The sequence below is a fragment of the Syzygium oleosum genome, unplaced genomic scaffold (genome assembly GCF_021117445.2).
Source record: "Syzygium oleosum isolate NSW1041296 unplaced genomic scaffold, Sole_v2.1 Sole_v2.54, whole genome shotgun sequence".
Taxonomy (NCBI): Eukaryota; Viridiplantae; Streptophyta; class Magnoliopsida; order Myrtales; family Myrtaceae; genus Syzygium; species Syzygium oleosum.
Genome location: NW_026607538.1, coordinates 1088495 through 1205084, shown reverse-complemented (window position 1 = coordinate 1205084; position 116590 = coordinate 1088495). Strand labels below are relative to the sequence as shown.

General features: G+C 40.2%; 11 protein-coding genes across 14 annotated transcripts; 5 read left to right on the top strand and 6 right to left on the bottom strand.

The window, feature by feature from the left end:
• Positions 1–6461: 6461 nt before the first annotated feature.
• Positions 6462–12901, bottom strand: LOC115686384 (protein SUPPRESSOR OF FRI 4). 2 transcript variants are annotated; one of them, XM_056307492.1, is made up of 8 exons: positions 12636–12901; positions 11270–11370; positions 9966–10092; positions 9323–9546; positions 9167–9238; positions 7752–7906; positions 7603–7656; positions 6462–6947 (listed from the first exon to the last, which is right to left on the bottom strand). In XM_056307492.1, exons 1-8 carry the CDS (start codon positions 12827–12829, stop codon positions 6876–6878), a joined length of 999 nt encoding a protein of 332 aa, XP_056163467.1. In that variant the 5' UTR covers positions 12830–12901; the 3' UTR covers positions 6462–6875. The 2 variants fall into 2 exon arrangements, with proteins under 2 accessions (XP_056163467.1, XP_030467512.1); XM_030611652.2 differs by having other exon boundaries at positions 9167–9546; positions 12636–12900.
• A 5458-nt stretch (positions 12902–18359) lies between these two features.
• LOC130136905 (bZIP transcription factor 12-like) lies at positions 18360–18909 on the bottom strand. The gene is made up of 2 exons (XM_056307483.1): positions 18562–18909; positions 18360–18452 (listed from the first exon to the last, which is right to left on the bottom strand). Exons 1-2 carry the CDS (start codon positions 18907–18909, stop codon positions 18360–18362), a joined length of 441 nt encoding a protein of 146 aa, XP_056163458.1.
• A 4377-nt stretch (positions 18910–23286) lies between these two features.
• On the top strand, positions 23287–25902 carry LOC115686437 (polygalacturonase QRT3-like). The gene is made up of 3 exons (XM_030611736.2): positions 23287–24172; positions 24259–24495; positions 24683–25902. The coding sequence occupies exons 1-3, from the start codon at positions 23942–23944 to the stop codon at positions 25688–25690; spliced, it is 1476 nt and encodes a 491-aa protein (XP_030467596.1). The 5' UTR covers positions 23287–23941; the 3' UTR covers positions 25691–25902.
• A 14880-nt stretch (positions 25903–40782) lies between these two features.
• On the bottom strand, positions 40783–44046 carry LOC115686342 (protein RGF1 INDUCIBLE TRANSCRIPTION FACTOR 1). The gene is made up of 4 exons (XM_030611599.2): positions 43843–44046; positions 42072–42146; positions 41528–41668; positions 40783–41372 (listed from the first exon to the last, which is right to left on the bottom strand). The coding sequence occupies exons 1-4, from the start codon at positions 44029–44031 to the stop codon at positions 41055–41057; spliced, it is 723 nt and encodes a 240-aa protein (XP_030467459.1). The 5' UTR covers positions 44032–44046; the 3' UTR covers positions 40783–41054.
• A 9467-nt stretch (positions 44047–53513) lies between these two features.
• On the top strand, positions 53514–61064 carry LOC115686382 (UDP-N-acetylglucosamine diphosphorylase 1-like). Its single transcript, XM_030611650.2, has 15 exons — positions 53514–53734; positions 53942–53996; positions 54071–54222; positions 55442–55481; positions 55835–55927; positions 55998–56110; positions 56205–56279; positions 57105–57144; positions 57261–57343; positions 57447–57524; positions 58397–58540; positions 58961–59028; positions 59687–59801; positions 59886–60042; positions 60578–61064. The coding sequence occupies exons 1-15, from the start codon at positions 53597–53599 to the stop codon at positions 60673–60675; spliced, it is 1449 nt and encodes a 482-aa protein (XP_030467510.1). The 5' UTR covers positions 53514–53596; the 3' UTR covers positions 60676–61064.
• A 1463-nt stretch (positions 61065–62527) lies between these two features.
• LOC115686340 (uncharacterized) lies at positions 62528–67222 on the top strand. Of its 2 annotated transcripts, none has more exons than XM_056307493.1 (10): positions 62528–62665; positions 62982–63041; positions 63143–63244; positions 63340–63416; positions 63800–63923; positions 64756–64820; positions 64894–64963; positions 65774–65849; positions 66311–66404; positions 66664–66810. In XM_056307493.1, the coding sequence occupies exons 1-10, from the start codon at positions 62614–62616 to the stop codon at positions 66748–66750; spliced, it is 807 nt and encodes a 268-aa protein (XP_056163468.1). In that variant the 5' UTR covers positions 62528–62613; the 3' UTR covers positions 66751–66810. The 2 variants fall into 2 exon arrangements, with proteins under 2 accessions (XP_056163468.1, XP_030467457.1); XM_030611597.2 differs by having other exon boundaries at positions 62531–62665; positions 66751–67222.
• Positions 67223–68293: 1071 nt separating this feature from the next.
• On the top strand, positions 68294–70796 carry LOC115686434 (uncharacterized). The gene is made up of 2 exons (XM_056307494.1): positions 68294–69326; positions 70311–70796. Exon 1 carries the CDS (start codon positions 68657–68659, stop codon positions 69302–69304), a length of 648 nt encoding a protein of 215 aa, XP_056163469.1. The 5' UTR covers positions 68294–68656; the 3' UTR covers positions 69305–69326; positions 70311–70796.
• Positions 70797–77536: 6740 nt separating this feature from the next.
• Positions 77537–78259, top strand: LOC115686406 (uncharacterized). The gene has a single exon (XM_030611689.2). The coding sequence runs from the start codon at positions 77638–77640 to the stop codon at positions 78079–78081; it is 444 nt and encodes a 147-aa protein (XP_030467549.1). The 5' UTR covers positions 77537–77637; the 3' UTR covers positions 78082–78259.
• Positions 78260–78815: 556 nt separating this feature from the next.
• On the bottom strand, positions 78816–91197 carry LOC115686405 (protein CHROMATIN REMODELING 4). The gene is made up of 12 exons (XM_030611685.2): positions 90991–91197; positions 89482–89739; positions 89094–89195; positions 88164–88985; positions 87616–87723; positions 87494–87524; positions 84777–87415; positions 83933–84090; positions 82958–83072; positions 81927–82012; positions 81202–81772; positions 78816–81040 (listed from the first exon to the last, which is right to left on the bottom strand). Exons 2-12 carry the CDS (start codon positions 89698–89700, stop codon positions 79040–79042), a joined length of 6852 nt encoding a protein of 2283 aa, XP_030467545.1. The 5' UTR covers positions 89701–89739; positions 90991–91197; the 3' UTR covers positions 78816–79039.
• Positions 91198–93332: 2135 nt separating this feature from the next.
• On the bottom strand, positions 93333–99304 carry LOC115686383 (potassium transporter 10-like). 2 transcript variants are annotated; one of them, XM_056307490.1, is made up of 10 exons: positions 99165–99304; positions 98582–98677; positions 97764–97966; positions 97330–97555; positions 96785–97030; positions 95976–96026; positions 95602–95862; positions 95302–95469; positions 94703–94957; positions 93333–94473 (listed from the first exon to the last, which is right to left on the bottom strand). In XM_056307490.1, exons 3-10 carry the CDS (start codon positions 97887–97889, stop codon positions 93413–93415), a joined length of 2394 nt encoding a protein of 797 aa, XP_056163465.1. In that variant the 5' UTR covers positions 97890–97966; positions 98582–98677; positions 99165–99304; the 3' UTR covers positions 93333–93412. The 2 variants fall into 2 exon arrangements, with proteins under 2 accessions (XP_056163465.1, XP_056163466.1); XM_056307491.1 differs by lacking the exon at positions 95302–95469.
• Positions 99305–100421: 1117 nt separating this feature from the next.
• On the bottom strand, positions 100422–105998 carry LOC115686368 (potassium transporter 10-like). The gene is made up of 8 exons (XM_030611638.2): positions 105168–105998; positions 104585–104810; positions 104217–104462; positions 103482–103532; positions 103137–103397; positions 102850–103017; positions 101720–101974; positions 100422–101633 (listed from the first exon to the last, which is right to left on the bottom strand). Exons 1-8 carry the CDS (start codon positions 105291–105293, stop codon positions 100600–100602), a joined length of 2367 nt encoding a protein of 788 aa, XP_030467498.1. The 5' UTR covers positions 105294–105998; the 3' UTR covers positions 100422–100599.
• Positions 105999–116590: the final 10592 nt, after the last annotated feature.

Below are 116590 nucleotides of genomic sequence, written 5' to 3'. Positions count from 1 at the left end.
AAAAGGGTAACAAGTGTATGGTTGTCGAAGCACTTCTTCAATATTATCAAGGCGATGCCTGAGATTAAGAGTCCTCAGCTGAAGCAGTTGGTGAAGGAGCAGGTAAGGGATAATGTATCGAGGAATCAGTGCAAAAGAGCCAAGCAGAAAGTGATGAGTACACTGATGGGTCGCTACAAGGAAGAATATGGCCAGGTTTGGGATTATGCTTGCGAATGTATTCTTCAAAATCCATCCAGTAGAGTATATGTAGAGATTATTGAGAGGCCATTGCCTGACTGTGGGATTAAGTTTGATAGGTTTTATGTTTGCTTTGATGCATGCAAACGGGGATTTTTGGTTGGTTGTAGGATTGGATGGACGTTTCTTGAAGAGTTTATGCAAGGGAGAGTTGTTAGCTACCATTGGGAGAGATGCCAATAACTAAATATTTTTAATAGTTTGGGTTGTTGTCAAGGTAGAGAGCAAGGACACTTGGTCCAGATTTCTAAACAATATAATGGCTGACCTTTAGATAACCAATGGGGAAGTTTTGGCATTCATGAGCGACCAGCAAAAGGTAATGCCGTTTCAAACTATTGACTTTTTTATATTAATCGCATATTTTTTCTTACAAATATTTTTCTTTTGTTTAAATTATTGTAGGGACTTGTTCCTGCATTAACTAAGTTAATGCCATATGTTGAACATAGAATGTGTGCGAGGCACATATATGAAAACTGGGCAAAAATTTATAAAGGGGATAAGCTACAGAAGCAATTTTGGCATATAAGAAAGAGCACAAACATGGGTGATTTTAGAATAGCCAAACAGGGGTTGTTTCGATTGTCAAATGAAGGTTTTGAAGCACTGTTCTAAACGGAACCTAAGTATTGGTGTAAGGCTTTCTTCAGCGAAGAATTCAAGTGCGATATCATTGACAACAACCTCAATGAAGCTTTCAATGGCAAAGTACTAGAGGCTAAGTGCAAACCCCTCATTAGCATGCTTGAAGACATACGAGTTATGGTAATGACTAGGCTGCATAGACAAAGAGATGGGACTACAAAGTAGACTAGACAATATGGTCCCAGGATTGCAAAGAGATTGGATGAGAACACAGCTGCTAGTAGGTTCTGTCATCCAATTTAGAATGAAGATGATGGATATGAGATCATGAACAATGCTGATAAATAAGTCGTCCATCTAAAAAGGCGAAAGTGTTTATGTCGAGTTTGGCAACTAACTGGAATTCCTTGTGCACATGCCATTTGTGCCATCCAGTTGAAGCAACAAAGCCTAGAGGATTACCTATTGCTTCGTGCCAATTCATGATGCAGCCTATCAGAAGTAGCAAATTCTGGGAGCCAACAAATCATGAAGCCACTAAACCTTTGCCACTAAAGAAGCAAATTGAAAGGCCAAAAAAGAGAAGAAGAAGGCAGGAGGGAGAGATCTCAACTCAGAGGATGAGCAGGACTGGTGCAAAGATGAGGTGCTTCTATTAACAAAAGGAATGGCATAATAAAAAGGGTTACGTATTGAAGAAACAACATCAACAACAATAGCCATATGTAGGGGCTAATGCAAGGCCAGCCCAAGGGCTAATTGAAAGGCCTACTGTAGAGCTAAGTATAGGGGCTGATGCAAGGCTAACTCAAGGGCTAACTCAAGGGCTAGCTCAAGGGCAAACTGAAAGGTCAGTGCAAGGGCCAACCACTCAGTCGACTATTGAACAGACGAGGAGAAACTATCCCGTAAGCTACACAATTGGTGTTTGTGTTATTTTTTAGGCTAAAGTTTAACTTTGATATGTCTTTGTAAGGTGAGAACAAGACCAATTGCAAAAGTTGCTGAAAGTGAGGCGCCATTGCGAACAAGAGAGGCTCTCGGGAAAAGGCTAAAACAATATGGTTATGGCATTTTCACAGACGAGCGTACTGAAATGATTATTTTGAATATAAGTTTTATAGGACTCCTGCATTTAATTTATTTATGGTATTTCTTTTATTGACAATATGGTTATGATATTGTAGCTTGGGAGAAGTTCGGAAGTATTTATCTCTCAAGGTGGCCCAACTTAAGAGTCAAGGCTGCACCCAAAACAGGAACCCAAGTGGCAGGAAGAAAGACAAGGGGGACAGCGCCAAAGACCATTACTCCAAAGAAGAAGACATCGGGTGCAGCTCCAAAATAGCCACAAACAAGAAACCCAACACCAGTTGCATCTCAACCAAGTGATCCTGACACCAACAATGACCCTACTGAGAGCTCTCATCAAATGACACGGTCTACAAAGAAAATGGCAGCTGCAAAGAAGAAAGTATATGGGACAGGAAGGCTAGTTGAAGAACCTGGACGTCTAGTTAGAAAGAGTGCAAGGATCATGAATCAAGTCAAATGTCCATTTAAAGGAAAAGAAACTGGAGGAGTTGCGCATATTGACTGATGGAAGGGTGCTAAATATAATAATTTTTATTTTTTGTTAGGAGGTTGTACATATTGATCTATGGGATTGATATTGTATGGCGTTGAGTTAATTGAATGTTTTTGTTTGGTGGGAAGCCATTCCCTAGATATTGATGTTTTTGTTGGTTATTCATATTGACCAAATGTAAAAACTAAGTTTAATGTCAATGGACTGATATTTATTTTGTCTATGCTTTTGAAATTTTCATATTTTGTTATTGATTGTGCTAGTTGTGCTACTAGTGTGCTAGTTCTATTGGATGTTCTAGTTGAACTTGACTGTTGTAGGTGGTGGTGGTGCAGTGGTAGTGATGGTGCAATGGTGTTGGTGTTGCTTGCTTGGTATAGGTGGTGGTGTTGCTGCTGCTGTGGCTATGCTGGTGCGGTGGTGGTGGCGGTGGTGCAATGGTGATAGTGTGGCTTGGCTGATGTAGGTGGTGGTGGTGATGTGGTTGTGCTAGTACAGTGGTGGTGGTGGTGGTGGTACAGTGGTGGTGGTGGTGGTGGTATTGCTTGGCTGGTGTAAGTAGTGGTGGTAGTGTAGCTTGGCTAGGGTAGGTAGTGGTGATGCTATGGTTGTGCTGGTGCAGTGGTGGTGCTAGTGGTGCACTAGTGGTGGTGCAATGGTGTTGCTTGGCTGGTGTAGGTGGTACTGCAGTGGTGGTAGTGTGGCTTGGCTGTTGTAGGTGGTGGTGGTGTTGTGGTTGTGCTGGTGTAGTGATAGTGCTGGTGGTGCACTGGTGGTAGTGGTGCAGTGGTGGTGGTGGTCGTGTTGTGGTTGTGCTGGTGTGGTGTTGGTGCTGGTGGTGCACTGGTGGTAGTAATACAGTGGAGGTGGTGGTGTTGCTTGGCTAATGTAGGTAGTGGTGGTGCAGTAGTTGTGCTGGTGCAGTGGTGGTGGTAATGGTGCACTGGTGGTGATAATGGTTGGCTGGTACAAGGCTTGGTGAAGGTATTCGGGGTGCTTGGCTGATGCATGGTTTGGTGATGGTACTGGTGGTTGTGCTGATACAGGGCTTGGTGGAGGTGTTATTGGTGCTTGGCTTATGCAAGGCTTGGTGCTGGTGGTACTTGGTGGCTAGTGCAAGGCTTGCACCAACAGTGATAGATGCTGGTGCGAGGTGCAAGCTACTAGTGCGCTAGTCTACCAGCTATGTGTCGGTGCAACACATAGGCATCTTATGCTTGCACCAGCTAGGTATTGGTGCAAGAATAAGATGCACTCTGTACCAACACATAGCTGGTGCAAGCAAGTACACCAACTATGTGCTTGTTGCTGGTGCAGTACCAGTAAAACGAACATATCAACAACTATCACTTAAATAATCACTTTTTAACAATAACTGACACTTAAGTGATCACTTTTCACCATGATTAGCACTTAGTTGATCACTTTTCACCACAATTGGCACTTAAGTGATCAGTTTCAGCAAAACTTGGCACTCAAACGATCGCTATTTACAACATATAACAATGAAATAATGACTTGTGAAATTGGTACCACTCCTTCATTTGACAAGCGTTTGCAGCAAACCACATCCCATTACCAGCGAACACTCCAGCAAACAATTACCAACAATACCAGTAAACCATTACAGCAATCCAAACATCTCAAGCAAAACTAAGCAAATAAGAATTGAGAATACATAACTAAGCAAGAGAACAAGTAAATGCTCACAACCAATGAATTTTAACCTTCCATTTCCACCATAGATTACGGCAAACTTTTGTTCCATACAAAAATAGGCTAATACAACTATACTTACAAATTACTCAATACAAATACATATTCCATTCATCTTCAACTGTGGTAGACTGAGAAACTTCTTTTCATTACTCGCTTTACATTTGATCATAAAATAGGCTACACAACAGAATAACAACACAATTAATGCTTGATAACACTTTCTTTCAATTTTCATCATTGAAACTTCCTTCTTCAAATGGTTGACCAGAGATGCTAAAGCCTTCATTTCAGCTTGCATTGAGTCCACATCCTCTAATTCATCCATTAATGTAGGTAGAGGTTGATGGCGTCCTTCAAGTAGCTCCAAGATCACCTTTGTTGCTCAAGCGGAGAATTTCGCATCAACCCATTTGAAATATTTGCACTTCAAGCCTTCTCTATACATGGCGCAACCATTAAATCTTCTTCCGGGATTCAACCGAGTCCAAGATATTCTTATTGGACTCGGTAACCCGCAAAAACAGTAACATTCACCCTCTTGTTCGCTTCGTTGAAACAAATTTGAGTCTCTACCGAAACTGCTACTCTCCATTTGCAAGATTGAGCTCGTAACTTTTGGGGCGAATCTAAATAGGGTTTCAATTGGGAGTTCAATAGCCTGTTAGGGTTGCAAATTGTGGGATTTTCTTTCAATTTGGGGATTTAAGATTCTTATTTAGGGGAAAGAGTACTAACGGCGTCGTTTTAGGGATTAGATGCTGACTGGACTCTCCGGCGAGCCACGTCGGCTTAAGAAACTAATAAAAAAAGGCCACGTCAGATTTCCGACCAAACAGATCGAAGTTGGCACTGAAATGATCATTTTTCAAAAAATTTGGTACTGAAATGATTCAAAAGAAGCTTTTGGCACCAAAGTGAGCACCGTACATAACTTTTGACACTTTTACTATTCTTCTCCCCATAATCTTCAAGAATCCAGTGACGATTTGGACACATGAAAAGATTTGAGACTAGAGTGAAAGTTGGGAGCTCTTCTTTTAGATAAAAAATAATGTTCATAGCAGAATTGGGATTAAGCCTATAGTTTGGATTTTTTTGGGTAATATCCCCCTTTTCTTTTCACAATGAGTACCTCAAGCATTTAAAAAAAACAATTTTAAAGTCGTTTAAATTATTTCAGTCATTAAAAATTAAAAAAACAATCGTTTTTCTTATGTTGACGGCTGTCCTTTGCGCTGGACAAAAACTGCTAGGCGCCCTTCATCCTACATATTTGATGGAATGAAAATTTTCAGGTTGGATTCGGCAACAAGGCGCATCTCTTCGCATGTGTCTGGATCATACGCTTTGTCCTTTTTAAGTCATGAAAGTCTTCTCTACAAATCGAGTCATACAAGTATATGGTATAAAGCAACAGGACACTGATCGTGCACGATAGGAGTTTCCATAACGCTGTTAACCGAATCATTTAAGTCGACCAATCGGGAGAAAATCAATAGATTCATTTTCGAGAGAGATTCCTCCTTTCCAAACGCAACATAGAACTCTCCATAGTCCACTTAATTTCCCTAACTAGCTCAATCTGAACCCTTAAGTAAGCTGGTTGACAGCACTTGGATTTTCCTTGAGAACACAGATCCGATTCAATATCTTGTCTTAATCATATAAAAAAGAGCTTCTTATTGACTCAATCGGTAATCTTTTCTCTCTTTTCTCTCGAGGAATTCGTTTACAGTAGATGGAATGAACATTCAAGACTATCAAGGTCAATTACATCGTGCCTCTAAGGTACGGAAAGGCGGGAACTGATTTCCCTATCTTCCAGGGTTGATGGGCGAGCCAGGGTACTGAATTTTTTGCTTTACCAGGTAAGCTTAGATTAACGATGTTTTCTCAAAACAGCCTTTGTGACAGTATGTAAATCATAGGATAAGGCATCACATTGGGGATAAAAGTCAAGAGCGATGCATGGAAAAAAAACATAATATTAACTCTAGACAAAGTACAAATCAAGAAAGTGGCTCACTAATTTAACCCCGCCTGCTTGCTTAACTTTCAGGTAAAAACGTAAAATGAGTAGGAACGAATCATGCTTACACTATGAAATGTTTTCGGCTGCCGCGTGCAAGAAATCTCTCTGCAAACTAAAGAGACAACGCTAAACTGGCGACGCAGGTGGGAATTCTGATCAGCAAGCCTGTTAGAGGATCGACAACACAATTGCAACCACCCTGATTCAATCATCTCACACAAGCCAAGTTAACTGGCATATAGCATGTTTCCACAAGCTTACATTTATGGCAAAAGCACCGTCAATATGAATTCATATCCAAGAAATCAAAGTAGCTTTCATACTGTATAAATTTCATATCACAGGGAAGAATAGACAAAAAGGAATGATACGTGTATCCCAGCCTACAACACCAAATAGTTATGCAGAAACACTGTCGCCTAAAATAATCGAAAACAAATGGGTTAACTTGCACTCTTACATCCCTCAAGAATGAAGAAATGGAAGAGGAAATTTCCTAACTCAGTCAAGGGAAAACTCAACTAAGGAAGAACTATCCTTCCAACCAGGTTGCAAATGATACAATTCTGACTGTATTGCCCAGCAGTTAGAAAATGTTGAACCCCGACCGAAACTGGCGACACTGCCTGCTGTAAATGAATGAACTTACTGTAACATGCAAAGCACCTCGGGTTCCTCCGAGAATTTGTCACAGAATGCCAGGATGAACTAAAATGCCATACGACCAGCAAGCCTACTTTCGGATATCCGTCTGTCTATAGCAGCATCAATTGAATTCATCTGCAAAATAAAGCAACATAAATATCAGAAGACAGCAGTCATCACCATTCATGGACAACTCATACATCAAGCTTTTCATCCTCGAAGATACCAAATATTGCAGAAGAATCTGACCTGAGCCAAGCCTGAATGGACTGATCGATCAATAAAGTAAATTGTAATGATGCTAACAATAAATAATATCTGTTGGTACATCCTCAGCCCAGCCAAAACCCACATTTAGGAATCGGGAATAAGACAAATGAGCACAATCAGAAATGCGTTATTGTAAATAACCCTCCTCAAGAGAGTTGATGCTAGACTTGTGTATCATTGTTCCTATGGCAACAAGCTTGGGATTGATACAAGGAAAAATGAATACCTACTTGATTTTGATGCCCACAAGTTGGTGAATTGCTTGCAGACTGGAAGATGGCCATTAAAGAAAAATATTGCTCGACATCGACAATGCGATTCATGCAGTAAATTATTTGATTCTAGATTTTTTTTCTCAGGTACGTCAACTCTAAATAAGAAATATAGGAAACTTTCTAAGGCAGTGCCTTCTATATATACCTCATGTACAATCATATCCGAAATCAGGAAGCATTTAGCCTACTTACTTGGTTAGAGGTGCATAGCAACGTCGAATGTTGAAAAGGTAGTGAAGACTTACCTGGCTAGTTTCATCATGCACCTGATACTTTGGTAGGGACATTCTTCTTTCCTCCTGTAAGTGTTTTCAGTAACAACCATAAGAACCATCGCCAAAGGAAGGATAGAAGAAGGTAAAACAAGCAATCAGACATAATAGGAAGAAGTTACCATGGACATCGCCTCATCATCCCAAACTAGATAGACTTCATTAGTGGCAGGCTGGGTTGCTGGAGCTTTATTCGTAATTACTGGAGGAGGTCCGATTGAAGGACCACCAGTGTTTGGACCAGAGGCATACGAATGTGAATTCACCACGGACCCATCTATTATAGAAAAAATGCCATAAAAAAATCAAATAAAAATCCCGTAATACATAAAGGATCAGAATTAAGTGAAAATGACAGAAATCATAACTCACATTCAGAGAACAATCCAATGATATACAGTCATGGACATAATACACATCTTATAGATGAAAACCCTCTTAGAATAAATCATTTCATGTATAGCAGTTGTCGAGCAAAAGAAAAAAAAACAAAAAGGCACAGGACATTGTTTCGCTCAGAGGTTTATACTGAAAGACGCGGAGCTGTCACTTAAGGGTTGATGCATCTCTAAGAGCCAGCTTAGCTCAGTTCAAGTAGTTGCTCAGTGGCCTCGTATGTAAGTTTATGTACATTAATTAAGCATGAAGTAACAGGAAGCTAACATCTACAGCAACTTACAGAGGTCAGGAGACACCAATATCATTCACAGTAGGGTAACTATATTTGAAAGATCTCCAGATAGTGAAAATTGTTGAAGGCCAAACCACATTGCCAATAGAGCAAGACCACATAAAAAAGCAACAGAATATATGGTTCTCTTGATGATCACCATATTTTTCACTCAACCAAATTGACTCACTTTTTTATCTTTAAATCTTTCCAATTCCAGAGAAGCCACACTTTAAACAAATATGTTAATGTCAAACCAATAAAAATGCTTGCAAAATAATTACTATAAAAAACATTGCTACTGATTGCGAGACTCAGGTATGGAGATTTGATCTTTCTATGAGACACTGTTTACCCAACAATGCAAAACATCATTGAATCAGAATCAGATAGACAAGATGGTTTCTCAGACTTATAGTCAGACACAATGTTTCTCGTATTTCAATAATTGGACACCAATAAATCACTCATTCAAAAATATATGTCCGCATTTATTTTCTCGTTTAAGTGCTTCACCTCAGTTTTGAATAATGCTTTTACACGAATCTCCATCTTTTCTAATTTATTTCGACTACTTTCAAGAATCTTACAATTTAATTCAATTCAACTGACATTTCACATAATTGTGGCCTAATAATCAACATTTTGCCTATTTTATTTTGAATATACACTTGACAAAAACCGGGATTATCTAAAGTTGGCATACCAGCATCAAATTTTCTGACACTATGTCAGATGACGATCATGATGCAAGACCAAAATAAAGGAGACTTCCAAGTTTCAACAACAGCAAACTAATAGTGATCGTTGGGATCGAAGAGTTCCAAAGACAATTCAAACCTTTTGAGTAGTGAAGCAGAATACTACCTGCTATTGTTGGACCGACACTAGCATGGGCAACCAAGCTCTTGAGATCTGCTGGGGAATTTTGAGCGATGCCTGGTGGGACATATGGTGTACTTTGCATTGTCATACTGCTATTACCAACTGGAAACAAGGGCTGAGATACAGGAAGAGAAGTACTGGAGGAAGGCAGTCCAGGGGGAGTTATCTGCAACGAAGATGGAAATGTAGCAGATGATGTGGGTGGAACTGCAGCTTGCACGGGAAACAACGGTTGCTGCATTGGAGGCAAAGGGGCAGGCATAGGAGGAGTAACTGAAACTGCTGGATATGGAGGAAACCAAGGTTGTGCACGTGGGGGCATTGCCCAACCACCAGGAGGCACTGATAATGCAGGATTATAACTGCAAAAAGAATAAATCAATGAGCATAAAGTCAGCTCCGCCTGACTTGAAAACACAATATATAATGGAAAACTTTTAAAAGATCTGATGCACTACAACAATCTACAGAGGGCTAAAAATGCTCATCCAGCAAGATATTACATTCACCAGCATACACCTCATTCATTATCAGTTCATGATTCCACCTTTTATTGTGACCAAATTAAATTGTATAAGAACATAATTTCTATCATGTGATGGCCTGATACCCATACTGCACCAGCAAAGCCAAAGGACAGACTGCATTACCACAGGGCATCAAAATTAAGAAAAACAGAGATTCCTAATTTTTACAGCTAAAAACTACTGACAATAAATTACAACATGAGGAGAAATTATGCAGCTCAAAAAGGGATAAAAATAATCAGATAAAACTTTACACCGGCGGCACTGTGCCTAAGGTCGGCTGAGGAGGATATCTGACCCCCAATGCTCCAGGAACAATGTTAGCAGCAAGCTGGGCAGATCGAGGCTCGACTTTGGCAACTTTAGGAGGAGCTTCCTCATCTGCAAAAAGTTCTAAATATTAAGGCAGCGAACATTCATCATTTGCCATCCATTTCTTTTAATGAAAATTTCCCATGCATACTAGACATAGCAAAGTTAGTTCAACTTCTCAAAGAAACCATCAAAACTGACATAATCTAATCATAGAAAGTACCCAACCAGGTCCAAATATTTTACCCCAATGATTGAATCGGTTTTTAAGTCAAAACGAAGACCCAATTGACCTGTTAAAAACGTCAGATACTTATGTATGCAGACTTTGTTTTCCTTTAAGCAAAACTCGACTTAAATTCACAAATGTAACTCTTAAATATACACGTTATTAGGAGGCCAACAAAAAAATGCATTAGGGAATCCAACTATATCACCCCTAATCAAAGCCCTTCAGTACTCCATAAGTAAAATCTCATACCTCTTCTTTTTCTCCTATATAACCCGGCATCACATAAAGTCAAGCAAATTGCTGAAATGTAGACACACAATCCATACTTATTGTATCGTTTGCTTTTAAAATGCAAAGTTCCATCATATAATTCGACACCTCTCTTGCCAAAAAAAACAATAGCTCTACCACAATTTAAGAGTATAAAGATTTCTAGAGAAGTGTTAAGCAAGCGTCCAGACATAAGTGGAACAAATAACAAATCATAAGAGATTATTCAGGGTCCACTGGTCAGCATGAAAAACAAAAAATGATCCACCCATTTTAAATGGATCTACTGTATACTTTAACAGCTCAAAGGTGTAACTGGATCCTTAGCCAATCAATAGGCGCAACACGACTGTATGGCTCTAATAATGATCCCCAAGTGTACGAAACTCCCAGCTATGCAAGTGCCAAGAAAGGTCATTTGCATGACTCGAACCCATGACCTTCCACTCACAAGGGGTTACCCTAATTGTTACGCCAAAGCTAGACCTCTAAAATCCTCATGGCTCTATCGAGGATATCATTACCCCAGAAGATCGAGCATCTTCAAAAGAGTCTAAAAGATAAAAATTCACGGGCATATGATGACTACAAACCAAGTCTTACCTTCAGTTAGCTTAAAAAAATGAATAAGGAAAAAATAAAACACCTAGATAGAAGCACTCCAAGTGCCCAATTAGTTCAAATAGACTTTCTATCACCACATAAATACATAGCGCAGCCACATGCACATATGACGATCCTCACCTTCCTCTCCATAATGAGCAGCCAAGACATCAGGTGGGATTCCTTGCATTCCGTATATTTCGATTTCAGTAGATTCTCTACCAGGCTTAGCATTAGGAACTCTGCATAACAAAAGCACCACAGAATAAACTGTCAAAAATAGAAAGCTTTAGAGCAAGGAAACTAAAGTTGGAAAAGAAAATGAGGACACCGGCCGCTTGTGTGGCCACTTTATCTCGAGTCTTTTGTCAGATTTTTTTATCTGTCGGTGGTAGGTAAGGTTTTTCCTTGGAGAGCTATCTGGAGAGTGAGAGTACCAACTAGACTTTCAATTTTAGTTTGGGAAGCATCTTGGGAGCACATTACACATTAGACAATTTGTAGAAAAGAGGGATTGGGCTGGTCAATAGATGATTTTCTTTGAAAGGGAGAGGCAGAGACGGTGAGACATCTCCTCCTTCACTATCGACGGACAAGCTGAACTGGGCGGCCACTTATCCGTGCACTGGGCTTTCTTGGGTTATAGGAGGATCTGTTGAACAAGAATTATGGGCATGTCAAGGTCTTCTTTTGCCTCATGCTAAGAAAAGGAAGATTTCTTCAATCCCTCTTGCTGTCGTTTGGTTGATTCGGAAAGAGTGGAATAAGAGAGGGAGACACCTGTTTTCATAGCTAATAAAAAGTTGGCTGAAAATCTTACATTTGAGTATAGTGGAAAGTTATGTATGGATGTAAATGCTTTAGTCGACATTGTAGATGATTTGTCCCGTAAATGAGCTCTTTTTCGATACGGGTTTGCACCCCCTTTGGTTCCCCTTAGTAATATTTTCTTTCACCTATTAAAAGAAAAAAAAATCCGAGACACTGGCCAAATCTAATGCATAGTCTATGGAATATACAACTTTAATGAAAAGGCAAACTTCATCCAATCAGAAACCATACTAAAGAAAAAAAAAAGGGAGAAAAACCATCTAATTAAGGTCGCTGTTTCACTTTCCGTGCTCAAACTAGGTGGATTATCACCGTAAACAAAACTGCCTACTTCTCATAAATCCCTAAAAAAAAAAAAAAAACAAGTGAACTTTAAACAATCACCATTCGGTGAGTTCAAGATCATCCCAGCAAATAGAATTCTCATCCACCCCTACCAACCCAAAACAAGCCAAACCTAAAGAGCATCCCAATCCCAAAATTGTCGCCAGGATCAAAAAAATTGGGCAAACTACATAGGACCGGATCAAAAAGATCACTAAATTTCTTCGACAGAACATGATAAAAACGGGAACGACAGGCAACAAAAGAGAAGACGAATTCCGAACCGACGGCACCAATCAAAAAGCACCGGACGATCAAAGCAAACGGGGGAAGGGGAAGGGGAGAGATTTACTTGGTGACGGCCTCCTTGTGGACCTGGAGGACGTGGATGGCCATGCCGGAGGCGGTGGAGAGCTTCTTGTGGCAGGCGTGGCACTTGAAGTGCTTGGCCTTCTGGTGCTGCACCAGGATCTTCTCGTCGTCGAACTCCCGGTCGCAGTAGTAGCACCACACCTTCGAGGCCGCTCTCTTCTTCTTCTTCCCCATGGCAAACCCTCAAATCGGCGGCCTCCGATATCAGACCTCTCTCGATCGATCTCCGTCGAGGCTCGCCGGAGACGGACGGAGGAAGGAGGGAGGAGGAGCTAGGGTTTATGCGTCGCCCCTCTTTCGCGCGCTCTCGGTGAGAATGAGATTGGAGTTGTCCGTCTGGCCGTCGTTGGATCTCTCGAGACGACATATAGATTCTGAGGTTGACGTCAGATGCCCCCCCGCGTTGCTCCAGGGAGCCAATGGGAGGCCGCCGCGTGGCCTGCGGTGGGGTCCCCCCCTACTGCGACGACGTGGCGGGCGACCGGGGGGGGGAGTCCGACTCTGACTCGGACGGCGTCAAAACTTATCTCGCGTCCTCTCGCCCGCTAAACAAATTGTCCAAAATTGATTAATGACACAAGTTATTACAACAATTGATCATCACTCGATATGCCATTGCACGACGCATCATCGCACTGCACGACACATCATCGCACTGTAGGTCTTCATATGACACGTCATCACATGATCTATTGTCGCATAACGCGTCGTTATCTAAATGTTATTTTAAATTACGTATCACTGATGCCATGCCGTTATCATTCATACTACATGCGTTCAAATTTTTTTTCAAAATGCACAAAGTACGATGCGTCATCTAGATGCCATTTTAAATTACGTATCATTGATGCCACGCCGTCATCATTCATACTACATGGTTCAATTTTTTTTCAAAATGCACAAAGTACACGAGGCACACAAAGGTCATTCCCAATGGTATGATCCGATGCGAATCGTTTGCCTGATTCCGCCTTCATACAATTGAAAAACAAGTTCGTATTATGGGAAATCAAAGTACACAAGGCGCAAGAAGGTCACTCCCAAGGTGTGACCCGATGCGAATCTTTTGCCTGATTAGGCCTTCATACAACTGAAAATTCAAGTCATATTATGGAAAATCAAATGATAAAGAAGTTTCAAGGACTTAATTAAGAATATGACATCGAGAGAGTCTTCCGAGGGTGATAACCCTTCTTCACACTTAACCAAACCCCCGGACCATAAATCTCTAATCTCCCAATAGACCAGTCACCTTCAAATGTGCATATGGATAGCTTAGTTCCCTAAAAATTATTGAGGATCCTAAGGTGCAATCGGCCTTAATTAATAGAACCAAAAACCAATTAGTGGTAATTTCAATGTTTTCAAAGCCAAGAAACACTTTTTCGCCCCTTGTAGACCACCTCGAGCCTTGTGATTTACCAAAATAATCCATTTCGAATGACATGTAAACCTCATCTTAGAGTACCAATAAAAGAGTGCACAAATAGAGCCTATTATTTTGTCCTACTATAACTGTGTTGTGACCTTTATGTTTGGCAATCGTAATTACCCATTTTCCACAACAAATCGTTTTCAGAGGCGCTTAATGAAAAATCGACACGTGCTTTGATCATGTATAGTTTTTATTGCTTGAAGGGTGAAAGTTACCCAACTTAATCGGGGAGCTCGACCAAAGTATTCTAAATATCACGGTCGAAGTCAAGTGAGGGTACTAAAGCTAGGCCGAATCTTGCATGAATTTGGCAAAATGAAAGGGGAAATTCAATTTATGAGGGCGGGTGTGAAAGCTTGGAGGAATTCAAGTCAAAAACATGCAAGCACACGAGACAAGTCGTGAGAAGAGTCCTTGCAAGTAAACGTGAAAGTTATGGAATATGTCATGACAAGGGAGTTTCCAATCTAGAGAATGATTCACATGACCACATTAGGCACAACTCAAGGGAGAATCACCGAAAGTGTCCTCAACATATTGCATTTACGCAAATTCAATCATAAACCTTTTAATTATAGTAATTGAGTCCTAAACATTTTCATGTTTTGTCAATTGAATCCATCTAGCCAATTTTGGCTGGAAATTGCTAACGTAGACACTGGCCATCTTCGGTGGCACAGCCGGCGCTGATGTGAACATTATTAAATAACGTTCTGAATGTTTTTATAATTTTTTTCTTATTTTCTTTTCTTTACATTTTCTTTTTTTCCTTGGAGTTAGGGCCGACGAGGCCACTCGATCCTCCCCAATCACAGGCGAAAGTGTCGCGGCCCTTGCCAGCCCTAAGTCCAGGGAAAAAAAGTAAAATAATAATGAAAAAAAGTAAAAAAAAATTATTAAAAAATTATTTAAAAATATCAATGTTAGCCCCAGTCATGCCATGGGCCCGTTTGGTTCAGCATTTGGAAGGGGCTTTCGGCCTCGAAAGCCCCTTGGCCAAATGCAGAACCGTTTGGTTCAGCTTTTCGAATCCGAAAAGCTGAAAGCTAGCATTTGGAATGCTAGGAAATGCTGAAGCCTATTTTTCCCTTCCCAAATTGCCCTCACTCAAATTTCAAAATTCCGATTTTGCCCCTGTTACTGTTCATCTTCCTCACCGCGAGGGTGGCCGGCGAGGGCGGATCTGGCCGGCGAATGGCCAGCAAGGGGCCGGCGAAGGCAACGAAGGGCCGACGAGGGGCCAGCAGGGCGGATCTGGGCGGCGAAGGGCCGGCGAGGTCGCCCGACCCAGGCGACGGCCGCCTGGGTTCGCGCAACCCAGGCGGCCGTCGCCTGGGTCGGGCGACCTCGCCGGCCTTTCGCCGCCCAGATCCGCCCTCGTCGGCCACCCTCGCCGGTGAAGAAGATGAACAGTATAGGGGCAAATCGGAATATTAAAAATAAAAGTTGCCAAAGCCCTTTGCAAAAAAAAATTTACCAAACACTATTTAGGCCAAAGTAGCTTTACAAATTTTTTTTTACCAAACACCACTTGCATTTTCCCAAGTGACTTTCACCTAAAGGTATTTGCATTCCCCCGAATAGTATTTGAAAAGCCGAACCAAACGGGCCCCATGTAGGATGGCCACGGATTTTCGATCAAAATTAACCAAATTGACTCAATTGGCAATTGGTAAAAAGTGAAAAGGTTTAAGATTCAATTGGCTCAATTCAAAAGTTTAGAATTGAGTTGGCACAAATGCAATAAATTTAAGATTTGTTTGGGAGGAAAGAACACTAGAAATGCCAAAACTTGTGTACGGCACTCACTTTAATGCCAAAAGTTTCCGCCGAATCACTTTAGTGCAAACCTTTTTGAAAAATGATCACTTAAGTGTCAACTCCGGTTAATTTGGCCGGAAATCCAACGTGGCATTTTTTTATTAATTTCTGAAGCCGATGTGGCTCGACGGAAGTTTAGTCAGCATGTACAATCAGCATATACACTTTAAAACAATGTAGTTTAACATGTACACTTCGATTTTTTAAATATTTTTTTTGATTTTTTGTTTTTTTTTCTTGTCTTTCTTCTTCTTCTACCTTTGGCTGGTGACTGGACACCGGCCATGGCCAGCCGCCTGGCCTCGCTCGAACGAGGCCACCGTCGCCTGCTATAGGTAAGGCCCGGGCGACCCTCACCTGGCCGAGGGCGGGCGAGCCCCGGTGAGGCCAGCCCTCGCCGGATCTGGCGAGGGGAGCCCTCGCTGGGGCTCGCCCACCCTCGCCCAGATCTGGGTTAGGCGAGGTGAGGCGAGGCCAACCCTCGCCTGGGCGATGGCCAGCCTCACCGAGGCTCACCCGCCCTCGCCTAGGAGCCTCACCTGGGCGAGGGTGGTTGAGCCCCGGCGAGGGCTCCCCTCGCCAGATCCGGCGAGGACGGCCCTCGGCGAGGCCGCAGTGGCCTGGGTGAGGGTCGGCCTCGCCGGATCTGGCGAGGGGAGCCCTCGCCCAGATCTGGGCTGGGCGAGGCTGGCAGTTGCCTGTGGTAGGCGATGGTGGCCTCGTCCGGGCGAGGCTAGAAGATCGGCCATGGCTGGTGGCCAATGTCCAGTCACCGGCCAAAGGTAGAAAAAGAAAAAAATCAGAAAATTATTTAAAAAATCAAAATATACACATGAAAATGTCACATAGACTGATTTTTTTATAAAAAAAACGTAACTTAGATTAAAATTTTAATTATAAAAGCCACGTATTAATTTGACCGGAATTTCTCGCAGTTGGAACTTAAGTGATCGTTTTTTCTCCGATTTGAAACTTAAGTAATCCAGCGAAAACTTCTGGCACTAAAGTGAGCGTCGTACACAAGTTTTAGCACTTCTAGTATTCTTCTCCAGTTTGTTTGGTAATTTTCCCCACAGCCCAATATCTTGTTGGGCATGAAGCACATGACCACACTAGGCACAGCCCACTATCTTGCTGGGCTTATAGCCTCATCTTCTTTAACAAGAAGCAACCAAGTTAATCAGATTTGAGGATTATTCCAAACTTAACCAGTTGAGTTATTCGTTTGTGTTCTCCACTTAGTTTGTAATTTCCTATATAAAAAGTTAAGAATAGTTTCGTGGTTAGTAACTCGTTCACGTGACTAGCAAGTTCCTATATCAGAAACTAACTAGTACGAAAAAATTATCAATTTGATCATAAACCTACCATACAAATATCAATTCAGTCCTGAACTTTTTAATTTTGCCATTGTAATCTTAAACTTTTACGAGAAATTCTGATGTAGTCCTTCCGGTCAATTGATGTTGGAAATTACTGACATGGCGTTCAATTATCGCCGGCCGTCCTAAGTGGCACGCCGATGTGGACAAAACGCCACATCAGCGATTTTTGACATCAATTTTCCGGAGAGACTACATTGAAATTTTGCCGCAATTGTTCATGACTACATCGGCAAGATTGAAAAGTTTAGGATTGAATGGGCATCCGCACAATAGAACTAAGATCGAATTGGTGATTATCATTAACTATTAGTATATGGTGATAATTCAGAATACTCGTACGGACCAGTACCTTTCTACGACGCGGCTTACTTGTACTTATATTCAACAATTGGCAACTTTGACGTGAGGGCAATAATTTTCCTTTTCATAATAGCAAATCGAAGTGAAGTTGTGTAAGCAAAGATTGCGCCGTGGCAAATGGCAATAATGCAATGGACTTTGATGCCTCGGCCCCTTCTTTTATTGCAGGCTTTGTGCCCACTTTAGTGTGTAAGGATAATAAAAATAGATTTGGCATCGAGTGGTCACAAAGGTGATCAAAGGGCACGTACTTGTTAATGGTCAGGACAGCTAATAAACCACCTAATGCAACACCATTTAAACAAAATTGGACCATGCAGAAGCAAATCTAAAAGGCCTAATTCCCTGAAAAACCCCCAACTTTAGGTTTAGATCCAAATCTACCCCAAACTCTTTTTTGTCCCTTAAAAAACCACAAACTTCTAATGAGTTCCCAAACCTACCCCACCGTTAGGTTTCCGTCCAATGTACACGTTAAAGTCCACGTACCTGTCTAACTTTCTTATTCGTTTTTTTCCTTTTCATTTTCTCTCCCCCCACCCTCGCCCAAGTTCCACATCATTGACTGTTGGAACTCTCCATCTTCTCTCTCTCTCCATCGAACCCAAAGCAAAGGTTAGCAGAAAATTTTCATTTTCTTCTTCAGCATCCGGAGGACCATGAGTCCACAAATCGTATGGTGGTCCGCACCCTGTACAAGGCCTCATGGCAGGTTGATGCTAGCGAAGGACTCGAGGACACTCGACTTGTCGGAAGACCGGTTGCCGACGATGACGATGCCGGGGGTCTGGATTCCCTACTCCATGACCAAAAGGTGTGGAAGCTTGTCGAGCAAGGGCAGATCTGGGTGTTGTAGGGGAGAGAGAGAGAGCTCATGACACACAGAGAAGACCAAATGAAATTACCTGCTTGCGTTCTCGGGACCTCGTCGGCAATTCTTGGTTCTTGATCATCCTCCTCTGCTTCTGCTGCGTGGCCTTATTCACCGGCTCCTCCACGGCCCTCCTCTTCCCTCTCTCGACCATCAATCTCCCCACAATTCCGCCATTGTTGTTACTAACGCCGTCGCCCACGCCCACGCCCACCGTCCCCCCCACCTGAATCAAATGCCCGTTCAAATCCCCCGCCGCGTCCCCGCAGTAACCCCTTGCTCCCCCACCACCACCACCACCACCACCAGTCCTCACGTCCTCTTCCCTCACAGCCCCGTTCTTCATCAGGAAATCCTCTAGAGTCAGCTCCTCCTCTAACATGCCGCTTGCCCGGTCGCTCCCCGCCACGATCTCCTTCCACACCTCGTCCACCGTCGTCCCGACTCCGCGCCGCCCCGCCTCGGCAGCGGCACCCCGCCGTGGTTGAATAGCGAGGGGCCGGCAAGTGGCGGACCGTCGTCGGAGTAGATGTTCTTGAGGAGGTAGTCCATGGTGACAGCCGGAGCTATCGGCGGCGGCGGCGGCGGCGGCGGCGTGGCGCGTTGTGGTGGTCCCGGAGATTGGAGATCGGAGCGGAGAGGGAGGATGATATAGACGACCGGAGCCGCAGATCCCGATTCGCTCTCGACGACATCGTTGGGGTCATCACCTTCGACGTCGTTAATGTGGGACAGAGAGAAAGAGAGTGACAAAGAGCGAGAATTATGAAAAATGTGAACTTGGGAGATAGTGAGGAGAGAGAAAAAGTCAAATAAAAGAAGACAGATTGACACGTGGCACAACAGTGGACTTAACGATGTAGATCGGATGGAAATGCAACGGAGGGCAGATTTGGGAATCCATACAAAGTTGGAGGTTTTTTATGTAGCAAAAAAAAGTTTGGGGCAGATTTGGGTCTAGACTTAAAGTTTAGGATTTTTTAGGGAATTAGGCCTCTAAAAAAAGGCTATCGTGGACCTGCGCCATACACGTTTTTTTGCTCTGGTGCGATGGCTTTAGGGTTCTTCTTCACATGATGGCCGATGGGGGACCAACCCCATTAGCCTTATTTGTAGCATAAGAGAAGCTCCTCGCCCCGCAAATCCATGGTTGAAATTCCCTTTGAAAAATTCACATAGGACCATTCATTTGAGAAGGGAAAATGACGTAAATGATTCTCGAACTTTGGCCAGATGTGCAATGTCATTCCTGACTTTTAATTTGTTCAGTATGAATTTTGAACTTTTGATACTTGTATAATTTAGTCCCTAGACTATATAAAAATGTTACTATCGTCCCAAATGTGCAATGTGATCCCAAATGTGTAATATCGTCTATGAACTTTTAATTGATTTAATGTGGTTCTTGAACTAATGGAAGGAAAACGTTGGACATTTATATATAGTCCGGGGACTAGATTGAACATTTACCAAAGGTTCAGGGACTACACTGAATAAATTAAAAATTCGAGGATGACATCACCCGTTGGGCTAAACTTCACGGATCATATTGAACAAATCAAAAGTTCGAGGACGACATTGCACATTTGATCAAAATTCAAGGATCTTTTGTGTAATTATCCCATTTGAGAACTAGTAATTCCTTGTTTATATGCGATAGTTATAGAATTAGCATCTCTTTTCACGTGGGAAGACGGTTCACGTTGCGTTGCTAAATGGAGTGGAGAAATGGAGAAAATGATCGACAGTGAGGAAAACGGCATTGATAGAAAGCGAAAAGTTTGACACTTGACCTACTAGAATGTGAAAAGAAGCAATTATCTCCATTTACTCGTGCCTAAAAGCAAAATCAAATCTTATTTTTTAAGTAATTAGACTTGATGAAATTTCAAAAGGGGAGGTAGTGGCGTAAAACTAAAACCAAAGGGTGGGATCATCACATTCATATAGAAAGTTAATGATGGATTTCCTCTCCAAATCAAATTTCGTGGGAGATGAGGACTTATATTTATAGATGCAAAATGCACATATGTTGGCTAAGTGAAGATCAAGATCTTGTTATTACAAGAAAATTACCCAATCGATTTTAAATCTATTGTGCGAATGTCAATTCAATCATAAACTTTTTAATATTACCAATTTAATCATAAAATTTTGTGCAAAATTCCAATGTAACTCTTCCAATCAATTTTCGTGGGAAATCCCTGACGTGGCCGGGTATCCTACACGGCACAACGCTACATTAGCAATTTCTTGCAAAAATTGATCGAAATGACTATATTGGAATTTTGTGCAAAGATTTAGGACTAAATTGGCATCCGTGCAATAAGTTTAGGACTTAGTGGGTAATTTTCTCTTTTATTATAGATGTCTTTTGAAGTCTATTATTCCCTTCAAGCTCGCTATAAGTGATAACTCTATACAAATAGAGTTATTTTACCTACTTTAGGCAATAAATAATGCAATATTTATGAGAAAATATTTGGATTTCCTTCTATTTACTCAAATTTTCCTTGTTTATGCAGAATAATGAGACATGGAGAAAATAAGGAAAAAATGACAAAAAGAAGGAAAGGAATATGCTACCCAGAGAAAAGTTAGAATGTTGATACCAAATCGGAAATTCTACGATTTATTCCCTAGTTTAATGTGAAAAAGAAGCAAGTGCCTTGTGATAGGAGTCTTGGATATTATCCTACAAATAGGATAACTTTGAGAGCATAGGGGACAACTAGTTTTTTTTTTTATCATTTTTGTTTTCACTGTTCTTGGAGTTTTTCAAGTATTTTGAAGAGAAGACAAAAGGTAGTAACATAATTCTTGTTCTTTAATTCAAGATATTTGGTTTAATTTATATTCTCGTTTCTTCTTCTATTATGTTATAATTTTCTTTTGTTGGGGCTACGATGTAGCCTGACCATAATGATATGAATTTTATGCTTTTCATGCATTGCAAGTGATTTCATTCATGTGAGTTATATATTATTGTGCTTAATGCCTTAAAAGTGACTGGCCACCATTTGAATGATTCGATGTGCATGTTTGAGACTAAGAAGTGATAATATGCAATTGCTCCTTATAATATATAACCATGAATTAAATGTGGATAGAAGTATACCATGCTATTTGTGTAGCTTTCGGTGATAAGATGGTTCAGAAGATTCATTGTAAACCAGGAATATTCACATACTTTAATATACTTATGTTTATTTAAATTCACATAGAGATATAGTGGATTGATAGACTGAGTAGGTTTGCTATACCTAGAGATATGATAGCAAATAGACTAGGAAATTTCGCTATCACATGTTTGATATTATTCTTGTATGCATAATGATTTGAAATTCATATCTAGTGGTTATGGTGAAATCGAATGCTATAACATATTTTATTGGGTTAATACCACGAAAAATCCTAAACTGGTACACATGTGACAAATTTAGCCCAAACTAATTTTTTTTACAACGAAAAACCCCAAACTAGTACACCAAACTAATTTTTTTGACCATCAAAAACCCCAAACTGGTAATCCAATCACAAATCCACCCTTCATTAGCAGACTAGTTTGGGGTTTTTCATGGTATTTACCCTATGGACACGTCACCATGCCACGTCACCATGTGTCATCTACATTAGCAAATTTAACGGTAAAATTTGACGAAAATTAAGAGAAGGTAAATTTATCACAGGTGTACCATTTTAGGATTTTTCGTGGTAAAAAAATTAGTTTTGGGTAAAATTATCGCAGGTGTATGAGTTTGGGGTTTTTCGTGACTAAAAAATTAGTTTTGGGTAAATTTGTCACGGATGTACCAGTTTGGGATTTTTCGTGGTCAAAAAATTAGTTGGGGTAAATTAGTCGCGGGTATACTAGTTTGGAATTTTTGTGGTATTAACCCTATTTTATTTTATCGATTATCTGCCTTTAATTCCGAAATTTTGTTTCCAAGATTGTTAATTTTTATTTATTCTCAATTCTATTTTAATCTGCTAGATAAATTTTAGAATTAGTCCATTTTTAATATTTAATTTGTTTATTAATCATCAATCTCTGTAGGACGATACTCTTCTCATCATTGTATTACTTGTTCAACACGTTCGTTGACACGTTCAGAATTTTACGAACAACAAGATATGTTAGAACATGTAGACTATATTTGCTGTATTTTTGTAACGTGGAACACAACTTTAGATGCATAATTCAGAATCTTATCATTGATTTTCTTTTGGGGGCCATTTCTTTATGTTTGATTATTGAACCAAAGGTTCGTACCTCACATGCTTCAGGGGAAAAAAAGATTGCGGGAATCTCAAGATCTCCTAAAGCCGGGTTGACACTTATTCTCGGGTTTTAACTCTTTTGAAGCGTGATCATTCTCCTGGCCTTCAGACGCGACTTTTCCATAGTCGGAACAAAGAAAGAGGTTGGAATGGAATCGCGAAAACGTCTTTTACCTTTGCAGTGTGGCCGACCACCTCCCTCTCTCTTAGTGTCGTGTTTCTCCTTTTCCCTTCAGTATTCTCCTGCGAAAAGCCTCTCTTTTCCTTTGTTTAATATCGACGGTAACACTATAATACTTTTGTCAAAGCTGATGTAAAACTACAGCGACCATCGAGAAGCTGATCACTGTTGTGGTTGAACAACTCTTTAAACTTATCTGTCCTTGATGTAAAACTACAGCAACCATCAAGATAAGCCATTGACCTATGAGCTTTAAGGGAAAACAGTTGGGCACTCGACTTATCGAACGAATCATTCTGCAACGTCGATGGGTGTTTTGGGTTGGATACAAAGTGAAAGAGATGAAAGTGTTCATTGATCTGCACGGGGGGCCCTGCACGTGATGAGTGAAAGGATAACCTAACCCAACCATCTTTGCAACAACCCCTAGCTTTAATATTTCTTGGGTATCAACCAATCTTCATTGGCAAGTTATACCACATCACGAGAGACAAGACTAACCGACCCAGCCAATGGCTTGACAGGCGATGATTTAGAAATTCTGGAGTTGGATTTCCTCTGACGTAACCATTTTGAATGCTTGTTGCCCTAGAACATGCCTTTTTGCTTACGCATGGTGAAGACTTCTTAATTGGGTTTGGGGTAACTGCTTGCTTCTCTTCTCTTCTCTGTAAGGACCAAACTGTCTTTTATATGAGAAAACAGGCCAATCTTGAAAAGAAGAGAAATAACACCCATCCTATATGTGTGTGTGTGACCATTTCATAAATGAGAGAAGGGTCACACCTTTTCCTCATAGGATCTCAGTTAGGTCCCTTTTAAATGCTCTCCCCCCCACCCTCTCTCTCTCTCTCTCTCTCTCTCTCTCTCTCTAGCATACATAAACATGATCTATGGTGTGTGCCTCTTTCAACAGTTAAATCCTCGCTAACGTAGAAGAAGCGCGAGTATCATGATGGCGGAAAATATGGCAAGGAGAAGAAGTGCATTCGCTTTCGCTTTCATAAGGCTGGTGTCTTGTTTGATGGTATCGAGCGTATATGGAGAATATCCTCATTTGGGTCAGATTTTCAGAGGTCACTACGGCGAGCAAATGCAGAAAAGCCAAGAGTTCAAGGCATCGGTATTTCGGCGTGATTTGGTGTCTCTTGCAGCGTCCTCAGTCGCTCCCTCGACGCAGCCGGTATCAAATCTTTCTGTGAATTCATTCACTTTATTACATGTTTTTAGTGGAATGTAATTCTAAGAATGACGACAACAATGATGCAGGGGTCCTCAAGTCCAAGAGGATATTCGGTTACATCCTACGGCGCAGATCCAACAGGCAATACAGATAGCACAGACGCGTTTATGTCAGCATTAGCAGATGCGGTTCAAGCTTCAGGAGACGGTGTCTTGATGGAGGGGATTACTAATCTCGGAGGTGCTCAGATTAGCCTTGAAGGAGGGAATTACATGATTAGCCATCCCCTGCGTTTCCCAACAGCTGGTGTCGGAAATATCGTGGTATGGCTTCGAAAGATATTTCGAAAATTCCTAAGTTAATGCATAGGAGCAGTACCTTTTTTCGCTAATAATTAGGAGAAATTAGTACTTGACACACCAAATGCAACTAGTATTTTCAATCAGGTTATTGAACAAGTGAGGCTGATATTTGGTTTCTTAGATTAACTCTGTTCAATTTACTTGATAGATTCACGGAGGAACACTACATGCATCAGATGATTTCCCGACTGATGGGTATCTGATTGATCTATCAGCGCCTTCGTCAAGTAAATCTTCGTCGTCGTATAACTTTGAGTACGTAACTTTCAGAGACCTCATGCTGGACTCTAACTACAGGGGAGGCGGCATTTTGGTTCCGAATTCTCTTAGAACGAGCATCGATAACTGCTATATTGCCCATTTTACCAGCAACGGCATATTAGTTCAGGGCGGCCACGAGACCTACATCAGAAACTCCTTTTTAGGCCAACACATCACTGCAGGTGGAGATCCTGGAGAGCGTAACTTCTCTGGCACGGCCATTAACTTAATGGGCAACGATAATGCCGTGACCGACGTGGTTATTTTCTCAGCCGCCATCGGCATAATGGTGTCTGGTCAGGCTAATGTGATAACAGGGGTACATTGCTATAATAAAGCGACGGGCTTTGGTGGAACTGGGATCTATTTGAAGTCGCCCGGTAACACGCAAACCCGGATACTGAATTGTTACTTGGACTACACTGGAATAGTCTCCGAAGACCCAGTACAGATAGATATCTCCAATTGTTTCTTCCTCGGCGATGCCTACATAGTGTTGAAGTCGATAAACGGTGTTGCTAACGGAGTGAATATCAGGAACAACATGTTTAGCGGATCGAATAAAGGGATTGACATCCTCCAGCTGGATCAATCGAATGGTCCTTTTAAGGAAATTGACCAAGTTGTGATCGACGCAAACAATGCGAACGGGATGACTGTGAGATCTACAGTCGCTAGGGGTTCTGCACAAGGGAATGGGACCTCATGGACCGTCGATTTCAACTCGACTCTTTTGTTTCCGGATCTGATAAATTACATCCAGTATTCGTTGAGAGCGAGCGGCGGCTCTTTCCCAAACCATTGTGTGAGGAACGTGTCGAGGAATAGTGTGGTCGTCGAGTCTGATGTTGCTGTTTCCGCCAGTGTTTTTGTCATGGTAGAACAAGGCAAATAGCTACCAAGTTAACCTCATTGAATTCTTCGGTGTTAAATGGCCAAAAGGCAAAAAGAACAAAATTTCTATGTTTGTGACTCTCGTCGGAAGAGAACAAATTGGACCTGCCAACTGTGAATAGTCTCTGCAAGAGAAATGTCAATACATACAATCCAATTAATTTGGAACACTGTCAATTACAGTTTAGAAGAGTCGTGAATGTTGGTTATGTTCTCTCAAGTCCTGCAATGGAAAAGGAACTTTCAATTCCATACCAAATATGCGACTAAAGCTTACAGAGTTCGTTCCGTTAAAGTTGAAAAAATTGACTCCCAGAGCTTTCAAAAGCATCATGAATCTTGACGTTCAGATAATAAGCTAAGCTCAGCTAAATTGATCTAACTTTGAACTCGCCATGACAAAAACGTTGTCAAGCCCGGCACTAAGGCGACGTTCAAATAAAGTGTCCTATCAAGCAAAGAAAAGTGAAGGTGAAGTTTGACATTCATGCACAGTTTGGCCACTTTAAAGTCTGACTCTCGTTGTTTAATGCATACGGTCATCGTAATGCAAGTGTTCTTAATATCGAAACACACCCAGAACCCAGAAAGACCAGTTCAAGGTGAAAAACCAATCCACACCCGCATCTGTCTCGCTCCCGCCAGCTCTTGTTACTGGCTAGAGATATTGCAGCTTATGCATGCTTGTTTCGACGTGCACGTGCTGTCTGCGATTCGGTCGGTCAAACTCTACAGCCGACTGTTCTGTGCTCGTATATGTTTTCCAAACACGAGCAAATTCGTGGATGAACTGCCTCAAATTCTGAAATGGGGAGCAGAAAACTGGGGACATGAAGACATTGGAGAGGACAAATGAAAAGTCAAAACCATAGGGGGGAGCGTCTGCGTGGTTGAAACGTCGGTTCACACTCGCCACATCTCTAGAAGGTCGTCTTCTACACACGACAACGACCGCCACAGCTGTTATAAGTCGTGCTCTTGGAAAATTTACAAGACCGTCACCATCATTGATTTGCAGATTCTGAGAAGCAGGTTGCATTTAGATCATCAGGAAACCTCCTTCTTGGCAAAGGCTCAAGCGCTCATTGACTCGTGAGTCGTGCAGTTAGAGTTGGTGAAGACGTACGTAGCGGGTGACGCATTGATGTTGATGGCGGTCCAGTGAAACTCTGCTTGTTCTAGAGGTGGAATTGGAAAATGGAAGCTTCTCTATCCTGATAGTCTTCTGTTTTTTCCAGACGAAAGTAGTTGTGTTTGAATAGGGAGGGAAACGAGCTTTGTTGAGGTCAAATTCGTTTTATTAGAAATATTTGCAACAAGCCATTAATTTGAACTTAGGCAGCCTTTTTGTACTCGATCAAAGAATTCTATCATTCCGTACTCCAAAGTATGGACTTTTTATTGTGCTAGTAATTTTCAATAGGAGTGTGCATCGGTCCCGATTTAACTCAGGGACCAAATCAAACTAACCGATTATGAGTGGTTCCTGCAAAAATCGATCCAATTCGCAGTTCCACAAATTTGGAACCGGGAATAATCAATCCCGGGAATAATCGATCCGATTCTCTATTGTTAGGGAGGAACCATACTGACGAGACCGAATGGGAAGAATCGGTCTAGAGTATATACATTTTTTTTTATAGCAAAACCATAAAAAAAAAATTAATTGCCAATTCCAGGGTGGATAAGGTCGACTCCTGGTTCCACAAATTGGGAACCGACCATGCTCGATCCGCTTCCCAATTTCGAGGTAGGAACTGATCATCCCTCCTATTGAAGAACCGCTAGGAGAACGACAACCAAAAACTACTTTTTAAGATAAACAATTTTATGAAATCAAAGGTCCAAACCCACTATGTGAAAGAGCTGGCAAATGAGCCGTGCTTAGGGGTGAAAAGCCACTAGTAGGCGCAGCAATCAACTGGACATCTAAGGGTAAAACACTATTTCGGTATGGGTATTGATAGCGGTACCAAATTGAGATAGATTCCAAATACTAAATACGACCTCCAAAAAATAGGGGTCAATGTCGGCCTACGAAACGAAACTTTTATAGTTTGCAAATTGGCAATTGTTCTGACTAACTTATCAACTTTTATTTACTTTTCGTATACTAACTCTTGTATTATGTTAACTTATCGACTTTTAGTGTAAAACTCACCCATGGGTAGCTCAGTTGGTTAGGGCGTACTTGGGATTATGTGGTTAGGCGCACTGGTTCCAAGTTCGATTCCCCAGCTGAGCACTTGTGATTTAAGTGAGGGGCCATGGCGGTGGGTTGCTGTGCTAGTCTTTCCCGAGGAATAGTCGAGGTGCGCGCAAGCTGGCCCGGACACCTCGGTTACCAAAAAAAAAAAAAACTTTTAGTGTAAATGTCCACCTCGATGGCCGGCTACATTTCGTGTCACCAAAAAAACCACATTTGGATAGCCACAAGATACAAAATGTGGTTGCGCTCAAGTAAGATGAAACATAATGACATGTCGTGACTGGCGATCCATTTACGGAGAAACATGCGCAATGTCGTACGAGGGGCACTGTCGAGAAGTGGAATCCAAGTAGATCCAAAAATCAGGGTCACGCCCCATGCGTCCTTTCGTTTGCAAATGTCGTTTCACAATAATTTCATTTTGAAGGGGGAGAACCATTCATGTCCATAAAGATAAAGCTTGATCATCTCATTCTCGCTTAGGCTGACACGGGTATCGTGCGAGGGGGAAGTATGCCATATATTTGCATTTAGATGCACGGTTGATATGGTATGCTATTTCGACCTGAGGCTGGGCCGCGGCCTCCGGGGTCGCCATGCTAGAGGCCGTGTATTCTGCATTCTCTCTTCGTGGACAATAAGGGCTCGGCTGATGACGAGGAGGTGTGAGGGCGATGGTCACGCGATCAGGCGGCAGCACTACCACAGCAGGGGCGGCGACTCAATTGGATTTGCAGTAGAGGGGTCGGCAAAAGAGAAAGATAAATGTTCCGGACTAGTTTGATACTCAGAGTAAATTTCATCAAAACACAAGTTATTTTGATCGAACGGGTCATTCTGTTACTTTATAGTATGCCAATCCACATATATATCCTTTAGTTATATCGAGATCATAATTAATGGGAAAAAAAATCGATTTTCCCCACATGCTCTAGAAAAGAGAAGGGTGATTCAACCAATAAAACCAAAAAGTTCAGTGATTAAATGGCCCTCGGAACAACATTCTCTTTGCCAATTATTTGATGTTCCGACAACTTGAGGGAAATGACCCATTGAAAACCAATGCTATTCTACATGATCAAAGTCGGCATCAAATGAGAGATGTATAGAAAAGATGCCTATGTCCATCTCTCGTTCCAAGAACACCCAATGAAAATCAAAAGGGAGCAAAGTGGAATGATCAGATAAGCATATCCCCATGCCAACTTTTACAAGAGTACAACAAATGCTCAAGTGAACCTCATCTCCTCCCTTTATTTGCATGTACTATGTGTCCCCCTCCCACCCTTTCTCCCCATCTCTTCTCCCACACACAAGACATCCACAAACCCCCCTAGTTTAGTCTTCACATTGAACTCACCCATATGGATGAAACTTCACCCCCCTCTCCTAGCCCTAGCCCGACCCCGTCCGGGGACGGCCAGCTCGATGAGGCGGCGATCGACTTCAACATCATGGTGATAATCGTCGCCATGCTGTGCGCCCTAGTGTGCGCCCTCGGTCTTAACTCCATGCTACAATGCGTCGTACAATGCACCCAGCGTTTGGTCCAAGAGCCGATCGAATGGGTGGAGGCATCTCGCCGGTCGGCCCCGGGTCTTAAGAAGAAAGATTTGGTGGCTCTACCGACGTCAACTTATGCGAGCTCGGGCTCATCGCCATCGTGCTCGTCGCCCTTAGCTTGCGCCATTTGCCTGATGGATTTCTCGCCGGGAGAGGACACGAGGGTGCTTCCCAAATGCAGCCACAGGTTCCATGTTGGTTGCATTGATAAGTGGCTACTTTCTCAGTCTACTTGCCCTACATGTCGCCAACCCCTCTAGATATTAGACTCGTGAGTTGTAGCTAGCTATTTAATTTGCTAAGATGTCTCTCTTAATCTGAATTTTAAGTATGATCTCTATCTCTCTCTGTCTCTGAGCCTAGAGTTAGTAAGGTAACAATCAATTTCATAAGTCCATTTATCTAATGGCACTGTGTAATTCGTCTATGTTATGTTAAAGCATCATATGATAAAGTCCTCGGAAAGGGTTGGCCGAAAATTTGTCCCTATAACATTAGTTATTCGATTGAACCTTTTTGGGACAGTTGCATGCCAAATCTTAAAATTTGTCACAAATAATGCATTCAAATTCTAAAACTATCACTTCGTGCATTTAATAAATCCTAAACTTGTGATTTCGATGCACTTTGAGCCCTTCCGTTAATTACGTTAGTTTCCAATGGACAAAAATACGCCATGTGGGTTTTTTCATTTATTGTTTCAATCCCATGTGATTTTCAATAAATAGAAAAGGCCACGTGAAGTTTTGTGTCCACTCAAACCTAAAGGAGCTAAAGAACGGATTGAAGCGGATGATTTATGACAAGTTTTAGGAATTAAATACATGAAATGAAAGTTTTGGAACTCCTCTTGTTATTGTCCCGAACTTTCTTCGAAGGAATGCCTGAGAGATACTATACAACCTGCCACTCGATGTTCGACGTACGTGCAATGAACATGACATAAGCTATAGGGATAGCCTAACAGGGGTTATGATGTTTTGAGCAATGCAATTACAAGATAAAGCGACCGACAGTTATAGTTCTTGTAATGTCAGAGACATGAACCATCCATCATTCTTAGAAAGAGAATTCAATTTCGCATAAGAAAGAATGGACATTGCTATTTGTGTCACGAATAAGTACTTCAACTCAAATTGATAGCTTAGTTAGTTTTGTTAAAATGGATCATAAACCCATTTTTTACCCATATTTGATGAGCCGTGTTATTATATAGATATGTTATATTCAATAAGTGGGTCATAAATGGGTTTAGACCCGACACTATGGGTCATAAATTGGTTTAATATGGGTATTAAATGGGTTCATAACTTATTTAGACACAACCCATCTTTATGACTTTATCTTCACTCTCTTTCTCTCTTTCTCGCCATCACTCGATCTCACACTAAGTCACTCCGTGCTTTCACTTTAGTTTGGATATGAATTTTCTTAGATTTGGTTATATATTGAAGTGTTTTAGCAATGTGGATCGTGTGGTATTGGGTATGAGTCATAGATTTGTATTGCATGGAAATTGGTCAAAACAGATTAAAAATGTCGATTGGGTCAAACCATTTTCAACCCAACCCAAATTCTATTCGACTCACCCATTTGACAGGTCTAAGCTTAATGCAGGAATTGAACAACTGAAACTTTATAAGATTTTCTTCTTCTTCTTCTTCTTCTTCTACTTTTTCCATTTGGTTTTGGGTGGATATGGGCCTGTACTACTAAAACAGGGCTTCGATTCGGGCCAGAAAGGATCGAGCCTCGATAAAGTATCAGAAGCTTCAACTTGTCTTGTTAAGTTCTATCACCTTAACTCCTGTTTACATATACCAATAGATTTGCTTTTATCATATCAAACTAATTATTACTTCTATCTCTAACTATTCCTCCAAAACATTTTTTTTAAGTTATCAAATATTATATAGACTTTCCACCATATCTATATATGTCTATTTTATAAAAGATTTCGGATACTTCCCCATCAGTTAAAAGTTAAACTTTCACAATGGCAGAATTTATAAGAAGTGAGAAGTCAAAAGCAGAAATCACTCCGAACAGAATTAGTTGGCCAACTTCTCTTCATACGGAGGCGAATTGAAAAAAACTTTTCTAAATCGCATATTTACTATATGTTAACAAAATTCGAGGTGGCTATCGTCGGTAATTTGGCCATGATATCCTAATCAAACACTCTTTATTAGTTTTCATACATATACGTGTGCTTACTTCGCAATACAAAAGTAAAATAGCATACGATTTGAATATTTGACATTATAGTAATAGTATATTTATGTACCTCATAACTTCCTAATCACGTCATCTAAAGTAATTGCACGGGTCGATTTGAATTATTTTTTCCTCTTTACTAAGCCCTTTGTGGGATTATCTTTTTATACATCGAACTATAATGAATTTTCTCATTTTTGACAACAGGGACAGATCATCTATGTTCACACAAGAAGTTGGTATGGAGAAGATATAGTTTCATAATTTCAATTTTGGAAGATCATTTGGAGCAATAATTGAGAAAATTAATTATTTTATTTTGGAAAAATTCCAAAAATGGGCTTGAAGTGGAGTTATTTTCTCAAATAAGAATCTGAAATAGGCATTGTCTCAAATAAGGGCCTGAAGTGACTAAATCGTTTCAAATAAGGACTTAAAGTAGCCAAATTGTATCAAATAAGGACCTTTGACCGGCCGGTAACTATTCCGTCACCGGAAAATGGGTATTTTAGTAAAAAAAATTGTAAGTATATTTTTTTGATTTTTTTTTACATTCTTTTTCTTTTTCTTTTTCTTTTTCTTTTTCCTTTTTTCTTCTTCCCTCCCCAATCGTCACTGCGCTTGGCCGGTGACCTCCGCGCGGCCTTAGGCGAGGGCTGCCCTCGTTGGAGTCGAGTGAAGGCCCCCCAGACCGCGTCGGGCAAGGGGCGCCCTTGTCGGCGTTGGGCTGGGCGGCCCTCGCCTTGGCTGGGTGGCCCTCGCCAGATCCAACAAGGGTAACCCTCGCCCGCCCAGGCGAGGGCGGCCTCCACTTGAGGCCGGTGACCTCCGCTGGCCCCCGGCGTTGGCCGGCAGAGGGAAGAGAGAAAAAGGAAAAGGAAAAGAAAAAAACAGAAAAAGGAAAAAGAAAAAAAATTTCAAAAAAGTAAAAGACGAAAATACTTTTTAGCCGGTGAAGTCAGATCCTTATTTGAGATTGATATGACTATTTCAGACCTTTATTTGAAATAAGATTCACTTCATACTCTTATTTGAAATAAATTTTATTTCGGGCCTTTATTCGACAAAATAACTCTACTTCAAATCACTTTTTAGAATTTATCCTTTTATTTTTTTGGGTGGGGATCCAAAGGGGGGAGGGTTGAACAGGGATATTCTTTTTCCAGGCAGGCAGTGGTTGAAATTAAAGAGGAGATGGGGGCCAGAGACAGGCCTAGGCTGAGTAGAGAGGGTTGTCGGAGAATTTGTAGGGTCAAAGGAGAAAGACCAACAGTCAACTAACAGGTGGGTCTCTCCCTCTCTACTCACCTTCATATATACATACATATATATATTAATAATTATATAGAGTTAATGTTACAAAAAAATTCTAAATTAGTCCATATGTAATAAATTTACCTCAAATTATCTTTTTATCACGAAAACCTCGAATTGATACACCTATGACAAGTTTACCATAAACTAATTTTTTGACCGTCAAATTCTATAAACTGCTATATTTGTAATAAATTTACCCTCCGTTAAATTGAATTAATACAACGAAAAATCACAAATCGGTATACATGTAAAACCCTAAACTGGTACACCCGTAAACTGTCATGTGTCATTCAATTCAGAAATTTGATGGTAAAATTTAACGGAAACTCACGAAGGGTAAAATTGTTACATATATATTAGTTTGGAGATTTTTATGGTCAAAAAATTAATTTGGGATAAATTTATCACAAGTGCATCGGTTTTGGGTTATTCATCGTATTAACCCTATAATATATAGTCTATAAGATATATTATTATATTATATATATTCTTTTTTGATTGGCAATTTCATGGTGGGTCCATTTCACCTTATCTGATCTCTATCTGTGTTCTGTTATTTGATGGACCAGCTATCCTGATCTAACTCATGTCATGGCCCAATCAGAAAAGCTATGGTGGTCTAACTCGCGTAAAAAATAAACAAAAATTCACATAAATAATTGGGTCATTCCTTCCCACCTTATAAAGAACATCACTTTCCTTATAATAAAAAAAACAAACGATTCCTTCTAATCCTCACAATTCTCATGAAGCTGGCAAATGGTTAATTGAACAATCAATCATGTAACTTCAACAAGGCAAATCCCTATTCAAATCACGGCATCACTCATTCGAATCTTTATTTATGCACCTGGACCAGGCGATTTTCTTACATTTATGAGGATTATCTAAGTCAAAAGGTTCACATGTCTCTAATTATTAAGAAAAATGCATTTTTCATAAAAAGCTCTACAATTAAAATGATCGGATAAGTACACTAAACGTTCTAAAACTTATTGCGAAAATGCCAATGAATTCTAAAACTAGTCAGATTAGTACATCCGAGTCCTTTTGTTAACTCTATTGAATCTGTTTAGCCAGAAAATGCTAACTTTGATTGTATTTATTATTATTTTTAGACACGTGACGCCAATATTTACCCAAAACAAAAAAACTTGAATCTTTCATCTTCTTCCTTCTTTCATTAACACATAAAATATACGAATTTACAGTTCATTTTCTTCTTCTGTTCTCCATTTTCGAACCGAAACTTACTATTGAGAAGCTATATTATTCCCTCGAGGTTTTCCAAAACCCTAAAACAGAAGCCACCGGAGACCATCGAAAGACAGGTCCCCTCTTAAACTTAATGCATCACATTCACTCATATTGAAAATCATTTCGACATTGTCTATCTCATGATGAATCTTCTCTCTTTAACTTAAAGCCCAAGTTCAACGGAAGGGACTGTTCCTCATTCGCAAGTATGGCAAAAGCAGAAGATGAACAGTTCATAGCCTGCGCATCAATGAACGAAAGCGAAGACGATCGGTTCAAGTTTTGATCTATATTCACTATTGGTTTTTCTCAAGTTTTTTCGTCTTTTTTTTACTTTTTTTGGTGCCATGTGTTTGAAGAAAGTAATGAAAAGTTAGGTCCCAATTTTCTGTTAGCTAAATTGGTCGGAATTGGCGAAAAAAATTGATTGGACCATTTTGACAAGGTTCATGCTTTGTTTGTATCTTTTGAGAGTTTTAACACTCAATTATACTCCTGCAATAAGATTTAGGACTTCCTTAAAATGATTTTAAATGTCGGTGTGACTATGTTGTTGAAGTACTCCATATTAAATCAGAGTTAGATTTTCTCAGTGAATATGTCAAGTCGTTCTAAAGAGACATACACATGAAAGTAAGGAAGAAAGTTGTGGCCAACTCATGCATACATTATTCATGATTTGACTTCATTTCTTCCCTTCACATGTACATCGCTTGACTCTAACGTTCATTCAAATGGAAGAGGACGATCACAATGTGATTTTTGCCAATGACAAGGCCTCAACTTTGTATCATCGGTGTGGGTGATAAATCATAATATGATAATCCTTTTAACTCATGAGGAATTGCATCCATGATCCCATAATTGGAAGATTTTTTTTTTGTAATTTAGCTCTCAACCCGAAAAAACTAAGATCGAATCTAAGTTGCATTGTACTCGTGTCTCGTGTTTTTTTTTGGGGAATGTGACTAAAGTTGGTCATGAGATGGTTTCGTAACCTATTGTTCATGATGTAAAATTAGCACTCGTGTGTTACTTAGTCGAACAACGATGCAAGTATGAGCCAAAGAAGTAATAGGAGTAAAGATAATCAAGCGATACAGTCGACCTCGACTTGAAGCTTACTATTAAGCAAAGACTTTGACCTATTTGAAGGATGGATTTATTTGGTAGGAAATCGACGATTTGGAGAATATTTTTCCTCAAAATTGATTGCTCGTATTAGTTATAAAAATGAATTAACAAAAAACATTTTTATCATCTTTTGAGATATTTCAACATAGGTTGTAGTTTATAAAGAAAATGTTGGCTACTTTTTAAAGAGAGACAAATAACCATTTTTAAGAAAGTATTTTCTCGATCTTTGATTTTCTGCAATAAACTCACGAAAGCTGGGCATGTCTTTTTCACCTACACGTCATTCAATCTATCTTTGAAAAACTCATTTTGTGGAGAGTTTGATCCCCTCTTTTGTCGAACTAGAATGAGAGAACAAGCTTTCACTTATTTTCAAAATCACCTATTGGTCGGATTCACCTTAGGTCGCTCTAGAATATCCTTAAAACATTCTAGAATAAAAACATTCTAGGATTCACCTATATAAAACATTCCAAAAGCGACATAGTCACTCTAGAATATCCTTAAAATTTAGGTAGCATAAAAGCAACTAGGTCAAATTCTGGCTAGGCAAACAAGCTCCAAGAATCTAAAATCACGATTAACTTAGGTGATAATTTTTGTACGCGACTAAATCTCATCATTACGGGATTACTTACTTGACATAAATAATTCAAACATAACCCTAACATATCATAGGATATAAGTAACTTGCAATGTTATGTGTGCACACAACATAAACAATTTATGGACAAAAAACCATTTCTTTATTTATTTTCGGTTTTATCTAACTCATTAAAATGTTGAGTGGAGTGGGTCTTTAATATGTATTTTTTTGGTGATTTTGACTCATTTAGTTGCATTAGGGTTCAATATAAAGGTAAATGCATTAGAAGTCTTAAAACTTTGTGATATCAAATGCAGTTAAACGAGTGATATCCCTTAAATTTATTATTTAGAACTTGATCATATCAAAACTAACAAAATGATTAATATAGGCTCCATAATTAATAGGTATTACATTAGCAAGGGCTTTTTTCGAAATTGAGTTAAGTTCAATTGATTCCACTCATCTCTCCTCTTCTTTTTCCTTTCCTTTTCGACTCACTTCTCCCTCTCGAATTATCAGCAGCCTGAAGCGAAAAAGCCTGCTTACGAGGCACTTCTTGCTCTACAGATCCAATCCAACAAAGGGTCGATATTGCAACAGATGAATCTTTAGCTGCAGAAGTGCACAGTCGTCTCAAAACCAGTTAAGCATCGGGCAGCAATCACGAATGAGGAATGAACCCCACTTCATTCTTGGCATCGTCAAACCCAAGGAGAAGCTTTTCAAGGTCAAACCGCCATCGAAGCACCTTGACACGAGAAGCCAAGAGAGAGAGAGATGCTTTCAGAGTCTGCAACTTGCAAAAGCTGACAATAGAGGAAAGGTGAAAGTGATGGGTGGTGCGTAATGAGACGGGACAAACCTTCCTATTTGTGCCTCCACAGGTCCCATCCACGTTCTCACGAGCCTTCTCTAGGGTTTTCATTTTTTTAAGAGTTAATACAACGAAAAATTCTAAACTGATATACCTATAACAATTTTGCTCCGAATTAATTTTTTCATCAAAAATCTTAAGTTGATACATATGTGATAAATTTTCCTCGAACTATTTTTTTTATTACAAAAACCCTACGCTAGTACACTTGTGATAATTTTACCCTAAACTATTTTTTTGACCACAAAAAACCTCAAACTGGTACATCTGTGACAATTTTACCCTCAACTAATTTTTTGACCACTAAAAATCCAAAACGGGTACATTTGTGATAAATTTACCTTCTATTAGTGTCCGTTAAATTGGATTAATATAACGAAAAATCACAAATTGGTAAATTTGTGTCAAACAGAGGGGTAAAACTCCAAACTGGTACACCTGTCAACTATCACGTGTCATCAAACTTAGCAATTTGATTGTAAAATTTAACGGAAACTAACGGAGGGTAAATTTATCACAGGTGTACCAGTTTGGGGTTTTTGATGATCAAAAAATTAGTTCGGGATAAAATTGTCACAGGTGTACCGGTGTGGGGTTTTTTGTGGTAAAAAAAATAGTTTGGGGTAAATTGGTCACGGGTGTATCAGTTTGGAGTTTTTCGTAGTATTAACCCTTTTTTTTTAAGAAGTTCAAAAGAACTGTTCTAATTTATATTTTGAGCTTTTTCCCTTTTGTAACTGAATTGACTTTTCACTTTTTTTCCTTGTTTGATTTAATTCAGCACACTCAAATATAGATATGTATTATAATTTTCGGATATAATTTTCCTTAAAAGTAATCTAAATTTTGGCAGGAAAATAAAGATATACCTCTCATTTTTAATTTAATTCCAAACAAACGGGGCAAGGTTTCAATGTCTTAGGGCTTTAACATGTTAAGCTTGATAATAATTGAATTAAGCATGTAAGTATTTAATTGTAGATTTTAGAAGTAGCTACACATAGGAAATATTGCTAGTATTTAATTTATTGTCTGCCAATGACCGTTGCATTTTTAAAATATTGATATCGAGCTTAATTAAACTGAACTGCAGTTTGAGCATTTTATTAAGTCAATTCAAGCTCAAAAGGGAAGGTACATTTGTTCGAGATTTTCTACATTTAAGGCATTACAGACCTACATTCGAGAAAAAGAAATTGTCATTATTTACATAAATTATTTCATGCTTGCAAAATATAAGAGGATTAGCTGAAGATACGGCAAATTTCATATTCGAACTATGGCGTCTCTCGCTCCAAATAACTTCGGAGGTCATGCTCGCCATGCTAAGAGTAAAGATTTATCTAATATTCTGAAATATTGTCTCACATTACTTGACAATGGGTCCTATATGCTCTTTATATTCATACAGTCTTTTTCCACCTAATGGGTCTTTCTATCATATCCATGAAGATCAGATAAGTAGAAAGCTCGGATTCCTCATATTAATTATTCAAGTTGTTATGAAATATGGTCTGATATAGTTGCTCGATTGAATTTTTGCATTCAACTTTGGATGTTGGATTTCTTTTGCATATGTTGGTTTGTGAGTTTGATTGAAGGGCCCAGCACCTGTGCTTGTTTATGCGTTGAGAACTTTATTAGAGAGGAAAGATGTAAGCGAAGGAGTTTACCAGAATTTTAATGGACTTCACATGCCATGGCTCATGGCTCAATCAAGTATGTTCTGTGGCCCTCCTACAACAGTAAAAAGATGTTCATATCCCTTCTCTAATGGAAATAATTGTTGCAAATCTTGATTATTTCCTGTACTATACTAATGAATTAGTTTAACTGTAAGCTCACTCAATTACCGATTAAAGTCGGGCTATCCACGTCTCCGTAAGAGATTTGCCCGAATCGACTCCTGGTGCGATGCATAAAATCAAACGCTCGACCTTCTATTTTTTGAACTATAAGAACTTCCCGAAGATTAGTGTTCGAGAGCGGCAGCATGAAAAGTATGCAACTGCTCCAAAATGGGAAAATGTCTCGATTCCTATCTGCTTTGGTATGAACACAGAATGATAGGAATCAAAATGTCATCGCCAATTTCGCACGTCCAGTCCATTCACATGCAAATAATTTCTTCTGCAAAGTTGAATTTCTAGGGTACCATCACTGGACCCTCGTTCTCTGGCTATGTCTTTGACTTGAACGTTGCTGCATGAGAAGTGGCTGATTTCACATGGAGAAACTAGTGAACAAAGACACAAAACTCGCATCTCTTACACCCGATACGAATCTCCCATCAACGCAAGACAAGATTTCGAGTTTGATTTACCTTTTGATTAGAGCCTCTTGCTGATGGAAATCCGATAAATTATTGAAGCGTGCAGTGTCCCATTCGCAAACTCATGACAACCCGATCTTACGATGATTGTTCGCCGTGCTTTCCTAACATGCAGACTTCGATCCACATATAATCCAAATCTGAATTGAACTGTAGGCCACAGAGAAAATCTCATTTGCATCCTTGCTCGATAATAAATCTAACCAAACCCATGTTCACGGCAGTAAGATCACGCATATACATGAACATATCATCTGCATATGTCTAGATACTAAGTACTTGGTCACTTACAAAGAACCTAGTCAGATAGATTCCTGAGAAAGAAATGGTAAGTGCAAGCGCAACAATAAAACCCTAGCTAGCTAGCTGCAATGGAGCGATAGATAAGAATAACGCAGTACCATCAAAGCGTTTATAATAACCAGCAAATCCCCAAAAAACAGAAAGATGCGTCACCTACATTTCATTTTCATCTCCCCCCCACCAATTCATTCACTCTATCCAAGAAATATGTATTTGGCAACCAAATGGGATTCTCTTCTCGAGGCCCTCTTGAAACTTGATCTCCTTTTCCTGTTATTTATGGGTTATGGGTTGCCTTGTAAACATCATCTGTACGGACAACATTTTCTATTCTCTCTACTATTAAGCTTTTGTTTTATACAAAGCATGGAAAACAGAAGAGAGAGAGAGAGAGAGAGAAGTGACCGTACCAGAGCCACCAGGTCAAGGCGGTGAGTGACCAGCTATCTGCGCCAGAGGCGATGGATGATGATGGCAAGTTTGAAAAGAGGTGAGCAACATCCAGAGCATCAGGTTTTGGTTTTTGCTTTATCAAAACCTTAGCCCAACCGAAGTTACTACTGATCTTTATCGTATCGGTTGAAAATTAGTTGATGGTTCCAGAAAGGTAAAGAAACCAAGAAGGTAAAGAAGTGTGTCAATTTTGAGAAAACATGAACTGTAAGATGTACTCTCACTACTTGCTTTTCTTTCCCGTGAACTCGTTTCATCGATGCACTCTTCCCTAGATTTTGCAAGAGAATTTTGTTATTGCATGTTCTGCTGCCATCCCTCACCAGAACATCGACTATTGACATACATGATATCTCATCTAAAAGCACCACTTCCCTCAATCATGTTTATTCATGTTAATTACATTGGTTTTGGCCAAAGCAAATGGTAATCGATTCGACTCCTTCACGTATATATATCTAATTAATGGGAAAATAGGAAGAATCGAATAAAAGAGCTCATATATGCAAAGACTGTATGTACTCATTCTTCAATCTGCACACATCTATTTTCGACACAACGCACCGGCGCTTATACTCATATAGCAAGAGAACACCCTCTATGCCACAATCTTGATCGATGTTTGCACCGAAAGAAGTATCTCAATCGAGTTTAAAGCTTTCCACAAATCTAACAATCTATGCCTCTCAAGCGCATGCATCATTGATGAACCTACGCATTCATCATATTCCCGATTGTGATAAGTAACTAAAATTGGCGCAAAGTTGTACGATTGTACATATTTTGATCAAACTAATTCCCCTTAGTTTCCAAAGAAAACGTGGTAATTAGAAAACATGATGTGCAGGAATGTAGTTTATACCAGAATACAATGTTGAATGTATGACAGATAATATTACATATATCCGCGCGCAAACCCTATTACATGGAATACAAAATCGGTGGAGTACTCAAATTGGCGAAAGTTCTCCCTCTGTCTTTACCCACCTCGGTTCAGTAATTGGAATTGCATGCGCGTTCTCCGCTTAAAAACAAGAAAAGAAACCCTGGAAATCGCAAATTAGCACACCATCACATTTTATATTTAGTCACTCCTAATGAAGCTTCACATTTTCTAGGAAAAAGGAGCTCTCTGTGGAGCACTCTTTCTTCTGTTGCTGAGAGAGAGAACCATCCCAGGGAGGAACCCAGTGCTCTTCTTCTTCTTCTTCCTGATCAAGTGTGGATCTTCCGATGAAGAAGAACCTCCTTTGCACTGCAATGGGTTCTCCAATATGGAGTTTGGAGTGATCTGGCCATCTTCATCAACAATCTCTGATGAGGAGCTCTCCATTCTCAGTCCCTCGAACTGCGAGATCGCGAAATCAGACTCATCGAACTTGTATAAGATGCTTGACACGTCCTCCCCGGCTCGGCACACCAAGTAATCAACCTGGATATTATTGTTCATTAAGGGAAGGGCTAGGGCTAATGAATGATCTTCGAATGTACTTATTTAAATTCAACCATGTGAGGACATAAACGTTAAAAAGAGTTCCTTTTAGCTTTGAGCCACCAAGTTTTTTGACTTTTCTTGAGCACTTGTACCTTGCAGGAAAGTGAACAGAAGTGGAAAGGCTCTTGGAGAATTCGGTCGCAATTGAAGCAGAAGTTGGTAGATCCTTTGCAAGCTCTTGATTGTGCTCTTTGGCTTAGGAATATCACCTTGGCACCGTTGATTGTATAGGGCTGTAAGATAATCATACCTCATTAAAGTGTTCTTTTCTCTATGTAAGACCATGTCAACGAGTGTTCTATAGTTACAAAATTTCGACGATCACAAAATTTTCGTAAAAAGAAATTAATGCATCGCATGGTACTTTATTATTTCGCAATAATCAACATGCGTCTTGAGGACACTCGTGTATTCCGTAGACTATTTATTATAAAGAACAACATTAACTATTTTGAATTCACATGCATTTGAGTTGGCTTGTATAAACTAAACTTTCCACAGACTATATACTAAATAAATTCGTGAATATATCTTATGCTTTTTCTAAGAATCAAGAGGTCAAACTAGCACTGATCATAGCCACCAATTAACTTTATCTTCCAAGTTAATATGATTCACAATGAACGCAGCGCATACCTGAATGTAGGAGCAGTCGATCAACTTTTCCAGATCTCCCAAACGAATTACATCGTGATAAACATATCGTCTCACCTGTCACCAAAGTGTAATTTCAGTAAATTAAATCGCATTATTGTATGTCGAAATTGTCAACAACTTATGTTGTTGGTATGTGTTTTCAAAATTACAAGTCTATTTTTGAGTATACGCATGGACCATTTTTTAGTGACCTATTTATAAGAGGAGGGATTCTATTAAGTCTGAAGAGAAGCGACAAGATTGTATTTTTTTATGACTTTAGTAGATTTTATTGTTTACTCTTCTTCACTATATTGAAAGCATAAGCTCCTATTCTTAGTAATAGCTAATCAGTAACCTCGGGAGCTTGTCGACAAAGTGCTATTTGAAAACCTAGAAGATAACCCATTTCTTATCTAATGGAAGCTAAATCGATCAATAGTTGAAAACTATTGACACCCGAAATGAATATCATCCGGAAAACGTGACTACCGCGACATTAGAAAAGACATAGTAATTTTTCGCTTATCGAAATCACTAATTACACAAAAAATGAGAAGAATCGGCAGATAAGAAACCGCAAACTTAATTAATTTCTCAAAAGGTGCTTTTAGGGCATTCGTCAACAAATTTCTTATAAAAAAAATGCTTGTATAGAATTCTACCGATCTGTAATCATTCTCAACCTTGTTCTTTGTGCATTGATTGCATGGATCGAACATCAAGTAATCAGAAATTTGGGTTAAGAGAATTGGCCCTCATTTTTTTTGGTAGGTTTGGTTTTCTCAGTAGTTCTTTTTAGTATGAAGGCAATGTGCACCAAGCGAAAAAGCAAGAAAAGGGGAAAAAAAGAAGAGAAAAAGGGTTTACTGTATGGAGGAAGTGTGAAGTGATGGGATGGCATCACTACCAACTTCAATTATTGGTGAAACCAGGCAACAAACCTTCCATGCTAGGAAACAAATGCACTCATCCTTTCGCCTCATAATGAGGCCAAATTTCCTTAATTTAATATATAGTATATTTCGAGGTACTGAAATTAGAAAAAAAATTTCTGGTCAAACTTGCACTTTCAGTCTGAAAGCTACAGCACAGGAATGTTGCAGGGCCAAATACATGGATATCAATAAAGGAAGTCCACCGTATATGGGAAGAAACTAATTACATATTGAAAAGAATAAATAAATAAAGAGTTGCACAAAAACAAAAACCAATTTATGAATGGCACAACAAATAATACCACACATAATCTTCATGATTAATCTGGGACAAAACAATTACTAACCAACTAAAACTTAAATGAAAGTGCAGAAGTCAAACCCCATGTTCAGTTTGTTTCTTAAAAAAAAAAATAAAGATTGACGAAGTAATGCACGGGCAAAGTGGAAATTGCCATGAGCCAGATGATGTAAAACTTAGTGAGTTTGGACCAACCATGCAATTCATAATCATTTTGAATTTTAGCAGCTCTAGCTAGGTCTAAGCTGACAATTATCCTAGTTTTATTTCTTGAGTAGCGGGCAAGAAAAATTTCAGCAAAATAAACAAAGGAAGAAGAAGAAGAAGAAGAAGGATAACCAAAGTACTGTAGAAAATAGTATATGTCAAAACCCCAAAAGCAAATTAGGAGAACACTCATGAAACCTTGCACGGTGTGTTGCGCGATTATTTTTCCTCTAAGAAGAACGAGATAAACACGAAGAGATTACTTGAATGAGAAGAAGGGTTTCATGTTGAACAGAGCAACAGTGAGAAGAGATTGATTTCATACCTGAAGGAGCGGGTGGGAGGGGTGAGAAGGGAGGCAGTGAGGGCAGATGCTGAGGCAGCAGCGCAGGCAGAAGATGTTTTTCTCGCTCTTCCGTCGATCCTCGTGGAACCCGCAAACCCCGAAGAACTTCTCCCCCATCAGCCCCTCCAGCCACCCTCCCCCGCCCGATCCCTCCTCCTCCTTCTTCATCTCTCTCTCTCTCTCTCTCTCTCTCTCTCTCTCTCACACACACACACACACACACACACACAGAACAAAGGATGAAGAGAAACGAGAGAGGGTCCAATGAAGAAGATACTACTACCTAACGAATGCTGCCGATAAGCTCCTTCTCTCCCACTGCTTTGACTACTTTGACTACTTTGACTTGGGAGTACAGGAACGCCTGCGTGCGTGCGTGGGCGAGTACAATATTATTGAGGAGTGATGTGGTATGTGTATCGCTTTTTGCTTGGCAACTTTTGCATCACATGTCACGTGAGATGTGGCCTTCTTTTTGGAGAAACCCTAGCCTCATTTTCTCCATTTTTATAGCTGGCTCCCTCCACACAATCCCCCTCCCCCACCAACCTTTGTCTTCTTGCGCATCATACCGTATCTATCTAGCTACTATATCTATGTGGAGAGAGTTTGTCAACCGAAAGCTTTACCTACAAATCCATAGATGACTGATACGGTGACGGATTGTCATTGGGTATGTTGAATGAAGTCCATATGTATACTCGTTCAAAAGCCTACTGGTAATCCAGTATGTTAGGTCAACTGTAGTATATTGTATGTGCATGCTAGGGAAGGCTTAAGAGCTGAGCATGCAATGTGGATTCTTAGCAATTCAAATTCATAGGTCCATCACCCAACATGGATTCTACAATGTCTAGCAAAGAGTCCTTGAACTTGTTATACATACATCCTTTTAAACATATATGATAAAAGCAATGTTTAAGCCAATCCTTGCTAGAGGTTTTAAAGCAATCTAGACTAATCCTACATGTACATAATTGAATTATCTCTCTTTGTGATCATTCCACGTTCTTTGAAATTAGTCCAAAATTTTTATCGTTTTTAGTTATTGAGATTGTTTTTTCAATGGTATTAATTTCATAATCTGTCCTAAATTAAAAGATTCCTCTTTTCTTGCATGTACAATTTACATCTATTTGTGGTTTGTAGAGCCTATCCATGTATTAGACAATTGTTTGTTTATGGCTATTGTAGTTGATCCTTGGATAGGTTGTATTTTCTAAGATTTATAAAAAAAGGAAATGATTAAGTCAATGTTCTTAATCCACCGTGAAATTAATAGCCTGTTCTAAACCACAAAAAACAAATAACAAATAGTGATAAATTTGTCGTGGAGTCCACTTTTTCAAGAATTTGTGACTCATAATATGTTGTAACTCTCACAATATCTCAAAGACTCTTATGTTAGAAAAGTCCTTATACAAATGGAGGCGGGAATCAGAAAACTATGTCCCCTTTTAAAAATCTTGCCCCGGTGGCAATGTAATTATTTGAGGCTGCAAAGGGCGAAAGGGTGACAAAAAGATAATGTTTCGATGAATTCTGACGGCAAGATACGATTGGTATAATGCTGAAGGTCGATGGGTTTTGGAGCCTATAATAAAAGTTTTGGGGGTTTTCGTGATATTAACCTTTTGAAATCTCTTCTTTTACATTTGATGGCAATTGCAATCGCCACAATAATTGTTGCTATAACTTTGAACTTTTAGTGGTGAATAGGGTCCCTTACCTACAATTGCTATAATTGCCATTGTAATTTTTAGCGACATTCCCTAACGTGGCGATCGTGCAACCATGCTATACTCTTTAATGGTGAGTAGCATCGCCGCCAAAACTCTAAATAAAATGCCACTAAAAGCGAAATCTCTTGTAGTGTGCTATAGGTGGGTTGAGGCCATCTCCACGTGCCCAATGTCTGGCCTTAACCGGTTCGGCGGTTCAGAGTACTTGATGGATTTTCAAGTAGCAATATCTCCATGTCCATGCCTTTGGATTGTTCGTTGTATTATTTTAACAAGCCCTAGAAAATAATGCATGCGAGGGTGAATTGAATGGTAACATTAGGAAATAATGATGTTAAGAATTAGAAAAAATACAAAAGAAAAGAGACCACAATTTTCAAGAAAACCATAATTAATGCATTTTTTTTTCAGAAAATTAAGGTTGGGGTATTGCAAACTTGGAGCAAACATAAGGAATTAATTACAATGCCATCCCCATCCTTTTGATTTATTTGGTTAGCCCTAAAATTATTTCTGACTTGTGGCACGCCAATCGAATCACTCCTTTTTCCAATTGTTTTTACACCATCGGTCCCCCTCCTAATTTTTATACTCTAACAAAATGAGAATACATCCTCTCTTCCATCTCTTCCGGCTGCATTTCGTATATTTTATTGTGTTTCGCCGAAAAATGTTGATGAAATACCTTTTGAAATATGGATCGTTGAGTAATTGACGAAGGTTGAAAGGATTCTTTGTTGAATTGTGGTCCTCTCTACGTAATACAATTCAAATACTTATACCTACTATTTTCGTTTATAGCAGCTACTTCGAAAACTACTCAAGTTACACATGACTTTCATGATTTATCTCTACTTATGTACATTCTCCGTAATCATCGACTCCATTGCCGAACGATTATCGCTTCCACTTCTCTAACGGTTCTCTTCAACAGTTGCATCTGAAATTTTCAGCACCATTATGACGATTGCATTGCTTCCACTCCTTTGCGGTTACTATCGTTTTTTGGAAAAATTGTCCAAAAAGTCCTAAACCTATTGTACTTGTCAATTCAGTCCTAAACCTTTTAAGTTTGCCAATTCAGTCCTAAACCTTTTCACTTCTCGCCAATTGAGTCCATCCGACCAATTTTGGTCGGTCGTCGTTAACGCGGCCACCATCCAACGCAGATGTGACAATTTTTTAATATTTTTTCGAATTTTTAAATTTTCTTTTCTTTTTTTCTTTTTTTTTTGCCTTTTTTCCTTTGGCCGGTTCGGCGATCGACGACCGGCGACCAGCGACCAGCTAAAGGCATGGCCCAGCGAGGTCAAACTCGCCGGCCTCTGGCAAAGCTCGGCCCCGCCGACCACTGGCGAGGACAAGCCTCGCCCGTCGCTGCCAGGCCGACCTCGCCCAGATCCGGCGAGGTGAAACCCAGCGATGGCAAGGTCGGCCTCACCGTGGCTGAGCGAGGCCGGCCAGTGCCGTCGCCTCACCGTGGCTAAGCGAGGCCGGCCAGTGCCGTCGCAGGTCGATCTTGCCTTGGCTGGGCGAGGCTTGACCTCGCCTAGATCCGGCGAGGTTAGCCTGGTAGCGGCGGGCGAGGCTTGCCCTCGACAGTGGCCAGCGGGGGTGACCTTTGCTAGAGGCCAGCGAGGTCGACCTCTCAGGTCGCCGGACAGGCCAAAGGAAAGAAGGCAGAAAAAAAAGAAAAAAATTATTTAAAAATTGCCACGTCAGCGTTGGCCGACGGCCACGTCAGCGCCGAACGGCCAAAATTGATCGGATGGACTTAATTGGCAATAAATGAAAAGGTTTAGGACTGAATTGGCAAACTTAAAAGGTTTATGAATAAATTGGCAAAAGTGCAATATGTTTAGGACTTTTTGGACAATTTTCCCATCGTTTTTTGCACTCACAATTATCGGCTCCACTTCTAGGCAATTGCATTCGAAGTAATCGGTTTCACGACTTGACAGTTACCTCGCTCCCACCTCCTTAACGGTTACATTGGTTATTAACAACCAACTAGGTTTATTGTCTAAAAGTTCCCAACACTTAACCATGCCATCGACAATCTTTTTGGGTTAGAGACGGGCGGTCTCTTATTGACGGAATGCATTTTACCAACTAATCCTCAACACTTAGTCATTTCTGCTTCTGTCATCTATCTAACAAATCCATATCGATGTGATCACTGATGCTTAACCCTTGCGACATTTTCTTGTAAGTAGAAATTGCATTGTAATTTTGGAGTGCAAGAACACTAGAGTTGTGTTAAATTTGAAGACCCATTTCAATTTCACGTACAGAAATCGTCAAGATTTTGATATTTGATGTATTAAAACCACAATCTAAAAATTTAGAAATAATAAATAATAAAAAAGCGACCAAATTAGTAATGTCATAAAATATTACTTCAACCAAAATTGAACAAAAGACTCCTAGAAGTGTGTAAAGCTATGCTGCAACTTTTATCTGTCGGGAGAATATAGTCTTATTAAATTCATCGAAATCTTACAAAATTTGACATTATTCGTGTTGGAAAACTCGAACCGCCATGTTGTAGGCTTTGTTGTCTACTCACTTGGAGAGGCGTGCCTTCTTTCTTTAATCATGATATTACCCTTGATCAAACCCCAATTATGGCAATGGCGAGCATCAGTATAGATCTCCACCGTCGATTTGAACTGATTTTCACATCAAATCAAACCCGTTTTTGTGAAAAAAAAAAGGGAGTAAAATGGGTAAAATGAATTTTCCATGGCTTCAAAATTCAGTGAAATTTGAGGGACTTAGAGAATTGAGGGAAGTCTAAATGTATGGTCGTGCAAACGACTGGAATTTCATTGACTCTCTCTGCAAAATTAGTGCAAATCCACCGCTGGAGTGACGAGGATTAGCGTTAGGATTTGCGGCATGTGACTTCCAACGTGTAAGCCAGCTTCCCCAAATATTCTCCCCAAGGGTTACCCTGACAATGATTTAGTCTTCTAGCAAAAATGTCGAGTCACATTCGGTATAGTTGTGACTGGATCGTAGTGGTGATGTATTTTGAAGGGAGAAATTGTCCAGTTAGTTTTGAAGTTATTGTACATATGCCAATTCGGTCCTAGGCTACTTTAAACTAGCTTCCCCAAAGATTCTTTCCAAGGTTTACCTTGACAAAGGGTTAATCTTCTAGCTAACACGTCGAGTCACGTTTGACAGAGTTTTGACTGAATTGTAACGGTTATGTATTATGAAGGAGGAAATAGTCTAATCAGTTTTAAATGTATTTTACAAACGTCAATTCAGTCATAAATTTTTCTATTTTGCTAATTTAATGATAAACATTTACGCGAAATTTCAACATGATCCTTTCAGTCAATAGCTTTCGAATTGATTGGGTAATTGTCCCACCGTGAAGTGCCGTGAGTTATATAGTTGCTAACCTTCGTTTTTCAAGTTGCAACGCATCAAAATCAGGTAGGGCAGCTTCCTAAAAGCCACTGTAAACTGTTATAACTTTAGAGAGGTACAACATACCTGAAGGTGTTTGCCAAGCCGCCGTGCCATTTTTCACAATTGAAACATCTATCAGAAAGCTATACTAAATAGTAGAGGTGTCAATATAGGTTAGAAATCCCGTTGTTCCAACTCACTGTTAGTGGGCCAGGTTGCAAATGGATCTCACTTAAAATTTGTGCAAATGAGTGGAAATGAGTTCAAGATATCCTAGCCTAATTTTGTATGGGTGTATATGGGTTTGCACGAGAGACCCATATTCAACCTATTTAGGTCTTGACAAAGAACGAGCAAAGCGTTTTCATTGACTTGACTCGCTACAGTCTTCCTCTTTCACGGATGGCCCTGGCCCAGGTTGCGCTTTCGCCACCACCTCCACCTTCACGCCTCCATCCATAACCAAACCCCGAGCTCCCTCACTAACTTAACGAGCCGATTCACGGCGCTGCCCGTTCTTCAAGGAAAATTTTTTTGCCAAAAATGGATTTGGGATGGGTTGGGTATGGGATGGGTGCGGTATCGGTCACCATATTTATACATTATGTAAATGGATCAATTTGAGTTAGACCATTTTCGACTCGACTCACCCGTTTGATGAGTATACTAGATGGCGTTAGATAAGAGAAAATACGAGCTCGTATGGCAATATGTCCGAAGGAAAATTAAAGTAGTTCTCAGATTATGCGACACTGCAGAAAATCACATAATTCTAGAGCATAGGCTTTCTCCATTTTTATTTTTCTATAATGGTAATCACCAAAAGGTTACAAGTTGGTTCTTCTTGAGTCTTCTTGGTCTATCATCCCAATCCTTGGACTTACGTGCGAGTGTTTATTTTCTGCTGGGCCCTCTCGGTCCATCTTAGCTGGAGTTTCGGGCCGTAAACGGCCCAATTGATCAACCACAGCGGCAACACTTGCGGGCTTTTTGATGCGAATGAGCCCGGACCATGTAAGCCACTAAGATCATACGGGTCTCGCGTGAGGCCCACGTTCTCCGACGTTTTGTGTTAACAGAGCGCATGCGCCGACTTTTTCAACTACGTTACGTCGTCTTTTGCTCGTGTTGGGGTCGCAACTAAACTTGGCATTTTGGACGGCGTGCCTCCGCGCTTCGCCATCAATTTTTCTGTGTTTTATCTCGGAATGGCAGGCGCAACGCTAAGATCACTCCGAGCAGGATACGTCGTGGATCGAACACAGGATCCGGAGTCCTCGTCGAACCATAAATCGAGCGCCTGTCTGAAAGGTTAAACTATCGGATTCAAAGCCCGGTTAAATATTCGGATATTGCGACCCTCACCCGTGCCATAGAGACCCCGAGAGGAAGCGAAACCGCGCTCACTATATCGAGATCGGTACGTTTTCATGTGCAATTGGGTTAAGTTAGTTCTGGTCCCCCCACACAAACATGGTTGTGCTGTCTCTGTCCCTTAGGGAGCAAGCTGCTTCAGGAGCACGCACGGCATTTTTCGTGGAGACGATGATTCCGATCCTAACACGCACACTCTCTCCGTCCCTGTCAAAGCCATCAGCATCGCAGCAGCAAGTAGGTGAGAGGTGAAATTCCGGACGATGTGAATTGACAATGTGACATCTGAGCACATTCTAAGGACATGTCATAAGTTAGGAGTTAATATCGGCTCGTGTACCTGGTTGGTACCCACGATAAACAGGAGGAAAATGGTCCGAGAAGTCCTAAACCTATTGTACGGCGACCAATTCGGTCGTAAACCTTTCGATTGTGCCAATTTAGTCCTAAACATTTTGACGATTTGCCAATTCAGTGCAAAACCTTTCAATTATGCCAATTTAGTCCGAAAACTTTTGATGATTTATTAGTTTAGTTCTAAATATTTTTACGATTCGATAATATAGTCCATCTGGCCAATTATCCAAATAATAAGTTTAGGACTAAATTGACAAATCTTTAAAAGGCTTAGGACTAAATTGACGCAATTGAAATGTTTTATGATTAATATGGCAAATCGTCAAAAGGTTTAGACTAAATCAGTACAATTGAAAAGTTTATGACTGAATTGGCTTTTGTATAATAGGTTTAGAACTTTTCAAACGATGATACCCGTGATGGGGAGGCTAATTATTCGAGTAGCTTTTATCCATCCTAGCTCGAGTTTAGTCGATTTTGGATCTTACGATCAGGTCATCGAATCTCGATCTCAATCGCTCAAACACATCGAGCGTGGAAATTTTATTTTTTCAGTCGACGTGATTGAAACATGGCCATTTTACCTACAAATTGCTGTCGTGGCGAATAGGGGACCAGATTTTTTTTTCGAAAGCCATGTTGTTGCCATGCGGTCTACAGCTTTTTGTCCGGAAGTTAGTTGGATTTAGATCGGGTGCGCCGACTGCCACAAAGACTGAAAATCCTAGTGTATCTGGCGATCAAAAGTAGAACTTCGTTGATAATTGATGGGAATTTACCAGAAAGCTCGATTCAGATCATTGAATCGAACCGATATGACTGGTACGATTCTCCAGATTATGATCCTATAACTAGTAGATCTTCATCTAATCTGGACGTCACCCTAATCATCTTCAGCCATGTGCTTGATCGTGTGGTTTTTGGCCAATCACCAAACTTATGTCACACACAACACGATGACGAGTCGCGCTAACGTGGACAAGATAGATAATGGAATCAAATCATCAATGCCTTATGAAATCCACCATGGATAGATCGGCGGCAAAAGTGGGGATGAATGACATATGTTAATGGGGTTAGGTAGTTGTCACGTGCAAATGCTTTGGAGTCTTGTATGCACTGTACTTGAATGGAGATTGTACAGAATGTACCAAAGTCGAATCATGTGAAATAGTAGTCCATACAATTAAAGTATCTTCTTCTTTTTCTGGTCATTTAACCAAGCCTTTAGAACCGAGCAAGAAAATAAAACAGGGACTAAGATCTGTCGAAAAGGGAAAAAAGAAATAATCTCTTGGAATATAACATTTATAACACAAAAAGTAGTAGAAATTATCAAATTAGGCTTCGTCAAAGACTTTTAGGAATATATGTCTTACGTGATATTCATCATACGCCCTTCTCGTTGTCCCGAGGGACTGCTTACACATATTTATATATACAATATCTTAGGATCTACAAGCGGCACCTCGACAGCGCCTTGATGTCATGTTCCGGGCTGGTGGCCCGAGCTTAATGGTCGTGAGGCGTGTACTTAAGTATACCTGTCGGAATGAGTTATAGACCCATTTTTTCACTCATATTTGATGGGCTGAGTTGTTATATGAGTTAGTTATATTCAATAAAACGATCATAAATGAGTCTAGAATTGTAAAGTTCAAAATAATACACCCATTTCTACGACTCTCTCTTCACTTTCTCTCGCCCTCTTTTGAGTTTCTATTGCTCACTCTGCGCTCTCACTTCGGTTTGGGTACAAATTTTCCTTAATTGGATTAAATATGGACGCACCTTAGCAATATGGGTCGGAAAATCGGGTACGAGTCGGGTTCGGGTTTGGTTTGGTACGAGTCACTAGATCTATATCGCACGGAAAAATGGATCGAAACGGGCTAAACGGGTCAATTTGGATTGAATCAGTCTCGATCCAATTTGCCCTCACTTGAGTTACCATCGCTCACTCCGTGCTCTTACCTCAGTTTGGGTATGAATTTCCCTAGATTGAGTTAGATACGGAAGCGCCTTAGCTATATGGGTCAGAAAATCGGGTACGAGTCGGGTTCAGGTTGGGTTTGGTACGAGTCACTAGATCTATATCGCACGGAAAACGGATTGAAATTGGCTAAACAAGTCAATTTGGGTTGAATCAATCTCGATCCGATCTGTCCTCACTTGAGTTACCATCGCTCACTCCGTGCTCTTACCTCAGTTTGGGTATGAATTTTCCTAGATTGAGTTAGATACGGAAGCGCCTTAGCTATATGGGTCAGAAAATTGGGTACGAGTCGGGTTTAGGTTTGGTCTGGTACGAGTCACTAGATCTATACGGCATGGATCACTAGAGCTGTAGTGCATGGAAAATGGATTAGAACTGGTCAAATGAGCGGGTCAATTTGGGTCGAATCATTCTTTATCCGATCTGCCCGGCCTAGCCACGAGCAGCACTCCGGTCGGCTCGAGCGCGGTGCCCCCGTCCCCCCCACCCCCCCACCCCGCGTGCCGGGCGCGTATGGGAGATTAGACGGACCGACACGTCGGTCGGGCGGAGAAGGAACGGAGGTTCTCAGCCGGAGGGGGGGGAGGTCAGATCCGTCATTTCGCATCCCCAAGCAAAGGTGGTGGTTAGTTTGGCAGCTGATTCGATTCTTGTCTTCCTCGCCACTGTTCCCCCTCTCTCTCTCTCTCTCTATCTCTACCCGCAACCAACAACAACAACAGACACCTCTCCCTCCCTCTCTCTCCCTCTCCCTCTCCCTCTCCCTCTATTATTTTCCGGTGACCAGGTTCGCAGTCCCACACGCCCAACTGCTTCCTCACCTCCGCCGCTCGAATCGATGGTCGTCGAAGCCAACGCCGCGTCGCCGCCGCAGGCGCTGATGGAGCGGCTCAAGGACTACGGCCAGGAGGACGCCTTCGCCCTCTGGGACGAGCTCTCCCCTCAGGAGCGCCACCTCCTCGTCGCCGACATCGAGGTCATTCCTCCCCCCTCCCTCGTCGCTCTGTCTATTGTGCGCCGATCTCCGTGTTCCCCTGGCGGCGGAGCCCGGCGGTCGACGGCGCTCGATGGAATTGATCGGCGATTTTGACTGCTCGTCCGCCGAATTCTGGCCGTGCGCGCTTCGCGATTATGACGTTTCCCTTTACCTGTGCTTCTTGTCTTTTTTTTCTTTTTTTGGCAGAGCTTAGATCTTCCGAGAGTGGATCGGATCATTCGATGCTCGCTCAGATCTCAAGGTCGTCGCTCTTTCTCTCGAGTCGAGAGTGATGTGTTACGCCTGGTTGCTGATGGATTTGGGTCGGGCTTTCAGGTCTGCCGGTGGCGGCATTGGAGCCCGTGCCGGAGAGCGACGTGTCCACCGTCGAAGGGCGGAGCATGGGAGAAAGAGAGAGGTGGTGGAAGATGGGGCTGAAGGCGATCTCGGACGGGAAATTGGCGGTGCTGCTTCTCTCCGGTGGTCAGGTACTGTACTCCACCGTTGCTGTCGGCGTAGAGCGCTGCCGTTCTGCGTGTGCACGTGCCTAGCGACTAGTGAATCGTGGCTTTACTGGTTTAGCTCTCTGTTTGTTTTCCCCTCTTGAGCTTGACTTGTTTACATGTGGGCCACATGATTTGGCTTTATGAATAGAGAAACAGAAAGGGATCATTATTGCTTACTCAATTAGAGCTGAAAAGAAAAAGATAATGATTGTCCTTACTTTTTAAGCGAGCTGCTGCTTGTTGGTAACTAAATTAGATCTGGACTCTCATTGCCAAATCATTTCGGAGGCAGTATGATGCTTTTGGGAAAATCATTTTAAGAATGTTTGATGATACGGATGATATGCATTGTGATACGAAAAAGAAACAGACAAAAAGAGAAGAGAAGCGGGTTACAGGAATTCTGGGGATTTGACCATTGGTTCTATAATCAAGGGTCTCAGGATCTAAAATGCTTCTATCTCCTTCGGTGTGGATTTCAAATCCAGAAAGGGATCATCATATTGTACCTTATGTTTCTCACTGCTCGGTAATTTCAGAATTTACTGATATTTTTTACACAGGGGAATACTGAGATACTTTTTCCTGGAAAATAAGTTCAATGGCTATTTGGCGTGTTCCAATCCCGCGCAATTATGCCTTAGGATTAACTGGAGTAAAAGACGTTAAATGTAAATGCTTTTTTTTTTCCTTTTAAATATGTGGAGTTCCTTAAACTGCTGGAATAGTACGATAGGGTCCGCTACCGTCCAGTGTAAGATATCTTACAAAGTGAAGACTCGAATGTTTGTCCTTCCCTCTCTTTTCGTACATGTTTTATGATAAATTCTCCAGATAAGCAAGTAGTTGAGACTAAACTCAACATTTATATACTCATGCTTCTGTCAATGCAACAAGATAATTCAAATTTATGAAAAAAGCTTCAGCTATTTTATGTGCTTGCATATGTATTGTATTTTTTGTCCTGTAGTCTCCAGATCATCAATCTCTTGGTTTATAATTGTTTTTTTATCGATCGTGCTTACTTGAGCATGCAAAATTTCAATGAAAAATATGCATTCTTTTCAAAAGCTGATAATATGCCTTTAAATAATTTGTGGCTTTGTGATTTATACGCAAGAATTGCCTGCCTTATTGTTCGTCTTCCTGACGTGTGTGGTGCACTGATTTCCTCACACAATATCCTTTTTAAGCCATGCAGGGAACAAGACTTGGAAGTTCAGATCCCAAAGGATGCTTCAGTAAGCATTTCCCATGTCGACTTGATTTGTGGATTTGCATGGTTTTGGGTTTCTCTCGGTGCATGACTTCTATAAAGGTTTAACGGTTCAGAAAACAAAAACTTATGAAATTAAGATAGTTGGAAAACTTTTTATCTTTCATTGACCAAAACCTTTATCATTTCTAATACACCATGAGCATTTGGACACTTTTTTTGTTGATTTTTTTTTATTATTTTAACCAATAGGTTGTTGAACTACTAAACTTATTTCTTCTTCTTCCAACCTCTGCTATTGGTATGAAATGCACCACAGTACTTTCTTCTTATCATACTTCTTCAGGATTTCAACTTTGTTGAAGTATTTCATTGTAGACATTGGACTTCCATCTGGCAAGTCACTTTTCCAAATTCAAGCAGAACGAATCTTGTGTCTTCAGAAGTTGGCTGCTCAAGCTCTCAAAGAGGGTAAAATTCCTCTCTTGTTTATTTCTCTTAAACTACACAGAAAATATGCTTATTCTCTTGTTTTTTGCAGGTTCTGTTGGTTCTCCACTGATACGTTGGTACATAATGACCAGTCCATTTACTGATGAGCCCACACGCAAATATTTTGAGAGCCATAAATACTTTGGTCTTGAAGCTGAGCAAGTAAAACATGTGTAGCTTTTCCTAATAGACATAGTTTATTTTCCTATCCGGTTGTATTTAATATTGCCTCACTATTGACGGAAAATTTGTTTAGGTCACCTTCTTCCAGCAAGGTACCATGCCATGTGTCTCAAAAGATGGAAGATTTATCATGGAGACTCCTTACAGAGTACGTTTGCTATTCTATTTGTTCGTTTGATTAATTTAATTGTAGAAGGAACAGATTTATGGTTTCCAAGATCTTGGTAACCAACTCTTTCAACCTTAGTCTTTACACTTGGCAGCTTCACCTTGCCATCGCCACCCATTTTGCAGTTGAATTTTTAGAATGGAACTCAAAAAGAACAAACAGTTTAAGAAGCGTATCTTAAAGAATAATGGAAAAGTTTACAACACCGAGGCTCCCGCGGAAAAAGAATGATTTGGAAAATATTTTCCTAAAAATGATCGCTTGTATCGCTTGAAATAATTAATTAACAGAAAATGTTCTCATTATCGATAACAATTTATGTTTAAACATGTTCATGGACGGTGAAAATATTTTTCGTTCATTTATTTGTAAGCGATATAAGTGATTGTTTTTAGGAAAATGTTATCGAGATCATTCATTTTCCTCGAAACAAACGAAACCTAAAGGTGAAGGGAGCTGAGATCTTTGGCGAAATAAATTGTTATCTTCTATATGAATGAGCATCTGAGAATCATGTTGCAATGGTCTACTAATGTCTAGATGAGTGAGAGAACCAAGTAACAAAAAGCTTTTTTGCCTCAACTATTGAGTGAGTAAACTGTCACAATAAGATCTCTCACTCGTCACACAGGGTTGCACTTATTTTCCCAGGAGACTACCATAAAATGATTCTAAAATGTGGATTGTCTTGGAAGGGAGAGATGAAACTGTAGATGTATGAAGTGCGATGGAATTGTTTCCGATCTAAGTCATAATATCTGAACTAATGCATGATTCTTGTTTTATTATGATTTTCATATCCAGGTAGCTAAAGCTCCTGATGGTAATGGTGGAGTATATACAGGTGCTTTTATTTTTTTAAATCCTGTGCCAAATTTTGGTTTCTATTTCGCTTGCGCAATCTATCTCAACCTCATATAGCTCGAAGGCATTCATTAATATTTGTCTCTCGTTGAACAGCTTTGAAAACTTCAAAACTTCTTGAAGATATGGCCTCGAGAGGGATTAAATATTTGGATTGTTATGGAGTTGACAATGCATTGGTGAGTTTTGCTTTTATTAAGCTATGGAATTCCCCATGGCAAGTTTTCCCTTTTTGTGGGTCAAATTCCAATATTTATCAGCCAGATTTGTCTCTAAAAACAGGTACGCGTGGCGGATCCTACTTTCTTGGGTTATTTCATGGACAAAGGTGTAGATGCTGCAGCTAAAGTTGTCCGTAAGGTGATTATATATGTCTTGGCACATATCATACTTCATTTTATTATTTTGACTCGTCGTGGTTATCCTTTTGAAAGTATGTTGTGTTGAAGATGATTTACATGGTTTGTACATATCCTTTGGTGATCTCTAGATAAAGCTCTTGCCTTTTCTGCACGAGTTAATCTGGCTTGAAATGGTTCATATTTACGGTATCAAAGCGTAAAGCGGGCTTGTGAATCTACATCAAGTGGCAAAAAACTTGTGGAATGCATTAGTGGAGACTCACCTCTCAAAGGGCACAACCTTGAGTACTCCTTTGGGAGGCTTGGCCATGTGGATTTGGCTCGTTAGAAATGGTTTCAGAACATTGTACTGGGGTATGAGTGCTAAGCAAGACAAAGTGCTATGTTACTAGATTTACCTTTTCAACTATGTGAGACCTACTGCTTCATTTTGGGAGCTATCTCTTCAACCTGTGAGGGTCAAATCTAGAATTTTACCTACCTGGTGTAGTTTTGAGCTACATGAGCCACATTGATGATTATGATAGTAATATAAAGCAGAGGAGTTTATAAAGCACTTCAAGTTTCATGGGTGAGTGGGAGGTAACTTGTGGCTTGATATATAAGGAGAGACTCAATCCAAATGACACCACCTTGAGTACTCCTTCTGAGGTGTTTTGCCCACTTGGATTAAATTGAGTTGATACAATTGATATGATTTGCATGAATTTTGTTTACCGGTTTTACTTCACATGAAAATCAAAATTTCTTCCTTCCGGCTGTTAGATTCATAATTGCGTGTGTAGCATGTCCACATTTTTTTGGCGGACCGATTGCTAATGGCTGTAATCTGAATATTCACTTTCTAAATTCTTGAATGGTTCTTTTTAGGCATACCCACAAGAGAAGGTAGGTGTATTTGTAAGGCGTGGTAAAGGTGGACCACTTACAGTGGTTGAATATAGTGAGCTGGATCAAACACTTGCTTCTGCAATCAATCAAGAAACTGGACGGCTTCGTTTTTGCTGGAGTAATGTACATCCTATTCCTTGCACTTACTACTTACATAATTTGTTTCCAACTTTTTGCACTATTATTGATTTATATTTTGCTTTATTACTCTAAAAGCTTGCTGATTACTGATATCAATTGCATGGTAATTCCACTTCTCTCTAGCTTTAAAAGATACTACTCCAGGGCCTGATATTGTAGCTTTAGTCTTTATGTGTTATTTCTGAGGATATCAAATTCTTTTGAAACCAGACAACCTTGTTTGTTAGATTGCCCTGCGCTTAGATGCATGATGTAGCATCATATGAATATGTTGGCTTTTGTTTTCCCCCCAGTTTCTCCCTGACTACTCTTTACTTTCTGGCTTTCAGGTTTGTTTACTTTCTGGCTTTTGTTTTTTCCTCCCAGTTTCTCCCTGACTACTCTTTACTTTCTGGCTTTCAGGTTTGTTTACATATGTTCACCCTTGATTTTCTCAACCAGGTTGCAAATGGCCTTGAGAAAGACAGTATGTAAGTGGTCTTTGTGTTTCACTGCTCACCTGCTTTTTATTTAGAAATGTTGGGGGGACGAAACTATTGTCTCTTGAGCCACTTTCTGCTGTATCTTTTCTCTTTTAAAATAGTCTAGTTTTATGGCCTTAATTTCATCTTTCTCCTTCTGAACCATAATTTCGTACACAATTTGTGAACAAGGCATTTGACCTTTTTTGTATGAGATACAGAATTATCTGGGTAGTTCTACTATTGAGTAATGAGCCAACTTGATGTGTCAATTATTCGTTCTAACTTTAATTATCCTCCTCGCGGTTTACATTTCCAGTTATTCCTCACACGTGCATCCCAATAGGTACTAGCGCTGCATGATATTTTAATGTGAATACATTTGCAGGTTGCTTCATAAAAGTTTCAACAAAAGAGCTTCATAGTAGATCTTTGTCAAACTTGAAAGGTTAATCGATAGATAATTAATTTTGTGGTCAGAGAGTTTTTGATTGTCAGGGTACATAAGCATAAGACTCATTAAGTACCGGATTTGCCAAATATTTGGTCTCTCTACAAAAAAGAGTAAACTTTAGTAAAATCAAGAAGTAATGACCATTTCTCAACTGATTCATTGCGTGAGAGTACGTTTCATTAATCAATTGCATTCGATTTTCTGTAATGGCAGCTATCATCTTGCTGAGAAGAAAATTGCTTCAATCCATGGACAAACAGCGGGATTGAAGCTGGAGCAGTTCATATTTGATGCATTTCCATATGCTCCTTCAACTGCACTTTTTGAGGTCCTCTCTAATCCTTCTAATACCAATTTTTTGAGTTCAGCTCTTTAAATACTGCGAAGCTAAACAATTTGTCTGAAAGTTCAGGTATTGCGTGATGAAGAGTTTGCACCGGTGAAAAATGCTAATGGATCAAATTTCGACACTCCAGACAGTGCAAGGCTGCTGGTTCTCCGGCTCCATACTCGTTGGGTGGTAGCTGCTGGAGGCTTTGTAACACATTCGGTGCCCCTATATGCTACTGGTAATTGGTGGTGGCTTACCATGCATTGTGTTGCAAATTTTTACATGTTGTGCAGAGTTTGCTATTCTCAGTGGTGTATGCAAATTTGACTTGTGCCAAGAAATCTTCCATTACGCTTGCATGTTGTTGAAATTTAATCCGTCCATACACCTTGCACTGGGGAAAAGAACAGAATGGACATACACCCAAAAATCTATGTTAATTACAAGTGAGGAATAGGAAATCAACTCAAAAGCTGATAAAGAATATTGAATTTTACTGGGAGCTTCATAGGTTTCTCGAGAATCGATGCAGAATATCTGATCCATTCTTTTGCCATGTGTAAAGGAGTTAACCTATAGCATGTGCATGATAGGATGTAATGTAGAATCCCTTGGTCCATAGGCTTATCTTACTTGTCTCGGTTGGGAGCAGTCTGTCAACAGTACATAATGTGTTCGAAATAATCAGTCACTTTTCAAGTAATCAGCTGGCTTATCATGATTTATGGGTCAGGAAGTAAATTTAATGGTTCCCTGTTCTGTTTTTGTCTCAGGTGTGGAGGTATCTCCGTTGTGTTCATATACCGGAGAAAACCTCGAGGCTATATGTCGGGGGAGGACCTTCCATGCGCCTTGTGAGATTGCATTTTAGCTGTGCTTGTCCATTTCCTTTGGAAGAAAAAGGTGGGGGTGAGATCTCGGTTCCGCGATGATAAAGTTCTTGAGATGTTAACATGTGCGGCTCGGTTTTATCTGAAGTCATGATGGGCGAGGTTGTGTCATTTGATACCTACAAGATAGAATAGTGGCTGTAATTTTTCGTGTTAGCAAAAGACGGTTCTAGTACATCACAAATAAGTAAAATGAAAAAAGAGAGAAGCTTTGAGAAAAATCAGAAGAAAATAATTCATGAGTGTCAATGTGTAAATTGACGGTGCTGTCAAATTGGTGCAATTTTAACAAATGCAGAGCCGTTGCACCCAGTCTGTTTATGCTGCATTTGGTGTTCAAGTGTTTGCTTATGAAGATTAGTCTCCTAAACATGCTCTTTTCCCTTTTCTTATGCTAAGCAAGGTGCATCAGCGGTTAATTCGTTGTAATTGGAGTTGTTGATAGGAATATGATGGAACGAAAGACCAAGAAAAGAGAGAAGGATGTACCAAAATGCGGATGCTGAAACGACTCGTATATTGACATTTCATGGCGTTTTAGTTACCTCATGAGGAGCAGGACATTATCAATGACCTCCGTTGCCGCAATGCATGCACATGGATTCAAACTTAACAAAATTAAGCAGGCTAAATCGTCAGTTTATTGGCAAGTATTTTACTGCTGAAGCAAGTATTTTATTGGTGAAGCGGTGTACCAAGGAAGTTAGATGCACAAGCTCTCTAATGATGGACGTTGTGGCCGATGTTCAACATTTCAATGATCCCAATTAAAAACTATCCTGTCCTATAAATAGTTTCGCGGAATGTCGGGCACTGATTAAACGACTTAAGACTCATTTTTTTTTTATGATCAATGGGTCATGATTCGTTGGGATAAATATAGTGGAGCAATTTAAAAGAACTTTGGTGTGGATTTGTAAAGAGCAAATAGGTTGCATGCAAACACAACATGCAAATTTTGCCAAGCATAATACTTATTGTGAACAATCTTATGGCGCAAATTGTTATGTAACGTCATATGCTCAAAGGAGGGGCTAAGATGGAAATTAATTAGTGATGCATGTCAATAAATTAGAGAATTTCCTTAGTTATTCATCAACTATATTGAAGAGCAATTATTAATCCTGAAAAAATTCTCGACTATATGTTTATATTGTGGACAATATGTCTGCTCTTCGCCCACCCCAACCACAAAGAGAGAAACTCTAGAGAAAATTGTTTGGAAGAGAAGGCTCTTTCATGATTGTTGAATTACACAAATTAGGGGAGAAGACCATTATAACCATAGATCGCCCCATGATTTAATGTTGGAGATTCAATTTTCCTAACTACCATAATCTAAAATACATACATTTCCATAATGCCCCTAAGAACATTCTAGAGCCCTCATAAACCCTAAATCTCTAGAAAGCTTCAATGCATGACCGGTCATCTTGGTCATCTCCTCGACCTGCTGGGCCTTAAAACCTTCCGGTCCGCAACACATGCCAACAAGATAAAATAGAGTAGTTACGTGAGAATGAAACGGCCGAAAAATGTGAAAAATCATCGGGATATTTGACGAGTTCTTTAATTGTTCACCAACTATAGTGTTTTCCTTTGCATTTTATATCTACACAAATAATAAAAAAAACAATGGAGACTCATTTACAAATTTACAAATAGTTGAAGAGCAAATTATCAATCCTAAAAAAATCTTGCCCGAGGAGTCTAAAAGCAAATTAGCCCTAAAAAAAAAATATATATTCTTCTGAGGCTGGCACGTGCGAACACGACGAGCACCAAGCCTCCCGGCTTCGAGCCCATTTTGGCGCCTTTGAAAGAGCGCGGCGCTTCACTCTGAGCCGCGGTGACTGCGAAAAAGTTTCAATTTTTTTTCGTTTTTTTGGGGGGCAGGGGAAGAGCAAAAGTCTTGGCGAATGAAGAACTGGTGGGAAGGAAGTAGCGAAACCCGCCTTCTCGTCGCACCTGGTAAACACCCTCCTCCTTCTTCTCCAAATTTGGTTTCTCTGTAAAACCCCTGTTTTGCATTGTCACTGGAAAATGCCATCCCAGTTGCTCAATTGCTCTGCTCAGATCGTGTACCTCCTTCCTGACCGATGAATTGTATTGGGTTCGACGCCAGCTGTTCTCGAATTGGATGATCTGTCAGTAAAAATTTGTAGCATGCGCGTGTTATGTCTTCCTGACATTTGCGAATTGAAATGTGGAGTATAGCAGTCGATTGCATTTCCCGCAATTTTGTAAATTCGAAGATGGTGAGGTTTTCTGGTCCCTCATGCTGTAGATTCTGCCGCGACGGAGAAAGGGGTTGGGCATTTCTTGTCACTTCGGCATCCCAAATCAGGTAATCAGAAAGCTATCCCCTCGTGCCGGGCATGAACCCTCGTGCGCGAACATGTCCGAAAAACTTACCTTGCTTGATGCTGCCTCTTTAACTGCTTGCAGGAAAAGCGACATGCTACCTCGTCGTCGATGAGAAGCTTTTAGAGCTTCAGTGGTTTAAATTGCCTTATGGGTCTTGGTTTCTGGGAGATTACGTCCATAAAGGTGTGATCTTCAAGATTCATGTTGGCAGTTAAGGCTCGAGTGTGTTCATTGCGGTTAGGATAATAACTCGCTTTTTTTTTTTCCATGTGGTCAAGATGGTTGCCTGTATACTGCCACACCAGTCGATCCAGTTTTCATCATGTTGCCAGTTTTCGAGGAAGCCAGGATGAGGGTACCATATATTTTATTCAATTTTTCATGTTTCACAAGAAATGTAATGTATTATATTTTCCTATTAATTTATTTAATCACGAGTTCAAATATTTGTTTTCTCTAAGAGATGAATTCCTTTCTGTTGAAACCATTAATCTTTCTATGTATGACTCTCAACTTGTTGATGGAGAATGTGCTGTTCCAGAAATTCCAGCATATTGTTTGCGTAGGTTATGCATCTGTCGATTTTTAACAAGTTTACACACTGGCATCTGCCTAAGCATGTAAACAAGATAAAATCGTGGAATGCACACAGATCTATTTCTCTTTAAGTTGGACTTGTCGTCCTTTATGAATTACTCCTAAATATTTGATGTCATAATGCCTTTTCAACCATTGCAGAAAAGAGATGATCCTGGGAAGTTTAGGCAATTGGATGAGATTTTGTTTATAAATGGTTATCCTGGATATCAGCATTTATTGTCCATTGCGGAGAAGCCCATGCAAGTGGTTTGTGAAGTTAAAGGTGACGAGTCATATACATCTGTATTATAGCTATTAGTTACACTGAAGTAACTACATTCTTTGAAAAAATGACATCGAATCCAAGATCAACCTTCAATAAGACTTATCTGCTAAGTAATGCTGCCAATAGGGACTCTTTTTGTTTGTCTATTATTTTCTGTGCCACCTTTCTTCAGTAATTGTTACTAGGATTGAGAAGAATATGAAGCATCCCTATTTTGCTAATTGAAAATTGGAAAAGGCATTGATGCTTATGGGGAGGAAAGGACCTACAGGAAGCCATAGCCCTGGCAGCTAAGGGGTAGCTTAAATTGGGAAAGAAATGATTTAGAACTTTAAGAATCAGGGTTATTATTATTGCATAATATTCTTGTCATGTGATATGTCACGTGAGATGCTGCAATTAAAGTTTCACACAAAATTAAAATGAACATTTTTGAAAAATTGCATTGGAGCAGGGTATATCTGGAGATATTTTATGTATGTTGTACATCTCAACTCTAAGTCCAGGCTCTATAATCTGCATCTCTTTTTCTTTTTGGTTTTTGTTTTTGTTGTCGTCTTTTAATATCATGATTGTCTTCATGTTTATGATAAAGTTTAGCGTAATGGTATGCTGATACTGTAATCTATTTGAAATGTTGCTTGGTAAGCGACTAGTGAACATTACTCTAGTTGTTACCTATAGAAACTGTGAACAAGAGATTCAGTTAATTATGATTGTATTTATGATGTGTGGTTAAAACAAGACCATTAAGAGTGTTATTAAGTGTCTATCTTTTTCTTTGCAAGGACACAAGTTGATATCTCTCTCTGTCTGCCTGTATCGACAGAAATTGGATCAACAAGGTTTTTTAGGCTTGATGATGCTAAGGTTCTTGCTTGGTTGTCAAACAAGGTCTGTAATTTTCAAGAAACTTAATTTCGTCAATGATGGTGCAAGTGTACCAACAAATGTTTTCAAATTGCAGGTACACCGAGTGAAGCAGACTTTGAGTACTCTGGATAAAAACTATGCTGCCCGTTCTGAGAACGAGATGTGTATGTCTTAGCGGACAAACTTTTGGCTATGTAATTTCATGAATTTGTCATATGAGTTCACTGAAGGAGTCATGAGCAGAGATCTTTTCTCAGTTAGAACATCTGAACGAGAGTGGTGGGTAGTTACATATAGCTCTTTCCACAAAGGGGCCATTCGAAAAGAAAAAAAAGGAACTCTTACCACAGAGTATTAATAGAAGTCGTGAAAGTAGGGCATTAACATTTCTAATGGTACTCGTGATGGGATTCGATCCTAAACTGAGTCATATGAATGCCTTTTTTGTTTTTTGCCAGGGTAATAGTGCACAATGTCTTTAATTCCATTTATGTACTAAAAATAACTGTTTGCTAAGCCTGATATTCAGGTTGATCAATCTTTACGTCTCTATGTTTGACCAATTTGAAAAGGTAATGGATCTCAATATCTACGTAACCTATCTAAGTGCATCAAACTTGTTGTTTCTCTACTGGTCACCATCTAATGGTATAAAAATCTGTTGAGGTTGGATGTTAGTGCATGTTTTGGCATTTGTATAACATATATACAGGAGCACTGCCGAATAACTTTCTGTCCGTAATTGCTTGAGGGATCAAGGGGGAAGGGCCCACATAAGTGCTTTAGCTTCGACAATCTGCTCCTCTCAGGCCCTTTTCAAAAGAGTCACTCATGCTTGCTGGGTTAAGATAGTTAATTTGAGAGTTCACTCAGCATCATTATCGAGAGAGATGAAAAGGATTGGAATGTCCAGCTTGAGTTAAGTAAAGATTAGCTTTTTGCTCTTTGTTAATTCTCCTTTATTGTTTGTGCAGTAGCTGATGCTGTCTCAATAATTGGGGAGTACTTGCTGGATGAACCTTGGTTGAAGAATCTCTGTGATAGTCTGAAGTAAAGCTTTTTACTCTTTCTTGCATATATACTGTTGCCTGATTTTACCTAGACACTAACGGCTACATTTTTGTTGTACAATAGTATAGAGCATGTGCTAAGTAATAGGATTTAGGATAGATTATCCCCCACCCACTGGTGAAAAATGTTATTATAGTTTAGAGTTTAAGATATTTGGGCAACACACCTTTGAATTTCTAAAGAAATACACCGATAAGGTGTTTCTCACTTTTGCAGGTTGCCCTAATTACTGAGAAAACGTAAAAGAAAGTTATATTATTAATAGAGTGCCGTTCCTATAGAAATAAGGTCTATTCAATATGAAGCATAGGTTATATCAATGGAATGATAAGAAATTGTTAGTTTGACCCCACAGAGAAAAATTTCAGTTTCATCTATGCTTGGATTGATATATATATAGTCAATGGTGACTAAGCCCAGGATTCTTAATTTTCCTGCAGATTGAATTTAGGGGATGTTGGAGAGGCAGCTCATAAACAAAATTCTCAAGATGTAGCAGAGACAAATGACTTTGGATCTCCTGGAGCCTTACAGGTAATTGCGATATCACTTTACTGGATGAAGTCAATAATGCATTCAGCAATCAAATAGTACGAGGGTGGCTGTACTTTGGATATCTCCTGGATTGCTTTAACATGACCTATGTTATTGTTTTAGATGAAGTTTTAATAGGTATTTTGACTACTTAGTGCCAACTATTAAGTCACGAACTTCAATGGAAATTTGCCCTCATTGTAAACTTAATCGGAGGAATGATCGTGCTTATTTGGGTTGTCTTTGTTTGTATCATCAGAACCTGTTGAATGAACCTGGTCGCAGTCACTCTTCTCAGCATAGGGATATTAATTTGTTGCTCAATGTTTCTTCTGTGATCTACTAGGGAAAGAGTGGGGCAGATAAAAGGGCTTCAAAGGTTGGAAGGCAAGTTAAAAAAGCAAAAGTAGAGACAGATTCTCAGAATATCAAAGAAATGTTCACCAGGGCTTCGAGAAGGGCCAGATAAATCTCGTCCCAGTGGGAAAGGTGAAGAAACTCCCGTAACAAGATAACTACACCATTCCTTGATTGCCGTTTCCAGTCGATGGCTGATTAGTTCTCAGTATTGGAGCCAGATGGTCCACCCATCCGGCAATCATTCAGTCTTGGTTGATTTATTTGTTGTAACTTTAACCACACTTTCTGCGAATGGATTTTAGAAGTACCCAATTTTGTAAATATCTTCAAGTTATTGATCGAGCCATTGTGCTGGATCTGCCGCAAAGGCGTGATGGGGTATTCGTGAACCATGTAAACAGCAACCGATTATTGTGTTGTACTTATAATATATGGTTCAGGGACGTGATTTGCTTGAAGCATTGCCCTTCTTCTCTGATTGCTAAATTTTGGTAACATTAAGAGCTTTATGTACTCTTGGCTTATGGGCAACTCTTAACATGCAGTGCCCATTGAAGTGTATTTAATTCTCCATATGATTTTAAGGATGTGCTTTGAAATTTGGGAATTGGTCAAAATCTACCCTATGCTATTGTCACAGACCGGTCGTTTGGGACCTTAGGTTTTCTTTGGATCGGTGGAGTGCCAAGAATCATTGTGTTGCTCAAGTGTTGGAGGTTACTTACGGGGGAGCGCACCCCTATTTATACAACTGTCGATGGCCTTTCAATCTTATGGTGGAGATGGGATCTCCTTATTCACTAACTAATGACAATTATGACAAGAAGACTCTAAAACTCGGTACAATTACCATATCATCCGTTCTCGAGAGTAATTTAGAGGACTTCGAAAATCCTAGGTGACTTGGTTGGTCTTCTTAGATCGGATGCGATCCTTTGTGCATGAGAAACCTCAATACTGGGACACTAGACTAGCAAAATGATGATTTTATGTATATTATTTCGAAGTCGTGTGCCTCATTAGCGAGGTGTTTTGATGATATTTGTTTTCTTAAAACTTTCAATGAAGGGAAAAAAAGGAAGGAAAAACTTCACTTTATATGCAAGAAAACAAGGCTTGTTTTAACATCATATAAGACCAGTCTTGGGAGGAAGAGGAGATGAGAGGAGAGGTCTATTCAAAGCAGAATAATCTCTACAATTCATATAGTAGAAAATGACTTCTACAATTTATTAGTAATTTATACTATAAATAATTATATAATCGGAGCATTGAGATGAACGGGATAAATACGATAATGCAATGATTGGCATTACCGAGTGAGTTTTTCCTGCTTTTTTTGTGCCTTCGCCATCGGCACAAAATTGTGTACAAATTTTTTATGCATGTCATCTTGTTGTTTTACCATAATTTGTCAATAAATGAAATTGAAAAGTAAATTTACCAATGTTAATTATCCCAATGATAAGAAAAAAATTTCTTGATTTTTCTTAGGAAAGAAAAAGGCCCAAGGTTTTTTTCAAAACCAACAAATTTGCAGTAGAATCAAGCCCACATAAATGAGCCCAAGCAGGTGAGGTGGTGTCATCCTCTTCCCTCAGCTAGGGTTTCAAATCAAGTTCTTCCCTCTCTTCGCCATCATCTCCAAGCGATCCAGTTCGCCGGCGATGGCGGTCTGACGAGCGATTTCCGGTTGACCCTTAAGCTCAATTCGACGGCGGAGCTCCTTCATTTCGTGCTTAAGGAAGAGGAAGACTTCCTTTTACTTCAACCCTGCATTGGTTCGTGCTTCAAGCTGTCATCTTTTCGCTTCAGTGGCTCTGAGAATGCATCGGTTGTAGCTCGTTTGCTGCCAAGAAAAGGTGGAGATAACGTTCTAGTTATCGCTAGCGATGAGCCTAATCTCGAGGGTCGGACACCGTTTGTCAAATGGGTTCCGTGCGTATGCCGCTTCTCATCCTGGGTTCATGGCGAATTCGCATTCGAATTGGTTGTCCCGAAGTCTCTCTCAACCAGCGAGGAAGGAGGATGATGACGAAGAGGAAGTGGAGATTGACCAGAGGAGGCTTCCGGCCGACTACGATCCCGCCACATTCGATCCTACGCAGCATCGAAGCCCTCCGACGGATAGGGTCTTTCGGCTCGTGGATGAAGTATCTGAGCTCACATTGGTCGAGGTGGCGGAGCTTTCGTCGATCTTGATGAGCAAATTGGGGATGAAGGAGCAGCCGGGCATTGCCGTCATGAAAGGAGGGGCCGCCGCAGGGCTGGCTGGGATGGCTGCGAAGACGACCGCCGCGGCCAAGGAGGAGAAGAAGCCGGAGAAGACCGTCTTCGAGCTGAAACTGGAATCCTACGAAGCGTCCGCGAAGATCAAGATCATCAAGGAGGTGAGGAGCTTTACGGACTTGGGTCTGAAGGAAGCCAAGGATTTAGTGGAGAAGGCGCCGGCGGTGTTGAAAGCAGGAGTGTCGAAAGAAGACGGCGAACGAATAATCGAGAAACTGACAGCTCTTGGAGCCAAGGTTGTAATGGAATGAAGGAGTCAAAAGGAATCAGCAGGTACTTGCTGCTCTTCCAAATTTTGCTTCTTCTGTCAACTTACATTATATAGGCCTAGAAGCTTAGTTCATGAGTTTAGATTTCTTGAACTAGAGAGGTTCATGTGCTATATCGATGTCGGCAAACTCTTCGTTGGATCAGTTTCTTTCTTCTCTCTTTCTCTAATGCTATATACCTTGTGAACTTATCTGTTTCTGGGTTAGCTGGTTTTACTTTTGGAAACACAAGAAGTTACACGTTTTTTGGTCTCTTAACATTTTGAAATTCAAACTTGATCGGGTAGATTAGCTAGTTGCAGGTGCTTCCATTTAAGAAATTGCACTACCTATTTATATAAAGCCATTAGTCGGAAGCAGCACACCCAACTTGATAGAGAACTTGAATAAAAATCGCAACGAATGGTTACTCAAAACTAGTAAATGCCTTTATTCGTCGCAAACAAGGTTCCTAGGCATCGCGTCTTGCCTAAGCATCATACTTAAGAGATGAATGGCATCAGATAATTCAAGTGAAGGATCGCTACGATTGAAATGATTTTATTCTCTACTGGTTTAACAATTTCCAAATCATACACATTGAGTGTAAATGCACCGTCCTACTTTGTGCTGATCATACTTAATGCTGGAGAAGAAAATCTTTTCTCACTCAAGCACAGTGTGAAAGTTGAGGCCTTGGGCACCTGAATTCCTAAAATGTGTTTCTCCTATAGGAACTTTTTCACTCTCTCTCTCTCTCTCTCTCTCTCTCTCTCTCTCTCGTATGAATTGACTGATTGCTTTCAAGCATGGGGGAAATTGTTAAACAACGTTGCTGAAAGAAAGTAGTCTCAAGTCTTGGAGTTGACAGGGCACCCTGATGTGGTTTTGAGGCTCTGGTTCAGAGGAAATGGGTCTGCTAACTGCAAAATTTCCCTTTATTTCATGCATAGAGAGAGTTTCTATGCATGTGCAATGAAATGGAAAGTGATGTTATGAATGTTGTCAGACCTGAATCGGTCTGGCCGGTTCGACCAGTTGATCCGGGAATCGGAGCAAGGCCTGGTCCGGCTTTTGTGAAAGAACCGGAAGGAGTAATCAAGAATCGGTCGAACCAGTTTTGACCAGTTCCAAGGCTCATACTCTACACTGAGCCTAAGCCATTATTGAGTGGCTTGTAGTGCATTGTGAATAAGCGAAGTTGTGTTTCTCTCTTGTTGAACTACTTACCAGAAGATGATAAGAGATGACTCTTCTAATTAAACTCGGTCTACCACTTCAAAGTCCCTGTTTATCATGAAGCGAAATGCCTTCCGATTTCTCCCTCTTCAGATTTCAAGACAGCTGAATATGCAAATTGAGAGTGTTTCCATTAATCCTTTCTTCCCCGGCGGACCGTTCTTAAGTCTAATTGAACTAATCTACATGATGTCCGTCAATGTTTTTGCTGTACCTTATGCCTAACTACGAAATCAACGTCCTCTTAATGATGTAATTTCTCTTGCTTTTCTTGCCGCAATGTGATTCAAAGCAATTGAATCGCGAGTTTAAATACTTAATCGGAATATAGAATAGTCAATACATGATGCGAGTAGATGGATGTTATCTTCATATGGATATGGATATGGATATGGATGTTGAACTTAATGGAAAGCTAGGATGAATGTTGAAAAGAACCTCTTGTTTTCTTGTGAGATCAGCATTAATGGATTCGAAATCGAACCGAATCGGTTATTTAGATTTCGGTGCGCTTATCAATTACGTATGAGTTACATTGGGCTTTAGAAGTTACATGGTGTTTATCGCCCCAATTCGATAATAGTTTTGGTTGGTTCTATCTAAAAAGATAGCCGATTTGAAAAGACTCTGTCCCACTCCGGTTCGAACTCTACTCATGTATAAACCTGGAGGTACCAGTGCATCCGTTCCAATGCCTAAAACACGTACAATAACCCGGTCCTGATCAGACGACGGCGCTTTTTTTCCCCGTGTTCTTGGAAACAGAGTATAATGTGCCGTTAACCCCGGCATCTCCTTGGTTAGGTCGCTGATGAGAAGAAATCGGCAATGGAGGGTATCCCTGGAGACCATGTCCTCCTGGAGGGGGTGCTGCTGGTAACGCAGATCGTCACCGTGATCTGTATCTTCCTGATTCAACCGAAGAGCCTCGACTTGCACGACTGGACCTTCAGAGCGGTGATACTATCCAGCGCTCTGGCCATCATATCCACGGCGAGTCACCTGTTGATCCCCGCCTCAACGTTCTGCTTCCGATGCCACTTGCTCCTCGTGGCCCTCACGTTGGTGATGGAATTCTATGCCATCCTCGTGATCTATGGTCCTTTGGACTGGCGCGACTGTTAAGCCGACTGCCGAAGCTTCGCGCAAACCACTACGTTAGATTTGGCTTTTCTCTTCCTCCTCCTCATGCAGACATTTTATATTGTGTACTTACAGAGATTCCCAGTTCTATGATTGTGAACTAGAGTGCTTGTGCTGGTGATGGAATTGTGCTTGCTAGGATGCAATTGTTCTTCTGGTGATTAATAGAGATTTCCATAATTTCTAACTGCCTAGTTGTTGCATGGATCCGACACATTTAACCCTTTTTAGAGAACATTACTAAGTACTTTCGGCCTATGATAGCCCACTTCACCAAAAAATAAAGTTCTCCCCTTTCGGACGAGACCGAGTTTTAATGAATCTTATGACGTGAGTCGGATTGCATATAGTTGGTACAAACTTTCGATGAGCCAATGCCCCCAAACTCTAAATTTTAACTTCCCTCTAGGCCGTCCTAGTGACCGACCATAAACTCGGTCGAAAATGCGATACAGGGGCGCCGCCCCTTGCCATACTATTTTACGGGATTGATTTTCGCATCGAACTTGAATTAGGTTCGAATGTCTCTACTAATCCACAAATGAGCATCAAATACATTAGTAAATCCACCATCAAAGGGGAAAATTGTCTAAAAAATCATAAAGCCAGTTTAATCCTAAACTTTTCAATTGTGCCAATTCAGTCATAACCTTATGATGATTTACCAATACAGTCCTTCTAGTTAAATATCCAAATAGGTTTGGAACTAAATTGGCAAATATTCATAGGATTTAGAACTAAATTGACACAATTAAAAGGTTTGGGACTCAATTGTCAAATATTTATGACTAATTTGGCTCAATTAAAAGGTTTAAAACTGAATTGACTTCCGTACAATAGGTTTAGAACATTTTGGATAATTATCATCCATCGAAAAAACCATTGGATAACTCCCAATATCCTAAATAACTCGTGAAACCCCTAAAATGAAAACACCCTCAAATAACCCCAAAAACTCAAAATAAACTTCCTAAGAAACTCCATAGAAGCCCCCAAATATCCCCTCGAAATTAACTCCAAAAGCCCACTAAATTCCAAGTACCCCAAATTAACCCCTAAAAGGCGAAATAACCCCTAATTGAAATAGTCCTCGAATTAACCCTTTTTATCTTGAAATTACCATGAGCTTGAAATCACTTGCAAATGACCAATTTAGTCCTAAACCTTTTGACAATTTTTTAATGTAGACATTTCGGTCAATATTGATGGGAAATTGCTGACGTAGTGGTTTAATCAGCTAGCCGTCCTACGTAGCATGGTCGGTGCTGACGTAGATGATTTTGTAATTTTTAAAAAAGTTTTCTTAATATTTTTATTTTTTCCTTTTCTCTTCCTTTGTTTTATATTTTTTTCTTATTTTCTTGTATCCCTCCACCAGTTATTGTGGCCTCAACGATGGCCAGTGGAGGTTGCTGGCCACTGGTGAGGGCGTGGTGGCCCTTGCCCAGTCGATGTGGCCGTCGAGGGCTTCTCAGCCCTTGCTTGTGGCTGGTGACCCTATCGGGCATCGCCAAGCCCCTGTGACCGATGAAGGGAAATAGAAAAAAAAAAAGAAAATGAAAAAAGTAAAAAAGAAGAAATTTTTTTTAAAAAATCGTAAAATCGTCTATGTCAACATCAGTTGTGCCATATAAGGCAGTCAGCATCCACCCTAGCGATTTTTGACCAAAATTGACTCAAAGGACTACATTAAAAAAATAACAAAAGGTTTAGGATTAAATTTGTCAAATTGAAAAGTTTACAACTAAATTAACTGCTGTAAAATAGGTTTATAACTTTTAGACAATTATCCTACGAGAAGACCCTTTTGTCATATTTAAATCTCTTACAGACAATAGCTATTAATTCCAGATATAGAGATGCTGTACGGCTAATTTCGTATCGAGCATATTAGATTTAATTCGTTTATCTCATGATCTCTTTAAAGACACTTCGAGAAGATGCTGTGATTTGAACTCGGAATATGTAATATTTCGGTTGACCGTTTGATCGCCCCATCAATCACCGGGAGATCCTTAAAACCTAATGTTCAATGAACAGTGCCACTACACATGTTCTAGCAAAAAAAAGGAAAGATGACTTTAAAAAAGAATAGTTTATGATAGTCCATTGAATAAAGAACTGGCCACTTGATGACGGAAGGCATCACCCAAGTTACGATGCCGTGATCTGCGAGACCTATGCATGCTTCGACAGATGGTACATCGTCTTTGATGTTTTGAGGTAAACAAAGGAAGAGGAAACTCGTGAAATAAGGTCGCACCATCGAACTGTCACATTAAAGAAGTGCACAAGAGTTGCTGCGTCATCGTATATATGCGTAGGAGTCACGTAGCTCTGTCCGTATCAGGACGAAAGTCAAAGTACTGTCTTTGGTCCAGCTCCAAACAACTATAGTCATGTCGGGGGATTGGCTGATTGATCACGAGCGTCCTGTATGAACCCTAGCATTAGACAGAAATCACTTTTAAAACAGATCAGATCCAGCTTCTCGTACTTTTCTCTCCCATCCCATTAAACAAAATCTGAACCCACATGCGCTGGCATGTTCTTCGCTCAGTCATGGACAAGACCCGCTTTTTCTTGATTAACGAAGAACATAAGCCATGTGACGCGACTGCGATCAATGTGTGGACCTAAAATCTCTCATCTTTTTTCGTAACCTAGGCCTTAGTGGAGAGCTACTACTACTACTACTCCTGTGAACTCTTTTGTTGGATGGTGTCTACGACCTCAGCTGTGACACATTTTTTTTTAATTTGCTGCTTGACCGCCACTTTCATTGTACTATATGTGCAAAAACAATGCAAGAGATTTGCCTGATTCTAATCAACGTCGATGACGATGTGGGTTCCACGTGAAATCCACATTATTCCCATTAAAATTGATAAGTATGACTGCCCATGATTCATGCGCTCGGGTCCGTATTAGTTTTCTCCTCAAAAGCGAGAGAAGCTTAGTGATAAGTGGAGGATGCACCAGATTAACCATATTCAAATGAGGTGGTTTCGATAAGTGAAAGAGGACCATACCAAGTTTAAAGGACATTATGTATGGGAGAGGAAAGAGGAAGGGAACAAAGTTAAAAATTTATTTCAGGTATCCATCTCCAAGCGAATGTCTCTCTGCATTATTTGCATGTGCAGAGCTTCAGAAGTGACACTGACTCATCACACCCCCAAGAACCATTTTCATCTCTCAGACACCATGTGATTGCTGAGAAAATATTGGCTAGGATTGCTCTCTCTCTCTCTCTCTCTCTCTCTCTCTCTCTCTCTCTCTTGTATGGTTGTGGGCAATGGGCATTATATAATCTTTCACCAGTCCCCACCTCTTGATTCATCTGACAACCGTTCATTGACTTTGGCAACACTGCCTTTTGACCTTCTCCATACCGGAAACCCCACATGATCTCTTCAAAGATACGTCTGTTTCTGTCGGTCTTCTGTGCTTTTTACTCAACTTGAGCCGCGGCCCACTGCAGGTTGATGAATCACCATTGGCACCTGCTCATCTTTGTCTTTGCTCATCCATCAGGAATCTTGCTCTGGTAAATCTCAGAGCACATACCCCCTTTTGTCATCAGTTTCACATTTATGGTTTGGGTCAGAGGCTGTTTTGTATTTGTATACAAAGAATGCCTGCCACTACGTCGTCGTCATGCGCGATGCCCGATGCCTACCGTTTTGAATTTCACGCAGGACTTCAGTCCAATCACCTTGGATTCTTTTCAATGGTAATTAACTATATATTGCAGAACCATGTGAACATTTAGCAACCATGATTTTATATACAAGCAAGCAGTTAAACCAGTCATTTGAATTATGTTTCTTTATCTGCACGAACATTATAAATTAAGAAATTGTGACGTGATGACGTTATAAAACCAGGCAGATCAATACATAAGCAATAAATCACAGATCAGATTTATGTTATTCCTTTGACATTTGCTCTCTCCACTTGTACAACAGAAAACTTTTGTGTAGTGCAAGCAGTATGGTGGAGATTGTGATTGCACACTCAAGTTACTTAAACATTATCGATATATCTCAAGCCCTAACGACACTTAATAATCTCAAAAGACAAGTCCCTCAAAAGAATTCTCAAGATATGTCACTCCACTCTCACGAAAAACTCTTACGAGACTCTTGACGGTCTAATCGAAGTGTAATCACGCTCTATCTCCTCATTTTGTTGACCTAATTAAGACACTTAGATATATAGGATAACACAAGGTTCAACACTTATTTCCAATGCCTGATTAGACTTGCTTGGGTGCCTGTTGAAACTAAGGAAGAAAAACATGCCTCCATGGCCACTGTATACTTGTCGTGGGTGGCCGACATCGATATCCCTTGAACCTTCTCACGAACATCTTCCGAGACTTATCCTTCCTCCGGCCATTACACACGGCCAAGTTCGAGTAAGATCTTGGTCAACCGAGCTCAAACGCGAAATATAATCTCTTCAGCTTTAATGCAATGTCAACCATGTTTAAGAGTCTTGCATTCCATAGTCATAGTTTGTGAATAACATATGGTGCACCTAATACAAGATAGGTCAGCAACCAACCCACTTCTAGGCCGATTTTGCTGTTTGTGAAAGGTAGATCCTCTTAATATTTCTGCATATGATTGTCAATCGTTGAGGTTGTCTTATCTACTAGAAACAAGGTGTCAGTATCTAATTTGGTACAATCATAATACAACAGATTACAACGAACAATATTGATTGGGGGAGGCTATAGAGCATCTTCGATGGGTACCTAACAATCATCCATCACATCGACATTTATATTCCCACATAACTCATTATCAAGAATATTCTTCCCACCAGATTGTCAAATGGGTGTGATGAGACAAAATGAAAATGCCTCTCCCACTAATAAAAGAAATGTCAAGGACTTTTTAGAAAATTTATTCCGAGTTTCAAATTTGTGTCGAGAGATTATTCCCTTCCATCAATTGAGATTAGCCATACATTGGACTCATTCTCCATTGTCGAAACCATTTTCTAAGATAGTGTCTTCACAAAGAAGCTAGCCAATACCATTATTATAGATTCTTCAACCATTGTGGTGCATTACTAAGAAGAATATACGAATACGATATACCTATTAGGGTTCCGATTGATGTCCATTGACTTACAGAAATAACGGGATACTTCAAAATTTTGCAATATTTATGCCTAAAATAAGCTTTCCGTCACCAAAAAAAATTAACACTAGAGAGATCTAATGCCACAATGTTCAGTAAAAGGCTGCAAGCTACTAATGCGACTGTTGTTGATTCCTATTTTACCATCAACCATCATTCAGCTAACTACGAACCTTTCTCGGAAAAAGGATCAATAAACCTAGTTTCTAAAGTTTGACTCCAGTTTGACCAGGGAAAAATACTGCGAATCAACATGATTTAACTTGCCGCTCTGTGGTCCAACTTTCTCATCTTTCTTTAATAGTTTTCTTGGTCTTTCGGGTGGGGGTTAATCATATAAATTACTCTGATTAGACCAAGATCCGTACATTCTTTAATGCCAAAGTCACATGTCGATGTTGCAACTATGTCTTTTCAAGTGATACGCACGACACTTCTTGGCTTTGCATGAAAACCAACGTCCAAAAAAACTTCATGCTTTTAGACTTTGGCTACTGACTATAACCCCTCTTCTAGCTGGTTTTATAATACTGAAAGCAAAGTTGAAACCCGAAAAAAAAAAGATGCAGCAAGAACTGACCGTATTCAAATCCCGAACAGAAAATAAAGAAAATGATTTGAATATTTATCGAATGAATCAAAAGTTTCACCGACCCTTGACCGTGTGGTAGTATATACTATATATGCACCACATATATGCAGAGACCTTGCTTCTCTCTTCCCATTCATACGCACACTCTCTCTTTCTCGCTTAAGCTTCATAGAAACTGTGAGCAGAGAGAGAGAGAGAGAGCAAAAATGAGGCCAAAGAGCATGTCCACAGCCAAAAGCACAGGCGGTGAGGATAAGAGCACTGCCACGACAACCGCCATGGGCGGTGTTTCAGTTTCGAGGAGTACTGCTGCTGTATCTTTATCACTATCATCATCATCTTGTGCTACTAGTACTAGCGACGTACCGTCGACGCGGCCAAGCTGTTGTTGCCTCACGAGGCTTGTGGTGAAGCTGAAGAAGTGGAACAAGATGTTGCTGCGTCACAACAATAAGAACAGACAGAGCTCGTTCCAGTGCTTGTATGATCCGCTGAGCTATTCTCTCAACTTTGATGGGAGTGGCAAGGGGAGCGTGTTGGATCAGGAGGATGAAGACTACTATCGGTTCTACGCTTTTTCGTCGAGGTTCGCAATGGCCAACTTGAGAAGTATTGCTGCATACCCGAGACCGGTTGCCATTTCTCACTAGTCTAGACTCTCAAAGATCCAAGTTTTGTTATAAGCCTTTCCGCTTTTTTGTTTTCTTGTATTCCCGTTTACGTTTTCTGGCCATGTTTGTATTTTGACAGTGCAATGGTCAATGACTAGTTAGAAAAGAGACTGTTTATCTTAATTTTCCTTTATGATTGAAAAAGATTGCTAAGATCTATACATGCTCACGACGGTATAATATGTGCATTGACGCATCATCGATTGGACATTCGATCGGGAGTGCTAATCAGAAGCCGTTGTATAGGTTGTAAGATCACCATTGTATGTTCTAACTAAATGGGAAATTTTGTTGAATCACCTACGAACAAAGTCTACACCTTTACCATTTTTTCTTATGATCCCTGCGTGGAGCGGACTGTCGGTCTGAAATGAAAATTGATTCCTTGATGAGACGAGGGTTATTCTCATCGCGTGGGATCTGCTATGGGATTGGAGATTGGGTCTTTAAATTGATATAAGATGGCACGGAAGGAGAAAACACTAGGCAAGAGAAGAAAAAAAAGATAAAATGCACCAGTTGACTTGATCTAAGAGTGATGTAAGTGTACAGAGCCACTCTGCAACCTCACTCTGGCTAAATGCCTGCACTAATCAGAGCTCTTTCCTCGGGTCTCATTAGAACTACAAACTTACCGGTAACAGTTTGATGAAGAACTCGCCTCGTCTTTATGCTAATCTAGCACCTGCAACATTTGAGTAATATGACGAATGTACCGCGATAAACACTATATTTTCATTTTCTATAACAAAAGCTTTACACAGAGATGTCCTAATTTGGCTAATCGGTCCCTATCTTTGCGGTTTCATCACTCTCCGTCACTGCTCAAAGTCTACAAGAAAAGAATTCATGCCACCGTCTGCAAAGCACCCTAACACTTCCAGTCCCATGAAAGAATTGTGATATCCATATTTAGTCACTCTCCTGCCCTGAACACTTATGGATCATTGTCACTCTCAGGATGATCTGAAACAGTCTCCTCAGACGAGACTTCCTCTGCATCAAGATGATCAGTCCGAGAAGGACGCAACCAAGTCTCACCAAAAGAATTCCCACTTTCAGGTTGGTCTGACTTCTGGGGATCTCCAAGCCCATCAACAGGATGTGATTGCTCCTCGCCTCCAGCATGATTTGGTTCAGAATCGCCCGTAGGGTCGATACTGCGTTTCAATGAGGACACATCACTTCCAGGAAGATCTAAGCTTTTCGCAGGCAGAAAAAGGGCAAGCTGTTGACCCGGACCAATGCTGGACGCAACCAACTGAAGTACTTCAGACGATGGGGACGGTTCTGCATTCATTTTCTCCTGAGAAGGTTGATGCATCGCTGAGGTTGATGTGTTAAGTGGAGCCTCCTTCCGAGCAAGACCTGGCATTGTGGCCACCGATGGTGGAAATGCATCAAGCTCAGGGACCAGAGGTATAGAACTCGAAGCTGCATCATCACCCAAGAAATTTTGCGGAGGGAGTTGCCTGCTCCCCTGGATTTCCGCCTGGATGGACCTCAATTGATCTGACTTCTTTTTCTTTTTAAGAACGAGTCTTGGATCCTTAGGTCGAGAAGGAGGTGGGCCAGGTATCACAAAAGGAGGAATAGTAGGCTTATCTTCCCCATATAACAGTCTAACTGATTGAGCTATTGCAGAAACAGTGGGCGGTAGCTCAGGATCTGGTGGTGGCAGAGGAGCAGTCACAGCTTCTCGGAGCCAATGGGGTAAATTTTTCTTAGAAGCACCATCATCTATTACTTCTTTCCCCTTAGAACGGAAGTGATGATTTATAAGCTTATCAGGGTCAGGCAACAACACCGTACTGCTTGATTCACCCCCATAATTATTTCGCAATTCGGGTAACATATTCAGAGGTCTACCCAGGAGACCAGGCACCTTGGCATACGCATTCTGCTCATCATCCCTTGGCTGGAAGCTGCTTGAGCCAACCACACCTGCAGAACCCATGTTGCCGGAGCCAAAGCAGTTTGGTACAAATAGCTTCTCAAAAGGCATGTTCAGTGAAGTCCCAGGCAAATCAGAAGGCCCACCATAAAAACGGCGAAAAAAAGTCTCCCTAAGTTTTTCAGGGTTATTATAAGGTAGAAGAGGTGTAAAGTGTTCATTTTGAAGACTCAGTTGATCAGAAGCACCAAAGGGAGGCAAAGTAGGACCCACCTCGCTAAAACCCAACTTCATGTCGGTCAAATGCGACTGAAACTTTGGAGGCATAGCAAGTTTACTTCCCTGCAAGGCCCTCGTCATCATCCCATCCGTGAATCCTGGAAATGATGAGGATTTTACAGGTTTCAATGGTCTAGTGGGCTTTGGCATGGGGAGAGATGATCCATCAAAAAGCTTGACTTGCTCCTCTTCCCATCTAGTTGACAAATCTTCTGGAGTTCTGTTCTTTGAGAACCTCAGCCTAGGGTCTCTGAGCATGGAATCCCAATTCCCACGTCCATGTCTCCGGACACCAATCCAAAGGAAATCAAGTTCATCCTCCGACCAGCCATCAACTCTGGACTTCTTTCTATGCAGGTTACTAGACCCAGACCCAGTTCTCAACATGATATTTTCAAGCACCTTTCTATGGTTTTCCGGAATCGATGAGAATGTAGGCATATGATTCAACCCCAAAGAGGGTGCCATTTCTCTCTCTCGCTGATGACTATATCTAGCCACATCCTGTGGAGGAAATTTGAAATGTGGCAGCGGGGGAATTGGTGGGAAATCTTGGATAGACTCACGCCCAGCTTCAACCCTACTTCCCAGTGATAAGGTTGGCAAGAAGTCATGCTGTGGAAGTACACCTTTAGCTGGAACTGGGAATCTGGGCATCAGCTTCTCCTCCATGTATTTAGGTGTCATCATCATATCCCGAAAATCAGAGGAATTGACCCCAGTGTTTTCCAGCCGACCAGAGTCATGGAGGGGTGCTGGAGGATACTGCAAGCAAACAAGCACTAAAATCAAATGCTATGGACAGAAAGGGCAAGAAAGATGTGAACTAATTTGCATGTGCGAGAAGAGGAGGGGGGAAGGACAGAATAGGGGTGACGGGAGGCTGTACAAGGTAAAATGAGTCGATTACTCAAAATTCCACTCACAGGATGCAGTTGTGAAACTTCTCCAGGGCCATCAGGCACCTTTAATTTGTCCAGTGTTGGTTCCATACCCTTCAGATGTGTACCCATCAAATTACCAGAGAATGGAGCTAGACTGAACGGGAATTCCAGACCAACCGGTCTACTTTGTCTAATATTTGGTCGCGAAGAATTCCTACGTGATGACTCGACCTGATTAGCATTTGGTGCACAGAGTCCCAGAACTGGTAACAATCTGTCAGACTCAGAGCTTGGATAGACTGTGCCTTCATGTTGGTGGAGTGGAAGAATGTCTGGAGGGCGGCTTAAAGGACTAATGGAAAGATCTGAATGAACATTTGTTTTTTGACTTGGGTGCTCAGCTTTTGTACCATCTGATTTGTCATTGTCCAAGTCAATTACCGAGAAAGTACCCTTGCTGGTTTGAACAAAACCAGCTACTTCACTACCATTTTGAACATCAGGTGGAAATTGAATTGTTCCCTCAGGTCCCGACGGCCCCCCACTGGGCTGAGATTCTTCAATTTGATTCCTTCTAGCAAGGCGTTCCTTTTGTCTAGCACGGAGCTTAGCACTGCATTAAAAGAATTTATAAGTTCCAATTTTTCCATTCACAACTATAAACAACAAAGCCAAGTAGTAATTAGCATTGACATCCCTTTCATCAACTGACTTAGCAGCAGAAAACTTACACGCTGAGAAAAAACATAGAAAATTGTGTCGCTTACAATTTTTCCTTTAGAGCGCGTCCAGCAGGCGTATATTCTCGTTCTGGCTCTTGCTCAGGCACCCGTTCCTCTTCGTCACCACTCTGCTTTATGTTTCAAAGGTAAACCAACAAACAATGAAATTATGACGCTATATAAGTGCAAGTCAATGCATGAATGAAAACCTCGGCACCAGTAAGATCAGGAACAAATTTGATTTTGTTGCCCATAAATGGATCAAATAGCTTAATATACTCGGTGAAAACCTCAAGATAGAGATCAGTATCCTACCTTCAAGGATGTTAGCGATTCAAGCTAAAAGCGACATTAGGACAAGATGAAGAGAAAAAATATATCTTTTAACAGAAATTTGAAAGCAAACTCATGCATGCACAAAAGATATGGAGGAAAAGCTGTATGTTCAATGCATGAGTCCTCCTCTGACATACTCATCTAACTTCATCTTACCAGTTACATTTACATGAAAAATAGCAACTTAATGGGACAATGCACTGCTTCCAGCCATAACTAATTCATCATATGAGATGCAAAGATTGGTCATCTCAAGATACTTTGAGGAGATTTGGTCCAGTAGGATTCACAGCACGCCCACGGAGTAGACATCTTAAAAAGGTATATTAATGGCAAAAAAAGACAATAAACTGTGGAGTTCATCTTCCAGTTAACCATCTGAAGAACACGTACTGTGATAATATTTCAAGATCACAAAAGAGGGAGAGAGAGAAAACACACAAAAAGCATACATCTTTACGCAATAAACTTAGAATGCAAAGACTACATGGAGGTTCTATTTATAAAGCGTAGAGCGATCAGCTTAATATCTCTATATATCTTATTTAAAATATCTAAACTTATCTAATAACCATAGATATCTACCTATTACATAAATTTAACATTACTAGACATTCTTCAACTTATTGCACGTGGAAGAATCTTGGTGTCATCCTACAAGAACTACACATCCTCTTAGATTTAAGGTTCTAAAGTTTCCAGGCCTAACAGGATAGGAGAAGGCAATTCAGATAAAATACCTCGTTGGCGATTTCACTTGGATGTGCTGCATAAGCTTCTCTGTAAGAAACAGCTTTTCTGACACGCTTCCCCCGACCAAGAGCTGCTTCCTCCTCACTTTGATATTTCTCCCATCTACAAAACACAAGTGATCATGAAAGCATTTAGAGCAAGATTCTTAAAAGATGGAGACCCATATTTTTTCCTTATTCTAGTTACAGAACAGTCATTTTGATAAAGGATTTATTCCTTCTACCAAAGAAAAGGAGAAAGAATCCATTCCTTATTTTTCCAAATGATAAGTATTAATAATCTAGCATTCAATAACTAGGGGGTTAATTCTTCAGAGCAATTAAAAGGGTAACGGCTGTCACCTCAGCTATCAACACCCGTTTCAAGCCATTCCCATCACCATGACAAAGTTTAGTGACATCACAGAGATAATGCAGTTGCAGAGTGCAAAGATCAGGTTATAATTGACATAATGTGCGTACAGGACATACTATAAGAAAAAGATTCAAAGTGCAGAAGGTCACAAGAGCATCGTGGTTTTCACATCGATGACAATCCTTTAGTCAAATGCATGACATCCAAACACTAAAGAATGATCACTTAATCACCAATTACAACTTCACAGAGAGTAAGAATAATTAATTATTCCCAGTAACTGAAGAAACGCCCATATCAGAAGGATGAAGACATAAACCATGAGACAGAAGCAATAGCTGATTGAAGGGAGCTCAAAGAAGTCAAAGACCTCTACGAGACAAGGGAAGAGATGCCTCAATTTCATTTGTTGCTTCACCTGGTCCAAACATTTTGGCTACCAGATATATACATTCCTATCTAATTAAAAAGAAAAAAAGATATTCTGTCCCAACGAAAAAAAGAAAAGCTCAATAATCATGCCACCATTCTGTGAAGAATTAGACAATAGAAGAGGCAAGAAAGAGTGGGGAAGGAAGGAAAAAAATTGAAAATTAACCCTGTATTACCTCACTCGGAGAAGTCTGTCCCATTCATTTTCTTCAGGAACACTGACAACACTATCCTCTTTCTTCACAGAGTTTGCAACACATACATCCTCGCTCAAAACAGGAGGTGATTCCCCTCCCCCACGCTCTTCCATTAGCTCATCGTTCCATTCAAGGGACTGATATAGAAACATGGAGAAAATTATCTCGACGGATTACACAATTGAGCTAAAACTCCATTAAACTTATTGAAGTAAAAATACATCCAAAGATCACACTGATCAAGACAAACTTCATCAATGCTGTGAACTACAGTACCTGAAAGTTCACCACAACTACTTAAGATGCATAAGCAATGTTAAAGTAATGACAGACACAACACTTAAAAATAGCCAAGTCATTGAAATCCTTCAAATTCAAGCCCGCTTTTTGGACAATCATAAATCTGCCAAATTATGTCAGGAGTAACATTTTTTGTTGCAGATTCTAAATGGAGTTATTTATCATTCCCGCTTATGTTTAAATCAAATCACAAACTACGCAATTATGCTTTAAATCAACTTCTTACCTACTAGAAGATTTGCACTACAAATAAGTGAGAGATAGGCTCTCTTCCCCACCCAACCCCTCCCCAACCAACCAAAGAAAATAAAAGCCACTAGACCAAAGTTCTGCTCGAAGAGAAAATTGTGCTATTCTCCAAAAAGGTGTCACACGATAAGTTCTGAAACAGCAGAATTTAATTTACCAGTCATGACTTTTGAATGAAAAAGGTACATATAAGAATGAGTTCATAAATTTGCAACCAGTAAGGACATTGGCAGATAAGTGATCAAAACTCAAGCAATTAAGCAAAACACCCCACCTTCACTGAACCGAGCATATCGTTATCTCCATCTCCTTCAGCGCACTCGGTGGATCCATCCTGAAGATTTGAACGGTCAAGCAACTTCAGTATTGCATTATCATCCCATACAATCTTGTTACTGCCATCTGCACATTTATCCTTGTAAACATCTCCTAAACTACCAGCTCTCTTCCTATGCTTATGTTCCGCATCTAACATAGGCTCAGTTTTGCTGTTATCATTATCTGAAGACTCCTTGCCACCATTGGAAGAATCACCAAAAAGTTCTTCTGTACCCCATCGCAGTATATCTTCTACTTCCTTCTGAGATCCAGATTTGTTTACAAAAAGCTGATCGAGCATCAATTTCTTCTTGGCAAGCTGCAATATACGTTCTTCTACACTAGCTCGAACAACAAGCCTGTATACCAAAAGCCGATTTGACTGTCCAATCCGATGTGCACGGTTCATGGCTTGTATGTCAGCATGAGGATTAAAATCAGAATCATAGATAACTACCGTGTCGGCTGTGGCCAAATTGATTCCCAACCCACAAGAGCGAGTTGATAATAAGAATACAAACCGACTTTTATCTTGGTTAAAGCGAGCAATTGCCGCCTGGCGATCTGTGACAGCAACGGAACCATCCACTCTCTCATATGTCTTGGGACCAAACTCAATAGTTAAATAATCCTCAAGGATATCCAGAAGCTTAGTCATCTGTGAGAAAATCAGGACCCGATGACCTTCTTTGAAAAGAGTCTTGAGCATCGAATGCAGAAGAGTCAGTTTGGCTGAAGCTTTAATCCTCATCTCATGGAGGAACTCAACAGAACCAGAATCAGGCTCTGTACCAGGTATCAGATAGGGATGATTACATACTTTTCTTAACTGCATCACAATGTTCAACATTGACTGCTGTGCTACCCCTTTCCCAATATTCCTCAACACCTGGTAGTTCTTTGTTAAAATTGCACGATAGTATTCAGCTTGAATTGACGATAACTCGACGGGGACCACCCGTTCAGTTTTGGGGGGAATGTTCTGCATGGCATCCTTCTTAAGCCTTCTCAACATGTGCGGAGCAACAAGTTTCTTAAGTTCCTCAACTTTTTCTGCAGTTGTGAGGTCATTAAATTTCTCCTCAAATAAAGAAATGGAAGGAAATGAAGCTGGCTGTAAGAAACTCAGCAGGTTGTACATTTCACCCAGATTATTTTGAAGAGGTGTACCAGTCAATAGTACACGCTGTTGGAATGAAAATGTATTCAGCATAGTAAACAGCTTACTGCTTGAATTTTTCAGACGATGGCCCTCATCAACCACAAGTACTTCCCAAGGAACGCCACGCAAATGTGAATAATCAGCAAGAACCATTTCATAAGTAGTCAATAGTACATTGAATTTGTGGGAAACCGTTTTTCTATTGCCATCCATTGGATCACTAGCGTGCCATTCATGTTGACGAATAATTGTTCTTGCTTTTGCAGATCCATGATACTCCACAACATTCAAACCAGGAGCCCACAACGAAAACTCCGAAAGCCAGTTGGGCATGGTCGATAGTGGGACCAAAACCAAACACGGAAGAGAAGCTTTAAATTCACAATATAGCGATGAAATGAAAGCACATGCTGATACTGTTTTTCCGAGACCCATCTCATCTGCGAGTATAACATTTTTAGACTTATACCAGCATTTCCGCAACCAATTAAGTGCTTCAAGCTGGTGGGGGAATAATGAACCGCCCTTAAGTTCATTGGGTTGCTCTGTCAGAGTAATAACCTCACTTGAATGGCCAGTCCTCTCCCCAGGTGAATCATGCCTAGAAGAATCTTTCTCCAACGTCCGCTGTTCCAGCTGATTGAATACATCAATAAGATTTGAAGATTCTTTCAAAATAGGTTCATCTAGCTTCTCCCATGTGCATTCTTCATAAGCAAGCCCAGTCCACTTCACAAAAGCTTCACGGGTACCGTCTTTGGAAGTACGAAGAGCAATAATACGCTGCGGTTGTTTCCACCTCTCCTCACAAATGTTAATCACTGACGTACCATATTTTGCCTTATAGTTTTCCAGCTTTCTCCTAGCCAGAATTTTCAGCTGGGATTCAGGTAACCAACTATTATGAATATTTGACTTCCCAACCCACTTAACCAAAAACTCATATGATAGAGACTCTTGGTCGAAAGATGCACATTCAGCCAGTTCAGGCTCCTGATTTATGCTCTCAGGACTAAATCCCGTCCCTGCTTCTTCCTGCACTCCATTGTTGTTTTCTTCAACAGAGACTCGCATTTCGCCTGTTGTAGTAACTTCATCTTTGTCATTACTGTTCAGCTTTATAAAATTAACTGAATCTGCCATTACTCCATCGTCTGGTCCTTTCTCATCGTTTGTTGTCTTAGAAGATTCATCACAATCTTCAAACACATCGGTTTCAGAAGCTAAATGCTTTGTATCGCTCTTTAATGAATCCGTGCAACTGCTATTTTTACAGTCCTTGGTCAACGAACTCTCATGTACATTCAGATTGTGCAGTTTCACATCACTGTCAATGTCAATATCAGCCTGTTTGTCATCAACAAGGTCACCCCTGTCTCCAGCATCTAAGTCGATTTCGCCGGAAGTACTGTCTCGATGTCCGTCCTGCTTCTCTGGAACAAGCAAACCAACAGAATTAAGGATGTCTACAATACATACAGAAACTTAAAACAACGAACTTGCACCATTACCTCTAACACGACAACCCAAAACCCGATCAACCTGAAAAACAGATGGTGTTAAATGAATTACAGATGGATTATAAGATCGATCACCAGAATCAAACAACAAAGTCGGTCAAAAGTAGATTTACCTGCTGAAATTTACCGACGGTGCTGCTTATGCACACTGGTGTATTATTCACATGACGGTCTCTTTTCTTTGGCTTAACTGGTGGGCTTTTCAACTCCCCAGAAAGCTTCTGCACCAAAAAATCAATTTTAAATAAATCATCAAGCCTCGATCTTCATATTCCCTCAACATGAAATCACATCAGAACAGCAAATGAAGACAGTGCAGCAACAATAAAAAGGACTTTCCCTGTGCCATTGCATGTGGAAACCATCAACTTGGGACTAGCAACCAAAAGATATCCAGGGGATTCCAGATATCTTTAAGAGACAAACATGCCATGCAAGAGGACCAAACACCAAATGCGTCTCAATATATGGTAGAGGTAGAGGTAGAGGTAGAGGTAGAGGTAGAGGTAGAGGTAGAAGTAGAGGTTCATATCTTCGGATGCAAAGCACCAAAATTGTACGACTTATTTATTTGCTAAATGGAACTGAATGCCAGGAAGTATCTTATACAAGTTTGTTTGTAATATGTCAGTAATGAAAAGGCCAATGTAAAAGTATCTACCTTTTGTTTGGTTGGACCATGTGAACCTTCTTTTCCTCTGTTTTCTTCTATAGCAGACTGAGAACCCCTGTTTACAATTGTTCTCTTTCTTAATTGTGAATTACCTATTTCAGGTCTTGCAGCTTTCGTCTTCGATTTCTGTCTCTTAAAAGTAGCGATAATTTGCTTGCCGTCATCATTCCTGCTCTTAGAAGTAGCAATAGTTTGCTTTCCATTGTCAGTCCTGCGTTTCTTTCGAATATCATTTTTCTGCACGTGCTTTCTTTTCTTAACTCTCTCTTTCCTAGCACCGATTGCAAGAACAACTTGACTATCTGGACTGTTGAATCCATCAGAACATTCAGAATCCTTCTCTGAAGCTTCATCTTCTTGTTCTGAATTCACCAGTTGAGAATGAGATGAGGCAGGCGCGGAAGGAAAAGTTAACCTTCTGGTTGGAGGTGCTTTTGCTGGAGGTGCATCTACCTTCTGTTCATCATCATTTTTCTGAGAGGAAGAAATTCCATCTGTAGAACCAACCAGGGATGGGCAACCAGGCTTGATGGTGTCTGGGTCCTCCCCTGGGGACAGATCTGGTTTACCTTCCAACGGCTGAACTTCAGGTGTTACAACAGAATTCCCTCCACTCAAAGACCTCTTGCTTGGAAAATGGGAGCTACCAAGTATTCGAGATACATTTTCCGTGCTAGACAATGTCTTGGATCTTGACCCACTAATTTTCGTCCGAGCTCGCTTCAAACTGGAATCGAAATGGCTTATTGGCTCAACTGAATCATTTTTCGAGCGGCACTTAGGACATTGCCATTTCCCCAGTGGAATCCGCTGGAAATGGAAGCCATAAAATGAAGACAACTAAATTATCTCAATTCAAGTACGATTAGACAAATGACAGCAATCAAGGCAAGACCCCTCAAATAGCTATTGAAATACCTTGAGAGGAGGATCAAGGCACTCGAGATGATAGGTCCGGGGACAGCTATCACAACATAACAAGTCGCCTCCAACATCACAAATAACGCATTCGTAGTAATACTGCAAGACAAAATGTTACAAAAACCACCAGTTAGAGAACAGTAGATGGTCCTCAACAAGTCCTTAACATCAAAATGATACGATTCCTCAAAAACATCTAATTGACACAAAGAAGGATAAGATTTCATCCTGCAGACAAAATTTGTCTACGGTCACTGTTATGATTCAACAAGGGTTCAGTCTAAACATAAAGAAAAACTAGAAGGTGCATGACAACTTAAAAAACAGCATAGTTACGAATATACAGAAGTGGCATGTGATGCCAAACGAATTAACAATATATTACCCCATCAGTTCCTTTCTTCTTCGATGAAGACAAATCCAGAGAAATTTCAGATTTTAGCTTGTTCCTGGCAGAAGTAGTAGTATCCGGGAACTCCAAGGCTACCGAATTCTGCTCTTTACCATTAACCAAATCCAGTCCACATGGCAGCTTTCTTCGCTTGCGTTTCAAGACCCAGTTTTTGTTACTTATTTCATTCGTCAATGAACTGTCGTCCTTCATCTTCAAAATTCTTCCTCACATTTGCAGCTACCATGTGGCCTAAGCATGTCATGAATCAATTGAAAAGATAAGTGATACTTCAATGTGGCCAAAATCCTGTAAATGCAGCTGAAGTACATCAGAAAGAAAAGCAAGGTATGCTATAACAATGCAGGCAGTAATTAGAGATAATGGATCCTAAACCATGATCATGCATTACTTTAGTGTAAAAAACACATAGAGACACAGCCAAACTGACAGCAATGAATTCAGGGAGGAGAAAAGGAATACAGGGGATCAAGAGAATTCACAGATTGGACTGAAGGAATGGAGGCATTCAGTGTAAAACCAGGAACATAGTATAGTGTTCAAAAAGTTTTACAGAAACAGGAAAAAAAAATACTTTTAAGATGAGATGAGAAGTAGCATCAAAATTTACAAACAGGACTAAAACATAGAAATGCATAAAAAAAATTGCTTGGCCAAGAGAATGACAGGATATAATCTAATCTAATGATAATGAGAGGACGAGCGAAACAGAGTTCCCTGCACAAAAGATAAAAATACTGGCACAAGATGGGTATCAAGGACACATTATTCGGATGAAGACTACAACAAGATCTGTTCATTTCAAAAGCAACCATTTCAACCCAAGTCTGCCCATTGAAGATTTTCATCGTCCCGCTTATTATCAACTATCTATATACAAAACTTAAAGTTGGATAATCAACAACAAAACACTTCAGGGTGGGCACCAGCATTATATCTTGACTGAATCATCAAAATGTTAGATTGCATCGGGTCCAGTTCGGTAGCAATGCAATGCAATCCGTTTCTAGTAAATTCCCCAGTTACGACTAAAGTGACCGGAAGAGTACCACAGTCTCGCAACACCGCGATCAATAAGATTACACAGTAAACCTACCCACAAGCTAGACCTATTCACAAGTACCAGCAGTTATCAAGAGTAAACGAAGAATAAACATCACATGAGACGCACAAATCCGCCCACCAGATTGACAGAGCACAAGCAACCAAGCCCATTCAAACTCAAACCACATGTACCACTCCCACCAACTTGCCACCAACAAGACTCCCAAAACCCCCAATTGCACAACCACCAGAAATGACACAAACCCCCAACAGAACAACGCACAGAAAACACAATCCACCAGCAATCAAACACAGAGAAGCACAGAACAGAAGGAACAAACAAGCAATCCACACAAAGACAAGGGCTTCCACTAACAAAAGATCACAACCTCGAAATGGGCAGTGGCAGGACAGATACCTGAGCTCGGAAAGCCTTACCAGGGGATCAAAAGATACAGACAACAACAGCCCGGATTGAGAGATGCATGTCCAGGCAGACCCCAGACAGAGAGGTGGCTGATTGAGAAGATGGGTGTGTGAGATTTAGGGCATGGGGGGAGCAAAAGAGGGAGGCTGAGATACGAGGAAGAGAGAGAAATGACTTGGGTGGGCACAAACCACGAATAAATAGAGAGAGACGGAGAGAGAGAGAGAGAGAGAGAGGGGGGGGGGAGAAGGAGAGGGACTGCTTCTAGAGAGAGAAAATAAAGGCGCATACAAATACGGGTTCGCCGGGGTCAGAGGACGGGGTTACGCCCCGACAGGCATCGAACCGCGCCCCACCCACGACACACCCAATTTGTAGCTCCTCGAGTCGAGCCCTCCCTCGTACGAAAGAGACCTCCTTTGCCCGCGCCTCCCCCATCATCTCTCTCTCTCTCTCTCTCTCTCTCTAACCTCTCTCTTCGTTCGATGCACCTAACCAGTCGGGGCGCGCCACGTGGCGGCACGAGGACTCGCCCTCACCCCCTCCTCGGCCTTCGCTTGCTTCCCCTTCCTTCCTGGCGCACGCCCCCCCTCCCTCCTCCTCCTCCCCCGCCTTTTCCCCGCTCCTCCATCCCCCTCCTCTCCCTCCCTCTCTCTCTAGAGAGCGACAATGCGTCAGACATGGGTAGAGAGAGAAAGGGTTAGAGAGAGAGAGAGAGAGAGAGAGAGAAGGTGGGGGTGGTGTTCATGATGTTCGTCGATGTCGAGTGCTCCCAGGTTTTCGACGGCCCTTTTGCGTGCTCCCCCATTGCGCTCCTTTGTCTTCATCTTTTGCATTCCACGGCCTTTTTGTCCCACCCCCTTTTCCCCCCTTTTTCCTTTATTTCATTTCTTTGACTTTTCTTTTATCTCCCTCTCTCTCTCTCTCTCCCTCCCCTCTGAAGTGGAGAGAGTTTGGAGATTCATGGGGATCAAATCTCAAAGTGATTCCATGGGGGAAATATTGAATCACTCAGTTAATTGGATTCTTTACCATTCATCACCATGATCTTCTATCTTGTCTTTTTTTTACCTATTAGATTCCCGCGCACCCTCAACGACATTCTATAAATATACGCGATGGTACCGGTAATTTGAACCATGGAAATTTAGCCGGTGAAAAGCGCGGGGCGACATCTTACGGTCGGTGAAGTTTTTTCTAAAAGCGCGCCGAGATCTGTCGAGACGTGGATGTTCTATATATGGCATATTATTGAAGCTCGATTTCTTTAATTGACCATGAAATTATTGAGCATCGTACGATCAACGGCATTCCACAAATGAAAAAAAAAAACTATTATACCGGTAATTTGAATCCCGATATTCTATTTGCGAAACAAACGAGCAAAAGTTATTGGTGCGCTATCGTACGGTTATAACTCAAAACGCATCTGGAGATCTCTATCTCTCTCTCCAAGTACTGTTTACCGAAGGATTTATTCATATCTAGTCGGGAATTTTACTAAGGATAATAGTCCTGAATGTTGTCCAAATGCAATATTGTATAATCGATAACACTCGTATATTTTGATACTCGTTAATTATATTGAAATAAACTTTTTTTAATTTACTGATCAATACTAGATTCTGGTGATTTTCGATGTAACTACTAGCTTCGTCGAATAATTCAGCTAATTTCGCAACTGCAGCACCCATAATTTTCAATAGCTACGAGTTAAATTTAGATATCAACTTATCATCGATATATTTTTCTATAAGTGATCACCGATATTGAAATCTTGGAAATATTTAAAGAAGTTATAGAGTTAGATTCTTTGATTTTCAAGAAGCAATAATGTCTTTAGACAAGATCAACCAACTAGCAAGATATAAGAGCATACTTAGATTCTGTGCCTTGTGAAAATACTTTTGATCCTCATCACCCATTATTCATTGTTTCACCAGGCTTTTTCCCTATTTTTCTAACAAATGCTTGAAACTCTCCAGATTAAAGCCAGTGTGACAAGAGGAACAGAATTTCTGCAAATGCTTGAAGTTTGTCATTTTGCTGGTGGCATAGAGCGTCGACTTCTGATACTAAGAAGAAATGGCTTGAATGAAGAGAGGGCCTGTAAGCAGAGGATTGCATTGGAAAGTTGGTAGAGACAGTTAGACAACGTTGGAATCACAGATGATTACCTCATACTCATCTACTCTTTTTGCAGCTAAAACAGATAGACTATGTTGAAACAGTAAATACATTTGAACAGAAAAGGCTGAGGAAGAAGAAGAAGAAGAGTCGGCAGTATCGAGCATCATCGAATCCTCGACATCTTGAATAGCAAGGAACTAATTGGCATTAAGAAGATCAGTAATAGTATCACTAATCATGCAGACTTGATGCATTTCAACTAGAACGATTCACTCAGCACACAAAGGAACGATGAGAAACAGATTATACATAGAATACCTGGCCAACATTCAAAAGACTCTCATGAGGGACATTGAATATCGCACTGTTCTCTCGGCACATCTTCCTAAGCAATGCATACACGTAATTTATGGTTATCAGCTTAAAAAGGTTCGAGCCCCGCTGAGCCTTGACAACCGTGTTCCCCAGGATGTGCACGATGCCGGCTGCCCTACAGCAACTCAAGAATTCTATCTCGTTCAACTCATTCTGGCAATGGTTCCCCCGATTAGAAGTTGCGGAGCCCCGCGCATTGAGATGCACCGGAGATTCAACCGGCACGATAGACCCCACCGACGAGATCGTTAGATCCACGATGGAGGAGAGTGTTAGGCTATTGTTGTCGTCGTCGTTTGGGGGGCACTCTTCGGAGTTTGACTGTTGAGTTTGCTGACCACAAAAGCTGATCTCCGATTCGGAACACTCTTCCATTAAATACTCAACCCGGACAAACATGTGGAGGCTTTCAAAGAGCTTCTCCTCGAAGTCGTCGTCCTTCTTGTGAAGGTCTTTGTAGCCGTATCTTGCAACGCATCGAAACATGTGGAAGTTCTTCGGCCCGATGCGTCTTATGAGGAATCTTTCTTCTACAGGGACTGTATATACAGGAAGGTACTTCACACAGACGAAAATGACTACAGAATGAATTGCCGGCAAATTGGTGATGAAGTGAGAGAAGATAGGAGGCACCCCTCTGGCTAGCTCGGTGTACACAAGCCCTATGCCCGGGACACGGACAAGACCCAAACTGGGGCCTAATCCAAGAATGTACGCCATCGAGACTTTACTGTGCATTTCGAACTCGTAGCGCTTGACCGAACCATAATGCCAGGCATACATGATGATAAAGAAGGCCCCCGCAATCGCGAGTGGGACCCACCCGCCTTGATTCACTTTGAACAGCACGGCAGTGAAGTATGTGCCTTCCACGATCAGCGACAGCACGGTGAAGATGACCACCAGAATCCAGTGGCACCGCCACACAAGTATCATGATTAGTATCATGAGGAATGTCGTCACGAGCATGACTACCGCCACAGCTGTACCTGTTGATAAAGAGAATGAAAGTGAGTCGCCCTTCAGAAAAATTGAGAAAGCGGTTTCACTGCAAGAATGTTCTATCATCTCCTGCTTCATGTTCGTCATCCTAGTATTCACCTTTTTCAAAGTTGCTGGATAGAGAGTTCAGGTCAGCCATTTGTAGTAGTAGATGCTTATGCTTCAATTAGACTGGAAAGACAGAAGTAACGAACAACATACAATATTTCAAATTACCAGAAGCATTTCCAATTTGGGTTTGATTTTTAAATCCCGCCGTGACAGCTACGCAGAGAATCATGAGGACCCAATTGATGTCGGGGATATATATCTGCTGAAGGAACTTCTTGGACGTATGAACAACTTTGACTCTTGGAAAACAGCCGAGTGCAAGGGCCTGCTTGATTAATGAAAATGTGGCAGATATTGTGGCCTGACTTGCAACGATGGCGGCTGCTGTTGCAACGAGGAAGACCGGCCAGTATATGCTCTCTGCATATATCATAGGATGCTCAATTTAAATGAGTCTGAAAATATTCATGTTGAACATTGTGTATTTATTATTTCCACAAAATCTCGAAAAGCATTGAAACGGTTTTGCTGTAAGAATTTTGAAGATGTTCGAATGTATATATACTGGTGGCTCAAGGGTGACGGTATTGAGGGTCAAATCAACTACCCATGAAAGGGAAATTTCCTATTTAATGCTCCTGAATTTTCAATAAACAGCATTTTATTCTCATCCATTCTTCATAAATTGTGTCCTTAGTACGGCCACTTAATTGCCAGCTTTCCTAGAGAATGCACCATAATATTGAGCTAAAAATAAAGTAAACCTGGAATCGAGCGGTAGAATAAATCGACCACGTGATCGGGGTTTCTAATGAGAAACGCCGCTTGTCCACAATAAGCTAAAAGAAGGGCAGGAAACACGACCACAGTAAAAGCGATCTGTATGGATGACACTGGAAAGTGAGACAGATCGGCAAAAACAGCCTCCGTTCCTGTAGAAATTTCTACAGTGAGCAACTATTGGATCCTGAAGTCACCAGTTTTGCATGCATTAATGATGCATCTACAGGTCCCTACATTATAAAACATAACAATTGATGTCAAATTAATGAAAAAGACATTACCTGTTATGCTGAGCATTGTACCTCCAAGAGATGTCCAGCCGTTGATCCCTCCTTTCTTGAAATAGAGATAGATGTAAACAGGTGAAAAGGCTTTTAGAACATGGGTATCGTACTTCCAAATGTTAATGATGCCAATGCCGCCAATCAGAACAAACCAAAGAAACACGACTGGAGCACAAAGCCAAGCGATTCTGTCTGTACCATAGTGTTGTATGCTGAATAAACCAACCAAAATTATGACAGAAACAAGCACAACGACCTCTGCATAGAACAAACATGGATTAGCAACTTTAAGCCAGAGGGGAAAACGTTAACTGTGGTAGATGGAGAATCGACTTTATGGAAGAGTCCACTTCCAAGAACTTGGGTAATACCATCACTCATCTTGGGCTGATCTAACTTAATCCCACCGGCAGCCGAGAGAACTGCCAAAGTTAGGGAATATAAAAACATAAGACGGTTAGCCAGCTATAAAAGAAAATGTAAAGACACGTAGAAAAAAGTTCAACCTCAAATTAATGTAAGGTTAAATTAGAAATTAGTATACTGTTTAGACAGTTCTGAGGATGCGAACATCACAGAGATTAACCAGAGAAATGTTAGCAGACAGAACTTGAAAAGGCATACAATCCCAAATATTGATACTATCCTAGGAAAATTGCAACTTTCAATCAAGTCAAAACCAAGGTCTGAAGCCTTCAGGCACATCCTAGTTCTTGACTAGCAGAAGTCCGCTCTTTGGCTTTGCTATATGAATTTCAATGACACAATGCTTTTAAATGGTCATATATACGACTTTAATAACTGTCACTTATGGTCGCATTGCCTTGCAGAAACGTAGCATTTATTTGATATTTGTAGAAGTTTTTTGCGTTAACGATACTTCAACATATGCTAATGTAACCACCGCCCTCAGCGGCTACGCTGGCTTCGGGCTCCCCTCCCCCCACGAAGGGTAGGAGTTCGAATCCTAGTGCTGGCGTTAGGGATTCTTAAGCGTGACATCGTGGTGGTGGGTCCTGCGCTAGCGTCACCCCGAGTTTACCTCCTCGGCTGTCGGCCGTGCAGGGGGTTCCCGGGTTACCAAAAAAAAACATATGCTAATGTAGATACAACACCACATCCAGGAACAGATGCACATAAAAAATTAGATCGAAAGGCCTTAAGTTGTTTGGAAAGTTACCCGATATAGCTGGAGTGAGAATCCCATCTCCAATTACCATGCAAGATCCAATAATGACTAGAATGAGGAGGATGCTCTTTCGATACCGTCGCCCCTCCAACCATCTCTTTGTCTTCGCAGCAAATGAATGTTCAACGAATATAGAGCGACTGTAAGTCGTTAGCTCCTCGTCGGTCCGATCTTGGTTGGGAATAGTTTTGATATTTGCATGACGGCAAAGTAAGGAATAAAGAGCAAATGTTCCACCTGCAAATATGGCAGAGGCCTTGAAGGACTCAAAGGTTGCTTTAATGATAGCCCTCGCACAAAGAAGGAGATGGCACATAACATCAGGGTGACAGAGGAAAAAAACGCAAAAGAGGTTCATAAACAATCATTTTCTAGTGTGGTAGTAAACTTAGGATTACTCATATCCTAATCTACATGCATCTGCTGAGAGGGACTGAGAAAAAATCACTGATCACTCTGCAACCCTCCTTTTCTCCAAATAATTCAATTTATTTCTTGCGGTAATGACAAGAAGTTTACGGGTATAGTATATTTACCTTGGCCACTGTCATTGGCTCTTGAAACGATGAAAATGTACTTAATGAGCGGTATGAGCGTTAGGGAATATATAATCACTGATAAAGCTCCGATAACGTCCTCTGGATCATTAACGCCATTAGGGAAGGTATTGTAGAAAACGTACAAGGGAGATGTGCCCAAATCTCCAAAGACCACACCGAGGCTCTGGAAGGCAAGCCGTAGCAGCAGTAATGTGGAAATTTTCTGAGGGAGACAGAATAAAATTAGTAAAAAGAACTGATTCATTTACAGACCACTGATTGCTCTCCTTAGTGTCAGTTGTGGAACCAGAAACTGTATAATCAGGAGACACATCTCACGTCAAGCAATTAATATTGGAGTAGGCCATGTGAAGATTGATAATTACATCTTTACTTCATGCCCATATTTCATAGGGATAAAACGTTCCAACCTTCTCTCTCTGTGTGTTTCGCAGCTTTCCGGCCTCCTGATCCATTGGATTATCAATCGCGTGATCCAAAACCCATACGCTATTTGTCTTGTCCGTGCCATCGCTACTTTGTTCTCTTGAAACCATTTGCAAGAAACCCCCTCTTCGCGAAGTATCTTCCCTTGCGTCCCCTTCTGCTGTATAAGAATCTCCTACCTCATTCTCTGTCGTAAAACAGACACCTCATAAGCGAATGTGAGCATTCATGTCCAACATCTGGGAAGGGAATATATTATTAAATAGTAGTGAAAGACATTTGTAATCAAACCCCATCGAGACTTCTCAGAGAAAATGGCGGTATAACAAGAAGACATTAGTGACAATTCTCTATTCTTATTGGGCACAAGACAAATATTGAGATACTCAAGGACTAATCAGACTTGGCTTTTGTCACTCGACGGTATACCAAAAAGTACTATGCTATAATCTAGCACTTATCTATTATACCATCATGTACTTCTAAGAACCTCATCTGCAGCAACTTAATCGAGTTTTGGCAATATGCGAGTGTGCCATGCCATGCACGTTTTACATAATACGGTTCATAAACATGGTACGGCAGAAATTAAGTGGCTTTTTAGTGCTTAGAAACGGCAACTCACAGAGCACCATTTCAAGGTTGTGTGATCAACTTTATGAAGAAGATTGATGCCATTGACTGTGTTAGAACCCAGTAGAAAGATGTTCACATCAGAACCATAGAGCAAGCCATCAAAAGCGGCATCACAATTTACAGAGACACTTTCAATTCTTAAATGCAGGGTGCCAAGGATTGATACCTGAGATTGCTGGCAGATTAAGGGAGATGTTCCTTCAGCTTCAGCTTCTAATGGAACGACAACAAAGTTGATAAAGAGACAAGAGAAAAAGAGAATCTGCAATATGTCAAGGCAAAATGTATGAAAAAGATTGATTCAAAAGACAATGTGAACATCGATTTCAATGCATACGAATTTAAAAAGGCTTTCATGCAATTTGGGTTACGAGATTCAAGAGGGAAAAACTCAACCCCCTCTGAACCCGAAAACCCAAAATTCACCAAAAAAAAAAGAGGGGGAGAGAAAACCAGGAAGAAAAAGGACATATATCAGATTTTAATGGAATGTATCTCGAATCAGCAAAAGCTCACATCTCCAGCTTTGCGCTTCTCAAAGAAAGAGAGAGAGAATCACCATTTCCCGTCAAGAAAAAAAAAAGGGGTGCCCAGTCGCTTGCCAAATATAGCATTCGTCAAAAACTCGGATTTCAACAACTTGCTCATGTTCAGACCAATGAACTCGCGTTTCCAAATCGCAACTGTTTCAACGTGTCCCAGCTAAATATAACCAAACCCCATCAAGCTACAATCCAAACAAAACATACCCAAGAACTAGAAGAGCAACACAGCAAACCGAGTGCGCTTCAAAATCTGAACTTGAACAGACACAGCTCAAATGCAAGAACGAACCGAATGTGGGTGTGAGCAAACATGCCAATCCACAACAGAAGAACAGGGCTCTCTCGCATCAGTCATACCTCCTCCTATCAGACGAGAAGAACGCATGGCAAAGTCCGAGAGAAGTCGACATCAATGCTGGCCAGTCACTGTGCGGTGGAAATCATGGGGGTTATCTGTAATCATCGTCGTACTGTGCGAAAGATGGATGGAAACCGTCCGTCTCAGCCGCCAGAAGCAATCATGGCCGTCCAACTTTTCCACGGCCAGAGACAAAACACCATATCAACGTCACCGGGGACAGAACACCATCTCGAACGTGACCCCAGTGTTCCCCCGTTCACACCAGTTTTTCAATGAAAGGACGCAAAGTCTCGAGATTTTTTAATATGCAGTTGCTACGATTCTACACGAACATCAATCAAGCACGAGCTTTATCTAGTAATTTGTTTTTAATGATCATTTAAGCAAATCAGTTTTCAAGATAATGTTAGTATATCCATCTATTAATGTATTGAATTATGAATTTTGATGAATTCTCGTAAGAGTTTTAATAATGCAGGGATATACCCTTCATTCAAGAAAAACGAAAGTTAATATCAAGATTGTAAATCGGTACGAACGCCTTTTATGAAGCTTAAGATCGTGAACGTCGATCACCCCTCTTCGCTGTTCTCGCCGTAAAAAAGTAGACTCACTTTGATACACGAGAATATCGATTCGAAGGTCGTAACCAAAATCATTTTTTCTTCCAAGTTAAGAAAAAATTGAAATGAGATAGAGAGAAGCGTCTAGTCTCACGTTTGGCGGGATGGAGTTTTCTATCTGAGCATTTCTTGAGCTGATAATTTATGTTATGAAAAGAGCTGGAACTGATCTGACTTGTTGCTTCTGTTGAATATACTATACAATATAATCAATCGCGACATAAACTAACAAGTACTTGGCAACCACGTGCATGTTCTCAGTCATCAATATTTTACATTACCCACCAAGAGCCACACTGTTCTTGCGATGAGATCTGTAAGATTGGATCTGATATTTTGGAGGTTAGACTCCCATTGAAAATGGTGGGATCTGTACATAAATGTCCTGGTTCTTGACCCATTATCTCCTACGAGTGAGCGTCCACCAGAACAATGGCCATTTCAGCTACAAGTTAAACCATCAAGGGACAAGGCTGATGCAGACGAAACAATGCATGTTCATGAAGGTTTTCAATATCATCACCAGTTTCGGCCAATCTGTACATTGCGTTCAAGCAAACCCTTTTGGTCCCAATGCTTCATAAGAGACTAGGAAAAGCTTTGCGCATATATATATTTGCTCTCTTCCCTTATTGGCCATACAACAGAAAGAAAATTACACGTAAAATATCTGTCCAACATTCAAAAGGCTCTCGTGGGGAACATGAAAGATCACACTGTTCTCCCTGCATATCTTCCTAAGAAATGCGTATATGTAGTCGACGGCTATCTTTTTGTAGAACCTCGAGTCCCGCCTCGCCCTCACCACCGTGTTGCCCATTATGTGCACCACGCCTGCATCTCTACAGTTGTTCAGAAACTCCAGCTCGTCCGTTTGGCTGCTTGCCTGACCCGACGACGCCGTCATGTTGTTGGCATGCGCCGGGGACTTGACCGGCACGATCGAGTCCACCGATGAAATAGTGGTGTCGACCGAGTTGGAGGTGCCCCCGCTTTTCATTATGAGGCCTTCCCTTGATCTCTCGGTTTGCTGCCCATATAGACTGTACTCATCAGAGTCTGAACACCCTTCCATCATCGACTCGAGCCGAACGAACAAGAAGAGGTTATCAAACAGCTTCTTCTCGAAATCGTCATCCTTTTTGTGGAGGTCTTTATATCCATATCTCGCGACACACCGGAACATATGAAAACTCTTCGGGCCAATTCTTTTCACGAGGAACCTCTCTTCTTCAGGGACTGTGTACACAGGAAGATATTTCACACAGACAAACACCACCACGGAATGGATAGCAGGGAGGTTGGTGATGAAATGGGAAAATATGTGTGGGACGCCACTAGCGAGCTCGGTATAGACGAGCCCAATTCCAGGCACTCGAACCAGTCCCAGGCTTGGCCCGAGCCCGAGGATCCATGCCAGGGAGACCTTACTGTGCATCTCGAACTCGTATCGCTTCACTGTTCCGTAATGCCAAACATACATAATGACAAGAAAAGCTGCTGCAATCACTAGAGGGACCCATCCGCCTTGATTGACCTTGAAGAGCACGGCGGAGAAGTACGTGCACTCCACCACCAGCGACAAACCTGTGAAGATCAGGACCAGACTCCAGTGGCAATGCCATACCATAAGCATGATCAGAGTCATAAGCAAGGTGGTCGCAAGCATGACTATTACCACAGCAGTTCCTGTTAATGTTGCGCGAACAATCTATCAGGATTTGATTATAGAATGAAAGATGTATGACAATTACGAGATATTCTGGTAAACTTACCGTAGGCGTTTCCAATTTGGCTTTTATTCTGAAACCCAGCAGTCACGGCAATGCAAAGAATCATCAAGATCCAGTTAATATCTGGAATATATATCTGACCCAAGAACTTCTTCGACGTATGAACTACTTTGACTCTGGGGAAACAGCCTAGTGCAAGTGCCTGCTTGATTATCGAAAAAGTGGCGGATATTGTGGCCTGACTTGCAACTATAGCCGCTAACGTTGCAATGATGAATACTGGCCAATAGATGCTATCTGTAAAATGAACGGAAACTAGCGTTAATAGGAAAAAAATTGTTGTAAAACCAGAAGAGTGTTTTTCAAATCATGAGTGTGAACATCCCGAGAGACTGTGTATCCTTGAAGACAATAATAAAGGTACATTGCGCAAGTCCGAACATCCCCTTAATTAGATCTTGACTTTGCACACTAACAGGTTTCCGAGTCTTGCAGACTTCTGCTTGAAGTACTTGGAAACACTTGCTCACAACTAACAGCAGAGACGCAGAAATCTGACGAGGCAAAAGCCCTCTGAAACTGGCTATAATTTGTTTGTCGATTTTTTAAAACTTAAAAAAGATACATACACATTTCCTGTTTTTGGGAGATTAACAAGCAAGTCCTAAAACTTGTCACAATAATACACCTGATTCCTAAAACTGTCATTCCGTACATTCAAGTTTCAAAAACTTACAGCTTTGATGCACTTGAATCATTTCGTTAACTACGTCAGTTTTAAGTAAACGGAAAGTACCATGCGGCTCTTTTATGGTATTTGTCAATCTTTTGTAGCTGTTAATAAAAAAAAATATCACGTAGATTTTCCATCCACTAAAATTACCGAGTTAACAAGAGGATTAAAGTGGACAATTGTGAGAAGTTTTAGTAATTAAATGCACAAAATACAAAATTTACGACTTGAATGCATCGTTTTAACGATTTTTAGGATTCCAACTATAATTGTCCCCCCTTTTTTTACTTAAGTAAACACAATGAGTCCCGTTGTCCATCTATAGTTGCACTGAACATTCTTCAACAGAAAGACTCGTCTAAGATTATACCTTGACAGTGTATTCACTTCTCAGGCACAATTTCATTCGTAAAAACAGGCCAGAGTGCTTGTGGCAAACCTGGAATTGAACGATAAAATGCATCACTAACATGCTCCTTGTTCTTCATCAAGTACGCAGCTTGTCCTGTGTACGCTAAAAGAAGGCAAGGAAAGACTACTACCGTAAAAGCAATCTGTATAGCTGACACTGGAAAATGGGCTAGATCTGCAAAGAGGGCTTCGGTTCCTGTCATAGGATCAAACAGTATGACGAAATATCTGGTGCAACTAGAGCATCTTAGGTGTTGGCAAACAATAAAGTGAAGAAGGTATTTTAGGTAGCTAAAGAATAATGTATAAGCTTACCTGTTATGCAAAGCATAATGCCTCCAAGCGAGGTCCAACGATCCCTTCCTCCCCTTTTAAAGTATCGGTATATGTACACAGGGGAAAAAGCTCTCAGCACACTGCTATCGTATTTGAAGATGTTGACTATGCCAATTGCACCAATTAAAATGAACCAAAGCAGAACTACCGGGGCGAAGAGCCAACCAACTTTATCCGTACCATAATGTTGCATGCTAAAGAGACCTACTAATATTATGACAGCCACGAGAACCACGACATCTGTGTCAATAAAACCACAAACCCTTTAGAAAATTGGAAATCGATAGGCCAATTCAATGATGTAGTCCAAGAAGTGAGCTGTACCATTGCTCATGCCCGGATGATCTACCTTGATCCCACCAGCAGCCGAAAGAACTGCTTGAAAACGGTTGCATCAGAAGTGTCAAAGTAGATTTGTAGGCACTTCTTTAACATAAAAGATGTACTTGACTACAATCATGTGCTATCATTTTGAATCAGGCTCAGGCGGCCAATTTAGTTAGACAAAGCTTAAAAAGGTAAAAGAAATAATCAGACGAGGAGTGACAACATACAACCACCACCATATAGGACACTTTTAAACCAATGAAGGAGGGGAAAAAAAGCCGAGCACATCTAGTTAGTAAATACAGACCTGTGCCGAAAGGAAATAGGAAACATTTGCTGGCCTCCTCAGATTAATCATGGCAAACCAGACAGTTCTTTTCAGAAAAAAAAAAGAAAAGAAAAAGAAACATGATACCCATTTTATTACCATTTTCATTGTCAAGTATAAGGAAGCCATGGGCTGTAAAGTACATGCACGCACTTATGCTGCATTCTTTTGAAGTTGAAACAAATGCAGCATAATGCACATGCACTTCAATAGCATGGTATAAAAAACCAGTAAATTTTCTGATGTTTTGACACTTATACAGCATAAGGAGATCATGTCTCCACAAGCAATACTGTACTGGAGGAGTGGATCAACTTTAGTTGTTGTCCTCAAAAAAGTGGACAAACAGTATTGCGCGGCATATGGTTTCTGGAACTATCGATCCTGCAGTAATAAAGATTTACCTGATATAGCTGGGGTGAAAATCCCATCGCCGATCACCATGCAAGTGCCCACAAGGACGAGCATAAGAAGCATATTCTTCCTGGATGCATGTCTTTCCAACCATCCCTTGGTCTTTGCAGCAAAGGATTTCTCATGGAATGTGGTGCGGCTATATGTCGTTAGCTCCTCATCAGTCCTATGCTGGTTTGGAATTGTTTTGATATTCGCATGTCGACAGAGCAATGAGTAAAGAGCGAATGTTCCACCTACGCAACGAGGAGGATGGTCACAATTACAGCACTGAGCATCCTTAACATGTGTCTTGGTCCATCCCTTTGTCAGTGTCAAAAACAGTGAACTACTGGCTGCTAAAATGATATCCACTTACCTTGGCCATTGTCATTCGCTCTGCACACCACAAAAACATACTTGAGGAGAGGAATGAGAGTAAGAGAATATATGATCAGCGATAGAGCTCCAACCACATCTTCTGTATCGTCTATCCCCTTTGGAAATGTATTATAAAAGACATACAAAGGGGATGTGCCAAGATCCCCATAAACCACCCCAAGACTTTGGAATGCAAGCCGCAGAAGCAACAATGCCGAAAATTTCTGAAGTGCAAATCAAGTCAACTGCCAGAATTAATCGGAAAACCAGTGGATGATACACGTTTTGCATCATTTATTTACTATGGGCCTTAATTTATAGAAACTGACTGATGAGAACACGTCTTACATCCAAGATTAACAAAAGAAGAAATGATAAACTAAGCGGATGAAGATCAAATGGGAGCAGAAAAAAGTTGTCTATGCACACCGCAAATTAGTAAAAAGGTAAATAGAATATCCCAATCTTTGCAATAGAGAATATTAATTGAATCGATATTTTGCCCATTAAAGCAGTTAGTCCTCTTCTCTTAAGCAATAAAGTATACGCTATTTGGAAAATGTTGAGAGATCCCAAAATACCTTTTCTCTGTACATGTTTCTGAGCCTACCAGCCTCCTCATCCATAGGCTGATCAAGCTTTTGATCCAAAACCCACATGCCGCCTTTGTTTTCAGCTTCATCGTCCATTTCGACCCTTGAAGCCATCTAAAACTTTCTGCAAAGGACTTTGCCCTCTTCACCCAGCAACTTATGCCACCTCCAAAGTAACCGTTTCAAATTCTACTGCTTGTGCAGCTACTCTCACCTATGTTGACACCCGAAAAAGACATGCACTCACAAACCCAAGGACCAAAATCTTCCCCTCGAAGAAGAAGGTTGGAATCAGTTGAATCACTTGGGATCAAGCATCAAATGAAATCTAATGGTCCAGCTGAATCAAGAATTAAAACTTCCCCCAGGAAATCTAAAGCAGGAATTACGACCAAATAAACTAGCCAACCAACATCACGGGGTAGTAGATGGTGAATCAAACCCCATTCATCCGAACCAACCCTTTTCCAGCACAAATGTTGCAACAGATTTCCAGGAAGCAATCAACCGAGCAAGAAAGTCGAGCGCAACCAATTCAAGCAAAGAAACTTGAAGCTCAAACTGATGCTAACAGCCTCCTATGAAACAAGTCAAGAAAGCATAATTCCGCAGCTTGAAGCTCCGAGTCAATTACAAACAAGCTCCTCCACCAAATTCGAGCAAGGACCCTGGAGAACGACCCGGGGCTGAAACACCCACCTCGAGAAAAAGAGAAATGAAACAGGGGAGACGGATACTTCTCCTGTCCTCAACACAGGAAATTATCAAGTGGGGTCAGCTCAACCAAATGATTCCCAACCTCAGCCACATGATGCAGGTAAAATCGTTCTCGAAACGCAAGTCGGCTTTCAAGAAGGAGAAAATGGAGGCCGTGACAGAAACCGATGGAGATGCAGTAAAACAGAGCAACTCCGTGGCTGCAGAGTCCCCTGAAACTTTACTTTTTTTTTACTTTAGAGAGAAGCCACGCCCGCCTCCCTCCCTCTCTCTCTCTGGAAGAAACGAGCAGACAAAACGTGGCGCCGCCGAGAGAGATGAGCGTGTAAGCACGTTTGTGTTACTTCGCTGATTCCCAAGTGGAACGCGCTTGTGCTATTAATTGTGCAGTGTGATTTATTATAACGTGGACACGTTTTTAGGGAGCAGTAGCATTACGTTTCTTTATTTTCTATCTTTATTTGTGCACAGGAAGCTTTTGTGGTGCTGTCATGCTGTGTGCCCAACTAGAGGGACCCTTGACATGCAAAAATTCCAATGACCAATAATGGCATTTATTACCCCACAACCGAGAATTCCCGGGGTGGGCCAATAAAACCGGTGACATATTTAATTTTTATTTATTTACCGTTAATGTTTAAAATGAAATTGAAGATGTTCTTGATAATTAGTGTAATTTTAGAATTAATGAGTTACGTGTAACATTGTAGATTTTACGGAGATTTTTTTAATTTGTGGAAAAATTTGGTCGGAGTAAGCAAGTACTGTTGTGTTTTGAATTGTTCTTGTCATATTTCTTACGTGCATATGTAACCGTAGTAGCTCCAACCTTGAAGGGACTTCCTCTGTGAAATGAGAGACGGATTAGGATGTTTTTTTTTTTTCTGTTTGGTCTAGATGGTCCGGGTGGACGATTCCACACCTGGAACGGGAACCTGACCGAAATTCACCAATTTCAATTTTGTGAGATTAGGAACCAGACCGGTACCCTCGAGAACCGCCCAGAACTGGCCCGTCGAGGCTGTTTTCGGTACGGATGGTTCCTTTTGCGCACCCCTAGTATTTTATGATTCTACAAATTTACAAGACACTTGGTTTTGATTTTTTTTTTTCACTTTTCTCCAATTTTATCGCTTGAACTTTCCATTTGGAACAAAATATCTTAATTTTCCAAAAAATATTTAAATCTAAATATTAACGTGTATAATCATATACAGTTCTTTGATTATTTATCCAAACTTAAAAGTATTTTTATTTTCGGAAATTTGAGAAAAAAGTAATGACCAAAAACTGTAATTAATTTTTCACGCACGTTATTACGAACTTTTCAATTCGACTATCTTTACCAAAAAAAAAACTTTTCGATTCGACTAGCCTCCATGGATGTCACGAATCGCCATTCCAATGCATTGGGTAACTAGGATATAATCCGTAGAGTGACATGCGTGGCCCCTGTAATTATTCTAAGTACGAGACTTCGCGATTCATATAAAAAATCTACCCGATTCAAAATCAAGCGCTCGACTAATTATTCGATTTCCTATCTATGTTGCTTTTGAATGCTAATAACATAATACATTTATATTATATCTATAAGTCTGTCAAGCATTCGATTAAGGGTGCGCTTGTTACCCGGAAAACGCGATTTGAAAAATATTTTCCTAAAAATGATTGCTTGTATCGCTTACAAAATGAATTAATAAAAAAATTTCATCATTCACGTAAATCTTAAGCAATAATTTGGTGTCGGTAATGAAAATATTTTTCATTGACCAACTATTTTAAGCAATACGAGCGACCATTTTTAGGAAAAAAATAATTTTAAAATTATTCATTTTTCCGTTAAACAAACGGAGCCTAAGTTCATCTTTTCAAAAGCGGGCCATCTTGTGCTGCATATTGATGGAACAAATCCGTGGATAAGAAATCGCACGGATGGAAATGAAGATGAGATTGTAATTGACGGAACCGCGAATTGGAACAAACTTATGAGGAGTTCAATTTTTAATGAACTTACTTGCTCATCTTTGCTTTGACGTGGAATTTCAACTTTGATAAAAAAAAAAAGATGTGGAATAATACTTGATATATTCTTATCTTCATCAATATAAACAATAAAGGGAAAAATCTTCTTCTTGTCTTCCATGTGCTCTCAAGTCTTTCTCTAATCAAGTCTTCATAATTACCATTTGTCTAATTACATCCTTACATTTTTACGAATTTTCTAATCAAGTCTCTCCGATACCAAACTCCAGTCAAATCCAGTTAATATGGCCGTCAGACATAATTAGGTCTCTGCACCCGTGCCGCTCGTTTATAGAAAAAAAAAATCATAAGGGATTTACTCCCTATATTCTGTTCCTAATTTACCGTAACTTCATTATGGCGAAACCCACTGTCGGAGATAGCCGATAGGCAGAGGATCATCGACTTTCGCCGCCCGTAGGGGGCCGTGGCCTTGGCAGGTGGACCGGCGGCGGCGGAGGGGAGGTGCTCTCTCCCCTCTCTCTTCCCTTTTAAAATTATACTTTTACTCTCTCTTGTTTTTTTTTGTCTGAAATAGCACGTCATATTAATTGTTGGACATAGAGTATTTAGTGAAGAACCCGATCCCACGAATAAAACAAGTCTTGAAACTTTGATTGTGGAAAATTTGAGATAATATATTATTCCATAATTAATTAATTTCTCATAATTTAGACAGATTAATCATAAATTTTTAAGCGATAGGATTTTCCAACTACTGTTCCATAATTTCATAGGTGAAGATTGCTTTAATTTGAGGAGAGAATTAATTCTTTCAATGGGCGACCGCTTCATAAAATATTGAATTAGCAACTTTAATTAGTAAAGTTCATGTTCGCATAAGAGAAAGAAATTAACGCCAAAATTATTTGACATTTTATTCTCTCTCTTTTTAACGAGCATTTTAACTTGAACTTCGCGGTCGCGCGGATATAACGTTTAGCTTACATGTAAAGCATAATGATTCACGCTCAAAAAGTTAACAAAAAGAATGTTGAAAGTTAGCGACCGTGGTTATAAATAATAAGTATGCTTGAGAGAACATACACTTATCATTTTCTTTACGCAAGAATATATTTCAGAATTTACCTATAAGTCGTTTCATGTGAGCAGTGATAATTAAACGGGTTTTGTTTTGTCCATATTTTCAATTATGTGCAAAACCCAAATGGTCTGATTTTCTTTTCTTCTCATCAATCGATCATATAATACACATCGCCCAAAATAAATATGTAAATTTATTATATTTGTTGGAACATATTTTAAGCACTTCTAGAACTATATTTCATTTGATAATAACGTCCTAGGTTTTCATCACCTAATGAGATTAATTGGCGCTGCTTTGTCATCATATAATCTCTTGTGCGAAATTGGACTCATTCAATGGGTTGATGGTTGATGACGTGTCTGGTGGACGATTGCAATAAAAATTTTGAACCTTATGCATTTAATATTATATGCACACTCAGGACATCTAAAGTTCCCGTTGATTAAACTTTTTTAATCTCAAATAATTGATATGGAATCCACTTTGATCACATCACTAATCTCTCGATGGTATAATAATTAAAACCAAAAGTATGCACTTTTTTTTTTATGTCATTTCCATTTGGAATTAGCAACGGGGACAGTCTGGCTTTTAAGAGGACTTGTGGAGAGCTGGGACCATTTTCCTATAGCACATGTACCAAGTGCCAATCGTATTCCTTGTACAGTGATGTGTGTGTGGACTCCTCCTCCTTTTTTTTTTTGGTAACCGAGGTGTCCGGGCCAGCTTGCGTGCACCTCGACTATTCCTCGGGAGAGACTAGCACGGCAACCCACCGCCATGGCCCCCCACTTAAATCACAAGTGCTCAGCCGGGGAATCGAACCTGGGACCAGTGCGCCTAACCACACAATCCCAAGTACGCCCTAACCAACTGAGCTACCCATGGGTGGGTTGGACTCCTCCTCTTTCATTTTCAGCCAACCGAATATTCGTTTTAATTCAATTTTTTTTATGGCAAGAGAAGTACATATTCCAAAAAAAATATTTGGCAAGAGAAGTGCATGTTCACTGACCAAAAAAAAAAAAAGAGTAAATGTCCCAATTTATAATTAATAGACAAAATAGATTCCATTGACATATCTTCCTTCAATTGTTGGGATGCAAATTAATTGATTTGGGCATTCGCCAAAACTCTTATTTACAGGACTATTTATCGAAAAAAAGATTTCATTCGTTTATCAAAATAATACCTGAGAGGTACATAAAAGGCTTTCAAGCCTTGTTCCGCAATTATCTAAGATTTACAAGACTTATTTGCAAGACTCGCGATTAAGCAAAAAGATCCAAGCTTTTACGTGGACAAATTTGCAAGACTAATTTGGTGGGCGTGCTAATGTTTGTAAAATAGATTGAATGGAAACTTGTAATGTGCAACGCATTGGTAACAATTCAAACCACAATTGTTAATGCAAAACTTGTTGATAACTTAATCAGATAAAAGTTGGTAAACATTTGGTAATTTCTAAACAAAAAAGTTGGTATATTTAAACGGTTGACAAGTAAATGTTGGTAATTTAATATAAATGTTGGCAAGTAGAAGTTGGTAATTTGACATAAAATATCGGTGGATTTAAAAAGAAAAACTAAATAAATGTTGATAAGCAGCTTAAACTGAAATTTGATAAATCAAAACTAGTGGGTAGATAGTAGGAGAAAAATCTAGTAAATGAAACAAATAAAATCTTGATTAATTTAATGTGTTTGTAAGAGAGACAAATAAAAGTTGGTAAACCACATAACAAATTATAAATTAAAGAAATAGCAAAAAAAAATGCTGGTAAGTAACTCACGTGAGAATGCGCATCCCAAAATTAAATGGTAACTTAATCTTGAAAAAAAGTTGGGGTTACCGAAATGAAGATTTATAAATGCAAATAAGGATTGATAAATATAAGGTGTTGGTAAGAAAGATAAATAAAATTATTAAATGATAAGGTTAGTTGATACTTTGTAAACTGTCAAATTAAAAATAATTTGTATTTTCGTTAAACTGTCTATAATTCACCGGTAGTTTACAAAGAAATCGTATGACCGAAACGGTTTTTACCAACCGTTTTTTACCCTTACCAACTCCTTCAAAAATCTATCAGTCGGGGAAAAAAATATCCATCTTTATGCAAACGGAACATCAGAATCATCCAACTTACATTCGTGAGAAAATGTAATATTATATAAACAGACCTTTGGCGTTAGATCGAAATATTTAATAAACAAGTCTACTTTTTGTTTTTGTCGAATAAACAAGTCTACTTTTTTCTATAAAAAAAAAAAACAAGTCTACTTCAGTGGTTGGAATAATGGTCGATCCAAACTACTAAGGAATCAAGCCACTCGGATTAAATAATTAATCATGATTAGCCTTGGAAAATTAAAGTACTATTGGCATGCGTGATGTAGCCAGACATTATTGCTTCCACGTGTGTGGGAGAGAATTTCGAAGGAGATAACTAAATGAAAAGGACAAATAATGTCAATTTCTTACTTATTTATAAATGCTTTGTAGATTTCGTTTGTTTCGCGAAAAATAAACGATACAGAAAAATGTTTTCAAAAAATTGATCGCTTGAAACAATTAGTCAATGAAAATTATCTTCATTACCGATACCAATTTATATATAAACATTTTCGCGTACCGTGAAAATATGTTTCGTTCATTCATTTTTATAAGCAATACAAGAGATCATTTTTTGAAAAATATTTTTCGAATCATTCATTTTTCGCAAAACAAACGAAACCTAAATATAAAATTTATTTGCATAATCTCCATTAATTTTAGATTAGACGAAAAGTATGATCGTTTCCCAACCGGCTCGAGAGTATATAGCAGCTCGAGAGTATATAGCGGACGGTGCTGCTCTGCTCTCCGCGGGTGGTATTCAGGGCTGGCCGAGGGTTAGGAGAAGAGGTTGGTATCATGAGCTCGTCGGTCCATCTCGTACAGTGTACGACATACACATCTAGGGTTTCTAAGAAGCTACGGCTTCAATGCTTGTCGGATCTACTTTTGGAGATAACACACTTAATTAATGCTTACAACTTACGTAGGCTTTTCATATTCATCATGATCATCATTATTGCTAATACTATATACACAAAGCCACGTGGCCGACAAAAAGAGGGGCACGTAACCAATTTAACCACAAATGCATCTATGTACCCCATCACCTTCAGTTGAATGTAGCACAATCCTAAGTTCAATTATTGTGAGCCGTGATCGTGACTATAAGCCGCCGGTCCAACTGCGATCGATTTCGAATATTTATTTCCTTTTCGACGAAGATTGCTTGTGATTAGGATTCATTTCAATCTTTCGCCGTCTCATGATCCAAAATCACGTGGCATGGGACATGCACATCAGCTTTATTGATTAAAGTCAATCTAATGATGCGCCACGCATACGATTCACTATTGAGATTCAAAGAATTTGGGATTTTTTGTGCAAGCACGACCCTCGTTCATTTTTTTTTTTTTTGATGACCGAGGATCCGTCATCATTCTCCGGGGACGAGCCCGCACAGGTAATCGGGGCGCCTATACCTCGGGGGAGACTAGCCCAGCAACCCACCGCCAGGGCCCCTCACTTAAATTACGGAACCGCGTGGGGATTCGAACCCAGAACATCTGAGGAGGGAAGAAAAGCGCCCACCAACTCGGCCATGCGCAGGTGGGTGACCCTCGTCCTTTCGTAGAAGGAGAATTGAACTTATCGATCACACTAAAAATCACAGAAAAATACAATTTTAGTTTTGGAATTCTTGGTAGAAAACAAGCCCTTTATTTGATGACTATAAAATGGTATTATTAGAAGAGAACAAACAGTCGATAAGACAGGGTCGAGGTCATGATCTCTCTACATCATAAGAGAATAATGCATCGTTCGATCTCGAACAAGAAAATCACACTTGCGGGATTCGAATGTGTTCGTTTAGGATTGGAACTATACAGAAAGATAAGGCCAAAATTTTCTGGAATGGGTGGAGATTATTATGATTTTTGCCTTTTCAATTTTTAGAAAAATCAAACACTCGACCTTTTCCGTGCGTGACTTTCTCAACAGTAAAACCAAAATAGAAATACCGTCGCCAATATAATAATAATTTATATTTTAAAACATTTGGCATTGATCTCAGAGAAAATTCAAAGAAGGGGCTCGAAGTAAAATCATTTTTTCAAATAAGGGCTTGAAGTGGACTCTGTCTCAAATAAGGTCATGAAGTGCCTTCATTTTCTCAAATAAGGATATGAAGTGAATCTTATTTCAAATAAGGGCTTGAAATGGCCATATCAGTATCAAAGAAGGACCTAACCTCACTGGCCAAAGGATATTTTCGTCTTTATTTTTTTGAATTCTTTTCTTTTTTTCTTTCTTTTTTCCTTTTCATTTTCTTTTCCTTTTCTTTTTTTGTTCCTCTCTTCCCTCTGTCGGCCTCAGGCGGAGGCTGCCCTCGTTAGCGTTGGGCGAGGGCCGCCCTTGCCGGATTTGGCAAGGGTCTCCCTCACCCGCCTAGCCCAGCGCGAAGTGACTCTCGCTCGACGCCGGCAAGGGCAACCCCCACCCTCGCCTAAGTTGCCCTTTCCTGCGTCGAGTGAGGGTCGCCTCGCCTAGACTGGGCAGGCGAGGGTGACCCTCGCCAGATCCGGCGAGGGCAACCCTCACCTCGCCAGCCCAGGCGAGGCTGGCCCTTGCCGGATTTGGCAAGGGTCGCCCTCGCCCGCCCAGCCTAGGCGAGGTCACCCTTGCCTGATGACGGCGAGGGCGGCCCTCGCCTGAGGCCGGCGGAGGTCGCCATCCAAGCACAGTGACATTGGGAAGGGAAGAAGAAAAAAGAAAACGAAAGTAAGAAAAAATAAAAAATATATACTTATAATTTTTTTTACTAAAATACCCCTTTTTCGACGACGGAATAGTCACCGGCCGGCCAAATGTCCTTATTTGATATGATTTGGCTATTTTAAGCCCTTATTTGAGACGATTTAGCCACTGAGATCCTTATTTGAGACAATATCAACTTCAGACTCATATTTAAGAAAATGACTCCACTTCGGGTTCGTTTTTGAAATTTTTCCTTGATCTCATGAAGTTTCGTATGGTATTCGAATGCTCGAGAGCGGTACGCCCTAAATTTTTCACATCTAATTTGATTTGATAGTATACTCATATGTTCACTCCCGTCGCATTATACCTAATATTCATTTGAATTCAATTTTTTTCGTTTTTTCGTAGGAGAAATATATTTTCTATTTTATAATTAAGAGATAATATGATAACGTGGACAAGATTTCATGTCAGCCGTCTATAAATCTGGAAAGAAGATTGGGTGTGAGATAAGATCGATTCCTTGAACATATCTTCCTTCTAATTTTGGGTTGCAAATTAATATATAAAGGATTTGATCGCTCCAAAAGATTTGCCAAACTCAAAAAGAGTAAACTTGCAAAGCTAGAAGAAACTGCACTATGTATATAGACAAGTGAGGATTCCCTAATTAGATATAGATTAGCACAATTAATTAGTAACTTCCGATTAATGTTGTTACCAGAGATCGGTTTTTTCCGATAGCATAAGTATTAGGCTAAAACTCCTTTAACCCGATAATACATTAGGAAATTCCACATTCGATTATCGCACTTCACCTTCTTATTTTCTTTTGCATGAGGTTTTTTATTTGAATTAAGATATGTAACGTGAATAATTTGTTCCTAATCTTTCCATCAGTCATATAATGACTTTTAAACAATGTACAAGATCGAAACATTTAATAAAACATGTCTACATCGGTGGTTCGAATAAGATAAAAGCACAAATAATTCTATAACTTCACCGATTGATTAAAGAAAGATCAGATCTAAACATAAAAATGGCACATTATAATCGAACTTGGTTAACTTTAGGTACATGTCCGTGCGAATCCTAGGAGCTAGCATCCGACTTGGCATCGCATTATGGTCGCAATAAACTAATAAGGAATCAGGAATCATGATTAGCATTGATAAATTAAAGTATTATTGGCACACGTGATATAGTCAGATGTCAATGCTTCCACGCGTGTGGGAGAAAATTTCGAAGGAGATAACTAAAAAAAAGATAAATAATGTCAAATTGGCTTATTAATAAATGATTAAATGTAAGATAGTTTGCATAATCTCCGTACATTTCAGATTGAAGGAAGTATAAAGGGCCTACCATTATTATCATTAGTTTAACCTGGTCATGATTATTGCTAACAAAATTAAAGGTTACGTAACCAATTTAACCACCATTTTATCTTAATCTTAAAGTCAATTACGGTGAGCCGTGATTGTGACTATAAGCCGCCGGCCCATTTTGATCGTTTTTGAATATTCATTTTTATTTTGAAGCTCACGATTAAGATTCATTTTGATTTTCTTCAGTTGCATAATGCGAAAATTGTGTGGCACTTCTAACTAAACATAGAAATTGGTAAATTTGAAGAAAAAATAATGATTAAACATTGGTATCCAACTCAAATGAGAATCGATAACCTAATAGGAGAAAAGTTGATAATCATACAAAAAGGTTGGTAATGTCTTATAATAATTGGTTTATTTAAGGCATTGCTAAGAAAGGTAAATAAAAATAGGTAAAAGATAAGACAAGTTTTTTTTGACAGAGATAAGAGGAGTTGATAATTAAAATAAAAAACCAAATAGATATTGGTAATTGATTCAAATAAGCGTTGATGATGCAAAATTAGTCGGTAACTTGATTAGACAAAAGTCGTTAATCACTCTAATGAGGTCAATAATTTCTATAAAAGAATTGGTAAATGTAGAAAACTGGTAGGCAAAGCAAATAAAAGTAATAACTCAAAAGAAAAACTAATAAATTTAAGGAAAAAAAAGTAAATATTGGTAACCAATTCAAATGAAAGTTGGTAACCCAAAATTATTTGATAATTTAAATAGAGAAAAGTTCGTAAATCACACAAATAAAGGTTTCAATTTCATGTAATAATTGATAAATTTAAGCCGTTGTTAAGAAATATAACTAAAAGTTGGTAAACCATAAGAGAATTTTCTTTTGTTAGAGATTAGAGAAGTTAGTATTGAAAAAAAAATCATATAATATCGGTAGCTAACTCAAAATTAGTTAATAATTTAATAGGAGAAAAGTAGGTAATCACTCTAATTGTGGCTAGTAATTTCCGAAGAGAGCTGTAAATTTAAAAAGTTGACAAGCAAGTCAAGTAAAAATGGTAACTTAATAGAAAATTTGGGAAATTAAACAAAAACGAATAAGCATTGGTGAATATCTCAAATGAGAGTTGGTAACTAACAAGAGAAAAGTGATAAGTCACTCACATAAAGTTTGATATTTTAATATAGTAGTTGATAAAAATTTGAGGCATTGATAAAAGAAAGGTAAATAATAGTTTGTAGTAGATAAGAAAATTTTATACTTGCCAGAGTTGAGAGATATCAAGAAAACCAAATAAATGCCCATGACCAACTGAAATAAGAGTCGACACAAAACTTACTGGCAATTTATTCGAATAAAAGTTGATAACCACTTGGTAATTTCCAAAAAGAAATATTGGTAAATTTAATCGGATGGTAAGTAAGTCGAGTAAAACTTGGTAACTTAATAGCAAAGTTGG

What these genes read in the sequence shown, in the direction of transcription:
- LOC115686384 (XM_030611652.2), bottom strand. Translation starts at nt 12,829, where the DNA reads ATGGGGAAGAAGAAGAAGAGAGCGGCCTCGAAGGTGTGGTGCTACTAC. An exon ending in TGTCGGTCCAACAATAGCAG is followed by an intron (nt 7,907 to 9,166) that starts GTAGTATTCTGC and finishes TTTCTATAATAG; the next exon opens with ATGGGTCCGTGGTGAATTCA. An exon ending in ATGATGAGGCGATGTCCATG is followed by an intron (nt 7,657 to 7,751) that starts GTAACTTCTTCC and finishes AAACACTTACAG; the next exon opens with GAGGAAAGAAGAATGTCCCT.
- LOC130136905 (XM_056307483.1), bottom strand. Translation starts at nt 18,909, where the DNA reads ATGTTAGAGGAGGAGCTGACTCTAGAGGATTTCCTGATGAAGAACGGG. An exon ending in GGTCCCGAGAACGCAAGCAG is followed by an intron (nt 18,453 to 18,561) that starts GTAATTTCATTT and finishes GTCATGGAGTAG; the next exon opens with GGAATCCAGACCCCCGGCAT.
- LOC115686437 (XM_030611736.2), top strand. Translation starts at nt 23,942, where the DNA reads ATGATGGCGGAAAATATGGCAAGGAGAAGAAGTGCATTCGCTTTCGCT. An exon ending in TCGCTCCCTCGACGCAGCCG is followed by an intron (nt 24,173 to 24,258) that starts GTATCAAATCTT and finishes ACAATGATGCAG; the next exon opens with GGGTCCTCAAGTCCAAGAGG. An exon ending in CTGGTGTCGGAAATATCGTG is followed by an intron (nt 24,496 to 24,682) that starts GTATGGCTTCGA and finishes TTTACTTGATAG; the next exon opens with ATTCACGGAGGAACACTACA.
- LOC115686342 (XM_030611599.2), bottom strand. Translation starts at nt 44,031, where the DNA reads ATGAAGAAGGAGGAGGAGGGATCGGGCGGGGGAGGGTGGCTGGAGGGG. An exon ending in CCTCCCACCCGCTCCTTCAG is followed by an intron (nt 42,147 to 43,842) that starts GTATGAAATCAA and finishes CTTTGGTGACAG; the next exon opens with GTGAGACGATATGTTTATCA. An exon ending in TCGACTGCTCCTACATTCAG is followed by an intron (nt 41,669 to 42,071) that starts GTATGCGCTGCG and finishes ATTATCTTACAG; the next exon opens with CCCTATACAATCAACGGTGC.
- LOC115686382 (XM_030611650.2), top strand. Translation starts at nt 53,597, where the DNA reads ATGGTCGTCGAAGCCAACGCCGCGTCGCCGCCGCAGGCGCTGATGGAG. An exon ending in TTGGTCTTGAAGCTGAGCAA is followed by an intron (nt 56,111 to 56,204) that starts GTAAAACATGTG and finishes AAATTTGTTTAG; the next exon opens with GTCACCTTCTTCCAGCAAGG. An exon ending in CAGCTAAAGTTGTCCGTAAG is followed by an intron (nt 57,525 to 58,396) that starts GTGATTATATAT and finishes GGTTCTTTTTAG; the next exon opens with GCATACCCACAAGAGAAGGT.
- LOC115686340 (XM_030611597.2), top strand. Translation starts at nt 62,614, where the DNA reads ATGAAGAACTGGTGGGAAGGAAGTAGCGAAACCCGCCTTCTCGTCGCA. An exon ending in GGGAGATTACGTCCATAAAG is followed by an intron (nt 63,245 to 63,339) that starts GTGTGATCTTCA and finishes CATGTGGTCAAG; the next exon opens with ATGGTTGCCTGTATACTGCC. An exon ending in CCGTTCTGAGAACGAGATGT is followed by an intron (nt 64,964 to 65,773) that starts GTATGTCTTAGC and finishes TTGTTTGTGCAG; the next exon opens with TAGCTGATGCTGTCTCAATA.
- LOC115686434 (XM_056307494.1), top strand. Translation starts at nt 68,657, where the DNA reads ATGAGCCTAATCTCGAGGGTCGGACACCGTTTGTCAAATGGGTTCCGT.
- LOC115686406 (XM_030611689.2), top strand. Translation starts at nt 77,638, where the DNA reads ATGAGGCCAAAGAGCATGTCCACAGCCAAAAGCACAGGCGGTGAGGAT.
- LOC115686405 (XM_030611685.2), bottom strand. Translation starts at nt 89,700, where the DNA reads ATGAAGGACGACAGTTCATTGACGAATGAAATAAGTAACAAAAACTGG. An exon ending in GACAGACTTCTCCGAGTGAG is followed by an intron (nt 83,073 to 83,932) that starts GTAATACAGGGT and finishes TGTGTTTTGTAG; the next exon opens with ATGGGAGAAATATCAAAGTG. An exon ending in CAAGTGAAATCGCCAACGAG is followed by an intron (nt 82,013 to 82,957) that starts GTATTTTATCTG and finishes TGAAACATAAAG; the next exon opens with CAGAGTGGTGACGAAGAGGA.
- LOC115686383 (XM_056307490.1), bottom strand. Translation starts at nt 97,889, where the DNA reads ATGGTTTCAAGAGAACAAAGTAGCGATGGCACGGACAAGACAAATAGC. An exon ending in TACAATGCTCAGCATAACAG is followed by an intron (nt 95,470 to 95,601) that starts GTAATGTCTTTT and finishes AAATTTCTACAG; the next exon opens with GAACGGAGGCTGTTTTTGCC. An exon ending in ATTCTACCGCTCGATTCCAG is followed by an intron (nt 94,958 to 95,301) that starts GTTTACTTTATT and finishes TGATATATGCAG; the next exon opens with AGAGCATATACTGGCCGGTC.
- LOC115686368 (XM_030611638.2), bottom strand. Translation starts at nt 105,293, where the DNA reads ATGGCTTCAAGGGTCGAAATGGACGATGAAGCTGAAAACAAAGGCGGC. An exon ending in AGCGAATGACAATGGCCAAG is followed by an intron (nt 104,463 to 104,584) that starts GTAAGTGGATAT and finishes CTCGTTGCGTAG; the next exon opens with GTGGAACATTCGCTCTTTAC. An exon ending in TTTCACCCCAGCTATATCAG is followed by an intron (nt 103,533 to 104,216) that starts GTAAATCTTTAT and finishes GTTTTCAAGCAG; the next exon opens with TTCTTTCGGCTGCTGGTGGG.